Source organism: Dysidea avara, chromosome 12 (assembly GCF_963678975.1).
Source record: "Dysidea avara chromosome 12, odDysAvar1.4, whole genome shotgun sequence".
NCBI classification, from domain to species: Eukaryota; Metazoa; Porifera; class Demospongiae; order Dictyoceratida; family Dysideidae; genus Dysidea; species Dysidea avara.
In genome coordinates, this window is record NC_089283.1 from 21,675,896 (window position 1) to 21,815,859 (window position 139,964).

At 38.6% G+C, this 139,964-nt stretch overlaps 7 protein-coding genes, 2 long non-coding RNA genes and 1 pseudogene across 12 annotated transcripts; 5 read left to right on the top strand and 5 right to left on the bottom strand.

Annotated features, from left to right (window-relative positions):
• Positions 1–3,644: 3,644 nt before the first annotated feature.
• On the bottom strand, positions 3,645–15,683 carry LOC136240323 (centrosomal protein of 63 kDa-like). The gene is made up of 19 exons (XM_066031270.1): positions 15,543–15,683; positions 15,410–15,446; positions 15,218–15,358; positions 15,078–15,164; positions 14,694–14,777; positions 14,581–14,640; positions 14,026–14,139; positions 13,872–13,973; positions 13,500–13,549; positions 13,331–13,433; positions 7,497–7,559; positions 7,362–7,444; positions 6,869–7,012; positions 6,195–6,249; positions 5,960–6,132; positions 5,808–5,907; positions 5,309–5,395; positions 5,171–5,255; positions 3,645–3,905 (listed from the first exon to the last, which is right to left on the bottom strand). The coding sequence occupies exons 1-19, from the start codon at positions 15,605–15,607 to the stop codon at positions 3,670–3,672; spliced, it is 1,869 nt and encodes a 622-aa protein (XP_065887342.1). The 5' UTR covers positions 15,608–15,683; the 3' UTR covers positions 3,645–3,669.
• LOC136240324 (uncharacterized) lies at positions 15,677–18,340 on the top strand. The gene is made up of 3 exons (XR_010693768.1): positions 15,677–15,751; positions 17,049–18,092; positions 18,153–18,340. It is a non-coding gene; the product is annotated as an uncharacterized lncRNA (long non-coding RNA).
• A 5,812-nt stretch (positions 18,341–24,152) lies between these two features.
• On the bottom strand, positions 24,153–30,735 carry LOC136240322 (NACHT, LRR and PYD domains-containing protein 3-like). 2 transcript variants are annotated; one of them, XM_066031268.1, is made up of 9 exons: positions 30,388–30,735; positions 29,999–30,331; positions 27,175–28,611; positions 26,975–27,112; positions 26,074–26,238; positions 24,514–24,887; positions 24,401–24,461; positions 24,312–24,358; positions 24,153–24,255 (listed from the first exon to the last, which is right to left on the bottom strand). In XM_066031268.1, exons 1-8 carry the CDS (start codon positions 30,668–30,670, stop codon positions 24,318–24,320), a joined length of 2,832 nt encoding a protein of 943 aa, XP_065887340.1. In that variant the 5' UTR covers positions 30,671–30,735; the 3' UTR covers positions 24,153–24,255; positions 24,312–24,317. The 2 variants fall into 2 exon arrangements, with proteins under 2 accessions (XP_065887340.1, XP_065887341.1); XM_066031269.1 differs by having other exon boundaries at positions 24,312–24,352; positions 30,388–30,734.
• Positions 30,736–32,038: 1,303 nt separating this feature from the next.
• On the bottom strand, positions 32,039–37,385 carry LOC136240728 (uncharacterized). 2 transcript variants are annotated; one of them, XM_066031767.1, is made up of 10 exons: positions 37,284–37,385; positions 37,182–37,238; positions 37,046–37,117; positions 36,000–36,082; positions 35,912–35,947; positions 35,798–35,870; positions 35,383–35,445; positions 34,438–34,540; positions 33,860–34,051; positions 32,039–32,292 (listed from the first exon to the last, which is right to left on the bottom strand). In XM_066031767.1, exons 1-10 carry the CDS (start codon positions 37,293–37,295, stop codon positions 32,087–32,089), a joined length of 897 nt encoding a protein of 298 aa, XP_065887839.1. In that variant the 5' UTR covers positions 37,296–37,385; the 3' UTR covers positions 32,039–32,086. The 2 variants fall into 2 exon arrangements, with proteins under 2 accessions (XP_065887839.1, XP_065887840.1); XM_066031768.1 differs by having other exon boundaries at positions 32,039–32,277; positions 37,284–37,384.
• A 5,887-nt stretch (positions 37,386–43,272) lies between these two features.
• On the bottom strand, positions 43,273–56,676 carry LOC136241672 (transcription factor Dp-1-like). The gene is made up of 13 exons (XM_066032927.1): positions 56,331–56,676; positions 56,220–56,275; positions 56,114–56,153; positions 55,902–55,990; positions 55,740–55,843; positions 55,569–55,604; positions 55,332–55,515; positions 55,141–55,284; positions 54,834–54,902; positions 54,012–54,160; positions 44,888–45,054; positions 44,082–44,151; positions 43,273–44,023 (listed from the first exon to the last, which is right to left on the bottom strand). The coding sequence occupies exons 1-13, from the start codon at positions 56,353–56,355 to the stop codon at positions 43,480–43,482; spliced, it is 1,677 nt and encodes a 558-aa protein (XP_065888999.1). The 5' UTR covers positions 56,356–56,676; the 3' UTR covers positions 43,273–43,479.
• A 24-nt stretch (positions 56,677–56,700) lies between these two features.
• Positions 56,701–90,373, top strand: LOC136241671 (tripeptidyl-peptidase 2-like). The gene is made up of 33 exons (XM_066032926.1): positions 56,701–56,900; positions 56,959–57,084; positions 57,139–57,234; positions 57,317–57,421; positions 57,918–58,048; positions 59,628–59,725; positions 60,057–60,277; positions 60,560–60,636; positions 62,013–62,140; positions 62,898–62,997; positions 63,642–63,775; positions 63,829–63,880; positions 64,106–64,146; positions 66,609–66,718; positions 67,348–67,465; positions 67,633–67,728; positions 68,469–68,607; positions 68,655–68,761; positions 84,261–84,415; positions 84,845–84,961; positions 85,322–85,422; positions 85,530–85,626; positions 86,019–86,159; positions 86,430–86,474; positions 86,893–87,092; positions 88,049–88,127; positions 88,641–88,792; positions 88,893–88,989; positions 89,254–89,378; positions 89,469–89,517; positions 89,801–89,920; positions 90,016–90,138; positions 90,192–90,373. Exons 1-33 carry the CDS (start codon positions 56,721–56,723, stop codon positions 90,279–90,281), a joined length of 3,750 nt encoding a protein of 1,249 aa, XP_065888998.1. The 5' UTR covers positions 56,701–56,720; the 3' UTR covers positions 90,282–90,373.
• Positions 71,174–74,708, top strand: LOC136241220 (uncharacterized; annotated as a pseudogene).
• On the bottom strand, positions 77,843–79,532 carry LOC136241221 (uncharacterized). The gene is made up of 3 exons (XM_066032405.1): positions 79,259–79,532; positions 78,903–79,205; positions 77,843–78,853 (listed from the first exon to the last, which is right to left on the bottom strand). The coding sequence occupies exons 1-3, from the start codon at positions 79,514–79,516 to the stop codon at positions 77,843–77,845; spliced, it is 1,572 nt and encodes a 523-aa protein (XP_065888477.1). The 5' UTR covers positions 79,517–79,532.
• A 30,987-nt stretch (positions 90,374–121,360) lies between the features above and the next one.
• Positions 121,361–122,068, top strand: LOC136241091 (uncharacterized). Of its 2 annotated transcripts, XR_010694154.1 has the most exons (4): positions 121,361–121,472; positions 121,581–121,661; positions 121,963–121,996; positions 122,050–122,068. It is a non-coding gene; the product is annotated as an uncharacterized lncRNA (long non-coding RNA). The 2 variants fall into 2 exon arrangements; XR_010694156.1 differs by lacking the exons at positions 121,963–121,996; positions 122,050–122,068 and adding an exon at positions 121,718–121,924.
• A 4,161-nt stretch (positions 122,069–126,229) lies between these two features.
• On the top strand, positions 126,230–127,748 carry LOC136239786 (uncharacterized). Its single transcript, XM_066030539.1, has 7 exons — positions 126,230–126,660; positions 126,714–126,773; positions 126,831–127,013; positions 127,064–127,198; positions 127,242–127,403; positions 127,457–127,560; positions 127,619–127,748. Exons 1-4 carry the CDS (start codon positions 126,251–126,253, stop codon positions 127,095–127,097), a joined length of 687 nt encoding a protein of 228 aa, XP_065886611.1. The 5' UTR covers positions 126,230–126,250; the 3' UTR covers positions 127,098–127,198; positions 127,242–127,403; positions 127,457–127,560; positions 127,619–127,748.
• The last annotated feature ends 12,216 nt before the right edge of the window (positions 127,749–139,964 follow it).

Consider the following 139,964-nt stretch of genomic DNA (forward strand, 5'->3'; position numbering starts at 1 on the left):
TTCCGTACATATAACTTCACTGATGTGCCACACATTAGCCTCAGTAAGAACCACAGTCTTATCCAGAGGATAACCAACCCCGAGAAATACGTCACTGTCATAGATAGTGCCAGAAAGCACCATCGTAACAGAGAACTAAGTTACCAAGAAGCATTTGAAGACTCTCAAATTGTTACCCTTGATCCCCTCCCAAAGAATATACATGTGTACACAAATTAGGCTAATCTTTTCATATGAACACTACATAATATACATACAGAGATGTATAATATATAATTTAATGAATTTGTACAGATTTTTGTTATTCAATAATAAATTTGTGGCAAATGTTTCCTTATGGAGCCAGTATTACCAATAATATACAGAATAATTGTTATGGTACAATAAATGACCACATAACTTATGCAGTATTTCACAAGTACATGAGGAAAGATGGAAACCATTATAGAACTTTATCTATAATTAGTGTCCACAATACAGGGATTTTTCAAAATATTGCACACTATGTTATATACAGGCTTTTAGGGATAAGTTTTATGAATAACCACTTCCAACACTTTTCATGAATACATTTTGGAAGCAATCCATCTCCATTGAAAGACAGTAAAGTGTTTATAAATACAGTTATCAGTAGTCATAAGTTGCCGTCAGACCTTTTATGCACAGTGCTACAGTAATGATGGCCTGTATCACTAATGGTTGTACACATTCAGGGGTGGATCCATGCTTAGATACATGACACGAGGATCAATACTGTTATATTATACCAGTTTGGTCACTTTGGTCTAAAAATAACAACTGTATGACACATGACACACAGCAATTAATGACATAATGGGATGTAGTAAGTTTTCCAAAAAAATTATTCAAAGACAGTTAGTACGTAGTAAATAAACGTTTTTACAATTATTCAATTTACAGTATATATAAGTACAGAAGCCGTTTGCCCATACAATACTTTGGATTGCAGACCTACCACCACTGCATATACATACAGAAAATAGAATACAGTAGCTTTAAAAAAAATCAAAAGAAAGCAAAGAAACATGTAAGAAATTGTTTGTAACAAGGAATTACCCTTCAATGATTAAGCATATAATTATTAGTAAGGTAATATTTAAGTGAGTTCTGATTTAACCACACAGAAATTGAAACTGCACTGGTACGAATTAGGGTTTTTAAATGTCATAGAAGGTTTAACTAAAAATTGTTTATATAGTTGAATAGTTTGTACACTTGAAGAGTGGGCTGAATTTCATAGATGACAGTAAAAGACGGTAGCATTTTGATAATAACCCACTGTTTATACTTGAGGATGGAAATTAGTATTCATCAAGTGTACAAACAGAAGAGAGATACAACTTCCTTACACCTAACCACAAAATAATTTCCCAAACTAAACACTATATAAAGTTGTTTTAGTTCAAACAATTTGCAACAGGAACTAGTTAGACCATACTTCCTTTGACTGTTTTACAGTTGACAGTAACTATGGCAACAATGCAATGGTTATAAATTCTAACAACATAAAAGAGGTAGTTAGTCAGTACATAAAAGCATGGTCAATGGGGACTTTGGTTAGTTTGGGGGTTAGCTAATGTTATAGGCCTTTAGATAACTGAGACTATTGTAAAATTCATACTATATGTGATCATAATAATTGATCAATGATCTGAGAATTCCCCATCCATATATGCCAATCTTATGTATACACAAATCGTGACATACATTCACAATCAATGCCTATTCAACAGCTATGGCTTTTACTGTACAGTATGTGTGTCCAAAAGTAAGAAATGCGATGAACAGCAGTTTTTTAAAATCTTGGACAGTGGATATGATAGGATGTAATACACCATAGATAATATATATATTATCTATGAATACACTAACAAGTTTTCCAAACACAAACTTACAAAGACAGTTTTTCAGCAAATGCATGTTTCTAAGATTATACACATTACAATAATTATACATGCAGGGGGCTTGTCTATACAACAACAACATTAAGAAAGGTTGAATGACAAAAAAGCAAAAGGTAGAAAGATTATTATCAGCCACCACAGCTAGTTGATGCTTGCAAGCAGAAACTAGTTTGGAAAAGTAGAGAAAAGACAAGAACATAAATTTTTTTGTTACTCTGCGGCATGAAGTAATGTTTTGTCCAGTTAACAGGAGCAGTAGCAAGAGACATTGTATGGAGGTGTAATGGAAGGAGTTGAGCAACGTTTGCTAACTAAAGCCCTCTAAATTTTTTCATCTATTACAACTGTGGGTTGCTAAATAGTGCTTCTTCCCTACAAAAATGGAGTGGATTTCCTCTCTGCTAATTAAACATAACTTTATTGAACATGAAGTGACAACTATAAGGGACTTTCATACATGCAGTGCTTGGAACCGGATAACTGAATTAATGATCTAAGGTATGGACACTTGTACACAGAGTAATACCCGTCGTACACGTTATTACGAAACACTACATGTGTATCATGTGTATGCATGCAAGTAGTATGCCAGAACTGGGGGTGCACAGATGATGCAATGCAACAATGTTGCAGTATAAAAGAGCAGTTACTTGTACTAAGACCATCGGTCGACAAAGTCAATCTACAAAGGGATCATGAAAATCGTAATCTTAGTGGCAGCTCTAGCTGTAGTTAGAGGCTATGAAGATGCTTCAAAGCCCTTGTCTACATGGAGGCACTCATTGCGTAAGAGAGATTTCAAGTCATGCAGTGTGCGAGTGGTACCATATCCCTTAAATGGAAAAGGCATTAAGCAAGTAAACAATATCTCCAGCCATGAAGCAAGATCTTCTTACAGGAATTTTTCACTACATTTTGTCAAAGACAAAGTCGTACCAAGTGAGCTCAGCATTGCTATAGAATACAAGGATCCAGTACTAGACACCAAACAGAGACGTGTACAGGTGAAATGGAATAATCTACTGCTCACTGCATCACTATCAGTACTTGAAAGAGACCACCACTGCAATACTATAACGAACACTCTACTAGGGTTTGTGGAACTGGTACAGACAGACACTGCTTGGTACAAGGATGGACACGTGGTGAATGAGCACAGAGAAAAGAACCTGGCAACCAATAAAGACCTGCAGTATGTGCTGACAAAATTAATTCCGCACAGCAGATACATATTCGCCAATGACACCACCTGGGGAGGAGTCATAGTAAGGCCAAGGAACATTAAGTACACGGTGCCACTAAAATATGAGAGTTCAGAAAATATCGTAATAGATTATGAAGAATATCCTAACACAGTTGAATATGAGCGACTGATAAAGAAGAAAATTTTCCTAGTTGAAATCAGCCTGAATGATGAAGTATTGAAGGTCATTGCAGGGGTGGATGTTACAATGTACATTGACTGCATCTATGACATCACTACAGTCACCAAAGATGGTCATATTATTGTTAACAAGAGCTATAGCCTCATCCAGCGTATCACTGAACCAGAGAAGTATGCCAATATCATTGAAGATAGCACCATAAGCATCCGTGATAGAGAATTAAGCTACAAAGGACGCTTACAAAACCCTGGAACCCACACTCTTAATCCATTAATACACATACACTCATAATAGTGTATTTGCAGCTGGATGATAGACTGTATCACAGATATAATACATTTTAAAAATTTAATATAAAATTATGATGAGGTGGATACATTGGGGTCTAACATACTCTTTGACAATGTTGTTACTTGATCAAAGTATTTGGTCAAGATGGAGTCAATTTTGTCTAAGCATTGATCAGTATCAAGGCTTGATCGATTATGTGTTGATGCTACATTAGGTAGTTGTGGGTGTGGTTCATTGTTTGCATGAGGGGAGGGGCTGGCCAGCATCCTGTCAACATCATCCATAAACTGGCCAATGACAGCATCTAAAAATAACAACAAACACTTAGATAGCAAAAGGGCAATTACAATATAATAATATTATGTACAACTACAATGGAACTACTATTCTGGACACTGGCGACCAACAAGGTATCCTGATTTCAGGAGTCTAAATGTGCCTATACTAATACAAATGGGCCATGAACAAGTGTCTTGATTATCAATGTGTCAGTTTTCAGGGGTCCCTTTTGAAGGGTTTGACACACTTCTACACAAAGTAGTTTTATAAAAAAATCACCAAAAAGGTATTATTTTAAAGATGTAAATAGTAGAGAGTCAATGTACTAAAAATCAGAAGAAATTATTAGAAGCAACTTGTCCATTAACTACTGTATACCCGGAAATTTTCGTGGTATGTATACTTCATGGTTATGTACTTTGTCAGGAATTTAGCATTTTAAATTTCACGGATGCCCCTTTGCCCACGATTTAAATTTCACAGATTGCTGTTACTTGATTCGAAGATTTTACAATGAAGGTCTGGATTGATTCTTACTTCTAATATCGGGATTATGTGATACCAAGAGTCCATACATATAGGTAATCACACATATTTGAGTGCAATTTTGGCTGTTACGAGTACAATGATTTCATAATTGCACGAAAATGCATGTAATTGCCTACTAATCACATAGTGACCACCCTTCATGGTTTGTAGTACACATCTATCCAGTTCTATGTGGCCATTAACTTCTACCAGGTGATTGTGTCATCCTTCTTTGTATCACATCATTTGTTGTTACACTTAAAAGGCTTCACAAGTCAGCAAATCCTGATTGGCTACTCAAAATGCCTACATATGTTTTGCTTAAAAGGCTTCTATTGTCAGCTTATTTAATCAGCTATTCATTGTAGTTGCACTTGAAAGGCTTCTGTTATTCTGCTATTTTATTGGCTACTTTACAGTGCAATTACAGAAACAAGGCCATGCGATTTGGGATTAATTGCACTCCTACTATTGAGACTAATGTATGGCAAACTAAATCACTATGTGATTATGTATGTAAGCATATGTGGAATTCACATATGTCTACAAACAGTATCACACACCAGGAGCCATGCTAATTCATCAATAAGTGGGTTGAAGTTTATAGACACACATAACTAACTGCGAAAACCGTGAAAATTACGTACCACGAAAATTTCCGGGTATACGGTAGTAGGTCTCTAACAGAATTAGTAGATTGAATACACAGTATATTACTTAAACAGCACTATATAACAGAGAGGTTGACAATACATTACATACTTTGAGGTAGACTATGGTCAGACTGTAGACTAGCCATAGACAATGAAGTAGGTGAAACATTACTTCGAAAGTGACGAGAGGAGACCTATAAATGATGGCAGTAAACAATTACCATCTCAATCACTTTCAGTCACATACCTCAGCAGGTGAAGATGATGTTGAGTGTTGTGATACTCTCAGTGAAGTATTCTCTTTCTCTAATGAGGCAATGTGTGATGATGCCATCTGTGGGAATGGAAAAAATACAGTGATATTGTGTTACCAAGAGTACATAGCTGTTACCCAAGCAGAAAAAACCCACTATTCTGTATCACAGTGGAACTTCTTTAATTTGACAGTTCTCTATTACATCATACCTTTATAATCTGACACTGCTTGTAGCACCAATAAGACCGATTATATCATCTTGATAATCCAAGATACTTATACTTTGACACACATTTTAATACTGATAAGTTTCAAATTACAGAGGTTTCAGTACCAGCTGTCTAAACTGTATTACTTTCCCAAGCGTATACTGCATAGCCAGCACGTATGAACACACACACACACACACACACACACACACACACACACACACACACACACACACACACACACACACACACACACACACACACACACACACACAACATACTGCCAATTGAGATTGAGACTTGTCCAATGAGTGGATATTCTCTCGTAGCTGTTGTTCCAAGTGTCTTCCCTGGTCCTGTAAAGTCCGAAGGGCCATATCCCTAACAAAGCCAACAGATAGTAAGAAAACAAGGCAACAGGGACCTGCCTAACTTGTCATTAATAATTAACTGCTGTTGTTTTAGTTCTTCCTGGAGTAACGCCATTTCCTGTGAAGTAGATTTATTCACCTGTGATAATTTCTCTTCATAGTCAGCTTTTGTTCTTGTTAGCTCCCTTCTATGCTTCTCTCCAACACTGTCCTGGTCTAGTCTTAGTTCAGACAACTAAATGTTTGACAGTGGTACAACATGTGTACGCCCACACAAAGATATAATTTATTTAGAACCTGCTTTGAGTGTAAAGACTTGATTCCCTTTGATTCTTCCTTTAGGAAATCACACCTGAAAGGAATACACAAAATACTACATGTTGTATGCATACAAATATCTGATTGCAAACTGTGGAGACAAACTAATGCTGTTCAAGTATCTGTATCACACCTATAACTTTAGAGAATATATCCTGAATAAGGGAAATAGTTGATTTGAGGAACCTTATAGGTGAGGTACACTATATGGGGTTAATGTGTGCTATCAGACAGTGATCTTGTCTATAGAAATGAATAGTTTGGGATGAGGGTATTAGGGCAGTAAAGTGTCTTTTTTGCATGTGCTTTTCTGAAGTCAAGATTTAATGATCTTCATACAGAGACAAACATCATTGTGTTCCCAACTAATTTGGTTCAGTAAATTTTTAGCTCTGAAATGGTAAACCTCTATATTGCAACAAAATTTGCCAAAAATGATCATAGTTTGTTATATAGAGAAGTTTATTATAATTCTGTACAGTGGCCTGTTGGGCAAGATCTTCTTGTATACATACCTATCACCTCTAAAGGATGACATTCTACGCTTTGATAATCAGTGCACCACAGTATAGCCTAGCTTGCTAGGTACTACTGGTTGCTAGGTCCCCTGATATAGTATTTGCCTCAACAACTCTCTACTACACCATACGTACTTTGCTCCAAGTTTCGCTAGTTCCTCTTGCAGCATCTCCTGTTGTTTAATCTCCCTCTTCACCTTATCTTCTAGTTGAGTTACTTCTGACTTTAATGCAGAGACAGTTGATGATTCAACTAGCTGGCTGTGTTGCTCCATGGACCTGTGGTGTGTTGATCATACAGTGGTCATTGATACGCTGTGAGGTACCAATGATATTCTGTGAGGTAGCATAGGTACCTCATGGGGTATCACAGGTACCTCACAGAGTATCATAGGTACGTATGATGTACCGTATAGCAAGTTTTTATGAAAGGGAAATATTTTACAGATCGCTAACCACCCAAAAATTGGAGGGGGAAATTTTTGCTTCTTTAGATGCATTGATAATACTTAAACAATGCTATTTTGATCAAGCTGCAAAATTTTCAAGGGGGGGAATAATAGTCAAATTTTCCTCCTCAAAAAACACAAACAATCACAATATACAGTACCTATGATACCCTATGTACCTGATCATATCCTCTTTATTCTTTAATGAGTTCTCTAATGACCGGAGTTTCCTTGAACTGCTACTGGCCTCCAGTTCTGCTAACTACAATATGTGTGATATAAGTGTCATTATTGATGTATATGTTTGTACAAACTTTTGTCTTTTCTTCAGCTCTTCTAAGCTGTGTCTTCAACTCTGAACACCTTGTCTCAAGTTTCTGTAGTACAATGAAAAAGTGGTATGACTGCTATACACCAGCACACACACACACACACACACACACACACACACACACACACACACACACACACACACACACACACACACACACACACACGCACAAACACACGCACGCACGCACACACGCACACACACACACAACACACACCCCTTGGTTGGTGTGGTCCCACCTACTCAGTGAAACAGCATTGGGACACCTGTGCACTACTCAGGTGCTAGGAGTCAGTACAGGCTAATCCTCCTGGGGCAGGACTAGTAACCCACAGGAGGCTGTAACATGTCTCACAGGTGAAGGTGTGGGCACTTGAAGTCCCACCTGGACCTTCACCTGCATGGACAGTTACTTAATATCAGTTATCAGAATGATCGGCAAATTGGTTATTGCATGGAACAATTAAGTCAAAAGATTTAACTTTCACACTAAAGGCTTCAAGGTAGCAATGCAGAAACAAGGTCTTCCTACATTAGCTGGAAGACCTTGCTGCTTCACCAGTCAGATTTATTAACATTACACACGAGATAAGCAAATTTTTGTCTTTGCAACTGGAATTGTTTCTTTGTTAGATTAAGAGAAATCTGTCAAGTTGTGTGTGTGTGTGTGTGTGTGTGTGCGCGCGCGCGCGTGCAGCATGCGCGAGTGCATGTGTGTGTGTGTGTGTGTGTGTGTGCACCTTATCAGTAATGCATACATAGGTTAGAGGAGGTAGAGCTACATTTTCTGTCCTGATCTTGACCAAAATCTTGAAAGAATATCAACTCACAACCAGCTAGCTGTGAGCACCTTGTCAAAAATATTACTGAAAACAACAAAGAAACTACTTAAGTGCATGTGCTTAGTATACTTAATTCTATCATGCGGAAGAGTTTAAAAATACATACTTGGGTGTTCAAAGGCATCACGTGATCTACAATTAGCATATTGTCAGGGCAATTATTTTACGTTGGGAAAGTAGTTTGCCTGTATGACAATTTAACCCAACTCAAAAATATGGCAAAGGTTTAATTTAGGTTGGGTGTCTACAGTTTTACTCTTAAGTTAATATTCTTAAAGTGTAACAAAGTATCGATGCATGTATGCTTCTTTCTTTACACCACACATCAGACCACTGAACAACATTGCTACATTCCCATTGACACAACACTTGTAATTGATGTGAACAACTGTTACTTAAAGAATCCATAACATGGTTAGGTGGTTTGAAATGTGAATGGACAATCATTAGGATGTCCACTCTGTCCTATGGCATATGTAGGGCTAAAAGGACATCCTACTGTATTTATATGGGATAGAGACTTATAATGACTGCAGACTTGGATATCCACTCATGCCCCATGCACACCTATGCATGGGGTAGTGGATCACTTATCATAAAGCATGTGGGCAGCACTCGCGACCGGGATCAAGATATTTGATTGTCAAATATTAACATTGATTGCTTGATTTCAGTTAAAAAATTATGCTTAATTTCTTAGGAGAAAGTTGCTTGATCACTTCTTTATTAGCAGTGCTTCTATGCTTGATCCTGGGATCAAGCATAGATGTTAGAGGAGAGTAGCTATGGATCAAGCACTGTCACTAAACCTATGAAAGTGACTAGTCTTGCATGGCCAGACTGCTTTTTCTCTGTTATGGCACTTATCGATTAGAGATTATAAGTACCTACTCTGGAATAATCTGTATTAATCTCTAATCGATATGTGCCATAACGGAGAAAAAGCAGTCTGGCCATGCGAGACTAATCACTTTCACGGAGAGCAGGTGTTTATAATCTCTAATCAATTAGTGCCATGACGGAGTAGTCTTGTCCCCAGCCAGGCTAGCACTAATGCGGAAATACCGTCTAGTGGCAATGCTTGAGTTTCCTGGGCCTGGTAGTTAGTCTCACGTAGCCAGACTACTTTTCTTTTGTGTGTAGGCGGGAAAAGTCCTTTAGTCTCACGCATCCCCAGCCAAAATATTGGCCGGCCAATTAGAATCGAGGAGTTGCATAATTGCATGAATCTATTGGAAGTTGATGAAAAACACTATTTAAAGCCGTTTTATTAGAAGTATTCACTTAAATTGTTCAAGAGGTTTGTTGTCAAGTTGTGTCTTCTGATTTCACCTTATAAAACCAAAGAGTGGTGACTCGACCTTTCACCAGTAATGAAACACTATCCTCTCTATAATGTGATGTATAAAGAGATTGTGTCTAGTCATTTTGTGAAAGTTTTACTTTATTCCTAGCCAATTTCGAATGTCTTTTTTTTTTTTTACTGTTTATGGAACTCCTCGATTCTGATTGGCCAGCCAATATTTTGGCTGGATCATACTTCCGGGCCCAAGCATTACTGAGGATTTCCAAATCTTTGCAACCCCTAAGCGCAATGCGTTCACGTGCACGTCTATCACGTGAATTTAAAATTCCTATAAACACTGTACAGTACATTGCAAGACAGTTGGTCTGTTACAATTCCATTCGATGGTGATATCACGTGAAAACAGCCAATCATATATTTCATAAGAATTTGAAAAGTTTGGCCGCATATCATTGGTTGGTTTTCACGTGAGTCCCATTCAGAATTTTTGTACCACTGACAACCGACATGCAAATCACTGTAACATGTCACGAGACAAGTGAACACACGAGTTTAAAATCTATCAACAAGTGACTTGGTTGAATCAAAACCGTTGGTCCGGTGATCTAACTGCCAACTTACTTTCCGAGGTCTGTAACAATGTTGTCATTGAACCCCACCTTCAGCCTCTTTCTGGTGAGACCCTTCAATACAAAACAGCTAATCGTGATGATAACACAAGGCTTGACATTGCAGCTAATGGTTTTTGGGAAGGACGATTTGAGAGGTCATACTTTGATGTCAGAATTTTCAACCCTAGTGCACTTTCAAATCAACCCCTACACTCTGCATACCGACATTATGAAAAGGAAAAGAGACGTGAATACCAACAACGGGTTCATGAAGTAGAGAATGCCTCATTTATTCCTTTAATTTTCACCACTACAGGTGGAATGGGTGATGCTGCTACTCTGTTTTATAAGAGATTGGCCAACCTTTTGAGTGCAAAGCGCAGTCTTTCTTATGGAATAGTGATGGGATGGCTGAGATGTAAATTACGTAAGCTTCTCTTTGTTGAGATCTGCAATTATGTGCATTCGCGGTGCCAAGTCCAGTTTGCACTGTCCTGTTGCTGAGGCACCGATTGCTGTGCAGGTCGCTGAGGCCCATATTTAAGTATTTGCTTATTATGTACTGTTTAAAAACAAACAGACAAAAAAAGTGTAGTAACTATCAACTAGTCGAAGCTTAGCAACTACACTGAGCCTAGCTCAGCCTAGCCTAATCTGTAAACCAAAACCCACAATTAAGTGCTCCGTGTCGCTCAAGATAATCTTTTTGAACCAACTTGGGAATCAAAGCCATGAGCAAAAACCATGTTCCCATGATATGCAAGTTAAACCCAGAACGATGCTTTTGAACACCCACGCTAAAATTGTCATTTTAGAGAGAACAATAATAATTATTATCAAGAGTTCATAATATAAAGAGAGTTATTCCTCTCTTTTTATATAATGAACTCTTGTTATTATATTTCACCATTTATACTGTGCGAATTTCATTCAGCGAAGGCTGTGCACAGGAAAAAAAAATTATACACAATTACAATCATTTAAAGCCATTTAATTTACGTACTTGGTAGTAAAATTGGTAAAATGGCTTTCTGTTTTTCATCAGCGCCCGCATGTACAGTACTGTATTTTCACTGCCGCACGTATTTCTCCATTATTACCATTATTTGACCATTATTATTTGATTTAACCATTATAGTGAGCAGGTGTAATTCAGTTTTCATCAAGATTGCTGCACTCATACAGTAGCCATTGTTAGCCAATAGAATTAAAAGGTTTGTGCAGTGAATGATCTGATATTCCAGAACTTTACGAACCCCAAGCCTTGACTCAGTGAAGTGTCATGAAGAATGACTATACATAGCTATACATCTGAAGTGGACCAGAATCTCATGGCTGTTGCTTTAGAGGATGCCACGTTATATATAGAGTTAACCAACTGCCAGTTATACTACAACTGAGGGAGGAGGATGGCTAGTGGTACAGAGGAGACAAGATGGATCTGTTAACTTTAATAGGACCTGGGTTGAGTATGAAGATGGATTTGGTGATTTAACTGGAGAATTTTGGTACGGACTGAAAGCCCTCCATTACCTCACTAAGCAAAGAAATTGGGAAATGAGAATGGATTTTAAGTTAGCTAATGGTACTAAACACTTCTTACAGTATGGATGGTTTGGAGTTGACTCGGCTGAATACAAATACAGTCTAATTGCAAACAAACTCCAGGGAACCACTACTGATCCAATGACATACAGTGGAGGGCCAGAGTTTACAACCATAGACAATGATAACATAGACAATACCATTAACATAAAGTATGAAAACACTGTAATCAGATATAAGAATTGTGCACAAAATAATAGTCCTCCACTTGGAGGAGGATGGTGGTATGGGCGTTGCAACCAGATTACTCCTAATGGCCAGTGTAGCAATTTTCATCAATGAACAATGGCATTATGTCCCATTCATCGAAATAAAGATAAGGCCAATGAAATGCAACACCTAACTTACTTATGCTATGCACATACAAACACTTGCTCACATATATTCTGTATAACTATCTTTTGTTTGGATATACTATCATTGTGCTGAAAAACACCTTGTGAGCATGCACTTACAGTATGTTCATGTTTAGCTGATCAATATACCTCCTATAATGGAATTACTGGAGGTCTTACTCATTTGTAGTAATACTTGATCCACTTCATCCAAATATCTGATATTTAATGATGAAGCATCAAACTAGACTATGGAGAAGCTACAAAGTACACATCCTAAGCCAAACCAGATAATGTACAAACTACACATCATAATTGTTATCTAATAAAAACCCAATGTTATTTTTTAACTGTCTTCTCATCTTGAACACACACACACACACACACACACACACACACACACACACACACACACACACACACACACACACACACACACACACACACACACACACACACAAGCAAAAACAAAAGCCTTCTGCTGCTCACACCTACTAGGACACTTGTGCACTATGCAGGAGGCAAATCTTCACGAACCCTGCAGGAATTTGCACCATGCCTCATAATGAAGGCAAAAAGTTGCAGCTGAGTTATGTTTCTCAAGGAAGCAACAAACACACACACATACACAAAAGCGTTCAGCTACCTGGTCACACCTACCCAGAGAACCAGCACTGGGACACCTGTACGCTACTCAGGTGTTAGGAGTCAGCGCAGGCTAATCCTCCTGGGGCAGGACTAGTGCAGGAGGCTGTACCATGTCCTACAGGTGAAGGTATGGGCACCTGAAGTCCCATCTGGACCTTCACCTGCTGTGTGAGACATGCATTTGCTTCCCCAGTTAATACCAGGCACCCATTGATATTACAACTGGATGGGCTGCTTCCCCAGGCCAACTTAAACAGCTGGGTATACTGGAGCAGTTTGAGTAAAACTTCTTGCTCAAGGTAACGACACCAATTTGGCATAACCAAGCGTCAAATCAAGAAGCTTTCGAATACCAGGCCAATGCTTGGCTATGCTACCCCACACACCCACCCACACACATGTACACACACACACGCACGCGCGCACACACACACACACACACACACACGCACACACACACACACACATACCTGAATATTCTCCCTATAAGATGTTATCTTATCCTGCAAAGCTTCAACGTCAGTCAAATTGGAATGAGCACGTACCAAGGCATCATCCTTATCCCTTATCAAACTGGACAAGTCACACACACACACTCACGTACACACACCACATCATGCCCAGCAACATACACCACACCTCCTAATAGTTGAGTCCTTTGAGTTTATCAGTTCCTGATTGTGTTTCAGCTGTGGAAGGAGATAAGCATTAGATTAAACCTGTAACATCCAACAGTTCACAGGAACCCTTAATTCTTTATTTGCATTGTATAGCTACTATTGATGTAAATGAGGCAGCAGCTTTGGTCAAAAAAAGTGTTTGAATAAGAAAAACTTAGCATGGCAAAATACTGTGGCCTAATAGTGTCCCTCACCCACTAAACAGGTATGGCTATGTCCTTGGAAGGTATGAAGCACCCTGACAGTTAATTTATTAAAATAAAATAAAAAACACTGATAATTTCACTAGTATCCTGACAGTTTACTATAAGTATCAAGGATAATTAGTTACCTCAGCTTCAAGGTATCTGGTCTTAGCAGAGTGGTCCTCTTCCATGCTACTACTCAAGGTTACTCTCTCGTCCAAGTGGGTACGACAAAACTTTAGTTCTTGCTGTACACAATTTAAATATTTACAATCATGATCACTGTACAGAGAGGACAACCTCCATGGATGAATGTTGTTCTCGGAGTGACTTGTTCTCAATCTTGAGATGTTTGACTTGACTGGACAGGCTCCTTGCTTCCCTCTTGAACTTGTCACTTTCAGTCTGCAGCTCCTAAGAACAGGTCATTGATATCGTATAAGAATTACTGATCAATTCTATCAAAAATGATATGAACACCTTCTCTTGTCTATAGCCCCATTTGTATCCATACATACACATTTAGATATACAGCTTGCTAAGGGTACCACTGTTTGGATTTTCACTATCAAAGGCATTAAGTTTTTAAAAAGACAACTAAATAACACAATTAGAGAAAATAATTGCCAGAATTTCCCATTGGCTAATCCACAATGCACTGGATATCAGCACACACTATCATATAAACTTGTTGATATATGTATTATCCTGGTACAGATAAAATTTAGCTCAAGTTTTGTTTAATGTGACAAAAGAAGTATGACTCTGTGACTAGTAAGCGTATGTTTTATTAGAGAGCTTAACAATTCACAAACAATTTTAGTGTGTGCATGCCAACATCACCTGTTTGTATACCTTAATGTGTGCCTTTAGTTCGATAATCTTCTGTGCTTTCTCTTGGAGATCTTGCAGTTGCTATGTATGAAGTATGTTTACATTTTGAACATTTAAATTGCCTAGAAACAAACTTTCTTCAAATTAACATCAGCTTGCTGTTCTCCTTGCTGCTTCTTAGCTCTCAACTTTTCGTAACTATGGCTGATCTTTTGTACCTAAAAAGTGTTTGTAAATACATATACAAAGAGAGTTAATATTTGGACCAGAGAAGAACCTTGATAATTTTATTTATTTACTTTAATTATACTGGACAGCCAGTAATTACTGATGCATCCAGGGGGACCAGCCCCAAGAAAAATCAAATACACACGTACATGATTAGCTAACTACTTACATACATGCAATTACATTCACTACAAATAAATCGACTGATTCCAACTCAAGTAAATGGTGGGTAAATGGTTCCATTCATCAATTGTTCTTGGGAATAATAGACTTAAAAATTAATATTTTACCTCAGTACGGAGCTTAGCTACTTGAGCCTCATAAACTGCAACCTGGTGCTTTGTAGTTCCACTGCTTTGTACTCGCATTTTTTCCAGCTATCAATACATGTCCTTAGGACAGTGCATTATTTTCACTTGGACAAAGGTACCTCAACATTTTTCTCTTGTAAAGCAACTCTCATGGTTGACAACTCTCTCTCCTGGCGTTGTAGTTGTGTTCTCAAGGACTGTTCTCTGTCCAAATACTCTTTTTGTTGGTCACTTATTAGAACATCAATTTGTCTCATCAACTACATAGCAACCAAACTAACACCAATACAAACACATCCCTTATCATTCACCTCTTCAACCTCGGGTTCACACGACGCTAACAAACTCCTACCAAGTACAAAATAGATTAATTTACACGTAGAAGAAACTGAATTGTTTAGCTTTCAACATAAATATTCTTAAGAACTACACTGAAGGTCTCACCCATTCCTGGCGCTTCTTTGTAGTATATTCAACATGTTTTTATCTTGTAGTGAACGTGTGGACATCACTAACTGGCGCCTAGCTACCGGGGTAGCCAACGCCCCCTATTTCAACCTAACATTTGTAATTGTGGGATTCGTTTTGAAGTGGTGAGCGTTATTAAGAATTGTTGGGATTTTGCAGTTTTAAATGTTCATTTGGATCAAAAGGTATGTCCTATCGTATTGATACAACGTTAGGTAGTGATCTGTGGTGCTAATCCCATAGCTTACTATCCTAAATGGGAGTTTTTCTGAACAAAATATGCTTACCAACGAGCGAATTTGGGGTACGAAATGCTACCGGTACAGTATCTAACTGAAGTACCGGCGTACGTAGTATTTTATAATACTATAGAATAGAAAGTATTCTTTTCATATTTTTACAAAGATTTGGGACTCGAAATGTTACCCGGTGTCACAGTGATATGTGTTTCCCGAGTTTCGTGTTTCCCCACACACATATCTCTAGGGATGCGTGTTTCCCCACACACATATCACTAGGGATGCACGTTTCCCCACACACATATCACTATAGTCTCGCGGCGCCCGACCCTAAAAAGAGGGTCTGGTGAAACTGTGTACAAAAAGTTTGGCGCTGCCGGAATGCTGGAAGCTCCAATCTGATCGCTCCATTTCAAATTGATTATGTAATGCATACATTTCAAAAGATTCGCGGCTAACGGTTAATTACATCCGGTGACTCTGCCGCTTAAACCCATTGAGAAAACAGCCATACAATTCTGGTGGGTTCGTTTTAATGTTGAATAAATAAAGTAGCGCTGTTAGTTTGGTGATGTTGTAAGCGGATCTGGTTGAATGAATGTTGTGACGTAAACAGTGCACTTAAGTAACACGTAAAACGTCATCCAATAAACATTCCAGAGCTCAAACTTTTTGTACGGAGTTTCACCAGACCCTCTTTTTAGGGTCGGGCGCCGCGAGACTAATATCACTAGGGATGCGTGTTTCCCCGACAAAGGCGCTAGTGATATATGTTTCCCTTCCAGTTTATCAGTTTTTCAGTATAGCTACCACGCCCAACACCCGCGTTTAGATTCTGCTGCTGATATACTACGAGTCGACTAGCTAGCTACTGCTGCTCTATAGCACGCGTCACAGTACTAACTACTGCTGTTAGTACTATACTATAGCTGCATGCTACTGCTACTATACTGTTACTAAACTGCAGTCACTGCTTAGTACTGCCTCTACTGCTACTAGCTGTAGCTATAGATCTATTATATACACTCATGCTATTTTTATAGCTACTACCTACTGCTACTAGCTACTGCTAGATGCTAATATTGCTAGTATTACACTAGCTATACATGCTTGCTGTTACTGCAGTTGCTACTGTTGCTATACTGCTTGCTACTACTGGTATTTTGTGTATAGCTGAAACCGAATTTAAATTGTACATTTTGCATTCTTGATGAAGCAATTTAACTCAGTTTTTACTTTACAGTGTCCAGCATGAAGATCTGATAGCAACTAGTGCAGCTGCAGTCTTTGAGCTAAAACATGTAGACTTTGACATACTTATAACACAGATGAACAGAAAATGGGCCAAAGAAAGGAAAATTCCTCCTACCCCAGGATTCAAACTGCAGGCTACCCAATGTCTAGTCAAGCACCAAACTCAGTCTCCTCCATATTTGGTTAATTCTCTGTTTCTTGGCACACAAAATAGGATTCATCTGCCCTGCATGATACATGTTATATGCTGCATTTCTGCGAATCTATAAGCTACAATAGAATGCACTGTGCTACCAATAAAGACAAGCAGTTGGTCTTAATTCAGTGCAATTCTAAGAGCTGCACTGCATATTATATCTCTTGTATGCATCAGTTGTGTATATATAATTGAGCTAATACTTGTGTGCACGCATGCATGCTAAGTTCATATATTCAAGTAGTTTTTAGCTATATACTTGAGAGATTTTCACTGGACACGCAGGGTTTGCACTACTAGAGTGCTTAAATTGAGTTTTCTTGAGAGGTTTTGGACAACTCGAGATATTTTACTTTCAACTGATAGTGAGACTTTCAAGTTCTTAAGAGACTTTAGTTACTCAAACTGCTTGTGAGAGCTTAGAGATTTTTGACTACTTAAGAGACTCTACTTAAGAGATTTTACTTGAGTGACTTGATTAATTTAGGTATTTGAGAGATTTTAGACTATGCTTGAGAGCTTTTCACTTGAGAGACTTTTGACTACTTGAGAAAATCTACTTTATAGAGATATTTCAGTACTTGAGAAATTTTACTTAAAAGTTATGTGACTACCCAAGAGACTTTCACCTGAGAACTTTAGACTACTTGAGAGATTTTATATCTGAGAGATCTCAGATTTTTGCTTTACAGATTTTCCAGTCAGTTATGTACTTCCAAAGTCACTTTACTGTACAGGTATTAATCTATTGCAAGATATCTGCATGGACAAGAAAATATTATGTGCAGAGCATGCAGGAGATGAAAGTTTAAGCCATCCATATACTATTGTGATTGGGTATGCCAGCATAATGTGAGTGTTGGATTTAGCTATGTTGTTCTTGTTTTCTCTTTACAGGTGAAATATGACAAATGGACACACATGGTATTTGGAAATGGCTGAAGCCAAATTCTATATACTGTTTATAGAATTCCATCAAACTATTTGCAAAAAACATTACACAGTATAGTAGCTAACCTAATTTTTATTATTGTATGTGTGTTATCTAATCCATTCTCATACATATTTGTCTTCACTTCAGTACTAGTAGCAACAAGTAGTAGCAAGTATAGTATAGTTAGCAAGTGTTAGCTATAGTAGCACCAAGCAAAGTATAGCAGCGAATAGTAGCTGGTAGTATAGTGGCAAGTAGTATAGCTATAGTAGTAGCAGCAAGTATAGGAGCAGTATAGCTATAGTAGTAGCAGCAAGTATAGGAGCAGTATAGTTATAAAGTAGCAGCAACAAGCAGTATATAGTCTAAGTAAAGGAGCTCAGATCCTGCATACAGTAGCTGGTGCAGCTAGTAGACAAGTAGTATAGCAGCAGGAAACACGCATCCCTAGGGATATGTGTGCGGAGAACACTTTACCTGGGGAACATAATACCCAGGGAAACATATATCACTGTGACTTGTAGATTACTAGTCAGTTAGTGATATGTGTGCGGGGAACACAAAACGTGGGGAAACACATATCACTGTGACACTGGCTACAATGATGTTGACTTCAACTTCATGAGTGTAGACAATATATAGACTCCTCGCCAAGTCTTCATCTATGACTTTCCCTAATTAAGCATTGCAAATACAGAGCTTGTAAACAAATCAAGGTTGCAGGTACAGTACCACTAAAGCCTTTTTATACTTCAAATCCACCCACTCACATTGCTATGTCTCACCACCTGAACTTAGTCATTAGGCCAGGCAAACTTGATTACTTGTTTCTCATCCACAAAAATTCGGATTTCCATGTGGGCGGGTGGTCATTATTCATTATTAAAGAAAATACGCTCCCTCCCCTGACATTGAGGTGGGTCTTTCTACATGCCTAGCTATGTATGGAAATTTCAGATGATACAATACTGGTTAAGAAAGACTCAAAATAAGGCCAGGCAAACTTGATTACTTGTTTCTCATCCCTGCCCACATCCTTTTTTACCCTACCCCCTCTAATTTCATTATTGCTGCTATCAATCACGTGCACACTTATTTTGATGCTAAGAAGGTTGACTATCAGTTTAACAGCACAGCAAATGTCACTTGCACCTCAGAAATGGTTATAAAACGTAAGCTTAAAAGGCCTTAGCAGTACCAGACAGCTTGATTTGGGTTTAATTTATCCCTTTCACTTCTTACGAAGTGACTAGAAATACTCTAATAAAGCATTCAGCTAACTCTAGTGAAGTGCATATAAGATTGGCTTTACAGTGTAAAAAACTACTCACTTATATTGGTTTAGGCTGATCTGAGACATAAAATTACCAATAAGTGGCCTAATGAAGTGATCATGAAGAATGGCTTTAGCTGTAATAGATACCTGGCATTGCAGTATTTTAGGCTGAAATGTGTCACTTTCTTAAACTGAAAAACTGTGTGTGTGGGGACTAAAGTTTAAGTTTCTTACGCGGCCAGACCTTTATAGTGTGTAAATGTTTATCGATTATATTGGTCCTTGAAGCATTAAGGCAGCTGACTTAGTTAAAAAAAATAAGACTGAGCTGTATTTGTGCTGTGAATGATTGTTATACTCTAATAGAGCAGTCGGTTATTCTAATAGAGCAGCTATGTTACTCTTTGTGCCTCACCTATTAAATTTTTCCTGGCTATGCTCTTGCTATAGAAAATCCACAGTATAGACTGTAGTATTTACTTATCCTAGTATTCATTTTAAACTTACGTACGTATTAACAAGGTACAACATTACAGTATGGCAAAATTTACTTATGTTTTATTAAATAGGTGAAGAAGATTGTTGTTTCTTGCAGCATGTGTCACAGCAACAGTGTACAAGCTTGTCATATTTCCATATGTTTCTACGAATTCTTTCAAAATAGGCTCCGTATAACAGTGGGTGGAACAGTAAGTTTGTGAAGCTGAGTAGAACAAATACAATGTACTTGGGAATGTCATAGGCCAGCCCCTCATAATGTGGAAGAAGCAAAAATTCAAGAAGGGGAAATACCCCGTTCATGATAATATGGCTTCCAGCAAGAATGAGACAGGTAATGGCGCTTTTCCGAGCATTGCTTATAGCCATGAAAAACATGCTTCCACGATGGACAAACTGACGACTGCTTTGCCGAACAATTTGACGAACAAACTGACTCCCACGTCGAGCAATTTGACTTCTGCGACGATTTTGATCTATTTCTCTTGTGATGGTGTTACGTCTTTCATCATTTGCTTCAGTATTATTGTTGCTTTGTCTTCCTGCAGTGATACTACCACTTGGTCTCATCTGTCTGAGCTGAATCATGGCTGAATTGTGGGCAAGGCAGTAGACGTACACATTAGCAACAGTTGCCACTAAAGCTGACAGTATTGCTGGTATGAAGATCATTATTATACCAAAGCTTTTAATGAAGACACGATGTGCACACACGCCAGTGTTAGTATTAATGTTCAACTCTGGATCAAATGGCATTAGTGCACACCCTAAGAGACTTAGTAGCCATACTGATAGTACGATAAGGTTTCTAATCTTTCGTGTCATTATCTTGATGTACTTTTGTCGTGTGTGTGGACTAAAGTACAGCATACGGTCAACACACACAAGTGTAACAAACAGTGAGTTGGCACAATGCATGCTGTAGGAGCAACCGACATATGCACATGGTATCCCATGAGTATCTGGGTGGATGTGAGTATTAATGACAATGCCACCTATAACAGAAGTGTGAACGACTGTAGCAATTATTCCACTAGCCAGCAAGCTTTGAACAAAAAAGAACTCAATACTGTCCATTGAATTGTAATACCTCTTGTGTGCTCTTTTAATGGCGTCAATAATTATGACATCGATCACAACAACCAAAATACTCATAAACAATCTAATTCCTGGAGAAATATAGAGAGCAATTAATTCATGGTAATGGTCTGAAGTTGTATTGGTACAATTACTCCATCCACCATCATCATTCATCAATCCTATGTCAATACCACTTCCACTCATGTTGAATCTTTTGTTCTCGCAGTAACAGAAACAGTCTTTGTTTACATTCAGAAGACAGCTTTCTAGTGTGTATTTTCTTAGGTAGTGCCATGGCTTAACATGTCACTTTTCATTTGATTGTGGTGTAATAAATTGTAGTGAATCACACTCATTAAATAAGAAAGTATTTGGTTGAATCCATTTGATAACTAACACTATGGCCCTTGCAGATCTGACAAATCGCAGTTTGTAGAGCTCCATTTTGTTTTTCAGTGAGATTCTTGTTATGGCCAGGCTATCATGGACATATATAAACCTGATGTGCCTCCTGGATCTGCCCCTTGCATACAGTAACATGTTACATGTAGTATATATGTGTAGCCATAAATATATGTGTGTACCGCACAGGTTTTGTGTAATAAAATCATGTTGCTGTAAATTGAGTGGGAGATTCTTTTCACCCCATGGTCACAGGCATATGACAACGCTGATCAACATTATAGTGTGTGGTCCAAATACTATACAATGATCTATAGTGTTGGAGCACTTTAAGAGCTTGAACTAAGTATTAACCTGATTCCTTCATCGAAGTTGTCTCAGTTACCATGGTGAACAGAATGGTGTATTGCCCAAGTTCATGTTATTTATGTAGGTACATGATCATGTGATGTGTTAAAAGGTAACTGAACAACACTGTGTTGTCACAGTAATTGGTGTAAAGTTACATTTCCCCACATGTCATACATCACAAGGGTTCTGTAATAGGATTGTATTCTGTATGCATCCAACTTACACATCAGTTTATCACCAGCACTATATAAACTATCTCTCTTCTCATTTTTCATACTATACAGGCTCAGTAAAACATCCTTGTAAACATTTCAGTGTGGTAACAAGTTTCCACAACTCATAGCTACCTTAAGAAAGAAATACAAGGACTTTGTTATACTTCTCACTTCTTGACAAACACAACAAATGCACTAAAAATTCAGGTGATACCCCAAAAATACATGAAAGGAACAGGTATCATTATAATTGAGAAACACATACTGACAGTGAAGGTAAAGCTGATGCGCTAAGCAATCAACATAATATTCTGCATGAGCACAAATCAATATGGCTTTTGCATGGCCGATCATCATAGTCTTGATGCTGGAACCACCCTCTAGATTTTGTTAAAGTGTTTGACAAGGTTTCTCACAGGAAACTGTGTTACACACTGTGGAGTCAAAGGTAAACTTCTATACCGGATTAGAGACTACATACCTGACACAGTTGAATGCAAATCACAATCTGTTCACCTCAAAGCTCAGTACTAGCACTGTTCTCATCTATATAAATGACATCACTGAATCCATCCATGAGACCATAGCTATGCCAATGACAGGGCCACCAAGAGAATCCAAGAAAATTTAGGGGGCCTGGGGCAAATCAAAAATGTGGGACCCTATTACTACAGTTAATGTAGCTTTGGGACCTGGGACCCAGGGCAAATTGCCCCAGTCCCCCCCCCCCCCTGTCGGCGGCCCTGGCCAATGATGATGTGAAATAATTATTACTGAAGCTGCCTTCAATATGATCTTCTTTACTACTCTATACGATACTGAAAAAGTTCAACCTAACTATATATAACAAGTAAAACATAAGACTTATATATTCATCTATGGTCAGCAAATTAACGAACAAATCAGTTAAATACCTGGGAGTTGTGATAGCTAGATAAACACCTAACTTGGAAGGAACATACTAATGAATTTTGTAGCAAAGCCATCAAAGTAAGACCTTTTACAATGTAATCTCTTCCGATTTCCAACATCAATTATTATTATTAACACTTTACAGTTAAATCCAATTGTTACACATATGCGATATATATCCCTAGTAAGGCCTATATATTATGCTGCCACAATGTAGTCAAATTATCTGTGTTCTTTTGTGAGTTTTACACAGTAAAATAATTAAGTAAGACTGAAGTTTTTAAACATGCTTTTAAACAGTTTATTGTGGCTGTGTCCTAATGCAGATTTTAAATGCAGCATTCACACAAATATATACATGGTAGACTGGCACCATAGATAATATACAACACTACTGCACTGGTTCTGGTTCGTATATTATCTATGCTGGTACTACTGCTTCTATCAGCTTTTTTGGCGATGTGTTCACTAAACTGAATTACTTTATATGCTTGCTGCTTTTCGTATTGTACTCTTTTCACACCTTGACTATTGTATTAATCGAGTAACTGCATGACTGTTGCATTAGGACAGCTAGCTCTTATAATCTTCCTGCGTTGCCCTTTTTCATATCCAGAAGCAATAAGCAACACTTAATGAAGTAATGACATAGATTCAGATGCATTTTCACATGCACTAGTGTTTTAGCTTAAAGCAGTACTCAGTACAAGATTATACTTTGGCTGTTGCTTTATTGTTACACGTATAGCAACAGTAAAGTATATCCTCAACTACATGACAGTATAAATACATCTTCTTTATTGACATCAGTTCAATCAAGTTTCACATGGTTAGCCTCAAACACTTTCTGCATGGCATTCTGTGTGTACTTCTTAGAGGTCTAATAGTCATTGAGTAAATTTAAGCATGCATATCAGCCAGTGAAATAATTTTGTGCAACTCACACTCTAGTTTTATATAGCAACATCAGTTCATGTGGTATATAGGTGGACAAACATGCATGGAAGTATATCTCATCACTTTTAAAACAGATAAGCACACAGCAACAAGAAGTATTAGCTGGGAGCAGAAGAAGATGAATCGAACTATCATATATACTTAAGCCAACATGTGATGAGTATAGGAGTAATGGACTAATGGCAGGATATGTGTGTTTATTTATACATTAATTTTGTAGTGACCATCACATTATACCTAATTGCAACCCCCAAACTCTAATGAATTAACAATTTACATAGTGCACTTAATTATAAACTGAAATACTAATTTATGTAGTTTTACAAGCATAATAGTGTTACAGGCTGGGATCTTGTGGTTGCTTGAGTAGTATTCCTGTGTATAGTATAAAAACAATGTTAGTCAAGTGCATCATTCTTACAGTGGCTCACCCAATCCTAGAGGCTGTGGTCAAGTCGTATTACTTTAGGACCTGTTGCTATTATGACAAGCTAGTCTATTATAGTATCAACCACTAAACCTTTGTCTCCTGTATCATCAGAAGATCTGGAGTTGTTATCCCTCTTGCAATTGCGATTGCACTGTGTAGTACCATAGCAGCAGTTATATCTTGCAACATATCAGTGCCTATACCTTTTGTCTGGTTTCCAGAATATTCATCATCTCTTGTACGTCATTGTCTCTCTCGTATTTAAAATCTATTAGTACTTCTTCACACACATTATTATTCACTGCTGATTGTAGTATCAGACGAGCTCCCTCCACAGTAATGAGATTATCCCATGCACCTAACACCACAGTATTCTGATTGGCTGATAAACCTGTGGCCAGTGCTTTTGCTCCAGTAACAGTAATGCCACACTTGTGTACCCTCAGGTCCCTGATTCCACTCTCACCAAGAGCTCCTGCAATAGCACTGATACCGTCATCACCAATATCGTTATATCCTAGCCAAAGCTCTTTTAGATTACAGTTAAGCTTCAGTAGTTCCCCAATACACCTGGCACCTGTAATGATCAGTAGACAACAACAATAAATGTAACACTTTCACACCTCAGATCAAAGGAATTCTATTTGAAAAGTGAATTCAGAAGCTTAAAACTACTTTTAAAAATACATTCAAAGGCTTTAACCCCACAACCACCATATGGAAGTTTCGACATATAAATGCCCATAGCATCACATTCTAAGCGTAGTCGAGCATTTCAGTAGCTCCTACGCTTATCCTGTAGTGGCCATGCCCTTAAGTGAACGGGAACAAGGATAACTAGTCTCTCACACACTATTGTGCGGTTAGATGATGCAATTGCATACTTTTGGAGTGTCGATAACAAGCATTGTAGATGATTCTTCGAAGTGATAATGGCACTACTAATGAAGAGAAACAGTAAGATGTGTTGCTACTTTTTTATGCCTTGAAATAGTGACCTCGTGTCTGTATGCGCATGTGCACTTGCTCAAATGCTGGAAAATCAGACTTAGTGATCATCACTTCAACTGTAAACAGGTTAGCGATGTTTATTGCATTATTATAAACAGTCCTAACTTGTAAAGTAGTGAAATTTCACGTTTGGTTTCACTTAGGCCGATTTTTGCACTTTGAAGTGAAGTTATTTAATAACTTCGTGGTTGCTCAGCAACTTGATAATCGAATTCCTTGTTCTATAGTGAGTAAATTGATATACAATTTTATAGGATTATATGGTATGGTGTGTAAGTTGTAGCATTTTAGAAGTAGTAGATTGGAGGCCTCTACAAATTTGGCAGTGAGGTGGTTAAAAGTCATGCATTGCCCTGATATGTATGCACTCGCCCTCGGGCGTGTGCATACATATCAGGCAATGCACTCCTACCAGTGTTAGAACTATTACTTATGTTCTCGTGAGGGACCACTTTTACACTAAAGATGACTTGGTGGAGAAGTGTTGGATTACCCATTGCTTTTTCTGTTACTGTAACAACTTTCATCATAATTATTTTATGGATGCACAAACTAAAACATACACTACACATACCATGTACACTAAAATGTGGAAGTACATCTGAGGGATTACTTATAACTAGTAAAAAATGATTTACTCCACTCAGGACTGCAAGTGAAATCGGGGACTCCATGGGGCATTAAAACCAAGTGGGAATGGGAACCCCAAACTAGTGAACATATCACAGGTACAACTATTGCATGCATAGTACCTTTTGCAGATAATCCGCACTCATACACATACAGTTTAGTGAGAGTCTTGTTGTGTTGGAGACAATCTATTACCAATGATAATCCATCATCACCAATAGGGTTGCCTCCCATGTCAAGGACTTCCAGGGTACAATTCTTCAAAAATTTGCCAACAGAACTGGCACCTATAGTGATAGCCAAAATTTAACCAGAGTAATTACAAATCATGTAAAATAACCATATAAATAAACCAATTGTACCATCTATGCCAGCATAATTTTGATATAGAAAAAAAAGCATCAAACGGTATGCCAGATGATAATCGAGATTTTTAATTATAATGTGCACCACATGTGTTCAGAGAAAAATTGTTATTAGAATTCACACAGAAATGTGTAATGTTCTCCTTTTTGTTTCTTGGCTGATTATCACACTCAACATCAAGATACTTTAATATAATAGAGCAGTTACTTATTCCAATAAAATCCCGATATGGCCTAGTAAAAAGTCAGCTCTTCATAGGATTGGTTTTTAAGCAATGTTCAAAAAACATAATAGGCTATTTCAATTCACAATTCGTTCACAGAAATACCATATGTGGGAAAATCCTTAACACTTTTAATGTACATATGTGTAGCTGACACAGTTTTGCAAATTGCTGACAGAAATACAAAGTTCTAGATACAAACAATACATGCATATCATCTTTTGATAAACTTGGTGAAGCCGCAGATAGTGTGCCATTACATAAAAGCAGGAGTTCATAATAAATATAATAATAGGGAGGGCCTCCCTGTATAATTATGAACTCTTGATGAAAGCAAATTCAAATTACGTGACCTTCACTAAAATATTTTAGCACAAAAAGCATTGACATTAATTTACCGTGCTGTTACACTGTATGTTTTACATTACATTTACCTTTCGCAGATAATCTACACCCCTGCACCCTTAATTCATTTAGGGTATTTCTGTGCTGGAGTTCCTCTAGCATTAGTGATATTCCATCATCACCAATAGGATTCCTGCCAACATTTAATGCTTTTAATGAAACACTGCCTGTAATGATAACAATTCAGATTCATACATTACATTACTAGAATGTAGATGTTGGGACTCACTTTTCATCACAACCTTCATCACGTGTCCCACTCCAGCCACAGTTAGATCATTAGCATAAAGGTTTAATTCTTGTAGTACATGGCCACCGGTGTTCTCATTGCAGTAATTCCTTCCTAGCATTTCTGCACCATTGTCACCAACATGGCAAAGTCCCATATTCAACTTTAATACAGGATAACATGATAATACATAGTAAACAGAAAGACAGTCATATGGCTGCAAAGCAATTCCCCTCAAATTCAATTCAAAAGGAGTAGCTGACAAAGTCGAATTTGGTTCTCCACTTTCATATACACATCGCAATGCCATAACAGTACGAGGCTTTCCTCCGCTATCTGACTTCAATTTCTGAAGCAAAAACTGTGAAACTGTACGAGACACTGATCCTGTTAAGCCACACAAGAAAATAAACACATTGGGATAATCATCAAAGTGTTCACTTAGTATATGAAGTTGTTCTTGTTCCGATAATGTAGACATGTACAGAGAACAGAAAAATTCTTGAATGGTAACATGTGCAAAATTGTATGTGATGGTGTCTCCAGGTAACTGATGAGTGTGTGTGCCTTTCAAAAGGCCATACCCATCCCACTCGGCTGTCACTTCCATACCACACTGATTCAGATCCATTTCTGTGAAAATTATTTTTGGATCTTTTATCCTATAGCCTACTCTGTTACTATACCAGTTAAAGAAGCCAAAATAAGCTAACCTGCTTAGAGCAAACACTGTTCTTACTGCCTCTTTGGGGATCCCTTTTAAGATTCTACATAATATCTTCTCAGCTCCTTCTACAGGTGAACATGATGCATGTGACTTCTTCTCACTTTCTTTTTTTCTTTGTCTCTGCAAGGTCATCGTAATAAACAGTTTACATAAATCAGTTACAGTTGACGGAAGCTTCTTGTTCACCCGAAAAATATCTACAATCATTACCAAATTCAAGGGAATATAACAGAGGCCAAGAATGTGTGGATACTCATTGAGTTGTACTAGAAACTCTTCAGCAGTTTTATTATCTGCAAAACTTTTCTCCACAAATTTTCTGATTTCACCTTTGCCGAATCCAACAATCTCCACTCTCCTACCAGCTATTATCCCTTCACATGCATGGGGTCTTGATGTGATCAGAACACTTGCCTTTTCTAATAGTGTACATTCTTTGATCACACTTTGTAAGAAATCGTCGCTACTTTGTCGGTCTATGGCAATCTCATCCAGTCCCTCGAAAATTAGCAGACACCTTGCACCTGCTGACTTCTTCAACTGTTCATATGCCTGCTCTCCACCGATGTATTTCATTGTCACTTCTTCAACTGATTTTCCTTGAACTGTCCTCAGTGGAATCAATACCACAACATCAAAGTCATCTGCCAAAAATCTATCTCTAGCCCACTTCACACAGATCTCATTGGCAAGGGTCGTCTTTCCTATACCTACACAATGATACTACATCACCACTACTAATACTTTGTAGCAAGTGCAAGTTTTTTTTTTTAATATTTGAGTATATATAAAAAAACGAGGGAGGTCATCTACACCTGCAGCGGCTATATTAGTGTACATTTAATTCCTATACTTCAGTCATATAGTATAGCCACGACTAAATGTCCACTAGTATAGTAGATGGCTTCCTTTGTTTTTTACCTTTATGATCCCTACTCAAATATAAAATTTCTAATATTTCCTTACACTTGTTTATTTACTTTTTGTACATAATTTATGAGTAATGAACCAACGTATAACCCAAGAATAATGCCAGCCAGACATATAGCTATCACCTGAGCAACTTAGCACATGCCCCAGCAATCAATCAACTAACAGTTACTGGAAAGCATTCCGGCCATTTCAGCTTTGTTCCACCTGTTATAAATGATGAGAAGTGCCTTGGGCAATTAATCCAGTCACTACAGAAAATGTGAGTAAATGTGTGCACCCAGATTATCAATTCACTGAGAAGTGAAGTGACCATTCTGCTTAATTTTCAGGTATGTTTTACCCGTTATACAACGTTACAAATGAAGAACAGTACAAGAAGTGCCTCTGCAATCAATTCAGTCACTATGGAAATTACAGACAATTCCTGTGAGAGCCAGAAGCCAGCACACATTACTGTGTAGCTAGAAAGTTTGGCGGGAGAAAACTTGGGTGAATTTGCTGCGATAGGATTTTGGTGAGGAAAAGTTTGACGAATTTGTTAGTACCTAATACAAATTTGTATTGGACAAATGATTAGGCGGATTTTAGTTTGGCGAAACACTGCTCACTCGCCAAACTTTCCGGCTATACGGTACCATGAATCAAAACCTATGCAGTACAGTGGGAAAGAAATGGGACACGAAGGAGGACAGAGATAAGTCCATGATGCACAAAATGTAGCTGATATGGCTGGCAAAAATGCACATCTTGGGTCTTGGGCCGAAGTTATGCTTGGCTGGAGGAATCAGTCAGTCAGTCTGTAAGTATAGAAGTCAGTTAAATAGGAAATTCCACAGAAACTCGTTGAAAGGGTTTGGGATCACTCTACAAGAATTTTTGGGCCACAATAGCCTAAACCTTTATGATTTCTACTACAATGGAACCTCGGTTATCCAGACCATTCTCGGTTAACCAAACTATGGAATGAGTGCTCTATTAGAGTAGTGACAGTTCTATTAGGGTAATTGAATAATACTGATATTTTTTACCAATGTTCTTTATGCTATTTTAAAGATATTTACACACAGTTTCAGAGATACAGACTTTGTAGACTTATGAACCACCCCTGGTCCCAAGGGACTTGGATAACTGAGGTTCCACTGTATACAGCACCACCGTACTCACCTGGGGCTCCCATTATTAGTATCACTCTAGGACAAGGCTCGTTTTGATAATGAAAGATGTCCTTAAGGCTGCCTAGTGGCTCTTTTTTCTTCAAGATCATGTCTACTTCGCCTTGTAATGTCATTCTTGTGATCTCATTCAAATTCTCATCTCGTATAGTGACGTCCTCCTTGTCCACAAGGGCCAACCTAACATACTTGGTGACATGATGCACTGGCCAATCAGTTTTGGAGGTGGGTGGTTTTCTGAGATATCTGGCTTGTAATCTTTCAATATCTATTGGACTAGTGGTAAGTATAGCATTTGTATACTGTGTTGTAGCTGAATGAAGACCTGCAGTGCAAACATTGCTGGATAAAGTTTTGACACTGATATGGCTTCATGCTCACTTATCTCCAGTCGCTCTGCTATAAAAATTTGCCTTTTTTCGTTTCTCAAAATCTTACAGAACCTTTTGACTGCACCTGGTCCAGCGGTGGTTAGCTGTTCACAAATAATCCGGTTCTTGTCTCCTCTACTCATGCACTCCAGTTGTACTCGTTGCGCAGCACCTCGACCCATTATACGCTCCTGAATTAGCGCGTCAATCACGTCCTCAGCATCCAAATGTTTAACGATAAAGTCGCGGTTTTCAGTTACCACTTGTTCCTGAACCGAGTCCAAGCTCTCCATATTTCAGCATAGACAATTTTAACTCCACCCACACGTACGTGCCAGCCGAGGTGCGGGCACAACACGCCCTAAATCGGTATATCACCTGTCTACCTGGTTAACTATAATTAGGCCGTGCAAAGTTATATTAATTGTATGTTTCTGGTCCCCACTCCCCAAAAGACAAGGTGACCAGGCTTGTTATTTCAGTTTTTTTTTGTGGCTACTACATGGGTACTATACTGGCACTGATGTACCAGTGCAAAGAATTATAGGGAAAAACAAAGTTAGTGTATAAAATGTTAGCCACACCTTTATAAGAAAAGAGTGTTTATAAACCTGAAAGCCTTTCAACAGATATAAATGGAACATGATTTTGCAATTCATTCAGCAAAAAATGACCATAGGAAGGGAACCAGAAACATATAGCTAATTAACTTTTCATGGCCTTATCTAGACTGACTATTATTGTATATGCAACTACCTGCAAGTGTGTGCTGTATGTATGTAGTCTGGCATAGCCAGACCCTTGCAGAGCTCAATGGTAGCACTTGTGTGAACTGCAAGAATAGATGCAGTATGCAACTTAAGTTTTTTTTCTTTTTGTGATCCATGATACATGTGCTTGAGAGGCGCACGTTCTTCCGGCTTCCAGCAAACCAGAGTTGGCTACCAGTAATATTTCCCTGGCAGTCAGTGAGGCCAGGCTTTAAGTGACTACTATGTGTACACTTTTGTCTGTAGTTTATTGTTAGTAAAAAATAAAAAGTATACCTACTAATCAGATTGCAGCATTTGATAAGGTTTCTATGCAATGATCATGGCTTCTTACCATTCTTGGTAACAGCTGGCATTCATGAGTCTAATAATACTATTATATTCATGGAAGCACAGGGCTATGCACAGCTGTTATAGCTACATTCCAGCTGTACAAGTGCTGAGTATTGATACAGACCATGAAGATTCTCGCTCCGCCAGACTAGTATGTATGTACGTATGTATGTATTTATTTTACAGTACACATTAAAAAAAAAACTTGGTGCTTGCAGGGGATGTACAATTCTGAGGGTCTACCAGCGACCTGCCCTGGTAGCCTGTATATTTTACAATTAGAACTCTAATCAGTACACTTAACTACAAGTTGTTTGGTGCAGGAGTCTTGGAGCAGCAAGAGCAAGGACACAGGTAATGTACATGGTATTGTCAAAATTGGCTATAAAAAGATTCCACAAAAATTTCTTCAACTTTACTTTCTAATGATTGAGATGAGAGTTCCACAATGTAGGTAAGCAATAAAATATGAGTTTACAATCGGGTTGATGTGGGCTGTCTTAGGGTAGAGCTTTGTGCCAGCAGGTCTCGTACCGGTATGTATCTATCTTTGCTATCTATCTTTCTGCAGATATTTAAAAAATATGATTGTACACAAAAATAGATTCAATATTGTGTTCTGAATGAGTCCCCTATTGGTAGCTGTGCCATTCTGGCACTTGCTGGTCTTGATCTTGATCGTCTTGATTCTGCAACTTGACTGTTGTTCTCAAGGGGTGGCTGTAGTCGACCATTATTGTACAACTCCACTAAACAGCCAAAATGTATTTGACTGATTTGTAGAAGCTCGGCTCTCACTGTAGCAAGGAAAACTTTAGTTGAATAGTAATGACAATATGATTGACTGAGGAAAAATCAAGAATTTTAAATTTGATTAGAGATCATAAAAATGAGAAGTAGGTAAACAAGGGAGGTTGCCTACACCTGCAGATATACTAGTGGACATTTAATCCCTATACCCATGACTGAATTAGGGATTAAATGTCCACTAGTATATCTGCAGGTGTAGGCGACCTCCCCTAGTTTCCCTACTTTTTTCTATTATCTCTAATCAAACTTTTAAAAATTCTTAATTTTTCTTTATATTTGTTTGTATGATTTTTTGTAGCATTATTATGATTGGTGAACCCACATCAAAAGAAAGGATGGTGTCAGAGGTAATGGAATGCGCACCCCAACTATCAATTACTGACTTGAAAGAGTGAAGTGGCCAATACGCTTCGCTTTCAACCCATTTCACAGCATTACAAACGAAGAACAGATAGAGAAGCACTTCTGCAATCATCGGGTCACCACAGAAATACAAATGATTCTCGTTTACAAACGTAGGGAAGCCACCGTACTACCGCAAATCAACATCTTGGGCTGTCAGCAAAAAGAAAAGGGACACAAATGAGGACAAAAGTAAGTCCATGATGCGTGCATTGTATGTACTGCAGTATGCCAAAAGGCACCTGTTGGGCTACAAAATTGTAATTCTTGAATCTTGTGACTGAATAACTGCTTGGCTGCCTGATTCCTTCAGACAAGCTGTCACTTCAGTCATCAATTGGAAGCATTTAGGGTCATACTGAAGACACTTTTGGGTTGGTTATACCTAATCAATACTGCCAAGGTGCCAGGATGGTATTGTGAAGCTGGTTTTTGGGTGATATTTTGGCCAGAAATGATCCCTAATTTAAAGCACTTGCATGGGCAAAGATCAAACAAATAAGAGTGCTATTATTTTCATACAGCACTGAAACATTGTAAAGAGAATTCAGCACTGTTGATCACATGTGTAACATTTTAATTTACCAGAAGTAGCCAAAACAATACTGCTTGTTTGTTTTATGACCAAACTTGTACTACTTACCGATTGTCTGATGACTGAAAATGGATGCAGTTCAAGTCTACAAAATGAACACTCCAAACAAAGATGACCAGAAAGCACTTTTAACCAGTTAAAGCACTGCCACACTTGTGCAATATGGGAAAAATAGCACTCTGGTGTGGTCTCGAGCCAAGTACAGCACTTGGCTTTGCCTTGTGCCATACTAATCTCTCGACCATGCCCTTGTGCTATTTTCCCATACTGTACTCACAGCAGTGCTTTAACTAGTATATACAGTACTACCATACTGTCTGATAAGTGACTGTTATATTAGAGTGTCTGCTCTATTTAGATTGTTTTCATGGTTAACATTGTCCAGTAGCATCATGTGTCAGTCAGTGGAACAGCACTAACCTTTTAGGAGCTACTGTTTAATTTCTAAATAATGTGGTGATATTGATATTGTAATAATACATCATTGAAATTTGGACGATATAACACAGTATCATGATATAACCAAGTTACTGCCCACCCCTACCTATAGCAACAGTTTGAAAAACATTTACCTCTCTTAGTATATGAATGCTGTTCTCCTTGTAATAGTCTACGCAGAAAGTTCACCATTGCCCCAGACGAGAGGAGTTTCTCTGGCACAGGAAGTGATTCATAGTAGTCAAAGTCAATGGCGAAGGGGTTGGGCGGGGCTGGTATGGTGCACACCCTCACAAGCTCAGCAACGATATCCCACACTTTCACATCTGTAGAGAAAATTTGGTGATACCACAAAGAGGTTATCAAGAGTCCATAAAACACAGTGTGTAGACTTAAGTAGCACTTCATTCTGTCTTCAGAATAAAGGCTTGACCTTATCAACAGCTCTCTATACATCACCAGTAGAGGATCAAAGATGAATTTATAATTTAGACAATCTCTCTTCTCTTTATATCACACACAAAAAATTTTAGTTCCTTAATTAATTTAACACCCCTTTGCATCTCACTACTGTTGATATACAATGCATTACGGAAATATACTTGATAGGTGAAATCATTATCTTGGGTCATATAGGTACGCATCACAGTACACATTACAATAATCTTTATCTCCCATGCCTGCAGCAGCATTGTGGAACACAACTACAAACCTTCATCTATCCAGGTTGTCGTTGATTTCAGCTGCAACGGATAATCTTTCTCAGCAGAGCTCTTGTCACTGATACCGATCAACCTCTTGTGGTTAGAACGTACCTACAGACACATGTAGACAGACAGACAGGCATCAGCTGCTGGAGCAAGCCTAACTGATTACAACAAACATTATCCTATGATGACCAACAAAATTATGTCACATCAAATCAAGATGGACAGATTGACAGTGGCAATTATAGAGATGACGTAGACAGGGTCTAAGGGTGCCACCCCCAGAAACTGCAGAATTTTTACATGCTTTAATAATGGGTTTAAGTTGATGCTAATACTAGGGCTGGGAGATTATATCGATTATGGGATTAATCGTGATTGTCTCTGAACATTGTGATGTTGAGATGTGATAGGGGGGTGTGTGTATGAATTATTTAATACACAGTGAAATTGTGTACAACTGTTCAACATAATTAAGGCCATAGGCAGTTACAGTTTAATACAAAACAGCATAATGAATAGTAATATCCTTAAAATTCAATGGTTTCTAACAGGTAAGCTTTAAACTACACAGTAAGAGTTATTCATACAATGAACTATAATATCAAGCTTGTTTCCCAGATTGTGTTCTTCCACAACAAAGTTGTGCAGTCGTAACATCGTGATAGTTATCATAATCGTGATATGTTGCATCCTACAATCGTGAAAGTAGCAATATGTCACAATCGCTCAGCCCTAGCTAATACCTACAATACAATACTGCATCTTTCCCCCAAACTGTTTCAACTTATTTTTGACTGGGGAGGGAGGGAGGGGAGGGTTTAGATATACTGCCCACTGCAGCTGTAGTTATTGTATGCATAAACACTGGCACACTGTACTTACTGTAGCTGAATTGCAGGTCACTAAAATGGTATTTACTGCATAAACAGTGATGAGACACCACTCACCCAGACATACGGACGATTGTAGCGTCCATAAGCAGCAATCAGAAACATTGTGTTGTTCTCGTCCTACAAAGGTGGTACAAATATACGGAGTTCAGAGCTTACTAGAAATAACCTTTATGTTAATAAAACATGTGAGAATTGTAAGAATACTTACAGCATACTGAGAATTGGGAACTTGAAGCTGAAAATTATAAACAATACTTCAGAATAAGCAATTGATATAAAATATGTATGTTACAAAAACTAATAAGGATGTTTATTCCTTATATAATTAGCTTAGTTTTTGCATTATAGAGCCACAAGAAAAACAAACTTCAGATAATGATAGTGGCTTGTCTTGTGAGGATAACAATAAAATACACTGAGAATACTTAAGCAGTTTGTATACCAACATGCCATCTACAGTAAAACTTACTGTAACCATCAAGTCTCCTTCACTGGGACTTGCTGGCGGTAATCCAACATTAATACCTCCATATCCGCTGAGCCTACAATGCAGATAAACTACACCCACAAATGTTTAACTTACTTTCTCTGAAGTTTATGACTAAGCATAAAAGAATCTCTAAAATAAAAAAACTGACTAGTAAAGCTTAATACACGTATAGCATGCTTACGGATTCCTCGGGAGAGAATCTTTTAAATTCTGTTGAGTGAATGATGAGGCTGGGGAATTGAATGCTGATAAAAGAATGGGGACCTGTCAGTGAAGGAAATAACATTATAGTTGTCTAGTAAGTATGCTAACAATAGCGGATGCCATAATAGTTGGACATAAATTATAATATATCATGATACGATACAATATGATCAAGAGTTAATACAATCCTCTATTATTAGATATGATACATTAGCTAGCTTATATTGTGACACAGAACTTGCACACAAATATGATCTAATAATTGGGTACAGAGTGGAACAGTCCCCATAAATTTATTATGGGAACATAGCCAGTTGACAAATGTGCTACTACCACTGTGCACTCGTTAAGTATTTTGTATTACACAAACGATAATTAGGAAACATTTGACATATGATATACCATGACAAAAATGTCTTACATATAACTTTGCATGTCAGAGGAGGTCGCACATGCACATGTGAACGCATACATTTTACATTGAAAGTTTAACCAAATGCTCACCAAAGTTTTCACAAATACCATTTGAGAGTGCACTTCAAGTTTAGCCTATTCAGCCGGTCTACCCCATTCAACCCCACTACTCCAGGCACGTAAACCACTCTTGAATTCTACGGGGATCACATGTGTAGGTGCTTGCTGGGTGGAATCGATGTGTAATACTATAGGGATGCCTTATGTACGTGTATTTTAGCACAATAATCGTCAAAGAAAGCAATGTGCATGCTAACAAAGCCCCTCAGGGTATTGAAAAAGAAGAGCAGATGCCACTAGCTTGGCCTCACAGAAACCCGAACAGAGAATTAGAAACTTGCACATTCGCCTTGCAATAAGAATTTGCTGTTCATCTTAAGAAGCACAAGGTAACGTGGTATGGATATTGCTAAACATTTCTTCTATCACTTACTCCTCGTCACATATTACAAATATGCAGTTAACAGTAAATTCCAGAAGCGCTTATATCGTGTCCAACCTCCTCTGTTTGCATGTCATGACATATTCCTAGTTATCAACTGTACTCACTGTTGGCTCATTGACTATACTGCATATCATTTCTTCCTTGCCTCTGATGTGCATGGCAAAATACCGGAACCCCTAAACACATTGCATATTACAAAGCTGAAAGGCCAGGGAGTGATACAGTCTGTGATTTTTTCACCTTAACGCAGCTAATTTTTAATAGATCATTATGAAAAGTTTGTAACTTCTTTTTGTCCTGTAAAGCAGCTAGGTTAGTGATCACATACGTTAAGGAACTCACTGCCTGTGCCATGAGAAATACGAGTTAGTATTTTATCTCTTTATAATGCCCACCTAATCCCACAATTCAACTCTCTTCTATCAGTTAAATACTCTAATAGAACGTTCACATGCACGCGAGATACTGAAAACAAAAATGGACGAGGTCACAGTGTGTCACTTAGAAGCTCTCCCTGCAGAAATGTTAGTTTACTTATTCTCCTTTCTGCCAACACCTGATAAAGCAAAGTTGCGGTGTGTTTCTCGGAGAATACGCTGTGCCGTTCAAACGCCGTCGTTGTGGAAATGTTTCATCTGGAACAACTACCAACCGTGTCACGAGCGTTGCATAAGGAGCGTCCTACGAACATGTGCAAAACAAGCGACTTGTTTATCTATTCCAGATCACGTAACGCCCTCAAAGCTAGTAAGCATGATTCAACACTGTGCAAAAGTCATACACCTTACACTACCTTTGTTTAACTTTAAGCAAGTGACCAAACTGTTGTGGGTAATGACAAATTTGAGGACGTTGGATATTCGTTGGAGTGAGGACATTTCACCATTACTTGCAGCCATCCATGGTACTGATATAAAAGAAGTGACAATACGCATCAAGGCTATGCCTGATTGGGATCCATGGGACGAATGGTGCTTAGAAGCATGGATTGTTGAGGAAGTCTATCTGCCACCAGTCTTAAACATTGTCACTAAAATCAGTCAGAGTTTACAGCATCATTTATGCTGTGAATTTTTGTTGGACGGAGATATCGAACACCCAGATAGCACAGTTAAATTGTTTGATAGTTCAAAAGTTCCCTTGGACCTTCACCCACCGATACCAGTTACTAAACTAAAGATCGGTCCTTCTGCAACCCTTCCCTACATCAAGGCCAGTAACCATGGCCTGTTGCTAGGCGTAGTGTGTGATGATTTGGAGGTCATTGAGTATGATGATCATGGGGAAGCAAAGTATGTGGCAGCCCTTAACTATTACACCATTCACTTCAACAAGCAATTGGATTCTTCTATCAATAGTTTGTTTCCAATAACATATTTTGATGCTGCTTATTTTGGCTTGATATATCCAGGTCACTTGGAACAGCTGGCCATAGCTTGCCCCAATCTTGAGCGACTTAATTTAAGGGCCAACGATCGATGTCTGCATAACTTGCAGGGATTAAGATGCCTCATTGCCAAATGCTCCAAGTTGCAAGGTCTAAACTTTGCTGAAATATCTGTATTCGATGTTGAGTCTCTTTTACATCTATGGCTATTACTGTCTTGCATTAAGAACCTAACGCACCTAGCTGTGTCTTTGTGTATGTTAAAACCACAGTGTCCTGATGGAGCTTATAAACAAACACTCATGAACAATGCAAAGAGCTGTGTTAATTTGCAAGCAATTGAAGTATATCTAAGCTGTACTTGTGGACAATGCAAAGACAGTGGTGATGAAGATATCTTACTGCCTCATTTTCCGTCACTCCACTACTGCCGAATGTTCTACGATTATGTAGGCCTAATAAGGTCATTACACGAACACCCTAATATGTTTAATCAAGTAGTCAACAGCTGTCACAACCTCCAGTATTTGTGCTATGATGATCATTCTCCACAGGGTGTAACGCTACCTACATCAATTAATTGTTTCTTGCAACAGCTGTGCATTGAGTCCATAAATGTTCACTTGAGTGATGCATTTTTGAATATGGTATCGGCACACGGTGGTTTGGAACGTGTCATATTTTACATCCAGTCGTTGACTACTAATGGAATTAACATTATCATTGAGAACTCGCCAAAACTGGTAACGTTTTGCATAGTCACTCGTCAAAAGTTGTACGATGAACACGGAATTCGGCTGAATTTGAAAATATACAGATCTGCAATGAAGAAGAAATATTCTCGAAAGTACTTGTTCACAATCGGTACCTTTTCACTGGTATACTGGAATCAGTCAGTGGAAAAAGAAGACATACTAACAGACTGTTACACTGACCTGTGTACTTTGTGGGGTATCTGATTAAGCAAGGCCAATTTATTAATTTTAGCTGTTGTTTTTACATGATTTATATTTGTAATTTCATAATTTTGGAACAGAGCACAGATGTTTAGTCACAGTGTAACATGAAGCATAAGTAACAGTGGCGGATCCATCGGGGGGCACAAAAAAGAAACATTCAAGATCGAGATACTCTAATAGAGCAGTCAGTCAAATACTCTAATAGAACAGTCACCACATGTAAAACACTATTGAGAATCCTCGATAGTTGCTGAGTATGAAAAATCTGCAGCACTATCCCATGCATGGGCACACTTAACCTGCTAAGGAAATTTTGCAAATGCAGTATCACTCATGACTGCCATTTATCCCTATACATTATCTTGATCAATGTAGTCCACTTGGAAAGCAGATTAGTTTATGCATAAAACCACTCTACATCAAATTGTTCTGAAACACATGAAATAGCTTAAGTGACTGTCCCCTTGCTCCATATACTTACTACCATGGTGCACCCACCCTTGCCAAACCCTGTATCCGCCCCTGAGTAAACGAGGACCACATGTTAAATACAAATTTCTATATTGGAGCTGCCGATATTCAATTTGACAACTAAAAGCTTGATTATATACTGGGGAACAGTAGTAAATCTGATGATTTAATTTTTGCCAAAATACCACTGTGATTCTTTGTTACAGACTACATGTACCTGCAAAACAAATTTAACCTGCATGGTATGAAATCAACAAAATTAAAAACATAAGTGCATGTAGATGCACACTGTAATAGGCTGTCAATAACCTGTGTTTGTATAATGTTTGCATGAACTATTAAACCTATTATAGGGCTTCCAACTCAACAATAAAGGTGCTTCCTTATGTTGTTTCTGGAGATGTTCACACAGACTGACCTTTGAGATAAAGCAAACAAGTGCTAATTTGGTATTAGATTACTTGTAGCATTGGGTATAGCAGCATAAGTTTAGCACACAAAAACATACAAAAAGTGGCCATGTGACCAAAAATACTATAATAGTTACATTGCTTACTATTCAAAAATTTTGGCATTTAGGGTGATCGGCTAAATCACAATCACTGTATTTCTTACCTTATAGACTTCTACATCTTGTAGTGCCGTGGCATATCCTGTGTAGCTGTAATGGGATTGTTGGCCACATGACCACTTTTTTGGTGTTTACAGTTAAAACTGCGCTGATATCGAAAACAATACAAAGTTTAATAATATAATATTAGCACTTGTTCATTTTATCTTAAGGTCAGTCTGTGTGAAAATCATCAGAAATAATGAAAAGAGCTGAGGCATCATCTCATTTTGCAGTGGAAATCCTATATTAAAGGATTTTTGGTCACGTGACCACTTTTTGGATATTTACATATGTTAAAATTATGTTGATACCCATTGCCGCAAACAATCCAATAACAAATTGTTTGGTTTATCTTAAAGGTAAATCTGTGTGAAAATCTCCAGAAACAACAAAATGAAACACTTACCTATTTTGAGTGGAAACCCAACTGAGCTATTATGTTATCCTATTAGTTCCATTAGCTACTACATAATTAAATTTGTTAGCAAATTACTATCATATACTTTATAGTTGAAAAGAGATTCTACTTCTTAAAACTTACCATCTTTACCCATAACACATATAGAAGATCTTGCTTTTTGGTGATGCTATATTATAACAGTTCAAATGGATTTGTAGCTCATTGACGGTATTTATAATTATGAGAAATAATCGAATTGTGGAGACAGTGTATATACAGCTGTGTACCCTACCATTATTCCTAACTAAATTACAAAACTAATATTCATAGTAGTTTTCTCAGCTAACATATCTAGTGATTAAAAAAATTAATATTGATCATGAAGGTGACTGCTACAGTGGAGTTTGAAATGATGCTACTGTCATTGCCGCGCTAGTAAAATGTACAATGGTATGTATAATAGTCTACACTCCAAGTAAAGTTATAAAAGTTACAAAAAAATATCATGGAATTGAGTTTCCCCACAATGAGTTCAGGTCAGTGCGATGATCTGATAAAATCTCGTTCTTGTCAAACAGCAAACTCCATTGTGCCACCATCAAGGTACCATACACAAACAGGACCCTGTGAGAATATTTCTTTCGTAAGGCTGTCTTGTATGTTGTAAAATTCAGTGGTCGTCCTCGCTCGTCAAATAGCTTTTTGCCAGAAATTACATAAAATGTTCGTAGTTGTGGTGAGTTCTCAATGATGGTGGTTATGGCTTTAATACTAGTAGACTGAACATACAATACCACATGTACCAATCCACCATGTGCAGATATCAAATCCATAAAAGCATCAGTGAAAACAGTATGGTGGGAGTCAATGCACAGTTGCTGTAAACGACAGTTGCTTGACAGAGGTAGAGTTATCCCGTGAGCTGAGTAACCATCGTAGCTGACATATTTCAGTTTCTGGCAAGTTGCAATGAGGTGATTGAACAAGTTTTGGTGATCAAACCGGGCACTGCAATGCCTTATATGGTCATAGTACAGTCGGCAATATTGGAGTGATGGGAAGTAGGGGAGCAGTACTTCTTCATCTGTAATGCATCCACATGTTGTACAAGTACATGTAATATCTACTTCAATTGCCTGCAGACTGCGACACTTCCGAATTGCGATCAAAAGCTGTCGCTGGTATGATTCATCCAAGCTTCCTGGCTTCAACATACATACTCTGACTGCGATGTGAGTCAGTTTTTTAATATCAGACAGTGCCTCCCAGAGGAGCAGAATGGACTGGACGTCTGTAGCAGGAATTTCTGCCAAATTTACCCCTTGCAAGTTAGAGCACTTGGAAGCAACATAACGCAATCCATCCAATTTTTGTAAGCAATGGCCATTACCCCTTAGGTTGAGCAACTCCAAATTGGGGCAAGCAGCAGCAATCTGCTCCAAATGACCCGGGTAAAGTGAACCAGAAAATGTTGCATCAAAATATGTTACTGAATCCAAATTAGACATAACACAATCAAGATCATCGTCCTGAGGAACGTAATATGTATCGAGCATTGCAACGTGCTTTGTCTTCCCTAAATGTTCATAGTCAATTAGTTCCAATGCGTCATGTTCTATGCCAAGCAGTAAGCCGTGGCTACTGGCCCTTACATATGGAGGAGTAGTCTGTTGACCATTCTCTATCCTTAAGAGTGGCATGGGTGGGTGCAGGTCTAGGGGAACCTTTGTGCTATCAAATATCCTGATTTTACTGCCAGGCAGCAGAAGAGAGGCATTCTCCAACAAATGATAATGCATACTAGGTTCTGTGACACCTGTAACCAAGTTTACAACTTGTGGCAAATGAATGTTTTCCTTCCTCCACATAGCAAAATCCCATGATTCCCATGGAGCCAATTCAGAATCCATTCTTCTCACACGTAACGTCAGTTCCTTCAAGTTTACACAATTTAAGGTGGCTAGTAGTGATTTTATGTTCTCATCTGAGCGTATATCCAACTGTTGCAAATATTTCATTGTAGGAAACACTTTTGTTAGCTGCTTTGGATCAAAGAAAGGTAGTGTGAGATGTGTAACATTTGTACAGTACTGTATTAAGCTAGCTTGCTTTGATGGAGTCACGTGACCTGACAAGGAGAAGCGAGCAACTTGCTTCCCGCACACTCGCAACACGCTTTTCACACAACGCTCGTGACTCGACTCGTAGTTAGTCCACACGAATTCTTTCCACAGTAATGGCGTCTGAACGGCACAACGTACTCGGTGTGAGACGTAACGTAGTTTTACCTTGTCCAGGGTCGATAGAAAAGAAAATGTGTGAACTAATACCTCCACTGGGAGACTTTCTAGACTACTCCAAGATTTCTCAGCGTTTTCGTCCATCGTCTCTCCGAAGCAACTTCCGGGGGAAAGCGCCAGTGAACTTACCACCCTTATTAAATATGTATTAGCGTACGTTCTATTAGAGTATTTAAGCAGCCGTACAAATTTTACTGTAAATTCAGTGCACCATGTAATTTAAATATACACAATTACAATTTGTTTATTGTATGTACAGGGGAACGATGCGTGTGGAATTAAAAATATTTCTTACAACCCTAAATATCAAAATAATAAATGCTCAACAAGATACAATATCAGATATATACCTGACTTGCAGGAACATATTGTAAACACAGGAATAAAATAAACATGACACTGGTGAAACTAACTATCTGTGGATGGTGTGCCATTTATATCGTCCGAAGAATTCGACATAGTAGCTGTCGTTCTTTCATTAATATTACTGGAAGTTGAGTTCAGTATAGAATTTAAGTTCAGTTTCCCTAGGGGTATTTTACTTAATGATTGTAGAACAGAAGGTGAGAGATTAGACTGCATTAGCTGTGCCAGTTGAGCAGTCAGCATTTGCTGTTTGCTTGTAGCTATTGTGGGTGCGATCGGCGAAGACACTGTTGACCCTGATCCTGATGGTTGTTGATCAGAAGAGATCACTTGTGCTTTGACTCCAATTGGTGACCCTGTCACTCTTGATATAAGATTCAATGGTGATGATAAAGTGTGTCCAGGGTTAATTGTTGATCCTGATGTTGTGAAAATTCTTTTGTTAGGAGTGGAGTTTGCAGAGGGATGACCTGGTGAAGCTTTGCTAAGTGGTGCAGCCATAGGTGAGATGGGATAAACCATGGATGTACCGATGACTGGTGATAAAGGGTCTCTGTTGCTGCTTCCACTGATGGCACCAATTTGCCTAAAAACGATGTACAATATAACATTTTAGAAGTTAACATCAATTATTGGTGACATACCTGTTTGGTATAGGAGAGTTTGTGGGAGTCATAGTGAGGTGAGATACTTCTTCAACAGGAGTGGCCAATTCTGGTAAATAAAACAACATGTAATATGGACACCTTCAGATCTACCAATAGTGTAAAAGTGTACCGATTTTCTAGGCCAACAGTAAAGGACACTACCTACAAGCATACATACAGTTCTACACATACAGTGAACATTATACTATGTTTAACTAGATGCCGGACTCAATGAGTTAAACACGGATCCTGGAATATGTATCTGTGTAAGCTATGCATTATAAAGGATGGGATTATGGGCTGATATTGGTGCTCCGTAAATAGATTGAACTGACACCAAGCCTGCAGGACATTACCCTTGGGCAATCATATTAGCAAGCATGTCTGTCCTCCTATTGTTTCAGGCTCGAGTGTTTCCTGAAATAACTCATCAGTTAATTTTCCTCTGCATTTTGGGGATAACCCACCCCACTTCCTCTGAAACAAAAGAGCACCACCCTTGTCACATTAACTATTTTGTAGTTAATGGAAGACATTGAGGAGGTGGGTGGGAGGGACAGGTAGCAACGACTCGCTAACTGCTTACTTCAAATGTGCTGGAATGTCAGACTGGACCCCCTGATAGACCTCTTTGAAATACACGCCTAAATTATTGGAATGCGCTAGGGGGATTGGGTCAAAACCTGTATGACTAGTGTGACAATCCAGGCAAGCTCGTCCTGCTATTTAACCCTGTTTAACCTGCTGTTAAACTTGTAATAAACAATAGAATCACTATGTGTGCTATAAAACATTGTTCGTACCATCCACGAGTCCTTCTAGTGACTTTGGCATCAATTCCTTGGCAAGTTGGAGATCTTCAGGTGTGCAGGTACCATCATCAAGTCCGAGTGTTAGTCCTAATTTCTTCAACACTTGTACATCATCACAAATCTCAAATACATTGTCAAATGTGAAATGATACTCCGTCCTGTAATTATACAAGTGACAAGATCAAGTAAAAAGTACATACATGAACAATAAAATAATATGTAGGTGCTCAGTTATATTATTATGCTAACACAATTAAGTGGTTTTAGTAACAAATTACAGCTTTTACTCCCTCTGACCATATTAAGCAGGTGGGTACATTAGGCAGGTCACTTTGTGGACATATTTGGGGATTTCAAAATGGCTGGTTTAGACAGGTGGCACAGTTATCTGATTACAACTGGTTTCACAAGAAAATGTTACTAATTCTTAAGATACAATCCTGCTAGGGAGAAGGCTTTGCATGTAAATAAAAGGAGTTAGAAATTCAGGGGTTCTAGGGTAACACTCGACTATGTCTAGCACTGAAACTCCTATTTGGCCAAAGAAATCGTGAAAATTGGAAAAAATCAATGTCACCTACTACAGGAAAAACTATTCCAGCTGTTGTTAAACTAATGTAGTCTAGTTAAAGGTGTGCTTTATTTAACATACTGATTGAACGGTGTGATGCACAGTTCACATCGCATTGCTAAATAAAACCAATCCTATGGACAAGGGAACACTGAGCAGGCAGCACTAGCTCAGGAAAAGTACAATTACAAACAAACATAGTTACAATGATTACATGCGTACAGAAGTTAGGATTTATAAAATTACTGGATTTCATTAGTAAATTGGTCAACTTTATCATGATCAATTAATCTGGTGGTAAAGCGTTCCAATCACAAATTAATCTAAAATCCTACATATCTTATGATATACTTGGAGACTTGGCCAAGAAAGCTGTTGTAATATATTTGTGACTGAACTGTATCTACTAAAGCCATTTACAAACCCATCTTGCAGCTCTATGCTGTACTTTCTCTAAGTGTTGGATGACAGTTTGATAGTATGGGTCCCATACAACCGCAGCACATTCCATTACAGGACGAATCATGGTGAGATAAGCTGATGCTTTTACTTCTGGTGAGCAACTACTAAGGTTTCATTTGAGAAAGTTTAAAGTTTTAGTAGCTTTAGCAGCTGTGCTGTTTATGTGAGATGACCAATATAGTTTATTATCTAATAAAATTCCAAGGTAGGAGTGTTGACTAGATGTTGTTAAATTGCAATCATTTAGTTTATAATTGAATAGAATAGGTGATGAAGATCTGGTGAAGCATATAATAGTACATTTTGTTACATTAAAACATAGTTGCCACTGTTGCCCAGGCAAATAGTTGGTCGAGATTATTTTGTAGTTGGATAGCATCTTCTTCAGTGGTAATAGTATGCAATCATCAGCGAACAGTCGTAATGAAGAACTTATGTTTTCTGTGATGTCAATGTATATGAGAAACATCAAGGGACCAAGGACAGTTCCTTGAGGTACTCCAGACTGAACAGATACCGAGTCAGATGAGGCACCATCTTCTACTACTTGTTGATATATGAAATCACTCAATTCTAGAAGCCACAATCAGTGAGTGATGTAAATACTTTAGAAATGTATAGTCTTTATGTTCAAAAGCACAAAGTTGATACTGAAGATCTAGTAGTGTCTTATAATCCTTATTTCAATGAAAAATTATAATATAAGCTTTGGAGATAGTAATCCTATGTGGTAGATGTGATTCTTCAGATTCAGCTGATGAATCACAGAAAGCTCTTTAGTGAACCCAGATTACTTAAGGAGAGTTGAGTACTTTTACAGTAGTGGCCTGGGGTTGTTACCCCAAAGTGGCAGTGGCAAAGTTGGCAGAAAGAATTACCGTATCTTTATAGCAATGGATTCTCTGGCCAACAATACAAGTATATACCTCTGAATGGTGGTACAAAGTAATGAAAAGGAGTCCTTTTGTTGTCATGAGATGACACAAGATGAAATAAAAGGTTTTGGGGAGCATACAACTCCTTATTTCAAAAAGCCGTTGAAAAGAGTGGGAAGAAGTCCTTCAATATACAAAAGGTTCGGACTTCACAAATGCTCATTCTACCAAAGTTTGGGTTAAAGCATGGTGAGGTAGATGCAGGTTTGAGGCACTGAATAAGTTGACTAAGGAGCCAAGTTTACATTCCAGCATGAAGTTAACAAGGCTACTTCCATAAAAGGTGGCAGATATAAAGCTGTCGGTTAAAAAATTTACATGCCCCAAGAGTTTGTCTTCTATGACAGTATTTCTGGATGCAACATCCGAAAGTGATGCAACATCCGAAAGTGATGCAACATCCGAAAGTGGAGAGAGTGATTGTTGGGACAGTAACAGTCAACTATATTTTGATTTTTGTGGTTTTCATGCAAGCACAGGAATGTGTTTCAAAAGATAAGTTTAATAGGTCAAATAACACAAATGTTGTTGCTTATTAATACTTTAATAATGCTTTTTGGTAGTTAAATATTAGTTTTCTAAATACACTATTTTTGCATGTGTTACAAGCTTTTGTGTAATTCCTCACATGACTAGCTCAATTACAAAATAGTAGCACATTACTAGATGATGTAAGGCAACGATTGATGTGTGAGACCATATCAATGTCATGTGATCCAAACATACTTAACACAGAACAGTGACAGAGTCCACACATTGAGAACGTAGCACAGTGCTAAGATTTGTTTGAGTAATGCCACTGGTTGGTTTTGTGGTGCACACAGAACTCTGGAGCCACTGAGAAATCTGTAATAGAGAGCCTTAAGACACCTAGGCCCTGAAAAACTTTGGATACATCTTAAAACCAGGTTATGCTACAGTCAATGCTGAGAACTAATTTGACAATTCCAAGCTCCTGGGATGCAGACAAGCCAATGATGGGATCTTGTGTCCACATTGTGAGAATTTAATTCTTGATGTTAACATTGGGCAGCTGCATCCTACCACCTTGAGGCTTCCATCACTGTAGCTGGTTAGCTTTGCCAGTGGTTATGATAAGAAGAGTGATGAACTCAAAAACTGGGTGAATTCACTAGTGGTATAAGCCTAGCATCTGCCTTGACCCAGAGCCACTAAACAAAGTAATTCAACAGTACTTCCAGTTACCAACTCCAGATAGTATCACTTCCTGGCTGTCTGGAGCACATTTCTTCTCCCAAATTAAAAGCCAATCACAGTTACTGCCAAATTCTCCTAACTGAAAGTCAGCTGCTTTACCACTTTCAGGTTGGTTACACGTCATAACCTTATGATGCATTATTCCAGTTTCTAAGGCTTCTAAAACAGCTCGGAAAGCAACGTGTTGTACTGAGAAGGCTTGTAAGCAACCTGGGACACAATGGTATGGATATACAATCTGTTCTTTAGAATATTAGGAGGTGTCTATGTTCTTTGAAATCACGAGGTACCAGGACTTCAGGGAAACAGTACACATATGGTAAGTAGAAGAAATTCAGTGAAGAGTGAGGCTATAAGCATGTCATGGGAGGTCCATATCATCCACACAAAATCAGTACATTAATCCGTGAATAATGAAGGTCAAAACTGACAAACATGATCCTTACCTTAGCTTGCTGGAATACTGCAACACAATGACAAAAGACATTACAACTTACTTTTTGAAGTGATCAATCCCAGGAAAATCAAGGAATCCATCAGGAAAGAAACAAGACATGTTAAGACAGAGCCATGCAAACTTCACCTCAATGACACTGATAGAATACAAGTAGGAGATCAGTAGTGGTCATCTTGGCAGACACATCAAGATTAGAAGTCCCAGTGGTTATTACTGCAATAGCAAGCACTTGAGAACGTAGATAACAATATTGACATCGGTAGATGACAAAAGTGGTTCCACAGAATAATCCCCAGTTAATTCCCAATCAATGTGTGTATGTTGTGTGTACGCTTTAATGTTCAAAGTACTACCTGGTCGGCTCCTTGGCAACGCGATCACAAGAGTGACTCTTTGAGTGGTTAGCAGACACATCAGATGGTTCAACATTCTCCTGTAATGCTATATTTAGTACCCACACTAGGTGTTTTGTTTGTAGAGCACCATGGTAACATGTTGTTTCGCATGGTGATATCAAGATATTACAGTACTTGTGTGGACAAAGATCAAACAAGTAAGAGTGCTATTAATTCCATACAGCATTGTGTATGGTGTACGGAAATACAGCATGGTTAGTCACGTGCCTAAACTTTTTAAAGTAGCCAAAACGATCCTATCTGTGTATTCTACGACTAACCTTGTACTAATAGATACTTACTGATTGTCCGATGGCCTAAAATCAATGTGGTTTGACGAACACTTTATACTAAGATAAGCAGAAAGCACTTTAACTAGCTAAAGTATCACCATGCTTGTACAATATGGAAAACTAGTGCTCAGGCATGGTCTCGAGCCAATACAGCACTTGGCTTCGCCTCGTATGATATGATAGTAGTGATGTGCAATACATATTGATATATTGGAATACTGTGATACTCTGGCTGGATTGTGATACCGATATCATGCTCGCATATCGACATTTTGATTACACAATCACAAAAACATGAAAGGTGTGGAGTAATAGCTGGTACTAAACCATGAAAACTTATCAACCATCCAAGCATTTAATTTAATATGAAGTTCTTTATCTTTGCACTATAACATTTGCAGCTAGGTTGCTTACCACTTTCCTGAACTCCTTTAAGCTTGTTATATAACAGTGCAATGAGGTATAGCTGGTACCTAGCTATGAAAATTTATTAGCAACCCATGTATTTAATTTCACTTTTAGAATAAGTAACATACAGTTGAACCTCAGCTATCTGAACCCCATATATCTGAAACTGTGTATATTAACCATAAAATTTTTTTTAAATATCAGCAATTTAACTACTTTTATTCTACTCTATTAGAGCAGTCATTTTCGTAGTTTGAGGTGTGGATAAGTGGGGTATGGTTCCACTGTTTCATGTGTCACTGTACAGCTGTTAGATACAGATACACTCTTTCAGGTGTATCACACATTGCTAAACTATATGATAGTACTATGTATTAGAGATCACGAAGGTTTGGGTTTTTTTTGGCTAAAATATCACTCCAAAAACCAGCCTCACAATACCTTCATGGCATCTTGAGATGCAAAAATTAATTATTGGCATCCCTTGAATCCTCCTTCCTTTAAACGTGGTATGTGTGGGCTCATTAGTCATAATTTTGTAGCTATGACCCCTAATCAAACTGAAAATTCCTTCTACCTGTGCTGTACAAGTCTCTATGTCATCGTCCATATTGCGCTTGCGATGATGCTTTAACTAGTATTTACACTACCAGCCACAGAGTGGTACTGGTTTTAATAAAATGGTGGCAAGAATAATTGACTTACAACACAAAGTGAAGCATGTATGTACATTCAGGCTCTTTTAGATACTAGTACAGTATAACACAAAACTCCGGAGATTATCCATTGTACAGTGTAGGTATAAGGTCAAACTGGACACAGACAATGATTAATGCTAACACCATAGCCCAAGAATCTTCACAGCACTGAAGGACATTCCACAATGCAACATCACAATCTGCTGTGCTCTCTTTTTGAATAAGGCGCGTACCCACAGCCGGCTGTGGCCACGCACCTGATTTACTGAAATTGTTTTCATAAAAATGTGTGTGTGTGTAACTACCTATCTACCTATCTTTGTCTGTATGCAGTAAAATTGTTAAATGGTAAAAGCAGCTTGCATGTAAGAAGTAAAAGTGAAATGAAGTCTGTATTAAACTTCGGCGGTCTGAAATACGGGTATCCTCAGACTCTGTGAATTACCTTCCAAGTTTTACAGGCATTTAACAACTGAAAAACAGTACAGGCCTTGTAGACTACCAGGAATAACCTATTCCTTCTCAAGTTGAAAGGGGGCGGCGTGTCCCCTACACATGTGAATGAAAATGAAGAGCAGTTTTGAGGCTTCGTTGAGAGAGTTTGTGAGAAACAACAGGATTGTCAAACTATAAAACAGTTTAGAAGATACTTCTGTGCACAACATGTTAAAAGCGGTTTGCTTAACAAGCGCTTTCTTAGCAATGCATAGCAACGTAATTGAAGAATTACAAAATTTTCACGAATTATAAAATCTGAAATTACATCAACTTAATTAATTGATGTGTTGTAGCTCATAGCTACACATAGTTGGTTAACTGGTTTTTAGAAGTAGCACATCAACTTGTTATGGAATATGTTTGATTCATGTCATTCAAGCATGGACAGAGTGGCACAGCATTCTATCGCAAATGTAGAAACTACACCAAGTATATACCTTATACAGGAAAATATGTGATCTGATCATGCACCATAGGTAACAAGTATGTGTATACGAACTCTTGGATTGCCATAAGGCTGGCCCATAAATCAAATTTCTCCTTCCCACAAATGTCCTTGCTTCCATGCACTGTGTGTAGCCAGTATCCTGAGTATGCACTGCAGGGATTACGTGGATCACATGTTCTGATTGCCATTTTTAAGATAGTAAACAAAGCCATGAACTCAAGCCACACTTATCTACACTAGAATTAGATTACAGAATGGTCTAGTTAACAGCAGGAAAAAGGAGCCCTGATACTTGACACAAAACACTGCTAAACAAGTGTAGATAGATCATTGTCTATGGTCTAACAGAAGCTTAGTGTGAACTACATGAAACCACTGAGATGAAATAGTCTTGGCTTACACCAAACTGAATTATAGGAATAATAGATTATGAGGTGTACTATTACTATTATATCACAATATAACTGTGTGTCCAGCCATTGTGATCTGAACATCGTGAAGCAAGGGCCGTTGCTACTCAGTGGACTGGATTACTGTACTAACAATTTTTGGTTTTTGTACATTCTATGGTTGGACTTATATAGTTAAGGGCCCTTAGGGAATCTATCCCGCTATGAAATGCTTAGTACAAGCAGTAAAATATGTGAATGGCTGGTCTTATCGCAAATGCATGACAGCAGATTTGACTTTTCGCCAAGAACCCAAAGCTACATGAATAAACTATTATCAAATAATGAGTGGTCTGCTTTTGCTGGCTGCTTTTCCCAAGCACTGTAGTGATCCATACGAGTGGTTTGAGGCCCTGACCAGCCTGGGGATGGCAGTATGTCGCTGTGGTGTTGAATAAAGACCTGTGCCGTAAATGCTCTTTCATTTTAGCCAGTTTTTCTTGAATGGCCAATGATTTAGCTTAATTCATCCCCACACCTTCCTCTTTAAGATTTTTAAACAGCCTCTGACCCTCCTCTGGGCACTAAATTTTTTTGGGCACCTTCTGGGTCCCCACCTCCCACCCTTTTTGGAGCTCGCCTGATACAGTCAACCTCGGTTTAAAAACTATCTAAATGGTAGTAAACTTAGCTGTTGGCTACTTGTATAGTGGATGCTCTGGAAGATAAGGAATTGGTGTAAAACATGTGAAAATTTGGTACATGTAGCTTCAACCATTGGTAAGCTACAACAGGAGGGTAGGACATGATGTTATAACGCTTACGATTTTTACGTAATGTAATTGAATTAATTCCAATGAGATGAAAAACTAACATACTAGCTACTTACATCATTGTAGACGCCGAAGTCAATTGCATTTACTACTAGTGACTAAGAATACAGCGAATAATAACACAAGTACCTGAAAATAAAATCAAATTTTATTCTTAATAACGAATGTTCTATTGCAAAGTTTATCATAAAATCGCTGGAGCTCAATGAAGCTCATCACATGAAATGATTTCTACATTAGTGAATTACTATTTCTGACAATAAATCCAGTGCTAAACTTCACAGTTTACTAGAACTATACCCTATGCTAAAAATGTACAGTACGCACATGCCACGCAATTATTGTGACGTCATGTCCTACCTCCTCTGAAGCTACAACATACTGAATACATAAAACTGACATTTCTCAGTACATTTAATAGGCGATAAGGCCGGTTTTCCAAGACTGGGTCATATATGCAAAAACTGTTTTCTAAATAGTTCATGATTGTTTATTTATGCTCTACAGCACTTACATACCCCTTAGCCAATTATGTAGTAATGCTGGAGGGATGCAATATAGCAATGGTTAACTAGTGATAGAGCTGCAAGCCTGCACAGTGCATTTCTAAGCCAACTAGCTGCACATGAAAATCTCCATGGCAGGCAGAAAGAACTCTTTGGTTGTGTAATGATTGTGTGCATTATAAAGGAGGTAGGTTCAAGAGATAGTTCGATATCTCCAGTTGTACGGCATCCCTAAAGTGTGCTCTAATGATATTTCGAAAGATATTGTCAACTGGCAAGTTGATCGCTGGTTAGCTATTGCTGTCACATTCCTGTAAGGATAAATCTTTGAAAGACAGTTTTAGTGTATTCCACCATTTGTATTACGGGTGCAATGACATTTTTTGAAATACTGTTGACACCACAAAACAAAATGGCCGTGCTAATGTGGAGACTTTGTACGAGAGGTATTGGGCAAGGTGGCATTCATTATGATAACATTTATAAATTTGAAAAAGGGCAAAGGGAATATAATGCAATATGTTATTATGTACAAATTTGTGTATGCATTTAAGAATTTTGGTCCGCTTTCCACGTTGCAGCCCGTTTTGCATCTTCTCAATACAATATGTTTAATACGTCTAACCTAAAATTAGCTTCTAGTTAAATGGTGAAATGTACAGACAATATTCAATTATTTGTGTCCATTGCAAAACTATCAAGCCTATGTGCTATAGCATGGCCATTTTGTCAATCATGACATCACATTTTGTCATTGCAGAAATTAAGGGCCCTTGACTGGTGGGACTCAATCGTGTGTGTGTGTGTGCATTTGTCATACAGTGTCACAGTGTGTGCTGGCACAGTATACACATTCAATTATGGAAAGTGTGCACATGAAAATCTACAAGTGGATGAACCGCACACACACATATGGTCAGGTTTGTAGTTAACTTAATTCAAAACACTCATGATTAACACAGACACACGCACGCACACACACACAGACTAGTCTACACACATACTTATCACTAGAGATGCTGCAGTCTATAGTAGTCTTCTTGTCGGTGCTGACGATAATGAAAGGAAGGTTAATGGCAGAATTTGCAGCTGGTGATCCTTGTGAGACTAATCTCTCCTTGTTACGTTTCATAAGATTTTTAAATGATAACACCTATAGTGACAAAACAATCATTGTTATACACAGTAACTGCACCACCCCCCCCCCACACACACAGAGTGACCAGTGTTGGGAGTAACGCGTTACGTAATATTATTACTTTTGTGGTAACAAAGTAATATAACGAAATGAAAACAGGTAATATAACGCAAGATACTTTACTTACAAACGTAACACGTTACCTAAGTAATATAATTACTGTAACGAGTCTAATATGACGTAATATTATTACTACAAGTAACAAAGTTACTAATCTCGTTAGTAATCCTCAGAGTAACGCCTAACCACAACGAAGTAACAAGGCCTACTGAATGAAGCTTATTCACTAGCTTCTTACTTATAACCAAGATTTGCACATTGTCCAACAACGCAATCATGTCACGTGATAAGGTGGTAGTTTCACACGTGACAGCTTAAGGCTGTGGACACAAAGTAATATAATATGTAATATTATTACAGTTACTTTATTTTATGGGTAATATGTAACTGTAACTAAATAGTTCTGTTGCAAGTAATATGTAATATGTAACTAGTTACTTTTACAAAGTAACTTGCCCAACACTGAGAGTGACACACCACACACACACACACACACACACAGAGTGACATACCACACACACAGAGTGACATACCACACACACACTTCGATGGAAAAGCTGTTACCAACCTGTAGTAATAAATCTCTAGCTTCTTCTTTCTTCTGTTTTATTCTTTGCTGACATTCAATCAATTCCTCCTACAAAAAAAATCAAGCAAACATGCAACAAAACTAAGAATACAGCATAAAGTCGATTAGATGTGTAGCTAAGTAAAATAAATAAACAATACCAAACCAAGCATACACTCGTACAAGTCGAGTAGCTTACCAACACAATACAATAGTTAAATATTTTTATTTAGTGGTCCATTTTGTGGGCTACCAAATAAACTGAGGCCTCTATTGGTTTCAGTGGTAATTTATCGTTATTGCTTGCCTCAATCTTTTGGCACTCCTGTGATGAATTGGTGGGCAGCCCTATCCATGTAATTTCCTTTCTTTCTTTCTTGATAATATTCATTGCCATCAGAACATTGAGAGCATCATACACCCTGCGTCTTATGTTCTTGTGATCTACCAGCTGTAAGAGAAACTTGGACATCCCTTCTTACACCAAGCTTTGCTTACAGCATCTTTGCCTTTGTCAAGTTCACCTGTCTCCGAGAGCTCTTTAACTAACTCATCGGCAACTTCATTGTATGTTGTACTTTGTTTTTGTCGTACTTTTTCACACACTTTCCATGAGAAATGTCTTAGTCCTTTATTCTGGCGTTGGTCTCCTTTGCCAACTGAGCCGAGCCTGCTCCGCTTGCTGTGCACAAATTGGAATAAATCTGTCATGAAAAATTCGGTATTATCACTCACGTATCATCTGATTCACTGCCTCCTCTTGAACGTTTTCTACAAAATAAGTTTCATCACACACACACACACACACACACACACACACACACACACACACACACACACACACACACACACACACACACACACACACACACACACACACACACACACACACACACACACACACACCTTGACCACAGACTAGACAACAAAGCAGACTGATCATTTACACTACTGGTAGGTGACAAGGGGCCATAACACTCCAGAGAAGCATTACCAGCACCAGATAAGGACTAGAATAGAAATTGATGTGCTTAAAATACCATAGCAAATATTTTGCACTGCTGTTACCTGTGAGGGCACACCCTTAGACAGCCCTAGATGTAAGGCTCTTGGTATTGGAGTTATTGTCCCATTACCAAGGTAACTACCAACAACTGCTACATAGAAAACAAACAACCAATCACAAAAGAGGTCAACAAATAACAGCTGATAAGATTAAACCACAGCTGCTCAAACAAGCACATGGATGGGAAATCATTAAAACTAACAAAGTAGCTGACCTGTTGAGACACCTCTACCCAGGCTGCCCAGTGAATTGGACTGGTGAGAAAATTACATACAATTTAAAACATTAAAAGACATACTCTAAACACTAAATTTTCTTACATTTAATCCAGGGTTACTATGGGCTGGGTGGTGATTCGGTGATTGTTGCAACAACGCTGAACATTATCACAGCTCAATGACAAGCTATTACAAAAGGTGTTATTGTCTCACCTTGTGATGAGCTGCAACTTTCCATGGTCAAACGGCTTGGACCTGTATGCAATTAAAAAACAGGAAGAAGGGGGCGTAGGGCGGGTACGATATTTCTATTGAAAGCGTTCCCATTACCAATCTTTCCACAATTTTTCCCGGTCAACTCTACGGCCCAGCACAAGGCCTTGATGAAATTCTAAACGTGACAAAATAATTCCCCGCCAAGTCAGCAAAACTAGAGTGCACGGTAATACGCAACCGGGCGGGAACTAAACACCCTCAATGCCACCACTGCGACTCAAAAACACATTTATATTCAAAACAAAATCAAATATTCAACTACAATCCCTTAACAGAACTATCTCACTTACCATTATCTGGCGCCACAGAAGAAAATGAGCGTCGCGCATGCGCCGTTGGAATTTCCCCGCCATGGAGGAGTTTGAACCGTTCCCGGACCATAGCCTCGTCCCCAAGCGAGAAACAGGCGTGGACAGATTTTTAACAAAGTATAAGGAATGTGATGGAGGCGGTGTTATAATAGCGATACTGGATACTGGAATTGACCCGAGTGCCGCGGGACTTCAGGTCAGTCATGGTAATTCCATTAAACGCGCAGTTTTATGTGGTGTAAAATATTTCACAGAATACCACAAATGGTGAACCAAAAATTCTCGACCTGATTGATGCCAGTGGTAGTGGAGATGTAGACACTTCGCACACCTGCACGGGAAGCTCAGAATTTACCGGTGTTTCTGGGAGACAGCTGAAGGCAAGTAAACAGTATGCATACCAACATCATATGTTAAAGCAGCATGCCTCACAGATACCAAGCCATTGGGAGAACCCATCAGGAAAATGGCACATTGGAGTCAAGGCTGTATATGAGCTCTTTCCAAGTACTCTTGTAAACCGGTTACAAGTGAGTTATTTTTTAAACCACATGTGTGGTATCAATGTTATACCAACTTCTTTATTTGAATGTTGACTTTGTGTCCTTATAGTCCTCCTACACAGAGAAGGAATGGAACCCAGTGCATCACCCTGCACTTGCTAATGCTAACAGAGAGCTAGCTGACTTTGATGCTAAGCATAGCAAGGAAAAATTGGTATGTGTCTATATACCTAGAATTTATGCTTAGTAGAGTTCTATATATTCATACATAAAATTTCTAACTCTTCATGTATATTGTTAAATTTCTACTGTGCTAAAATATGATAGCAATAAGACAATACATGGAGGGTATACTATCTAGAGTGCATACAAAAGAAGCACATGCTTTTTGCTGGAGAATTTATTGCATGCTGTGCCAGTTGTTGGTTGTAATCTAGTAAAAATTAAAATGCTTCCATATCCACTATATACATATGCTGAAGTGTCTTTAGTGAAGTGCAATGTGTCCATGTTTCATGGTGTCCTTTTTGAAAGGGTCCACCGTAGGAGTCCATGGCTTTGCATGTGAAGTCCTAAAGATTTAGTTGCTATGGCAAACAGTGCGGTTTTGACTTTGTAGTTTAATTGTGGTCTCATTACTAGTCAGCTGTTCTGACCAACACACTTGACTCTCAGACACTTTTATGGTTGTATTTCCTTGTACATGGCAGACACTGGCTGAACGACTTCAGAGAGAGGAGCTGCAGTCTCGTTGCGACCTTCTTTCCAGCCCTGGTAACAAGGCGACAAATCCTGGACCAGTGTTTGACTGTGTAGTATTCCATGATGGAGAGACCTGGAGGTGGGTACTTCCTCAAATGTATTTACTGTATGTAATTCCTGAAGCAGTTTCAATTTTCGTGATTTTGTGAGCTGAACAAAACTGTAAAGTGTGTGAAAGTGGTGGTGGTTATATTTCAGGTATAAAAAGTCCGTGAATTTGTTTCTAAGCATACGATGTTTCCATATTTGCAATCATATACACACAATAAGCTGATACTCACTGGTTCCAGAACTTGTGTTCAATTAATGAGAATCTTAATTTAAAGGTGTATAATGAAGGTTATTGTTATTGTTATTTACTGTGTAGAACTCAAAAAACAGATAATTATACATAAATCAGTTAAGGGAAGAGGTGCAAGGATAAAGTTTTATTGGTGCCACAACCATTACCATATTAAGATGTATTCTGGATTAAAGTGGTGTCAGATTAGAGAGATTTCGCTGTTAAAACTTTTAATGGTGCCGTTAGGGAAGAATGTACTTGGACAATTTCCTTAAACAACCAAGTAACTGACCTTTGTGATATAGCTATGCAGTATTTTCAGGGTCACCTGTAGGTGTACTGTGTTGTGAATAATAGTCATTATAGAACTATCCTGAAATCAGTCCATATAAGGATATAATATTGGTATTCGAAGAATTAGTTTGCTTAAGCTACAGTGTATATATATATATGGGGGATTGTTTGATCTGTGGCTTCTGGTTAACTGTTGTTGTCTGTAATATAGTCCTGTCTATATTTGGCAGCAGCAATCCTTTTGATCAATGGCAGAATATATCAGACCTGAGCAAACTGTACACTTCTGTGCTCAGAAGAAGTTGGGTAATATGTATGGTTCTTGCTTGTCACATATATAGACACAAAAAGGTTTCATCTGCCATAGTCTTGCCTGCCCAATTGAACATGTACTAGGCCACCTTTAGGTGCTATTAAATGTTGATAAATTTTCTTGCGGAAACTGTACAATGTCTCAAAGGTGAAGATGTTTGTACTTGAAGTCCTTACCCATTATGTGAGACATGGATGAGTAGTTCCCCAATAAGAGAAATTTATTTTCTGTACTCTATCAGGCCAAGAAAGGTAACTGGCTTAGGTACTGGTGTGTTAAGAATGTACCATAACAAGGTGTGTAATTGATTCTAATATAGGCTTCACTGTAAACATGCCTTGGTGTGCTAACGGTAAACCCAATTCAATATCAAGAGAATTGCAACACTTGTGCAGTTATTGTGAACACAAAAATTAAATAAGCAATAGCAAGAGTATATACCTCCCACATTATATACTCTTGGCAATAGGTATGTATCTGTGTCTTGGACAAAGAAACTGGGTAGTGTGTGTGTGAAACTATTAGGGGCTTTGGAAGAACTACTGGTTCTAAAATGATGTTCTATATGGGTGGCTGCTAAAGGCAGGTCCTTCTCTGTGTGTTTGTGCACATGAGTACGTGCTTGTGGGTACGTGCTTGTGCGTACATGTGACCGTGTGTGTGTGTGTGTGTGCTTAGCATGTACAATACCATGTATATACACTCAATGCATGCCACACTAGATGCTTTCCACAGTACATACTATCATAGTTTCATTTTCCACCTCAGAGCTGCTATAGACACAACAGAGACTGGAGACTTTTCATCAGCTACTCTCCTTGCTCCATACATTTACACCCACCAGTTTGCAAGATTTGGAGAAGATGGTATGAAACATTTCACATGTGTGGAATATAGGGAGCCTGAGGTGTACTGGCTGCCCAGTACCTTTCTACCTGCATTGTTCCAAATTTTATGTTTCAGCGATTGTTGTCAAATATTTTGTCCTTATTTGGAGAGTGATCAATTAGGAAAGGTCTACTACTAATTATAGGTTGTGGTGCTGTCATGACAACTATTGTGCTAGAAATGAAAATTCCATAGCTGCCTATCTGTTGAAACTGTACAATAAAATTTGTCAAAAAAATGGACACAAAGAGTTGTACGTATAGCATCTTGTGTCTGATGGATGGTTGATTTTTGTGTCCCACTATTCAGATCAGATGAGCTACTCAATTAACGTTTACAATAATGGGAACATCCTCAGCATAGTAACCAATGGTGGTTCCCATGGTACCCACGTGGCTTGCATTGCTGCTGCCAACTTCCCTGACAACCCGGAGAAGAATGGCATGGCCCCAGGAGCACAAATTGTTGGGATTAAAATCGGAGACACGAGGCTATCTACAATGGAAACTGCTCCTTCTCTTATCAGAGCTGTAAGTGTATTTAAGTAGTTAGCATTGGTATTTCTCAGTTACATATATCTGAAAGTGAATACCCAGCCCAATGTTAAAATGCTTTGGGAAGACTTTTGTTTTGTAAGACTTCCTGCCATGCAGTATTCGACAATTTCTGTCACACAGTAAAATTAGTTTTACCTGTTTTGGAAAATCTTGACTACTATAAGTACGTAGGCAGGTGGTTGCATTAAGCAACTAGGTGAATCATTGTGCCTAAGAGAGGTTCCTTTGTAACTTCTCTTCTCTGTCTTTGTTCAGGCTAGTGAAGCAGCTAGAGCTAAGGTGGATGTGGTGAACTTCAGCTATGGAGAGGCTTGTCACTGGGTTGACAGGGGGTGAGACCACAAGCACCATACTGTAACTACCATAATTTTGGACACAATGTGTTTAAAACACAGAAACTTTGAAAAGGAAACCCTGAAACGTGGACACCTTGATAATCAGGACACTTGTCCATGGTTCCATTTGTATTAGTGTACACACATTTAGACCCCTGAAATCAGAACACCTCACTAATAAGACACATTGTCCTTGATAGTCAGGATGCTTGTTCATGGTCCAATTGTATTAGTGTGCTCACAATTATCCCACTGAGAGGTAATAGGGATCCCACACTAAATTCTACTGTACAAGAGGAGGCATTCGCCATATCTATGCGACACCAGCCCCATTTATCTCTTGAAAACCTCTTTAAATTTAAGGACTTAATTGAGTGAACCACAAGTATAGCTTACATTTTGAAACAGGGACCAAGATACCAAACAACCTGTTGTTAAAAAGAGGTTCTGTTGTTGAGTGTCCGGTTTGCGAAGTAAAGTTGTTATACATGTTTTCAATGCCTTAGGGACTTTGTGTGGGTAATCCCTTTGGGCAAGAATGAACATGCTTTAGAATATTTGGTTTTGTGTGAACATTCTTTGTGGTTGTGGTTTTATTATATATGTAACTAACTCGACTGATGTCTAGAAGCAGTTGAATGTGTGTGTGTGTGTGTGTGTGGGATATCCACCAAGTTGTTTTATTATCTCCACAACAATGCCATATGCTTATGAAATTTGTACTCAATTATTTTACAAGCAAAAATGAATGATGAAGCCTGCTTTGTATGAACTCACTAAATCTTACATATAAGTGTGTGTGCATGCGTACTGTGCGTGCATGTGTGTGTGATTTATTTCACTGGTTTTGTTCAAATCATACTGTTCTAGGATATAAGACATGGTACAGCCTCCTACAGAGTGTTATATATCCCACTAGGATTTGTCGGTATTGACCTAGGTATTAACTGGGGAAGCAAATATCCAAGGATGAGGTTCAGGTAGGACATCAGGTGCCCGCACATCACCCACTTTTTCTGGTGGCTTTATGAATTGCCTGCACACACACAGTAAGACCTTCAGCTGCTGTAAACACTTGTATAGGTACTAGACTGGACTATCTATGTACTACTCAGATGCTAATTAAGGTCTCCATTAATATAACTAGATGGACTGTTTCCCTGGTTAATGCCTGGCCCCCATTAAACTTTTGGGTGCACACACACACACACACACACACACACACACACACACACACACACACACGCACACACACACACAACACACACACACACCACACAAACACACACTACACGTATACATACCACAGGTTGTGTACATAATTTTACTTTAGTGCACACACGGTATGATATGGATTTCTTTTAATATGCCAGGAAGATTATTGAACAGTTCCAGTTACTTATTGAGAAGCACAATATAACATTTGTATCCAGTGCTGGTAACAATGGACCCTGCCTGTCAACTATTGGATGTCCTGGAGCAAATGTCTCTTCTATCATTGGTGGGTAAGAGGTTGCCATGGTGATGTGTTATTGCTTGTTGTCATGGTGATAGTGACGGACTCCTTAACCATGACAGTGTTGTGTAGGAAGTTGATCACATGTCATCAACTTGATAGACATAAATGGCTTCTCAGTGTGTATGGTGCAAACTTTAAATGCTATATAGCAAGAAATTTGTTGGGCAGAAACTCTAGTTGCTGTGGCTGGAGAAAAAGCTTGCCGAATGTTGTTTAGCTGAACGGTGTTGTATTGGATGGAAACATTTGACAGATTTTAGCTTGGTCAAATACTACTTGTTTGCTACGTACATTCTCCATTCATTCCTGTATATGCACTCATATGCAGTCTAACTGGTGAGGAAAGTTTGGTGGATTGGTGAAATTTAGTGTACTTGTCAAATTAAAGTACCGCCAATATCTTTTTCACTCCAACGTGCTTCATGACTAGTAGCCTACTCAGCAAGTTAACGGTCTGCCAGTATGATTATGTAGTAAAATCTCCTAATATAATTCCTGCCAATCAAACCACATAACACCATTTGCAATGTGTGTATGGCTATGGCTTAACTTTCAGTCTGTTAGTTTATTGTAAACCGAATGAAATTGAATAATGAATGATGGTGGATAAAACCTGAATAATGATGGTCTCAGGGTGTCCGGAACAGAGGATCCTAAGGGGGCTGTAAACATATTTACTGAAATTTTGCATGTCGCATAATTTTCTTGTGCTAATGTTACCAGGAATTTATATTCTAAGGTATTGGTGCAGTGGTATCATCAGACATGATGACAGGAGAGTACTCCATGTTGAGAAAGAAGCCAAGTACTCACTACACTTGGTCTTCACGTGGACCAGTGTGAGTTGTGATGTAGTGTAGTGTGTGGTGACTAGCTTAATATATTGTATTGTTCACTGTACTACTGGCTGGAAGAAATGATTTTAATTCGTCTAACTTGAATAAACACCGTTGCATCATCTATATCACATTTACCGTACGATACAAAGATTTGGTGAGAGAAGATTTTGGCGTTTTAACTCTAGATAGAATTTGGCAGATAACATTTTGGCAAATTTATGGTTGCGTCATATTGCATTCTCTCTAAAAATTGGGCAAGTAAATTGAAGTCAATATACCAAATTCACCTAAATTTTCTCTACGTTAATCCATCCAGGCTGATGAAACGAAGGTTTTTCTTCTCTCAACACTTCCTGTTATGTAGTATCCTGAGTTGATGCCTTTGAATACATTACTGCACAGGACACCCTACTGTCCACTACAAAAATTAGGACACCTACATAATCCAGACACTTAGTTAAGGCTCCAAAGTATCCCTTAGTACATAAACTAACAAGGAAAACCAGGGTATGTTGATAATCAGGCCACTTTCAGTTGGTTCCAGTTTGTCCACATTTTGCAGGTTCCACCACGCCCTATGCAAACTTAATCCTAGTAGTGACTTCTGTATACACCCAATCATTCAACTATCTTGCTCCTTACAGTGTTGATGGACACTTGGGAGTGTCAGTGTGTGCTCCAGGTGGGGCCATCACTTCTGTACCAAGGTGGACATTGAAGAAGGAACAACTAATGAATGGAACATCGATGAGTTCCCCTAGTGCTTGTGGAGCAGTCGGTACGTGTTAGGACTTGTGTGATGGTGTCATATTTGCTGGTTTCTTCTTATAGCACTGCTGCAGTCAGCTCTCAAACACGATGGGATTGTCTACACTCCTGCCTTGTATGTATTTCATTGTAATTACCATTATTTCATTATAATTACCATAATTTTGAGGAGTAAAAATTTTACTCCTGCACTAACTATTCAGTACTCTATATTAGGTACCACTGTGATTTGTGATTACTCTTGAATTTATTTTTGAGATCAATCATGTACAAAAAAATTCCCTCTCAGTAATATTGTATTGTTTTTCATAGTAATTTCTAAATGTATTGTGGTCTTTAGGATAAAGAGATCACTTGAGAACACAGCAGTTCCACTACCTGGTGAGTTGATTCTGAAAATTGTATTGTTTCAGGTTTAGTGTACGTATGGTGACTGCTATTGTTATTTTCTTTAGCATTAGCAAGAAACTTGTTCCCATTGGTCTAGCCTATTGAGCTGTGAAATTAGTGTATACATGAACTCAAAAATAGTTGTCATCATCACAACAAAAAACCAAACAATAAAAGCTGTATATGGTGCAGACTGGTGCATGATGTTTATCCTGCTACTAAAACTCTCTAATAGAGCAGTCACTAAGATATCAAACAGTATATTATTTAAGTAGGGATCCCCCCCCCAAATGATATGCGCTGCCTAAAATTCTGCCTTTAAAAATTCCTAGAAACATCTTATGCAACAAAAATCACCTTTATGGAATAATCAACATCAAATACAGCGTTAAAAACAAGAAAACACGTACAGACAGCCAGATATAGAATTTTTTTTAAATCACCAAAACTCGAATTTTTGTCTGCCTGCCTGCCTGCCTGCCTGCCTGCCTGCCTGCCTGCCTGCCTGCCTGCCTGCCTGCCTGCCTGCCTGCCTGCCTGCCTGCCTGCCTGCCTGCCTGCCTGCCTGCCTGCCTGCCTGCCTGCCTGCCTGCCTGCCTGCCTGCCTGCCTGCCTGCCTGCCTGCCTGCCTGCCTGCCTGCCTGCCTGCCTGCCTGCCTGCCTGCCTGCCTGCCTGCCTGCCTGCCTGCCTGCCTGCCTAATTGCAGTTGCAAGGCTGGAGGCCAAGTGAAGCAGTAACTATTTTTATGCCACAATAATAGATTCACCAGTGAGCTATGCCTTTTGGGGTTCCAACGAGTGTGTGCCCTCTGCGCCTTGTCTTTATTTTCAATCAAACTAGTCATCTTCTTGTAATGAAACTATATCAAGGCTTATCAACACTTTCCTTGAGCAGCATATTTACACTCCACAAACTTATTTAAGCACTTACGCTTTACACTCAGTAGATACCCGTAACTTCACGATGGGTTCAATTCCATGCCTATTAACACCAGCTTGGTTGATTTATAGCGATCGAGCACTGAGACCACACCTCTTAGTGGTCTATCATGATGACATACCCTGTTATTATTGGCCTAGCTGTATTCATAATGCTTGCACAAGAAATAGTGGCACACTCCCTGGTTGAAAGGCTGACTTGAGATACTCTAATACAGCAGTCATCCTAACAGAACAGTCACACGTGCATAGCAAGAAACCAAACAAACTAGTATTTTCATTCAAAAATGAAGTAGGGATCCAAGCAATGAAAAGTAGTGAAACAAGAGGTGAATGATGGTACTATAGCATAGCTCAGTGGGATACTTTGGCATTGAACAAAATGATTGTGATTTTTATAACAAGCCAATGTAGGGATTTTCCCACAGAGCTATGCTGTAATACCATCATTCATCTTGCTTCACTACTTTTTATCGCTTGGATCCCTACTTCATTTTTAGATTAATAATTTTCACTAGTACATTATACATACCATGTATTTTCAAAGGACAAGCTAATAGGTAGGGCAGTACTGATGCCACATTTTACATCTGATACCGATATCCAATATTTATTGTCTATTTCCAATACAGGTTTTCTAATAAACCAATATCATATACACAGCTGATACTTCAAAGTTGAACCGATATGCATTACATCATAGAGTATGTAGCATGGTCACTATGGCTATGTTAAATTTACTATAATTCATATGTTTTTCAAGAAGTAATCCTTGTACTTATAATTGTTCACAAAAGGTTTTATCCAAACTTGTCAGTTTTTGTCAGTGCAAATTACAGAACGAAAATATATCGACCACCTAAAAACATGGTGCAAAATCCCTCACAAAAAGAAAACTAAAAAAAAAAAAAGAAAAAGGTTGCCCAACCTGGAATTTGAACTCAGGCCAACTCCTCAGTGACAGCTAGTTCACTTTGGCCAGTGAGATACTTTTCATAGTACTCATACTACCTTTAATAGTGCATATAACTTATCTGTAGTTGGCACATACATGGAAATATTTGTTGTGTTTCATTGGGTTTATAAGGTTCAGTCTTGTGGCTTGGACTTACAAGGAGAAGCACACTGTTGTCTACTAAAATATCACATGTGAATCTTTGCTTTATATTATAGTTTGGCCTTGGTATGTCAAACTGCTGGCTACATGTTGCACCTGTCCAAATTTTAGTGTTCTCTCTGAGCATTTTGTCATTCGATGCTGTATGTTTTATTAGAGCAGTTGAACAGAGTCCTGTATTAATGAATGGGCTGCATTTATTCAAACAAATTCAATTATTTGAACACATTTGTGAATGAGCTGGTACTGCTGTTTGGATACTGGAGCTACCAAAAGTACCAATGTGTCAAGTTGTTAGCACAACAAATACCAGTAGTGTTGCTAAGTTTACTGTCAAAACTCTCTAATAGAGCAGTCACTATATTGTGTACCTTACTGTGTGTTGTCACTGTGTTAGGTGGTGACAAGTTCTCCAGTGGTCATGGTGTGATTCAGATAGACAAGGCTTATGAGTACATCAAACAAAACTGGGAGAACAATTCTCCAGCCATGAATGTGAATTTTAAGGTGGGTGTGTAGTGTAGTGTGTGAACATGTATGTGTGTGTTTGTAGTGTGGTGTGTGTGTTGTGTTTGTGTGTGTGTTGTGTTTGTGTGTGTTGTGTTTGTGTGTGTGTTGTGTTTGTGTGTGTGTTGTGTTTGTGTGTGTAGATGTGTTGTTGTTTCCTTGAGCAAGGAACTTTACTCGCATTGCTCCAGTCTACCCCGTTGTTTAAATGGGGACCTGGTGGCCTGGTGTCAACTGGGGAAGTAGCCCACCCAGCTGTAACATCAATGGGAGCCTGGTGTAAACTGGGGAAGCAAATGGCAACTGTCCATGTCTCACACAGCAGGTAAAGGTCCAAGTGGGACTTCAGGTCCCCACACCTTCACCTGTGGGACATGGTACAGCCTCCTGTGGGTTACTAGTCCTGCCCCAGGCGGATTTACCAGTACTGACTCCTAGCACCTAAGTAGCACACAGGTGTGCCAGTGCTGGTTCACTGGGTAGGCATGACTGTACTAGCCCGGCAGTTGGAGGCTTTGCTTTGTAGATGCGTCCGTATGTGGTGCAGTGTGGTGTAGCAAGTGTGCATGTTTGTTGCAACATATTGTCTACTGTTTTTGTAACTAACTACTGTGATGTACATTATTTAGGTCACAGTCTTAACAGCTGGTAAGACATTACGAGGTGTGTACTTGAGGGAGGAACATGAAGTGGTTAAACCTTCCAACCATATCATTCAAGTGGAGCCTACCTTTCCAAAGGACACTGGTGTGTTTGTGTAGTGTGTGTGTATGCATGCATTTGTACATATATGTGAGTGTGTTGTATACATAGATATATGTTGCATGCACATACATACAGTGTCTGCCTGTTTGTCTCAACATGTTGGTGATCTGTTGTATAGTGTACATACATGATATGTGATGTATTGTCAGATCCATCACAGAAGCTTTCACTGGACCTCCATCTTGCTCTGATCAGCAGCGACAGTTGGTTACACACTCCTCAACATCTAGCACTTCATAACTGTGGTGGGTATGTTTGTACTACTGTAATTTGTTTCATTTTTCATGTAAAGAATGTCATGGTAAATGTAAAAGCATTTCTGTATGATTTTTTTTAAATGTTGAATTTTTGGTGATAGATAGTATGTGTCTACAAGTAGGATAGCTAGTTAACAGATGTCTAGTTACAAGAGACATAACCAGAAAATGGTAGTCACTGTGCGACTACTCTATTAGAGTTTCTCAATTGTTTGCTTGTTTGTAGTACTGGTGCCAAGTGACTGATACAGAGAAGTGAATATATTTCATCATGTTCTTTGGTGGTTGTTGTGTTTTTGTTAAAAGTTACAGTAATAGGTACACTAGTATTAAAGACAGCTAGCCATACAGTCAATGCTAGAAAGTGACCTTAAATTAAACAAAGACATGGCTATTAGCTATAGTAAAAGATTCAGGTAAAACATAAATTATTGATATGAAAAGGGTGAATTGTAGTGAATTGCTATATACCACACAGTGGGTTATGTGTGTAAGGTCCAAATTTTTTGTGAAGCAACCAAAGCATAAATTTCTGTGACTGCTTTTATAAAACACTCTGTAACTATGTATCTCTATATGGAATACGTTAGAATCAAGTTTGGCAACACTTGAAAATATTATCGGCCATATTTCATGACTTATGTTCCAATTTACAAATTTTACAAAAACTCAGACCTCACACACATAACCCATGGGAATGCTTGTATATATGTGTTGTTGTTTTTCAGCTCGTCAGTTTGCTATCAAAGTGGACCCTACTGGGTTACTACCTGGTGCTCACTATGCTGAAGTTTGTGCTGTGGATGTCTCCAAGTGTTTCCAGGGGGCATTATTTAGAGTACCAGTAACTGTCATCATTCCTTCACAGTCAGCTTCTACCAAATATGGTTGTTGTGTATGACTGTGTTGTCTAGGATGTCCCAGCAAGATCCCACTGTGTTTGTGAATGAGGACATTGATTTCCAGAAGAAAGGAACTCGTAGGTTCTTTCTTCATGTCCCACTGGAGGCAACATGGGCAGGTAAGGTAGAAGTGGGAGATTTCAGGTGCACAATGATGTATTATTTAAACAAGTAAAATTATCTATATAGCATAAGCAAGCATGTACCAATACACTGCAGATTTCACATTCTATTTAGTACAATAGTTCTGTTTCTGTAAAATTGTACGTTTTTACAGCTAGATGCGAGTAAATAAAAATGAGGATTTCTGGATAGCAGAAAATGTAGTACGAATAGTGATCAATTAAATTTGGCAGATCAGCAGATTTTCAAATCTTATTATTTAGTGCCATATGTTGCTGGATTTATGATGAATTCTCATCAAAGATGTATTTTAATTTTTCAAAATTTGGTGTGCTATATATGTATGGAGAGTGGTGCAAAAAATGGCTCACTTTCATCTGTGAAAATGACATATAGTGGTCCCTCTATTTGGTCATCAATTATCCGAACTTTCTGTTCTCCAAACTGTATTGTTCTATTAGGGTATTTTGTCTAAAATGTGTGTTCTATTAGAGTAATTGAGCTCTCTATAAATGAATGTGCTTCTATTATCTGAACTTTTCAATTATCTGAACACGCTCAGGGCCAATTTGGACAATAGAGGGACCACTGTAGCTTGAAAATGTACAGTAGGGGTGATACTCTTTCTGGTCACTTGTATACTGCCCTCAGGAGAAAATTTTGTGGCGTCAATTGATATTCCAGTTTTTGCCAATAGTAAGTAAAGCACACAGTTCCACTATATGACTACCCATGATTGCAAATTGCATAGACTGGACAGTTTGCAAATGTTTTTAAAATAAAATACAAAAATACGTTTAAATGTAAAAGATACTGCCAGTGGCCTACTCAGTGAGTACTGTTTACCCGTATTAATTGAGCATACCGTATTACACAAATGGGCACAACAGAAATCAAGGTACAGTTCTGTCGTATTGTTTCACACTCCGGATATTCCAAGCATAATCGTAGTATTTCAATACTTTGTTTTCATCCCACTCAGCACATTCCTTATTCCCATCATGCGCTATGCCATCATCACCAGATCCTTTAAATCTTACCCATAGCTGGTAGCCCTTTGTTAATGCGTCGTTTATGTAATCAGCTTTGTGGGATCCATTAATGCAGTATTCGTTGATTCTATCAATGAAATTTCCTTTCTTGCCTCTGCATGTACAACCAACGTAGACGACAAATTCACCTTTATAATCTATGCCTGTACCCGAGGAACGCGCTTTCCATTCGTATATTCCACAAGAAAATTCATCTCTTTCATCTTCAAACTCTCGTTGGAGAGCGGCTTTAGTGATCTTGTAGCCTGGTCGGTCCTGGTATTCTTCAGTCTTGCGTGCTCTAAAATCTACGTGGTACCGTGGAGTCATAGCGAGTACCCAGTCAGACCAACATGATTCCCACGCGTCAAACAGAGAATTATTACACAGTACTTTTTCTCTGGTTTTTCGTTTGATCTCTGTCGGAGCGTCCCTGGTAGACTCTGCCATCATAGATAATATACGAACATGGATTGGAAACGCCCGTATTATTTACGTAGTGACGTCATAGACCATCCTCGTTACGGTGCGCGAAAAGTTTACAGTCGTTACAGGTGGAACATTTTGCATTTCTTGTAAGCTACAAATACGTGTTTGTTGGTTACAGCTGGGTTACAAAGCACCTACACTAATTGGAGGCTGGACTGGTTATGGATACTGGCGAGTAGCAAACAACAGCGTAACAGATGCAAGTTGAAAGGTGAAGTATAGTGTTTCATAACGGTTGGGCAAATTTCCTGAAGAAATAAAAAGTGCAGCATCGTTTGTTTTCTGTTCCTAACTTCACTTATAGCAGGCAGAGTGGCTTTAGCTAACCGGGTATCCAATGTTTCACTGTATACTCGGACTGTTTGGATAAAACGACAGAAAACAGGCGCTACTTTGGGCAATTGTTTTACCCAAGCCGAACAAGTCTTTGGCTAAAAATTCCTTTCAGTTTATCAAACATTTATTTGATTGTGGCGTAGAGGCTATGTCAAGATAGCTGGTAAAGATCCTTCTGAAATATTTGCTAACGCGTACCTGCCAGTATCCACCTGCCGCCAATGATATTCCCTCCAATGTCCACAGACAAGCTGTGTTCATGTTCAGTACAAAACGCTACACAATAAACAATGTAAAAGGAATGTCCACGCCTTGAAACTAGCCTTCAAACAAGCGAGAGAAAGCCAAACAGCCACCTAGTACATTTCAACAAATTTCCCAATGTATTGGCGCACCGTAACTAGGATAGGTAAATAATTTAACGGGCGTTTCCAATCCATGTTCGTATATTATCTATGCTGCCATACCACTGTATTATGGCGCGAAAATTGCACGTAAGGGCATAGATACTAAATACATAATGGATTGGAAACGCAATATATTTTTACGGTAATGGGCTCGATACGGTCACGTAATATGTTAGTGACAGCTGAGAATGGCAAGTGGGCTGGTCAGAGGGGCTTTTTCTTTCGTTATTAAGGATGGAACGTTTACTGGCACCAGTGAACGGAGCAAGACCTTCATGAAGCGAACTTGTTAATTAGCACAGTTGCTGAAGATAATTTTGCCGTTCCTTTCGACCACTTCGCAAGAAAGTTGCTGGCACTTCTAGAATCCTTGGTAGGCGGTTGCTGCAGCGTAGTTCGAAGTGAATGTGCTGTTATACAAAGAGAGAAGCTGTGGATTTCCTATCACCAGAAGCGCACAAGTGAAGTTGTCGTGATATGGGAAGACTTGTTCGACGCAATTCATTTTTTTTTCCCGGGCTGGATGGACTACCCTTGCCTACCACCCCCAGCACAAAGAAAGCACGTGCTGGACAACTGAATAAAAAGGACCAGATTGCTGAAAGTTTAAAAGTCCCTGTGCTCATCAATGCGGCCCATCTCAGGAGAGGCATCAGAGGAGCGATGCGAGTTGGACCTACTTCCACGTATGCACATTGTAGCTGACCGAAATTCATCAACGTCTGGACCCCTTGGTGTATCAAGCCGTGACACAGAAGTTATTCGAAGACATACGGTACCGCCCAAGCGCAACGTCGCACTTGCTCGCACACACCACTTTGCTTGAGATTTTAAAAATCGCTAATTAAGGGGCATGGCAACTGTTTCGCTTGTGATTCTTGTGAACGAAGCAGCTGCCACGTTGTCGCGCGAGCAAAACAGTTGCCACGCCCCTTAATTAGCGATTTTAAAAATCTCGAGCAAAGTTGCATGTGAGAGCGAGTGCAACGTTGCGCTTGGGCGGTACCGTAATAATGCGCCTATCAATGTAATGCCCGACTACCACTGATACGGGCTGAGGGTGGGGAAAGGTCGGGGATGGTGGGGGAATTGATCGCTAAATTTCCCCGACAGTGGGGATTTGTCTTCGCTAAAGAAATTCACTCAGACAGCGAAGATGTGTGCTTTCAGTTTAGGAAAGAGAGTCGGGTGCTAGCTATTACATTTATACTAGAATCCACTCGAACGAACTCATCACTATACCAACGCCACACGACCGCACAAATCCCTGCCTAGCTCCAGTATCCCCGGGGTCTGCAGGCCGAGACTTGGTCAGGGTTTGTATCGCCAGTACTCCCCCAGTATGTGGGGAATTGTAATTTTCAGAAATGCAAATCCTCACCTTCCCCTACCTCAGCCCGTATTAGTGGTAGTCGGGGATTACATTGATAGGTGCATAACTAGAATTGAAGGGCTCCGGTCAAAAAGGGCGCTTAAACGCTTTCAGTATATTTCGAGAAAACGGAGTTTAAAAAATGGCTGTACAATACGGACTACCTTTAAAGCTCCGGTCAACAAGGGCGTCTTTGTAAGAAATGTCCTTTTCCAGCCATACCTCCTTCGTTTTTAGTCCTTTATGTGTAATTAGTTGTCCCCGAGGTTTCTCTTATGTTTCTTCAGCACGAAACCATGTTATACTTAGCTACTTCGTCAGTTTGCCACCATGCATCCCATTTCAGAACGAAGTACCTATGGATTACCCGTGTGGTGTATGCGCTCGAGAGGTTCAGCCCGACGGTGAAGCCATCCAGTGTGAGGTCGATTGTATGTTGTGGTTTCATAAAAGCTGCCTAAACCTATCTGAAAAAGTATGAAGAGCTAAGTACGTCTGATTGTGTTTGGCAGTGCCCAGGATGTAAGAAAGGTCTGCCTGAGTTCAATAGTAAGGATGCTGTAGACGTATTCCATTTCGATTTCCAACAAAATTTACCCTCCAAAGCTATCTGTTGGTAAACAATTTTACTTGCGATTGCTTTGGACCTACTTATTTGGAATCTATTCTGCATCCACCAAGATTACTGCAGCCTTCATGTGGCATGAACTGCTAGCTAGGAGGGGCTGCAACAATGTGATTTCTTGCCTTTTTAGATTCATTTTCCACACATCCTTGGGTCGTACAGGTGCAAAGTGGAGTATTTGGTGGGCTGACAATTGCCCTGGTCAAAATAAGAATAACTATGTGATGTGGTTTTTTCAAGAGATGATCCGACGCAAGGTATACTCCAGAATAGATTACAAATTTTTGATTCCTGGCCACACTTATGGCTTGACTGACCAGGCATTTGGTGTGATAGAACGCCTTGCATCCAAAGTAGAAGCTGTCTATATACCACAACAATGGTATGAACATGTTGGTAATGCTAGTAGCCATATTCAAGTTGTCGAAATGAAACAGTCATTCTTTTGTGACTTTTGTCAATATCTTGGGAAAATATACACAGAGAGAAGTAAAGATGAAGATAAGAAAAGTTTGGATTTCCAAAGGGTGGTTTGGTTTAATTTTGGAAAAGGTGAAAAGCTGATTAATAATGAATTAGTAATGGTTGACCATCCTCGAAAAGTTTGGGTACGTTGTACCTATGATGTTAGAGAAACCCCACGTGTGGTGTACTATTTTAAGAAGAATAATCGGCTAGAACTAGATGAGTCTCCCCCTCTCCTGTACTCGCAATATCCTATCCCCATCAAAAAGGCTAAAGCAGAAGACCTTCAGAAACTGGTTCAACAGTATGTTCCTTGTGAGTACCGATCTTTCTATGCTGAATTGCCACAAAGCAAAGATGACCCCAGTTCAGATGATGAAGATACAGGATGAACATAACATCAAGTTTAACTTCTCTAATGATTTGTTGTTCCTTATAATTAATTAGCTAACAGGTTTTTTAAATTTCTTATAGAATTTGTATCAACATTCATGAAATCTTTTAACAATCAATACAAATGAACGCATACATGAAGCTGAACTGTGCATGCTACTTAACACTTGTCCCAAGTTTCTATGCTAAGTTGTCTATCATGACAAAAGGCGTGGTAACCTTCCTCAGCCAACTCTTGATGTGCTTGTAGTGCTTCTAGGATTGATTGCTTTTCTGACTCTGGGGCTGTTTCAGCTTGTACCATCAAACCATCACAAGTACTACATGTATCTGTTCTTGGATAACCGAAGTGGATACTAAATTCATTTACAAAAATGTCATGATATAAATGTTCTGAAACAAGAGGCTTTCTCAATTTTGGAGTTGGCTTATGAGCTATTACACACTTCTTGTGTTCTTCTTGGAGCTTGATATACTCAGGATCATGCTTTTCCAAAAATTGGTGGTACAACCTGGCTATTGAAAGATCAGGGGAAAGATAAACCCGTTGTGGATTATCTTTCCTAGAATAATGGCTTTGTCTCGTAGGTAGAAACTTAATGTGATCTCGTATCAACTCCTTTAGTTCACTATCAACTGCAAGATGATTGTCATGCTTGCCACGTTCATCTAATTCTATCCCGCCTTTCTCTATCTTTTTCCGCAGCACCTGCAACCTTTTAGGGCCAAAACCATAAACAAGGCAGAATGCTTTCTGGCAAACACGAGCATTACTGCCCATGTCGTTCAGTAAAGTATAGCAGAAACTAAAAGAGCTTTGCTCAGCTGGTGGCCTTCCAATTCGCTTTCCTGAAGGATTATCCTTCCTTGGATGGCCGCTTGTTTTTACTGTCACACGATGGTGAAGCAAACCATTTGAGTATATATTTTGCTCGCCATAAGATAGAGCTTGAAAATCATTCCTTAACTTGGTCATGTGTGACACACTAAAATCCTGTAAACAGTTTTTCTTGCAGCATTTTACTCTAGGTGTCAACTCAACTAATGGTGCATTCTTTTGCGGACCTAGTTTCTTTACGTGCTTCACTTTCCAGTTCAACGGATCACGCTTTCGTTTCCTCGAGGTCTTCGTTGTCCTCGTCGTTGCCTCAGTAGATTGCTGATCTTCACTTTCCATAGGCACCTCAACCTCCTCCACTAAATCACTTTCCTTCGTTGGTAAATATAGTAAACTGAACGGTTCCGAGGTCTTTTCTACTTGCTTTTGATGCTTCCTTGCAAGCCGCCATTTTGTGTGCGCAACCTAAAATAAGCGCGCATAATTTTTAGTAACGAAGTTATGGTTACATGCACACTAAAATAATTCTAGTAGTTGCTATCTACCCGCATATCTACCGGTACTCGTACTGTACCCGAAAGTAGCGTTATAGGGTCACCTAAACTTTATGGTAAGGTTTTTTAGTGGTTGCGTTTTAAGTATCCTTATTCTCATATAGGTCGAAGTTTTACTAAAGATAGTTGTATTTTCCAAAACTTTAGGCTATGGTGAATACTCTGATATAGTTTTCTAGGTTTTGGCAGAAAGGCATTTAATCACTATTTTTGACCGGAGCCCTTCAGTTCTTCACCTGTACTTGAGGAACGCGCTTTCCATTCATATATTCCACAAGAAAATTCGTCTTTCATCTTTATAAATTTTTGTTGGAGAGCGGCTTTAGTGATCTTGTAGCCTGGTCGGTCCTGGTATTCTTCAGTCTCGCGTGCTCTAAAATCTACTTGGTTCCATGGAGTCATAGCGAGTACCCAGCCAGACCAACATGATTCCCACGTGACAAACAGAGAATTATTGCACGGTACCTTTTCTCTGGTTTTGCGTGTGACTTCTATCGGAGCGTTCCTGGTAGACCTTGCCATACCACTGTATTATGGTGCGAAAATCGCATGCGAGGGAGGAAAGCGTTTTAAGCGCTACTTGGAAAATATTCATTATTTAATTTCGTAGCGCTTATAGTCCGGCGTTGTTGCATTTGCCGTTTTAAAACCATTCACGGTTCTCCAGATCTGCACGAGGACTCAAGATTAAACCATGATGAATAAGACTCTTGTATGGCTTCGTGTGACCTCAGTGCAGTGAGATTTCACAATTGCAGAAATTTATGCTGGAGGTCATTTTAAGATCAAGTCCACTTAATGTAGGGGGCAAACTGTTCCAAATTGCTAGTCTGGCGTAGACAGACCTTTTAAAAAATAAAAGGTCTGGTCTGCGTAGTATCGGGCACTCGTGCACAATTACGAGAATCCTGTAAAACCAATCAGATTGCAGCATTGATAATTAACGCATAATTCGCACGAAATTGTTTCATGAGTCCAACAATTCTGAACATGACTACCTCCCGTGGTAATATCAATACGTGCTCTAAAGCAGCAGCCAATTTTTTGGGGTACGCCAGCTTGAAACAGGAGCAGGCAACAGTTATTAATCAGTTTCTCTTTGGGAAAGATGTATTTGCTGTTCTGCCTACTGGATTTGGAAAAACACTGTGCTATGCGTGTTTGCCACTTGTTTTTGATGCTGTCCTTGGCACTGATCGCTCTATAGTAGTGGTGATTAGCCCTCTGGTATCCATTATGAAAGATCAGGTTAGACAATTGCATGGCAGGAAATGTGATAATACATTTTAATTACTAGACCGACACTTTTAACAAGAGAGGCTTAGCTGCAGCTTTTGTCAGTGGAGACCAAAACAGTGAAGTTGTACTTAAAGGAGTAAAAGCTGGAGCTTATAAACTAGTTTTCTTCACTCCAGAGATGTTGCTGTTAAATAAGCACTGGAGTTGTTTGCTTAAGTCGGGTGTTTATGCTTCAAATATATGTGCCTTAGTTATCGATGAGGCACATACTGTCAAGAAATGGTAAGAGACTTTTGTGTTGCACAGACAATTCCACCACCATAATAAATTATTTCTACTGTCCCGATCCCTCAAGTAATCCTGCTAGTTATGTGTCGAATAGTGCCTTTTGTATACAATGGTGAAGTGATATAAACAGGCATATACAAGAAGCATTCTCACCTTTGGTCAGTGGATTGTTGAAGCAGAGAGGAGAGTTTCCACATACCATCATTTATTGCCAACGTTTACCTGAGTGTGGCCGTATTTATCGACATTTGCGATATTGCCTTGGTAAGCAGTTTACTGAACCAGTGGATGCTCCAGATTTGCCTGAATTCAGGCTTGTGGATATGTTCCATAGTTCAGTGGATGTTGAAATAAAGGAGCACATTTTAAAGTCATTCACAAAGCCCTCACATCTGAGAGTTGTTATTGCTACTGTGGCTTCGGGATGGGTATTGATTGTAATGATGTTCACCAAGTGTTTCACGTTGGCCCACCTGAAGATATAGAATGCTACATTCAGGAAACTGGTCGGGCAGGCCGAGATGGTGACAAGTCACTTGCACTTTTAATGCTCATCAAAGAGATTAGAATGATCCACATTGATCCAAGCATGCGAAATTACATTACAAGCAGTACTTGCAGAAGGGACTGTCTTTTTCAAAATTTTGAAGGATACAACCCCATTAAAAGCACTCCTTGTCTGTGCTGTGATGCATGCAGTTTAGGCCAATGTGAAGAACTCCAACAATTTAGTATTTAAATATATACTCTGATGTGAATTTAGTCAACTCTTATTAAATAATATAAATTTCTGTTTTGTACTTCGCTTTTGTTTTACGTTTACTTAAACTGTTTTAATGATTTTCAAGGATAGTGGAACTAACCCCTCACACAGCGTATATTAAAGCCAGCATAATAAAGTAACCACAAACATCAAATTTTTGAAAAATCTATTAAAATTTGAAGCAAATAGCCTGACATAGCCAACCCTTCTAAAAAAATGGTCAGCTATGCCACACTAGACAACAGCCAGGGTAAAAGTTTAAGCACTAAAACAGTTGTTATATTAAATGAGGTTGGTTATTTTTCTTATAGTAACGACTTGTAAGATGATCTGTAACCCAAGAAAGTATCTCCGAGACTGGCTTCATATGTACAACACTGACAGGTTTGTCAAATGAAGGATGTTTCCGTCCCTGTATAACTTCAAATACTTTGTGCTCCTGTAACTCTTTGATTATTAATTCAAGCTCCTTCTTGTGCTTAGGCACGCCATGAGCCCCACTCAACGAACTAACTTTATTACTCTCATCAAACCTTGACAGTATTTCATTCATCACACCCAGTGCTTTGTTACATCGGACAATACCTTCAGCGCTTTTGTTTGAGTCCAGCCCTTGTATGGTTCCCTTTAAAACTTTATTGAGGTGCTCCAGGTGTTGATCAGAAGGTATATTCCTTCCTTTTACACCAGCAGTGTTGATAAATCCGCACCATATCAACTGCTGGGCCATTCTAGGTGGCAAATCAAAGTAATACTGACAAAGTAAGTTCAGGCTTTCATTTGCATAGTTACGACGTCCAGCATTGATGAAAAGTGGCAGGAGGTAACGGTAGTATAAGAGCACTCTACTGCCATCACCCTCCTTTATTGCATCTCTGAATAGCATGTACATACAGCCTATGCTCATCAGGTAGTTTGTGTAATCATGTACACGATCGCCACTTGAAGAAACTGCTGAGTTAAAGAAATGGTTGATGTATTTCTCCATGACACTTTTGCTCAACTGCTCCAACAAAGATTTTCGTTCAGTATCAATTTGTGTCCATGTATTTTCTGGGCAAGGAATGATGTCTTCGGATGGTTGACTATTCAGTGTTGCCATTCCAAATGTTTTCAATGCAGCACTCAATATGTGTCCTGTAATTGTTATGTTCAGAAAATTATTACAGGCATTGAAGCAGTGTTTTGGCAATTTCCCAACATTCTGCTGGTTGATTAGGTTTCGCATTTGATAAATAGTGCAGTGCTCTCCAGCAGAATCAGTATCATAAAAATATTTCCAAATAACCTGAGAAAACAAAAAAGGTAAAAAATAATAGTTATACATGACCAATAACCTCAACCAGGATGACTTCCGTGTGCCAGTCCTCTATTACAGGAATGAGTCCATCAAATCTCTTGGATGAAGTCACAGAGTTGGACTTTGCCTCTTGGGCACCTCTCACACGAGCAGCCGTCAATTGGTCACCACCAAACAACAGCGAGTGGAGCCTAGAAACTGGCTGTGAAACACTCTTTCCATTCCCAACATCCACTTCACGTTCATGTTCCACCACTGGCACAAACTGGTGAACATGGGACAATATCTTGATCATCTCATCCCCTTTGTTTTCATTGAAAAGCAGTACACCTAATGGGGTCTACAACAAAACCTTCTAATTTGTTTAACAAAAAAAGTGCACAATATGCTTACCACTTCAGACTTTTTACTCATGTCTTCATAGTATGGATGGTCAATGTGCCAGGAAACAACATCAGAAAAGGCGAAACGAAAATAAGGCATGTGTGACACTATGACCCGAGACACCAGAACAGCAAGATGATTAGTCAGCTGGTCATCACATTCTTTGGTTGGCAAGAGAAACTTCGCCATTTTGTCTGCACTATTCAAACAAGTGTCAGCCTTTTCACTAGAATAGTCACTAAAGTCAGTTCGATCACGCACAGCCATATAATGAAAATAGTGGACAGACTGATCTTTAGGGCTATCACTGTGACTGTACCAAGCCTTAACTGAGAAGTCAATGTTATCTCCAACCACTTGTAAGTCGTAATAACAGGAGATTCAAAACTGGTTGGTATAATATTTCAGCTGGCGGTTGTTGAGACAGAACCGCTGGAATCTGTAAATGTTGAGGTGATTCAGCAGGCAGTTGATGAGACGGAACCGCTGGAATCTGTAAACGTTGAGGTGATTCAACTGGCAGTTGATGAGACGGAACTGCTGGAATCTGTAAATGTTGAGGTGATTCAAATGGCAGTTGATGAGACGGAACCGCTGGAATCTGTAAACGTTGAGGTGATTCAGCTGGCAGTTGATGAGACAGAATCACTGGAATCTGTAAATGTTGAGGTGATTCAGCTACAGGGCAGGCAATTGCAGTTACCCAATCTTCAAGATTACTTTGTCTGTTCGATGGTGTTAATGGAGAAAAACATGGGGCAACAAGGCTGGGAGATTCTGAGCATGATGAGCTTTCAGTCGACCACTCAGAACTTTCTGAATCTGGGTATTCAGACTCTTCTTCATTTTCAGAATCAGTCAACTCACCTTCTGACATCAATGGTGAAACTGGTGGAGAGCTAAAGGATGACTCTGAATGAGTTGACGATTCATTAGAATTATCTGAGTCGGGATATTCCATCTCGATACATGGAACATGGGATAGCCCATCCTGTACTTGGTTATCAATCTATAGTAAACTATTAATGTTAGAACTTCAGCAAACACCACCATTAATACCTGTCCAGGAACATTCAACTCGCCAAGAAGTAAGCCTCTCCACTGAATAACCTTTCTATCAAACTTTAGTCCCACTTTTGAAATGATAGAATTTAGGGTTTGGTGAGATATGCAGACATTGATCTTCTGCAAGCGCTGAAACACCTAATACATGTACAAAAATATACAAGAAGGTATGATCTTATTTAATGACATACCTGTTTGCTTGAACGACCAGCATAAAGAATTAAAGCAACAATCTTTTGCACCAAGGACATCTTGTTATAGTGGTACTTTAAAAGCATGGCTATACACATCCCAATGGTAGATTCTCGGTTAGAGCGATTTTTTTTGGTTTGTGTGCAAGCATTCAAAAAATAAAGCAAGGTGGGTGCATGGGTTCGGATTTCTGTAAGCAAACTGTCCCAGCAAAAATCTTCCAATATTTCAGGAGCTTCTTGTTTAAGAACAGAATTGGTTTTTTCAGCACACATCTTGTGCATCTCAGAACGAATGTTTCTAGACAAGATAGTCATAATGTAACATCGTATAGTGTGATCATTCAAGCATTCCCGGGCTATTGTCAGTTTACTTGGCCTAGCAACGGCCTTGCCTATGGCTTTCCTGGAGGGTGTTAAGATATGATTCCGAAACTTATTACGACGATACCTTATTTGAACCTGAAACATCAAACAAAGAGGGCTTACAATTAGATAATATCAGCTTATTTTCTAACCTTGACTACTGGTGACTGCCCTTCTTGCCAATCTGATAATCTGGGTCGTTTAGGTATAGGTGGAGCATCACAGGTACCAGGAACGGTAGCAAGGGGAGCATTATGTGGAACATACGCATCTGCTGCTTTAGCAATTCCAGTTGTAAGAGTCTGCCACAACTTGGATGCTCTTTCAAACGTGTTGAAGCACTTTCGGCACATTTTCCCAACGTTTACAGCCATCGACTGGGCAGTTACTGAAGCTGAGCGGGTGTTTAGCTCTTCCCTCATTAGCAAACTCCAAACAGGTAAAATGTGCCGTGATGATGGTGTCTGAATCAACCGGTTTCCTTTTTGATTCGTTATATTGCTGCCACATCCTAAACAGAAAATGATTGTATTAGAAGCCATAATTGATACATTACTGATAACGTGAAACACATACAATACGATACAAGACATGATGTAATACCGTAAATCAGGTGCACGAGTGCCCGATGCTACGCAGACCAGACCCTTTATTTTTTTAAAGGTCTGTCTACACCAGACTAGCAAATTGCTGCTCCACAATATTATGAACTCTTGACCGTATGGTATGTTACAAGTACACAAAATTTGGAATTTTCAACTGGAGTAGGGACCATAGCACGTTGATAAAAAATACTGAAACAAGCTGGAAAATATTAAATCACTAAAAAGTGTTATATTCCTACTGTGCTCTTCCTTACAGTATCTTGAGCACAGTAGAGATATAACACTTCTTATTGTTTTACTGTGATTTAATGCCGTGCACTACTCCAGCTTGTTTCAGTAGTATTGTCTTTACTCTATTTGAAAATTCCGATTTTTTTTTTTTGTGTACTTGTTTGTTAACTTTTCTTATTATAACTGGTGAACCCACGCATACTGCATCAAAAGAAAGAAATGGTGCTGCGCGCCCCAGCTACCAATTGTTGTCGGAAAAATGAAGTATCCATTATACGTCGTTGTCAGCTATGTTCAACCCATTACACAGCAGTACAAATCAAGAACTATTCGAAAAGCACGTCTGCAATCAAAGTAGCCACTATAGATGATTTCCGTTAACAAAGAGAAGCCATATAGCATCTCATTCTACCGCCACAAAGGAGGACACTGGTAAGTAATGGTGTGAACTGGTATGCAAATAACTAGTTAACCAGTGTTGTCTCAAGGTCAGCCAATTAACTGGTTAAGAAGCCTTTAAACTGGTTTGCCCACCCACTTGGTAAACCCTGCTGACAAGTGTTAACATCACAACATAACCTCAAAGTATGTGTAAATATGTGATTGTAAAAACTGTTATTGTAAGACAGTATGTTGATGGTCACTTTGGTACCATAGCAATTAACTAGTGACAAAAATTTTGTAGGTGTACAGCAAGTCCATGACCATCCTGTGGTATTGTACATACTGCGGTATGCCAAAAGGCACATGTCCGGCTGAAGTGACGTCGAACAGTAAAAAAATCAAACCCGTCGCCTTAGCTGTTACGCTTGTCTGAAGGCATCAGTCAGTCAGTTACTTAGTCAATAGAAATTCTGTTTAAAAATAAAATAATAAATTCGTAGCAACTTGTTGAAAGCGTATTGGGTTGATCTGAAGGCTTGTTTGGGTTTTATCTAACAAATACTGCTTCATCATCGTCATGGAAAAGTGAGGCTCGTTTTTAGGTGATGCTTTTTTTATGGACCACGCCCACACCTCTGTGGTCCTTACTGTACAGTACTATCATACCATATGATATTTCCACATCCTACAACATATTGTTTAATTAGCAGAGCCCACAAGGGGCACAAGTACTAATGCGCAAAAAGATGATTTCATAAAAACTTTCAATAGTTGGACTGTTAATATCTGATTAAATTCTGGAGCTGTTCTTGTGAAGAAAGAGTATTTAGTTGTCAGGGCTTGCTGTGAGTGGGTGAGTAGAGAATCTATGGTTATAGATACCACTGAGGTATCAGTGCTCACTGGAATGTCACTGGGTTAGTGCTTACTGTGAGTGAGTCAGTTGTCAGTTTGTTGTGAGTAAGGTATTGGTACACAAATTTGGCTGGAATCTAACCTAACTTGTAAGCAAGTTGCTACTTCTAATAATCAGGCACCATGCAGCTACCTATAGCCTCAACAATGTTTAAATTATTGTCACATACTATATAATTATTTGTGTATCGTATTTCGTATAATTATGTTGCTATACACTGCTAAGTAAGTGCTGTATTTTCTATATAGTTTGCCTATCATGCTTTTCCCCATAAATTTCTCGACAAAGCCACAAGGCCATCCTACATTTTTGTAGTCTGGTGGCACCTGACCAGGGTCTGGTGAACATAGCATATATACAGAGTTGTGTTTTAGAAACCTTTCACCTTGTTGATTACATCATTTTTTAAAAAGCCTTTTAATATAACCCTTAGCATTTGAAGAAGCCATTTCATCTCAACATGAATAGGACGTAAACAAATCAAATCTTAAAGGGATTCTTTGTTCTGATTGGCTGGTCATTTATCCAACTGGCTGCACAACTCAGTATACTTCACCAATGTATGGTCTTTATGTAAAGGGTCAGGTGCCGTAAGACGGAAAATACATTTTCGTTTACATAAGTATGGGGCACCCTCCTTTCAACTCGAAGGAGTGGGCTATTCCTGATAGTCTATGAGACCTGTACTGTGTTTTTTCAGTTGTTAAATGCCTGTAAAACAGGGAAGGTACTGTAGTTCACAAAGTGTGAGGAGAGTGGCCACACCTGTATTTCAGACTTCTGAAAAACCATCTTGAAGCAAAGTTTACCTTATATAGACTTCATCTAGCTTTTTCTTCTTACATACAGACTGCTTTTACCATTTAATGGTTTTGCTCAGGTGGGTGCATACAGACAAACATAGGTAGGTCTCCTCCTCAAGCCTCAAGTCGTCCACAACTGAAGCTGTGATAACGAAGCCTATAGTAGGCTTTTGGGATGTGTAATCCTAAATTGGTGTCTTGTGCGATCTCCAACTCTTCGGAAGGTTCTTCCACAATGACAAGTAAATGTTCCACCCAGAGGTTGGTTGTTGGCAGCACACAGTTTCACTACAAAGGAGATATCCCCTCTGGAGTGTAACAAAATGGCTAATACCTACTTGTCTAGAGGGTTTTGGCCCAAAAAATGACTAGCTTAAAATCAAGGTGATAGCCTTGAGGCGATTATTCATGGGTTGATATGGTTTGTTTATACTTTGTTTTCAATTGCAGAAGTTGGACTCATCTCCAAGAACCATCAGTCTCCATCTCGTGTCACAGTACAGACAGTACAGCTACCACCAATGACCTCATATTGTACAAAGGAGACATACCATACTGTTAAACTGGAGCCAAGTGGATCATCCACCATCATTGTACCACTATCAGTTGAGTATTGTGTAGTACTATTTATTGAATATTGTGTACAAACTGTTTCTTACCATATTCATATACCTTTAGCAATGTGTCAATAAACTTCAGGTCAATGTACAGTGAAACCTTTCTAACCCGACACCAGAATACCTCTATGCTTACTGCACCAACAAGGCATTTTATACAATTCTTACCATAATATGATACAATTTCTGGCACCAATGACTAGAGGTGTCACCTGTCTTGACTGGCTATTGTTTTGTATCCAAGTATTAAAGCATTCAAACACTTTATTTGAAGTATTCTGTTGGCTCTGTATCATATACCCTATTCTGTGATCCAGTTATGTACAAGGGGTAGCAGACTGCTCTATTATAGTCTAGAGAAACACAAGTGGTTTATGGTCTTCATGTCATTGCTCTAATTGTCATCCCTTTCCTTAGGTAGGTTACATGATGGAGTTATGTTGTACTCAGTACTGGTCAGATTTGTCTGATGCTAGTGTGTCACTGAAGGTCACTTTCCACTCTCTACACCCTGACACCTCGATACTTAAATTGGTGAGTGTAGAAACATTGTGGATAGGTACAGATTAGACTGGTGTACTGGCTTGCAGTGTTATAATTATATGTAAAATTCTTTTGAAAATACTGCAAGCATAAAAATGATTTAGTAAATTAAATAATCAACATACTCAAATAGAGCAGTCACTTCAAATAAAGCAGTATATTTGCAGTACATAATTCTAGTACAACAGTTACCCATAATTTTGAAACCCAAACAATTTGGTACATAATTTTGTGAATTTTTCAGAAGAATGATTGGGAAGTTTTGGAGGCTTAGTCTAGAAGTGCATATGACAATAATGTGAAGTATAAGTGTTGTTTGTTCATCTGTGTGTTTGTGTTTTGCTGTTATAGCACTGTGGAGAGTCATGGACTAGGATGGATGTGACTTGTAACTACAGACAAGAAGAGTTCTCACCTGAATTGAAGTTCACTCACTACGTCCTTGTCAAAAGGTAGTGTGTAATTGCTGTATATGTAATCCATAGAACAATTACCCATAAGGAATAAAATAGTATGCTTGTCATTTTCTTAAGTTTTTTTGTTCTTGTGTTTATTTAAGGCCTCATGAACATATGATCCAGCCACTAGAAGAGCGGGATGTGTTGCTAAGTGGTGAACAACTTTATGAAATACAACTGGTCTATCATTTTCATGTGGTATGTGTATGTGTCCATATTTCAGTATTCCATAACTTCATTCCAATTCCGAAAGCTCTATTCAGACAAGTGCTGCAATAGTTGAATTTTTGACTGGTCAAGCAACTTTGAAATGGCCTAATACTTAGCATAGCATCAGGCTGTATGTCCACAAGCTTTCTGTTTGGGGATTTTAAAACCATGTGGTTGTACAATGTAAAAAATTGCCATACAAATTGACTTTTGTTGTTAGCATAAGTGTATTGATTCTCGTGGATTTAAAAAAAAAAATTATTTTTAATAACCATTGATTTATGCTGCCACTTCAAAGCTCCTGAACTGCATATAGTTGTGTTGCTGAACTCCATTCCAAAGTCCTGATCTAAGTAATCTTATTGCCATTCCTATTTTAGCCAAAGAGTGGCAGTGAGGTCAGACCAGTCTCCACCCTGCTCAGCAAATTCCTCTACGAGTCACCTTATGCCAGCCAGTTTTGGATGCTGTACAATTCTCAGAAGAAATTGGTCCGCACTGGAGATGCCTTTCCACACCAAGTAAGTACCTCTTAATTTAGTCCACATGAAGCGAACTACTAGTTTTTCAGCCCCACCCATGTTGTCATTTTCCTCAGAGCATTGCTAGCTAAACATAGCTATTTAGCAACTTGGTAACTAGCTACATAGTTGATTTCTACATTATGTGAACTATCATCCTAGTTGATAATTTACCTGCCCGCCCTCATTGCTTTTGTGAATAAAAGTGGATGAGAATCTATCATTAAATTGACGGCTACAGATTGTATGTTGTGTTATTGTTACCTCTAGTACTCAGCCAAGCTGGACAAAGGAGATTATATTCTTAAACTACAAGTGAGTGTGAAGTGTATTATGTACAGTGGGACCTGTATTCGGAAACAAAGACCTGTATTCGGAAACAAGGACACCTACATAATCCAGACACTTACGTTTAGGGCTAAAAGTATTCCGTTTATCTGTATAGAAGACACAGGCTTTTATTTCCTATAAACATTTTGACCTGGCATTTAAACAAGCTTGACATCTATTCAGGCCCAGGAATTTAGTTCCAGCAACACCGGTTTACTCCTCCATGGTCTCATTTATATGCACTTGTCTAATAAGGACACTGTAAGATGATTTGGAGCAGAGAGTATAGAGCCAAGAGTATTTGTATTGGCCCCTCTAGGAACATCTTTGGGTCTAGAACAGTAGATCAATACGTCACCTTCTCTACTTTCTTTTGGTTACTTTTTCCTTACCCAACGTGCAGGTGGTTCACGAGAAGCATACCACTCTGGAGTCCCTGAAGGATTTGGTGATGACGTTAGAAGTAAAGTTATCCTCCAGTATTAGTGTTGACCTCTATCCTACAATGGCTGATGCTCTTACCTCTTCCAACAAGTGGCACTCCAAGAAACTGGCTCCTAGAAATGTGGCATCCATCTTTATCACAAACTACTTTGAAGACAAGTAGGTCATTTTATGTGTTGCTACAGTACTACTAGTCTGGCAAGCCAACTGTTTTTGTGTGCAGAAACTATCTGGTCACCTTCGCCAGTATTTTGTGGAGGCGAAGCATTGTTTTTTCCCAGTATAAATGGCATTTTTGGTTTTGAAGGCCTCTTATTACGAGTGCTATAAAAAGAATATTTATATAGCTCCTGACGATAGGAAATTCTTGAGTTCCTGTGGATCCTCTATCACCAAGCACCTGTGCATCGGGTCAGTCACTAAAGTTTCCAGTTTGGATAGTAAATAAAACCAGCCCATGTTCAATACTCTAATAGAACGGTCATTGTTGGTGTGTTTGGACAGGAGCTCATAAGCGCTGCAAAGCACAGGGGGCTTACAAAATGGTTACTTAATTCACTGTTACAGTATTGTGCCATGTTCAAGTACTCTAATAGGACAGCCATTGTTGGTGTATTTGGATGATCATGAGTTTTGAGATTGGTCCTACTATCTAATAATATGTGCACATAAAGGATCAGGGGTGGAGAACAGTACTCCAAAGTGGGGGATAAGTTATGTGGAAAGCTGGCAATTACAAAATATTTTAAAATCAGATACTGTACAAGTAGATACATCGGTAAATAAACACACTTCATTAATAGATACACACGAGCATAGCAAAATGAACTTGTATGTATGACTGGATGTTCTATTAGAATAGTTAGGTGACTGATCTATTAGAGTATCTCGATCCCAGTACTGATTCACATATAATATTCCATTCTTGCATAACCTTTATCACAAATCCTACTAAATCAAGGCAAAGTAAGTTGATAAGAATAGGTACAAAAGTTGCTGTATGTTAGCAAGTAGGTACTGGAAAAAGTGAGGAGGCACTTTCCCCTCTCATTTCTTCTCCCCTGCTAAGGATGGGGATAGCTGTTTGACTGCAATTTGTGTGATTGTTTTTTCAGGTTACCTAAGAATTACCAATCAGGTGATCTTCTGAAAGGAAAGCTCACCCTCAGCAAAGCGGACAATGTAAAGAAAGAAGTTAGTGATGACCTAACGTTATAATGCACTGTTAGTTGTATTATTTTGGGGCTGGTCTCCCAGACACAACAGACATTTGTCTGTCTGTCTGTCCACTGTATCACTTGCAAGACCATATTATTATTATTATTATTATTATTGACTTCATCATCTTTAATTGTAGCCATCCTCAATTAGTGGCCACACTGTATCCTGACGTTTATATCAAAACCACTCCTTGGCATCACACTGTAGCTATAGCATGGATTGTATATGTAGTGTTATTTGGTTGCAGCTGTTCAATTAGAGTACTTCTCTAAACATGTGGGAATGTATTGAAGTAACTGACTTTGCATACAGCTGGACAATGTTATATCATAAGTGTTCTACGGGCCACTATGTCCTGCAAGAGGGTGAAAGCTTGTAAATACCCATAAGGTTATAGATAGCATTATTTGGAGAACACCCCAGTGTATTGTTGTTCAGTGGGTTCTTGATATGTGGATTATGATGTTACCTGGTTTTCTATTCCAGGTACACTATCCAGTCCAGTACTTGTTATCAGAGAAACCAAAGAGATCACCAGCAGCTAAACCATCAAGTACCAGTAGTAGTAGTAGTGGTAGTAGTAGTAGCACTCAGGAATATGATAAGGCATTGAAGGATCTGAAGCTACAATGGATGAAGTAATTGTAGTTGTATAGTGCTCACACACAATACAACACAACACATACACTACTCGTACACTGCACTACACAAAGGTTCATTTCTCTATCCTTCATACAGGAAGAAGGTGGTTGATATCTCAGAAATGGAAAGTGAATTTGGCAGTGATTTGGACTTCTTAATGGCTAAACTATCTTGCTGTGTTGAAGACAAAACGGTAATTTCTACAATACACTCTAATAGAACACACAGCAGTATTTCGTGTTTACTTGAGCAGCACATGTTTCCTGAATATGCATACAATACATAACGCGGTCCTCTACGAGCGAGGGAACCATCAAATATAAATTTGTCAAATAAACATACCCTTCTATTTGTCGTATATTTTTGCTGTTGAATTTTCTGCTGCTACGGTACCACTATAAATCTGTAGTTGATGTTGGGAATGAAGGTCACAAAGCATTGTGTTACTTCTCTGTAGTGTCAGTATCAGCCAACTGTGGCATCACTAGTGGCTGAGGTGTACAAGCAGGTGAATACACAAGATGTGTTAGCTTACTGTGGTACTAAGATGGACCTTAGTGTTGGAGCCAGTGACAAGCAAAGGTTAGTTGGTGATACTGTACTACTGTAACGTATCCTAATAGAACAATCATCAATAGTCCATGGTGTATTTCATTGTTTTTATCTTTACAGTCAAATGGAGAAGACTAAGAAGATCTTGATGGATTGTCTCTTGGCAGAGGTAAACAATTTGTAGTTTATGATCTCCTTACTCGTTATAGTGACCATGAACAATATCCTAGTGATAGCAAAGGTATACCTGTTCTTCATGACTAATAATACCACCTCATTGTAGTGATAAATTCAAGCAGGTCCCAATCATAGCTAAAATGTACTGTGTGACCACACTACTAATTTGTAGTTGCACTAGGATGCAATATCCGTTTGGTATAGTAATTCCTTGTGCTGTTCCTGTATAACATGCTGCGTGTGTGCGTGTGTGTGTACACAAATGTGTCTTATAGGGTGTGGTCATTGCAAGAGAGCTCAAAGAGAATGTCACTGATCCTTTGTCAATATATTCTGATAGAATGAATGAAATATACATCACATTACATCAACTATTAGACTCCAAAGATACTCAGGTATAGTCAATACACCAAGAAGTAAACTAGAGATTGTACCATTTTGGCAACCGTTACAGATTGTGCATCTTGTAATATATTATTTATTTATACAGTTGCGGAGTTTTCGGATACAGTTTGCAAGAGCTTTACAATACAATGCCATTTTGGCTAAACTACTTGAAGAAGAAAGTAGTGATACTGGACCAAACAAGGATCGAGATTTAGAGCTCATCAAGGTTGTCCAAACTTCCACTACCATATTGTAGTAAGCTACTATCACTCTTAACAGGTGTTTGACAAACTGGGATGGGGACACTATTCTACTGCCTTAAGAAGATGGTTGCCTCGAAATTATCCCACAAATTATCAACCTTTCTGATGATATCATTTTGAAACATTTGATATAAACAAATTGGATTGTGTAGTAATATATTTTCACACTAATTTATTGAGCACCTACCTAACAAAGAATAGTAGTGGATAGGGTATATATAGTCACACTAAAACATGAAGTATAAGTAGCTAAGTGTTAGTTACCACAGTGGGTGATAATGGTGTTATAGTGGTCTCCGAAAACCGTATAAAAACTGTTTCGTTTGGTTTTAAACTAAAACTGTCATCTTTGTGGAAAGAATTGAATCCGTTATAGGTTTCAAGAAAACTAAGGAACATTTCAAGTTTATTCCTCAGAAAGATCTAGAGGGAAAGATGAACTTTTTATTATCTAATAGAGCAGTCACTCTACTATCCTAATAAAGCATTTCATATAAATAGAAGTGCATTGTTGGAAAATAATTGTATAGGAGTTTTTGAATCAAGTTCAACCGGGAAAGCTAATAAAATTTTAAAAGTAGACCATAAGCAAGATACATTACCCTTGGTAGAATCATAATAAATGTTAATTCAATTTTTGACAGTGCTTGTTTGCATGCATTATAGCCCCATTAAAGAGGTTATACAGTTTTACTATACATTAATATACATGAGCCATTAAATGGTCTCTTCTCAGCAGCTAGCTGCTGCCAAGTCTGCCAGACCCCTCCATATGCACATAGCCCCATTAAGGAGGTTATACAGTTTTACCATCACATTAATATATATGAAATGGCAATCTAGTGAGATTTGAGCCATTAAATGGTCTCTTCTCAGCAGCTAGGGGCTGCCATGCATGCCAGACCCCTGCATGCATCAGTAACTCAACGTGGAAATCCTTTTTGAAAAATTCCGGCTACATTTCTAATACAGGCAAGTGTGTGGCCAGATAAAATTGTTTCGTTTGTGATTTCTAATAAAAGTCATAACTTAGAACAGAATGAGCTCTGACTTCAAACAAATTTGAGCTGTTTCTTAGGTTAAGACCATGTTACCATGCTTACGTACAATAATGTATAACATGTTAAGGAGTACAAAATGATGAATTTCAGCTGTAAAGGTCACCATATATATATATAGTCAATAGCAGTACTATTTACATGGAAGTTTGATGCTTTCCTCACAGAGAGCATGCATAACCAGTTTTGATGCTGTTGCTCTACTATATAAACAGCTGTAGCTGATTGAGAGTTAACTTTGTATGCGTACTGTATCCGATGGTGATTATTACAGAGTGTTTGCATTCAGAAAATGTTTGTCATCTGTATCACAAATATATTAAATACACACCTTCAAGTAGCTTCTTATACAGCAGTGAGTCAATTCCCAATTCAGAGGGTCTTATAAGGAAAGTTACATTATGGCTATAAAGTTTTTGAATTAAAAATGTAATGTGACTGCTCTATTAGAGTAGATATCAAGAAAAAGAAGCATTGAGGAAATTAATAATAATAATAATATATTGACTTTGATATGTTAATTATTTCCATTTAGGCCTATGTCTGGAGTGCTATGCCAGCATATTAGGTGGATATTTTATAATTTCAAACTATGGAGCTTAATTCCATGAAAATATAGATCGATATTCCCTAACAGAGCAGTAAGTGGAAACTGCAGAGCATTGTACACATCGATACTATCTAATAAAACAGTCAATTTGTAGTGAAATACTCTAATAGAGCATTCACTGATTTAAATGTTCCCATATAATTGTAAGAAATGTTGTTACCCAAGGAGCATAATGCAAGCATAATGGGAACACTTGAAGAGCATAATAGGTGAAAATATTTGGGAAATTTCTGAAAGCATTTTAGGCAAAATTTTGAGTATATTTGACTCAGGCCTACTGATTTCCATACCTGTTTTTGCTAGAATTCTGTGTGTTACACTGTTTTCTGTTACTACCCTGCAGAGTAGTTAGAGGCTGACGTCATTTAAAATCAGCCTGGATCTAAGACCATGTTGTATTTATACACAATTTTTTGCTAGTGGTTGAGGATGGAAGGTCAGCCAATATGCCATGATACATTTTAATTTACAACTGAATAACTATGTTAATGGAATAAAAGTCTGACAGCAAACCAAATCTTACCCAGGTTAGGTTGCATAATATATAATTATAGTCAGTAAAAGACTCAGTATAGTCATATCCAAAAGTTGACCAAGTGTCCATCCAGGTCATGATCATTAGCTTGCAGTGTTAAGAAGTATGGACAGTCAAGGTATACGAAGCCATATATATGCAATGTATTATTTTCATTGCGTTGTGCCTGTGCTTTTTGCACTGAAATATTCTCTCCATTAGAGGTATTTAAAAGCAATACATTTTGAAAGATTTTCTGATTGTACCTGTAAATTTGAAATGCATTCAGGCTATTTATGCAAAAACAAAAATTTGGCATGCACTTATATGGTTTCCTGACCAGCTAGAAATGGGCTTGTAACTTAGTTTACAAGTTTCAAATATGCCCTAAGGCAATGATTTTGATGTAGTATCTCAAATGATGTAGTATACCTTACTCAACTTCCACAAAAAATTTGGTGCTTTTATCACAAAATGAACGATTTCATCAAAATTTGTTGCTTAGCTGCTCTACTAAATAAATCATGCACATCTTACCTATCTAAACTACCTATAAAAGGGTTAGTACATATATTGCTAAAATACAACTAGCTTCCTACAAGCTATTACTATTTGTCCATTATCCATCATTACTATTCCACGTGGATACTTAAACCTTTTCTTTCCTTGATAGGTACCTTCAATGGGTGATGTAAACTTCCCATCTTCTTCAAACACCAACACACAATGATTGTCATAATAAATGTCCATCTGATGTGGAGTGGACGTCGCAAGTTGAAGGAGTGATCAGTGAATTTGAAGTTACCAAATATTCTAAGGAATTGTCCTTTTGGAGTAAATACCTGGACTCTGTGATTGTAACAGTCTGTAACAAACAACTGATCTTCACTATTGTTCAGTGTCAGGTCAATAGGTTGATTAAAGGTACCACGTTCTGTGTCATGTTCTCCAAAACAGTAAGAAAACTGTTCAGACTTGAAAACTTGAATTCTATTATTGTCCTTGTCACATACAAACAATAGTTCTGACTGGGAAAAAACCAAGCCATCAGGACAGTTTAGTTCACCATCATTAGAACCTTCAGTGCCAAACTGGGAAACAAATTCTCCATTTAGTTTGAATTTCTAAATACAGTGCAAGTTACAATCTGCAACATATAAATATCCCTTCATCTTGTCTACTGCTATTCCAGTGATGCACTGAAACTTTCCATTTCCACTACCTGCTCCACCAATAACATGAGAGTATTGGAAGTGTTTATCAAATACTACTAACTGTTTTGTGGAATGGTCATAAACAATCAATTCATTGTTCGGTCCTTCAGCCAACAGATAAGGATAATTTAATTGCTGGTTAGTTGGTCCATATTTGTCAATGATCTTTGCCACCTGTTTGAGCTTATTATAGCCACGAATGTTCGTCGACACTTTAACTTCTTTATGGTTCACAAGCAATCCTCTCCAGTAAACTGATAACGAATGATCTTCCTTTCGTTTAGGATTATACCATATATGGTACTGTCCTCTTGATGACTCTTCTTCAATATGTGTATTCTGTAAAAACTCCCTCTCCTTGTTGCAATGGATTTCTAGATCTTTTGATTGGCTCACTACAGAAAATCCAAAAGTGTCTTTCAGTGTAACAGTCACTTTAATTGTACCACTAGTTACTACTGGATGACTAACAGTACAATTGGGTAAACTTGGAAGACAAAACACATTACAAACTGAATCACTAACAGATTCAATTGGTTTATGGTAGTTGACAATCATGTCGCTTGGTTTACACTCTGGATCAAGGCTAGTATGTTCCACTAGCTTCGCTAGTTCATCAACTCTATTCTCAATCCATTTTTTGTACATTAGTAATTAGTTTGCTCTATTCACTGTTACAGTTCTTTCAGAAAATTTATCACAGCTGACCAATTGGCTTTCTATTAACTTCACATTTTCCTTTTGTACAGCGAGTATCTTTTTAAATGAAGTCTTAATGATGTTCACCTTTCCAAGTGTTTCTTCTTGTTGCTGCTTCAACAACTTGTACACTTCATCATATGTAACTCTTATCTTCTCAATATTTGCTACACTTTCAATATCAACTTGCTTTTCACAATGTTCAACTTTCTCTACTCCATTTCTTACTTGTTCTAGCAACTGTTTCAGTCGAGCAGTGACTTGTTTCATCTTCTCTCTTTCTTCATCCATTACTTCATCAACAAAGTCAAAATCATGACCATGGGAGTGATCCTTCAAGATGCAGTCTCGACATATTAAACTACTACAAATCCTACAGTACAGGTCTAGTCAAGTGTCCGATCTGTGTGGTACAAGCAAAATTCCTTCTCCACCTGTGTATCTCCCTTGGTATGCTTGGAACTTTGATTCCATAATACTATGGGTATAGTTTTGTGTGATTTCAATCCCTTCAGATTTTTGTGCGTTTCATTACAATTGCAACATAAAGACTCTGTACAATTCATGCACCACATGACAGCAGGTAAACCATTTGGCTCGCAATTACTGCACTCGGTTTCTGAAATTTCTTCAGCACTTTCAGTTTGATGCTTTCTAAAAGTTTCTACAAAACGACTTATAGTAAAACTAGTTGGAATAGAAGCCATCCCGTCTTGTGGAAGTGGTGCACGACATAACGGACAACATACAATGACCGCCATTTTCTTATTAGATTCTATGCTCCTCTCTATACATCGCTTACAGAACGTGTGTAAACACGGGATGTTCTTCGGATCAGCAAAAAGGTCTCCACAGATGGAACAAGTTATTTCTTCCTTAACCTGTTGCGATTCCTTCTCTAAAAATTGGGCAAGCAAATTGACGTCAATATACCAAATTCACCAAAATTTTCTCTACGTTAATCCATCCAGGCTGATGAAATGAAGGTTTTTCTTCTCTCAACACTTCCTGTTATGCCTTTGAATACATTACTACACAGGACACCTTACTGTCCACTACAAAAACGAGGACACCTACACAATCCAGACACTTGGTTAAGGCTCCAAAGTATCCCTTAGTACATAAACTAACCAGGAAAACCAGGGTATGTTGATAATCAGGCCACTTTCAGTTGGTTCCAGTGTGTCCACATTGTGCAGGTTCCACCATGCTCTATGCAAACTTAATCCTAGTAATGATATCTGTACACACCCAATCATTCAACTATCATGTTCCTTACAGTGTTGATGGACACTTGGGAGTGTTAGTGTGTGCTCCAGGTGGGGCCTTCACTTCTGTCCCGAGGTGGACATTGAAGAAGGAACAACTAATGAATGGAACATCGATGAGCTCCCCTAGTGCTTGTGGAGCAGTTGGCACGTGTTAGGAGATTTGTGATGGTGTCATATTTGCTGGTTTCTTCTTGTAGCTCTGCTGCAGTCAGCTCTCAAACATGATGGGATTGTCTACACTCCTACCTTGTATGTATTTCATTGTAATTACCATTATTACATTATAATTACCATTATTTTGAGAAGCAAAAATTTTATTCCTGCGCTAACTATTCAGTACTCTATATTAGTACCACTGTGATTTGTGATTACTCTTGAATTTATTTTTGAGATCAATCATGTACAAAAATTTTCCGTCTAAGTTACATTGTATTGTATTTCATAGTAATTTATAAATGTATTGTGGTCTTTAGGATAAAGAGATCACTTGAGAATACAGCAGTTCCAATATCTGGTGAGTTGATTCTGGAAATTGTATTGTTTCAGGTTTAGTGTACGTATGGTGACTGTTATTGTTATTTTCTTTAGCATTAGCAAGAAACTTGTTCCCATTGGTCTAGCCTATGGAACTGTGAAATTATTGTATACATGAACTGAAAAGTAGTCGTCATCAACACAACAAAGAGCCAAACAATAAAAACTGTATATGGTGTAGACTTGTGCATGATGTTTATCCTGCTACTAAAACTCTCTAATAGAGCAGTCACTAAGATATCAAACAGTATATTGTTTAAGTAGGGATCCCCCAAAGAATGACATGCACCGCCTAAAATTCTGCCTTTAAAATTCCTAGAAACAGCTTATGCAACAAAAATCACCTTTATGGAATGATATTAATCTATTCAACATCAAATACAGCATTACAAACAAGAAAACATGTACAGGCAGCCAGATATAGATATATATTTTTAATCACCAAAACTCAAATTTTTGCCTGCCTGCCTGCCTGCCTGCCTGCCTGCCTGCCTGCCTGCCTGCCTGCCTGCCTGCCTGCCTGCCTGCCTGCCTGCCTGCCTGCCTGCCTGCCTGCCTGCCTGCCTGCCTGCCTGCCTGCCTGCCTGATTGCAGTCACAAGGCCGGAGGCCAAAAGAAGCAGTGACTATTTTTATGCCACAATAATAGATTCACCAGTGAGATGCGTTTTGGGGTTCTGAGGAGTGTGTGCACTCTGTGCCTTGTCTTTCCTTTTATTATTACCTGCTCGAAGAAAGCTGCCCAAAACAGGGCAAATTTTGGGTATCAGAAATTTATACTCCCACTCAGTGATAGCTAGTAAATAGATGAATAATTGGTGCAAATTTTGTTTGCACAGCTGTAGGCACTGGGAAGTTATTACACAATGATTATTTATAATCACCATATCTCCTAACGAAGCTTTGTATGTCGAAGCCTGGTTTTGTCAAATTCAGTCACATATTTACACTCCACAAACTTATTAAGCACTTACGCTCAGTATATACCTGTAACTTCACGATAAGTTCAAGGCCATGCCTATTAACACCAGCTTGGTTGATTAATAGCAATCGAGCACCGAGACCACACCTCTTAATGGTCTATCACAATGACACACTCCATCATTATTGGCCTAGCTGTATTCATAATGCTTGCACAAGAAATAGTGACACCCACCCTGAAAGGCTGACTCAAGATACTCTAATACAGCAGTCATCCTAATAGAACAGTCATACATGCACAACAAGAAACCAAACAAACTAGTATATTCATTTAAAAATGTAGTGATCCAAGCAATGAAAAGTACACTTTAAGGTAGTTAATTAACCATTTAACAACTAGTTCACTTTGGCAAGTGAGGTGCTTTTCATAGTACTCGTATTACCTTTAATACTGCCTGTAGTTGGCACATACACGGAAATATTTGTTGTGTTTCATAGTTACAGTGGGTTTATAAGATTCGGTCTTGTGGCTTGGACTTACAAGGAGAAGTACACTGTTGTCTACTAAATTATCACATGTGAATCTTTGCTTTATTATAGTTTGGCCTTGGTATGTCAAACTGCTGGCTACATGCTGCACCTGTCCAAATTTTAATGTTCTCTTTGAACATTATTTTGTCAATCCATGCTGTATGTTCTATTAGAGCAGTTGAACAGAGTCCCGTATTAATGTAATGAATGGGCTGCATTTATTCAAACAAATTCAATTATTTGAACACATGGGCTGGTACTGCTGTTTGGATACTGGAGCTACCAATGTGTCAAGTTGTTGGCACAACAAATACCAGTAGTGTGCTAAGTTTACTGTCAAAACTATCTAATAGAGCAGTCACTATATTGTGTACATTACTGTGTGTTGTCACTGTGTTAGGTGGTGACAAGTTCTCCAGTGGTCATGGTGTGATTCAGATAGACAAGGCTTATGAGTACATCAAACAAAACTGGGAGAACAACTCTCCAGCCATGAATGTGAATTTTAAGGTGGGTGTGTAGTGTAGTGTATGAACATGTATGTTTGTGTTTGTAGTGTGGTGTGTGTTGTGTTTGTGTGTATAGATGTGTTGTTTCCTTGAACAAGAAGATTTACTCACATTGTTCCAGTCTACCCAACTGTTTTAATGGGGACCTGGTGTCAATTGGGGAAGCAGCCTACCCAGCTGTAACATCAATGGCAGCCTGGTATAAACTAGGGAAACAATTGGCAACTGTCCATGTCTCACACAGCAGGTAAAGGTCCAGGTGGGACTTCGGGTCCCCACACCTTCACCTGTGGGACATGGTATGGCTTCCTGTGGGTTACTAGTCCTGCCCTAGAAGGATTTGCCTGTGCTGACTCCTAGCACCTGAGTAGCACACAGGTGTCCCAGTGCTGGTTCACTGGATAGGCGTGATCATGCTAGCACAGCAGCTGGAGGCTTTGCTTTGTAGATGCATCCGTATGTGGTGCAGTGTAGTGTAGCAAGTGTACATGTTTGTTGCAGCATATTGTCTACTGTTTTTGTAACTAACTAACTGTGATGTACATTATTTAGGTCACAGTCTTAACAGCTGGTAAGACATTACGAGGTGTGTACTTGAGGGAGGAACATGAAGTGGTTAAACCTTCCAACCATATCATTCAAGTGGAGCCTACCTTTCCAAAGGACACTGGTGTGTTTGTGTAGTGTGTGTGTATGCATGTATTTGTACATGTATGTGAGTGTGTTGTATACATAGATATATGTTGCATGCACATACATACAGTGTCTGCCTGTTTGTCTCAACATGTTGGTGATCTGTTGTATAGTGTACATACATGATATGTGATAGATCCATCACAGAAGCTTTCACTGGACCTCCATCTTGCTCTGATCAGCAGTGACAGTTGGTTACACACACCTCAACATCTAGCAATTCATAACTGTGGTGAGTGTGTTTGTACTTTATTTCATTTTCATGCAAAGAATGTAATGGTAAATGTAAAAGTATTTCTGTATGATTTTTTTATGTTGAATTTTTGGTGATAGATAGTATGTGTCTACAATACAAGTAGGATAGCTAGTTAACAGATGTCTAGTTACAAGCGACGTAACCAGAAAATGGTAAGAGTCACTGTGTGACTACTCTATTAGAGTTTCTCAATTGTTTGCTTGTTTGTAGTACTAGTACTGGTGCCAAGTGACTGATGCAGAGAAGAAAATATGTTTCACCATATTCTTTGGTGGTTGTTGTGTTTTGTTAAAAGTTACAGTAATAGCTCTGCTAGTATTAAAGGCAGCTAGCCATACAGTCAGTGCTAGAAAGTGGAAACTTTGGACCTTAAATTAAACAAAGACTTGGCTATTAGCTGTAGTAAAGATTCAGGTAAACATCATATAAAAGATGAATTGGAGTGAATTGCCATATAGTACATAGTGAATTATGTGTCGAGGTCCAATTTTTTGTGAAGCAACCCAAACAGCCTCCTGCATAAATTTCTGTGATTGCTTTTATAAACACTGTAACTACTGTATAGTAAAAAATTTTGGGGAATTTGGCAAATAGCATTCAATTCACCAAAGTTTTTTTTGCCAATTATTTTAGATGATCACACGAGCACATTGAGTAACTAGAACTTGAGATGAATATTCAATTGCCAAAGTTAACCCGTCACACTTTTTTACCGCCAAGTTTTTACTATACGTTATATGTCTCTGAATAATATGGAATACTTTAGAATCAAGTTTGGGCAACACTTGAGAATAATATCAGCCACATTTTTATGACTTATGTTCCAATTTACAGATTTTACAAAAACTCAGACCTCACACACATAACCCATGGGAATGCTTGTATATATGTGTTGTTGTTTTTCAGCTCGTCAGTTTGCTATCAAAGTGGACCCTACTGGGTTACTACCTGGTGCTCACTATGCTGAAGTTTGTGCTGTGGATGTCTCCAAGTGTTTCCAGGGGGCATTATTAAGAGTACCAGTAACTGTCATCATTCCTTCACAGTCAGCTAATACTAAACACGGTTGTTGTGTATGACTGTGTTGTCTAGGATGTCCCAGAAAGATCCTACTGTGTTTGTGAATGAGGATGTTGATTTCCAGAAGAAAGGAACTCGTAGGTTCTTTCTTCATGTCCCACTGGAGGCAACATGGGCAGGTAAGGTAGAAGTGGGAGATCTGAGGTGCACATTGATGTATATTTAAACAAGTAAAATTATCTACATAGCATAAGTAAAGCATGTACCAACACACTGCAGATTTCATTAGTACAATAGTTCTGTAAAATTATTTATAGCTAGATGCGAGTAAATAAAAGTGGGGATTTCTGAATAGCAGAAAATGTACGAATAGCAGAATTTCAAATCTTATCTATTTAGTGCCATATGTCGCTGGATTTATGATGAATTCTCATCAAAGATGTATTTTAATTTTCTTAAAATTTGGTGTGCTATATAGCTATGTATGGAGAGTGAGTAATGTAAAAAAATGACTCACTTTCATTTATGAAAAATGACATACAGTGGTCCCTCTATTTGGCCAACAATTATTGAACTTTCCGTTATCTGAACTGTACTGTTCTATCAGGGTACTTTGTCTAAAAATGTGTGCTGTATTACAGTAATTGAGCTCTGTATATAAATGAATAGGCTTCTATTATCTGAACTTTTTGATTATCTGAACACACTCAGGACCAATTCGGATAATAGAGGGACCACTGTAGCTTGAAAATGTTCAGTAGGGATGATACTCTTTCTGGCCACTTGTGTACTGCCCTCGGGAGAAATTTTGTGGCGTCAATTGATATTCTAATCACATAGACGGACAGTGTAGCTAAAATAAAAACAAATATGTTTAAATGTAAAAGATGTGCTGGAAAGTGGCTCACTCTGAGTACTGTTCACCCATATTAGCTAATTAATTGAGCACACTGATTGATTGATTTTTTATTTAAGCTCAAATATTCGGCATAGCCGTTCTTCCATACAAGAGCATACAAACAACAAATACAGAAAACAATTTACAAATACAGAAAACAATTTACAACTACAATAAACACACAGGTATAAAAGCAATACTGTATTACACAAATCAGTACAATAGAAATCAAGGTACAGTTCTGTCATATTGTTTCACATTCCGGATATTCCAAACATAATCATAGCATTTTAAAACTTCATTTTCATCCCTCTCGGCACTTTCCTTATTCTCATCATGCGCTATGCCATCATCATCAGATCCTTTAAATCTTACCCACAGCTGGTAGCTAGCCCTTTGTTAATGCGTCGTCTATGTAAGCAGCTTTGTGGGACCCATTAATGCAGTATTCGTTGATTCTTTCAATGAAATTTCCATTCTTGCCTCTGCACGTACACGACCAATGTAGACAACATACTCTAGTAGGCATTCCAGCCCGATTTTTAAAATTTTGGAAAAATGGGCTTTTTATATGCTCAATAAATAGAATATTGATTGCCGATCTCAGAAACATATAGTTTGTGGGGGTGGAATTAGCTACTTTGGCATGCACAGTGCTTAAAAACTGAAAAAAGGTACATTTTTTCTCCAGGGCTCCCCATACATTTTAAAGGGAAAAATGGCACAATTGAATCAGGAAGCCATCTAGCAATCTGGACTATCTTGAAACTGCAGTTGCTTCTAGCTGCAAGTTTGTACATGTAATGAGAGTAACTTCAGATAATATCGGATCTCAGCATTCTTTGTATTCTTTGTGGTGAGCAAATATGTTTCACCTATTGCACACTTCTCAATACAATGGTGTATACCCATAGGCAAGTGGCCATCTCAAGTAAGTAAAAACATCAAGTTAACAACTTATAAAGGTAAACAACTAAAGTGGAGGTGCCACAATGATGCAACAATACCTAAGGTGGAGTTGTGGTTTCAATTATGGCATTGTTACGCCGACTTTGAAGTGGTTTATACTTTTGAGCTGATGACACAGCCATCAGAAAATTGCTCTGGAGCTCAAAATCGCTAATCCTAGCGAAGTAACTACGCACTTTAAAGTAAGCATCAGTGACTACCTTCCACCCGACACTACGGTTTTTAAAGTTATGAAGTATTCTACATACATTACAAGGCTTGAAAAGATTACAAAACAACACAAAACTTACTTACATGTAACGCACACGATAAAGCTAAGATTTTCATGATGACTGGATCAGCGTGTGGACAAACCCCACAGCAAATTTAATCCTCATTGGAGCTCGGACGACGGAGCAATCCCAAGTTAAACACGAGTTGTTATTTTGTGCCAGAGTTGTAGAGTAAAGTATCAATTATCGTACAATATGATGTTCGGACAGCTGCCACCCACTTCCTGGAAATCCTGCAGCTTAGGTTATTGTACCAAAAGGTAGGCTACAATAAGCAATAATTATCCTCCAACAATCAGCTTTGTGTGATTAAAAGCTTAAGAGTTACAGCCAATAGTATGCTTAGTCCGATAAAATCTATGCTCGGATAAAACTATCAGTTGTCGGACTTTGATTTTTACTACCAGTAAACAATGTCCAATTTATTTCAAATTTGTATGCAATATACCTGTACTTATTAGCTATTAATGGCCAAAAAATGGTTTTGTTATCTTTAGCATAGAGGGAGTACGAGCCTCCCAATTTTTAGTGGTATTATCGGACGCCCTCCGCTTTAATTTAGCCATGCCCACCAACAGAGTTTGTATGCTTTTGCAACAAATGCACCAGTGCTAAACCACAGAAGAAGGTAAATAAATATCTCTCAAGAGTAGAGGTGTGCTTTAAAGTTTATATTCAGAATATTTCCATTGGAACGCAGTATTTTTGACTCCTAAATGAAGGAGATGCGCGCAAGGTGGAAAAATGAAGTTATGCAAAACCACCTTCTTACCACCTACATATGCTAGTCTTGGTGTCCTATCACAAATACTGTCACGGAAATTGAAAGGCTTTTCTTTCTCTACCTTATATGGGTGAAACAAAAAGGACGAAAATGTTGCTTTGTACATCATAGAAGGTAGAAAATGGAACATCTTTTCATTTCTAGGTGGTATTCGCGATTGAGGCACCAAGACTAACAAATGTGGTTGGTCAGAAAGTTGTGCCTTGTAATTTCATTTTTCCACCTAGCGTGTATCTCCTTCATTTAGGAGCCAAAAATACTGCGTTCCAATTGAAATATCCTGAATATCAACTTTAAAACACGCCTCTACTCTTGAAAGATATTTATTTACCTTCTTCTGTGGTTTAGCACTGGTGCATTTATTGCAAAAAGCATGAACTCTGTTGGTGGGCATGGCTATATTAAAGCGGAGGGCGTCCGACAATACCACTAAAAATTGGGAGGCTCGTACTCCCTCTATACTAAAGATAACAAAACCATTTTTTGGCCATTAATAGCTAATGAGTACAGGTGTATTGCATACAAATTTGAAATAAATTGGACATTGTTTACTGGTAGTAAAAATCAAAGTCCGACAACTGATAGTTTTATCCGAGCATAGATTTTATCGGACTAAGCATACTATTGGCTGTAACTCTTAAACTTTTAATCACACAAAGCTGATTATTGGAGGATAAATAGAGGAACTCGCCTAATATCGGACGGGCTTCAAAATCGGACGCAATTACTCGAGCTACAACAGGAATTTTTGAACAACTTATATGTCTTTAGATAGTTCAAGGCTGTGGGACTTTGGGCACCAAGTATCAGCTTTCTCGGCTTCTTTGTCTGGTGGCAGCAGCCCTGCAAAGTCATTTCCGATTAATACGTATAATCGGAAAAAACAGTCGATTCACGGACACTCACCGTCTACATATCAGACTTGCATTCAATCAACAGTTTTCTACCTTATATATATATTTGTTAATGTACAAACTCAATCATGAGTATATTCGTACATATGTAGTTAGCTACTTATTTACAAATTTATATAATTGTTAAATAAATCAAGAGATGGAGCTTGGATAATATGATCATCTAGTTGGTTCCATAATTTTATTGTAAAAGGAAAGAAGGAGTTCATATAAGCATCTACCCTTGTTGGCAACTGCAGAAATCTTTGATGGTGACCTCTAGTTGTGGTGTTGCTTGGTCTAAACTGTTGGTGCACATTAATATCTACCATGTCATTAATTATTTTATACATTAGTGAGGCTCTCAAATTATTTCTTCGCTTCTCCAGTGTCTGCCATTGTAAACTGTTCAACATTTCTGTCACACTAGCTGTTCTATTATAGTTATTCATCACAAACCTTGCTGCTCTTCTCTGTACCATTTCTAATTTATAGATGTTATGTTCATGGTATGGGGACCACACTGTACTGGCATATTCTAGAATGGGGCGAACAAATGTATTATAGCAGTAGCATTTAACTGTTGCAGGACACTTTGCTAGATTCCGTTGTAAAAGACTTCTTACCTTGAAGTAATAGAGTAACTCATTTACTTTCTAAATATCCCTGGTTTATTAAATCAAATCCTTTTAATCACGAATTACAAATCAAATAAAATGAGACGTCACTGGAGTAATAATCGCACCATAAATTTAAGTATACGGAAACTTGATAAAGTATTTTATTTTATTTTTTTTTATTTTATTTTTTTTAGTTTTTTTTTTTACCCGGGCTTGATGGACTGCCCTTGCCTACCACCCCCAGCACATAAATGGCCTGTGCTGGACAAACCGGGACTTTCTTAGTCCACGGCAAACTGAGACTCTGCCCGAATCAGCTCCACAATTGGGGGAGTCTTAACATAGTGACCGATGGATGAGCGGGCTCCGCGGATGCATTGTATGGAGGACCGCAAGAGAGAAAAAGATAGACAGCACCTTAACCACCCCATGACAACAGAGTAATCATCGCCCCACTTGTTTGAAAGTTGATGAGCCAAGCGTTGATAAAAAACAGAAGCCTCATGAGCCAGACCACCAGAGGCAGACATTACCAGGGGGGTAAAAGAGGCATGCTCCTCCTCACGAATTCTCTGAGCATACGCACGTTTCTTAATGTTCTCGTGCCTCCGATAACAGGAGGCCAGTGATGAGGACGCATTAGAAGCAGCCAGAGGGTTGAACACCCGCACATCCACAAAACATCTTTCACTTCTTCCACCCCAAAAACCATTCATGGCGATGTCAAGACGGGCACCATCTTGGATATTGGCAGAAGCAGGGTAGTCCTGCTGTGAAACCGGCTGGAGCTCTGGTTCAACAGCTACCTGAGAGCATACTTCAGTCAACAGGGTAGCAGTTAGATCTCTGATCTCATTGTGTCGGATAGAAGGTAAGCCACCCTTGGGACAGGATAAAGCATGCTCCACTGAAAAGGAAGTCCCACATGCACAGTGAGCAGGAGTCCGCTGAGGAGACCACCCATAACGTAGTGCCACGGCATCGTGAAACGCGGACTTATGCAGTGCAAAGCCATGTTCCTGTAGGGGCCGGGTGGTAAGCCAGTTGGAGGCCCCTTTGGCTGAGGCTAGATCTAAAGCACGTTGAGAGGAGGGATCTAAGTGGGTACGCAAACTGGAAGATCTATCCGAATAGTTGGAAGATTTGGAATTGCGGATTGCGGACTTGCGAGATAGCTGTTCTGTTTTAACAATAGCCGAATTGATACCCCGGTCCAGAATGAATTGTGAAAGAGGCTCAGCAATGTGACACGAGGCTGAATACTCCTCAGCTGCAATAAGAGTTGGGTTTATGATACCCAAACCACCATATCGAGGTGGAAGGGCAAATAATTTACGGATTGTGTCATTTGATAAACTTGATAAAGTATACGTTGTTTGAGATACGTATACGGGAAATGTTCACCGTATACTTTTACAAACACCGTTTACTTCCGTATACTTAAATTCATAGTGCGATTATTACTCCAGTGACGTCTCATTTTATTTGATTTGTAATTAGTGATTAAAAGGATTTGATTTAATAAACCAGGGATATTTAGAAAGTAGATGAGTTACTCTACTACTTTAAGGTAGAAAACTGTTGATTGAATGCAAGTCTGATATGTAGACGGTGAGTGTCCGTGAATCGACTGTTTTTTCCGATTATACGTATTAATCGGAAATGACTTCGCAGGGCTGCTGCCACCAGACAAAGAAGCCGAGAAAGCTGATACTTGGTGCCCAAAGTCCCACAGCCTTGAACTATCTAAAGACATATAAGTTGTTCAAAAATTCCTGTTGTAGCTCGAGTAATTACGTCCGATTTTGGAGCCCGTCCGATTTTAGGTGAGTTACTCTACTGCTTATTGTAGCTTACCTTTTGGTACAATAACCAAAGCTGCAGGATTCCCAGGAAGTGAATGGCAGCTGTCCGAACATCATATTGTCCGATAATTGATACTTTACTCTATTGGGGAATATACGGAGAATTTTTTAATTTAAAAATCTCGGATACTGGAATGCCTAACTCTAGCTTCACCTGTAATCGGGAAACTCGCTTTCCATTCGTATACCTCCACAAGAAAATTCATTTCTTTTATCTTCAAACTCTCGTTGGAGAGCGGTTTTAGTGATTTTGTAGCCTGGTCGGTTCCGGTATTCTTCAGTCTTGCGTGCTCTAAAATGGTGCACCCTCTAAAATCTGCTTGGTTCCGTGGAGTCATAGCGAGTACTGTCATGCTACAACCGGTCCCCCCAAAATCGGTTCCCCCGGACCAGTTGCAGCAACCATACTTGGTCCCCCCGGACTACTTACGGCACTGCAACTTGTCCCCCCGGACAGCTTACGCCGCCACAGTTGGTCCCCCTCTGCCACTATAAGTGGTCCCCCACTGGCTTTATCATAGACTCGATCATAGAGATCTTTGAGAAGGCGTAGGGCTAGGCACAAAGTGCCCCACTGTGCCGATCTAGCTTCCCGTTCCACTACGGCCTCCGGCCGAGGTGCATGCATGGCCTTATAATTACTATAGTATGCATGTTCTATATACCATATGCGTATTTTGTACCATACGCGTATGGTACATACCATATGCGTATACGCGTACACAGTAAAAACAAACTAGTGAACGTCACTACTAAATGTAGTGAACGTCACTACTAATGTCTGCCACAATACTCACTATTTTTGTGTAGTGACGTTCACTACTAATTTTGTAGTGAACGTCACTACATTGACCACCAAGTAGTGACGTTCACTGCAAAAAGTAGTGACGTTCACTACAAAAAGTAGTGAACGTCACTACTTAAATGTAGTGAGTATTGTGGCAGAGCAATTCACTACTAAATTTTTACAGTGTACGGTACAACCATACGCGTATGGTACGGAAAATCGTACCATCTGAGTATAGCTAACCTGGTATGCGTATAACATCAAGCAGAAGGTTTTTGCACTGCCGTACCTATTTGACTACGCCGGATGGAACTCTGCTTTCATTTCTTTTCGGGAAAGAGGGAGGGGGAGGCGCTAGTCTCGCTTAGCGGTTTCTGTTCAGGAGATATTCTAATAGAGCAATCATATTTAGCTATTCTATTCTCTAGAGCTGAGATGTATTTAGCTTTACTGCGATTAAGATATAATTTGCTTTACTGCTTGATCAGTGCAAATTAACCACCTTGTTGATATCCCAGCAAATCCGTTTCTGACACCCATATCCACTCATAGTATACCAGAGGTCATAATATGAGATTTATGCAACCAATGACATGGATTGATTCTTATATGTACTCCTTTTTCCCTTCAACAATTAAAATCTGGAATGATCTACCCCAAAATGTGATTGACTCCAATTATATTGATCAGTTCAAACAAAAACTAGCAATTATTTAATTTGTACTTGTATGTATATTGTGACCTGTGCACTAGACTCTAGTATAGAGGTCTACACAGTATTACCAATAATAATAATAATAAACCTATTTAAAATCAAGCATTCCTTAAAATAAAAGAATATTGATGGCATGATATCTTGCATGACTATATGAAACTGATATCTTCATTTATGATAAAAACAATCATGAATTCATCACACTGTTGGCAGATCCAGTCTTGAATTGTGTTAAGTCCTGCTGATCTGGTAGGATCTGATGGAATTCTACATAGTCAAAATTAATAAAGGTCAATTGTCTGGGTTGGAAGCTTTACGAAAAATATGATAACACCTAGCTACATACAGTATAAGTATGAAAAGTACAAATCAAAGGAAGGGGATTAAATATAATATGTCTTGATTTATACATAGTCATTGGTGCATAATCTATAACAATGTATCTCGTTGTCTGTTTAACATTTCATTTCATCAAAGTATCTGACAGTTCCACTAAATACAATAGTGCCATCACCCATACAATTATGATGGTTTATGTAAGCACCTGCACTGTAAAAAATGCCAAAAAAATGACAAAAAGCATACGTTGTTTCAGCAGAACTGTTAATTGCTGTTTTAACATTCTAGATGTTTTAACAAAAAGTGACTGTTAGTGTAACGACAATTTTTTACTTTAACAAGGAAATGATGTTACAACAACAAAAATTCCCTGTTGTTATTTTAATAAATGAAGTGTTTGCTGTTTTTTGCAGCAGGGATAACAAGTTCTTTGTTAAAATGAAAAATCCTTTTTTACAGTGTGTAGATTATTTTCTTGATGTCTTCTGACTTTTGTACATATTGATTTATTGGCTCATCCAGCTGTCTACTGCCTTATTTGTCATGGATTTTCATCTCACATTTTTATAACAAATGACTTCATTTCTCCATAGTGGAAATGCTATTGATTTGAAAATACACAAGCTGGCATACTGTACGTTCTTTAGAATAGTTGAGTTAAAATGACCAGATTTGTGAAAAGGTACCTTTTCCACACATTTTACATACCATCAAACAAAATGGTGTAACACTTGACTCCTTACACTGATAAACTTGCTCTTAGTATCACAATGCTGCTAGATACTATAGTAGCTACTGTACACTCATGGATAATTATAAGGTATATGTTCAAAAACTTATGAAACCCCGAAGTTCATGGGTTAAATTTTGTGTGTGGAAAGGTACATTTTTGCAAATCCGGTCACAAATTATCTAGCTGTTGCATAGCAACTGCACACACTGGCAACATAATTATGGTAAATTTTATTTTTTTGTTTCTTCTTCCACACAGTACATTTTGGCTGCAATTGCTACACATATGTTGCTTCCTATTGGATTCGTGGTCCATTGTTTAATTGATATAATGAAAATTCAAAAACTAGGCCATTATTACATAATACTATGTAGAGTTAATGATGTAATGTAATGATGTGACATGATGTAATATAATGTAATTTATGCATATATACCTGTAATATTAATATTGTGTACTGTAGTTGTAAGAGTTAGTTGTTATTGTGTACTTTCAGTTATTGATTAATAATATTATATACAGTGGTCTGTTTTGCCTAAACGGTCTGCCCAAGAGCCTATGTTTCCCTACAATTAGAACAATACCCATGCACACATATGTGTTTACAAATACACCTGAAGATAGTCAAAGATTAGTACAATAATTAAAGACTATAGAGCGATATTACCCAAAAAACTCTACTATAGGGGCTTCTCTATACTTGTATATATGAACTTTGTAAAAATGTGTTTGGGCTTAAAGGTACCCAATTATCCTTTCAACATAAAACAAGAGCAGCATGCTCCTTGCCTTACTCAGAAACTGAAATTTGAAGTTTGATCTTCTAAAGCATTATTTAGGACAAAAGACATTGATTTCTGTTAGGCTTTAGAATTGTGCCAGCATATTGGTATTCACGATTTTTCAATGAATATAACAGGAATGCATAGTGATATAAACACTAAGCCTGCAGTAGAGGTAGCATTGTAGCTAAATATAAACATAAGATTTTGATATAATTATCCATATAAATACACATTAAAATACTGCATTCTGATTGGTTAAAACATAACAACCATATTAAATAATTGGCAAATCAAACCAATTTTTTCAGGGCATATATATATGCATATTATTTCAATAAATATTTTATTTTATTGTTGCTACATATGATCTATTGTTTACCTTTAATTTGTTACTTAAAAATGGATATTTATGCCTGGTGGCACTAAAGAAGTGTTGAGCAGACAATTACAATCAGATGAGCTCAAGAAGTACATTGTAATGATTGCTCAAACAGAGGAAGACCTGCATGGAGAATGCTGAACAATAACATTGAGGGAGGTAGGAAAGAGATATAATAACTGCATGTACTAGTAATGTTTCAGTTTGCAAATTAATGTAAACCTACATGGCTGTAACTTATAGCAATATTAGACATGCTATACTCTAAGACTGATGTGCATAGCAATTAATTGTGCAATATTTTTTTTAAAACTGCAGTTTGCTGAATCTTTGCTATTGAATGAGGCATGCACATTGCCTAATGAGATGAAGTAGGAAAACATAACATGGCAAAGATTTTATGGTGAGTTTATGAGTTCTAATGAATAATTCAGTAATGAATGTATATTATCTAGCATTGTTTAATTGTTATCAGTGTGTTGTATAGCTACTCACTACTTACTGTCATATACTTGTGGATGGGAAGACAATGTGTTTAGCTATACTCTTATCTGAATGTATACTTTTTAACATCCACATTAATTTTTGCTGTAGGTCCAGTGTGATGAATGTGAGTGGTGCATGGTACTATTTACAGTATGTATAATCAAGAAAAGTACGTAAACAAGAAATTGGATCCTCAAAAGAAGAGTGTACATAGTATATCAAAATACAAATACAGTGAGGAGCCATGCATGGCATGCATGTTGCACAACTGATGACACTTACAAAGTTCATTTTTCAAGTTATTAGCTTTGCACAAGCAGTATATGTATAATTCAGTTAGAACCTACTAGCTACCATGCACATTGTAATTGCTCTCCTCGCTTATTTACCTAATTGTGTTGTAAATTGTCATGCAGTTATCCACATTTATAATTGAGTATGAGACCATCTGCATGTTTCTGATAGCTATAAAGTAGCATACATACACAGTACCATTCATGTGAAGTTCTGCAGACAAAGTGAGATCATGTACATAAGATTTAGGTACATCAGTACATGTAGGACTATATAGTGGGAAATGCATGGGCATGGCAAGGATAAAATGCATGTGTGTGCTGATGAATAAATCTACATAGTTATATATATAGCTCATGCAGTAGTAAGCAGATTATTATGTTGTGTTCTAAGTTTACTCAGCTAGAAATGCTTGTAAAGACAGCCCATTGTAGCTAGGTAATGGCAAGGCTATAGAAGACACTGAGAAAAGGCATAATACGCATATGCATGGTACGTACCATACGCGTATATGTCCATACCGTACGCGTATGGTACGGAAAATCGTACCGTACGCGTATGGTACATACCATACGCGTACGGTACAAAATACGCATATGGTATAGAACATGCATACGTGTTATACAAGATCGAGATACTCTAATAGAGCAGTCAGTTAATACTCTAATAGTACAGTCACCTAAAATCTACAGTTGCATTGGTACATTTAGCCTGCTAAGGATATCTTGCAAATGAAAAATGCATGCAATCTTGCATGTGTATGCCATTCTTTAGGTCTATAATAATAATCTGCTGGCATGATTGTCACTCTATACAACTCTTGATCAATGTAGTCCACATAAAAGCAGTATGATCTAAACCATTCAACTGCATTTTCACAAAATTGTTCATCAGCTTACTCCTTCCATACAGCTACCATCTTATTTCTTACCAACTCAGTATCCAACTAGACAGCTTCATCAACATCGATTTATCATCCCAGTCAGTTCTACTGTATCGTATCAGAAAGTTTCTTTCCGAATACTTTAAGAGAATGGAACACTTTCTGATACGATACTCTTCAAATACTATGTGTTTGAAGAGCAATCATATCAGAAAGTGTTCCATAGCAACTTTAGCATTACTCTTCAAATAATGCTAAAGTTGTTATTGCTCTTCAATAACAACTTTATTGAAGAGCAATCCACAGAAATTTTTACCAACCACCTTGTCATCACACAATAAATAATTTTATGTATGTATGTGTTAAATGTTTTCTTTTGTTTGTAATTAGCTACCTGGGTCAATTATCAGCTGTGCTGTCTCGACCCAGTATATAATCATAATCATAATCATTACTCAAATTTTGCTTCACTGCATGCTTCAGGACTCGTATTCCGTGGAGGGCATGCAGTGCGTTTTGATCAAGACGTTGAGCTAGCACTGACTGGGAAGCTGATAGTGAAGATTTCTTTGGGGGGGCCATCTGCCAGCAGGGCGGACCATCTGCAGCAACTTTACATGGTCCGGCCGGACTACTTGAGGCGCTGCATGCATGTAGTTGGTCCGGCCGGACCACTTGCGGCGGGGACCACTTGCAGCGTGACAGTACCCAGTTAGACCAATGTGAGTCTCCACTCGCCCAACAGAGAATCATCGCACGGTACTTTTTCTCTGGGTCATGCGCTTGATTTCTATCGGAGCGTTCCTGGTAGACCCGTCCACCACTAGTATATAGCGCAAAAATCGCATGTGAGGGCGTTTAATTTCTTAGTGATTATATAGCTAACCCGGAATTGTCCTGCCTATACATTCGCTATTTGCAGCACCCAAACCATACACAGTTCACCAGGCCTGCATGAGGATAGCAACCGTATAAACCATGATGAATAAGATCCTTGTATGGCTTCATGTGCCTTGGTGAAGTGAGCCGGAATTACAGAGATTTCACAAAGCCGGAGGTTATTTTAGCTGCTTAAAGATTTGGGTCTCGATAACCCACTGTACCAAGAGCTCATAATAAAATATAGTAATTGATTTAATGATTATGGGTGATTGCATCATACTGGTTTTCAGCAGTACCCTGCAATTGCAACATACAATATTAGCTAGCTACATTACAAACATAACACCAAAGCCGGAGTACAAGAACAAAAGACAAACAGCAATATAAACAAATGAATATACAAAAACAAAATATCAATGCAAACATGAAGCAATTAGTAATGCAATTGTTTAAAAGTGGATGTTTAAAGAGTGGTAGACGACCAAGCCCACTTTATGTAGGGGAAAACTGTTCCAAATTGCTGCTCCACAATATTATGAGTTCTTGACCGTATGGTATATCTAATCAAAAACAGCCAAGCTGTAAAAAAGGTGCGGCCCCCAAAAAGGCCATGGTGAAAAAAGATGTGAAATCCAAGGTGGCGGCCAAGAAATGGCTGTGATGGTAGGTTAATGGTAAAAATTTTAATAATGAAAATTCAGGTAAATTTTGTGAAGCGGCATAAAAATTCACCTGAATTGTCATTATTAAAATTTTTACCATTAACCTACCATCACAGCCATTTCTTGGCCGCCACCTTGGATTTCACATCTTTTTTCACCATGGCCTTTTTGGGGGCCGCACCTTTTTTTACAGCTTGGCTGTTTTTGATTAGATATCACTTCTTTTTGTATTTGTATACTGCAAAGCCGGCCTATGGCTGGCTTTGGGGCTTTTTTAACCCATGTGTTTTTTTCTTTACTACAGGAAAAAAAAAGAACTTAAAGAAGAATTTTAGTACTTCAATTATTTTTGATTTTATTAGTAATTATACAAATTATATACATATATTTATTACATGCCCATTATGCCCCACAGGATATTTTTTTGCAGCTGATCTCTCTACTGGGTGACTTGAAATGTAGCTGAACTATATACAGGCTCTCTACAAGGTAACCTCTTCTAGCTGGTCTTTCTACAGGGTATTTTGTTTCTAGCTGAACTCTCTACAGATGATTTGTTTGCAGCTAAACTCTCTACATGGTGGTGTCTTTGTAGCCGAACTCTCTACATGATGGTTTCTTTGTAGCTGAACTCTCTATAAGTGACTTCGTCTAGCTGAACTCTCTACAGGATGGTTTCTTTGTAGCTGAACTCTCTACAAGGTGACTTCGTCCAGCTGATCTCTCTACGGGGTGATTTGTTTCTAGCTGAACTCTCTACAGGTGATTTGTTTGCAGCTAAACTCTCTACATGGTGGTTTCTTTGTAGCTGAACTCCCTACATGATGGTTTCTTTGTAGCTGAACTCTCTACAAGGTAACTTCTTCTCTACAGGGTGATTTGTTGTAGTTGAATTCTCTACAAGGTGGTTTGTATGAGGCTGAACTCTCTACATGGCGGTTTCATTGTAGCTGAATTCTCTACAGAGTGATTTGTTTGCAGCTGAACTCTCTACATGATGGTTTCTTTGTAACTGAACACTCTACAAGGTGACTTCTTCTAGCTGATCTTTCTATATACAGGGTGAATTGTTGTAGCTGAACTATCTACAAGGTAACTTCTTCTAGCTGATCTCTATACAGGGTGATTTGTTTGTAGTTGAATTCTGTACAGGTGGTTTCTTTGTAGCTGAACTCTGCACATGATGGTTTCTTTGTAGCTGAACTCTTTACAAGGTGACTTCTTCTAGCTGAACTCTCTACGGGGTAATTTCTTTGTAGCTGAACTCTCTATATGATGGTTTCTTTGTAACTGATCTCTCTACAAGGTAACTTCTTCTAGCTGATCTTTCTATTGGGTGATTTGTTTGTAGCTGAACTCTCTACATGGTGGTTTCTTTGTTGCTGATAGGGACCCGCCGATTATGCTGGCGTAATTATGAGCATAATAGGTGTCTGAAAGCATTGAGCATAACGCTAGCATAATAGGTAGAATATTTGTGTAATAGTATGAATTTTTGCTTATCAAAATAGCTATCACAGAAAGATCGATATACTCTAATAGAACACTCAGTAACTCTAATAGAACAATCACATAGCTGACTGTTCTATTAGAGTATATCGATCTTTTCTGTGATATGCATTTTGACAAGTAAGTTTGAGCTTCAGCCACTTATTATTTATCCATAAATTGGAAATTATTAGCAGAGCATGAGAACTGAGGCATAAATAATTGGGCATAATTTGAGCATAATGGGTAAGTATTGAGCATAAATTTAAGCATAATAGGTAAATTTTTGAGCAGTGCAGCATAGCATAATAGGTAAAATTATGAGCATAATCGGCGGGTCCCTAGTTGCTGAACTCTCTACGAGGTGAATTCTTCTACCTGATCTCTCTACAGGGTAATCTGTTTGTAACTGAACTCTGTACAAGTGCGTTTTTGTGGGTGATCTCACTGCAGGTTGATTTGTTTGTAGCTGAACTCACTAAAGGGTGATTTTGCTTGTAGCTGAACTCACTAAAGGGTGATTTTGCTTGTAGCTGAACTCCTTGCATTGTATCTAGTTTCTAGCTGATCTCTCTACAGGGTGATTTGTTTGTAGCTGATCTCTCTACAAGTTGATTTGTGTGTAGCTGATCTCTCTGCAGGTTGATTAATTTGCAGCCGATCTCTCTACAAGGTAATTTGTTTGTAGCTGAACTGTCTATAAAGTGATTTATTTGTAGCTGATCTCTCCGCAGGTTGATTTGTTTTAGCTGAACTCTCTACCGGGTGATTTACTTGTAGCTGAACTCCTTACTTTGTGTCTAGTTTGTAGCTGTTCTCTCTACAGGGTAATTTGCTTGTAGCTGAACTCCTTACTTTGTGTCTAGTTTGTAGCTGTTCTCTCTGCAGGGTGATTTGTTTGTAGCCGATCTCTCTACAAGGTAATTTGTTTGTAGCTGAACTATCTATAAGGTGATTTGTGCGTAGCTGATCTCTCTGCAGATTGATTTGTTTTAGCTGAACTCTCTACAGGGTGTTTGGTTTGTAGGCGAACTCCTTACATTGTGTGTAGTTTCTAGCTGATCTCCCTACAGGGTGATTTGTTTGTAGCTGATCTCTCTACAAGTTGATTTGTGTATAGCTGATCTCTCTGCAGGTTGATTTGTTTGTAGCCGATCTCTCTACATGTAATCTGTTTGTAGCTGAACTCTCTATAAGGTGATTTGTCTGTAGCTGATCTCTCTGCAGGTTGATTTGTTTTAGCTGAACTCTCTACAGGGTGATTGCTTGTAGCTGAACTCCTTACATTGTGTCTAGTTTCTAGCTGATGTCTCTACAGGGTGATTTTTTGTAGCTGAACTCTCTACAGGGTGATTTGTTTCTAGCTTATCTCTCTACAGGTAGATTTGTGTTGATGTGTTCATTGCTGATCGCTCTAAAGGTTGATTTGTTGCAGCTGAACACCCTGCAAAGTGTTTTGTTTGTAGCTGATCACTCTAAAGGGTAATTTGTTTTTAGCTGAACTCTCTCCACAGTGACATGTGTGTAGCTGAATTCTGTGTAACTGAATTCTCTAGAGAGTGACTTAATTGTAGCTGAATTCTCTACACAGTGCATGACTTGTTTATAGCTGAACTTTCTTCAGTGTGACTTGTAATGTTCTGAATCTCTATAGTGATATACTGCTTAACTCTCCACATGGTGACTGTCTTCTTGCTGAACTGTCTATAAGATTAACTATTTGCAGCTGAACTCCCTACAGAATAACTTGTGATGTAATAAAATTCTATAATGGAATAAATAAATTAGCCGAATGCTCTATTAGGGTGACTGTTCTATTAGAGTATCTCGATCTCGCATTTGCTACACAGAGTTGGCTTTCGAATCATAACTCAGTAGTTTGTAATCCCATTCTTCTATACTACTGCAAGGACTTTCTATGAAGATTATTCCAGCTATACACCGATTTTCAGCTCATTGCTCTTAGCGGTTTGCCTAGTAGGCGTAAAAACTACTACTTTTTTATTACTAAAAATCGATCGCGTAATTGTGACACAGGTTGGGTTTTGTGTCATATCTCCGTGGTCTTAATCTCGATTCCTTTCAAACTACCAAAAGGCACTCCTACGATGGTTACTCCATCTACATAGCAATTTTCAGCTCATTCCATGAAGCGGTTTACCCTGTAGGCGTGACAACAAATCGATCTTGTTTTACGCGAATAATCGGTCATAACTCCTGAACCATTCATCGGATTTGCACCAAAGTTGATGCTAGGATGCGCCGTTGGACTCCCTTTCTGTGTGCCAAATTTCAAGGCGATCGGAGCACGCGTTTGCGTTTTATAGCAATTTTTGCAAGTGTGCGAAAAGACGAAGAAGAAGAAGAAAAAAAAAACGAAGAAAAAAAAACGAAACTTTGGCAGCTCGTATCTCGGAAATGGCTGGAGCGATTTCCTTCAAATTTGGAATGTAGACTCCCTTGGCTGGCGGGCAACTGTGTAGCAAATTTGGTTCCAATCAGATAAGTGATTACCGAGATACAAAGGTGTGAAAATGACGTTTTCGTTCTTCCTGTCAATATACTCACGGGTGTGGCGCGCCGGCTTCTTGGGCCGCACGACACACTACCGTGTGTCTTGATTACATGTACACAAACAAATTAGGAATTTTCAGCAGCGTAGGGACCATAGCACATCAATAAAAGGTACTGAACAGGGCCGTAGCCAGACTTTTATGTGGGTAGGTTCTTTTAGAAGAAAAGTGGACCTTTTTTGAGGCCCTTTTAATATGGATTCACATGCTGAAACTAAGGGGAACTGGGGGCATGTCCCCCTAGGAAATTTTTTGAAATAGACACTAAAAGGTTGGCATTTCAGTCAATAAAAATAACAATTTTTAGGTAAGCTCAAGACCAGCTATTTGGATGACATCTGTGAAATATCTCTACTTCTGTAATTATACCATCTGTGATTATACCATCTGTGTCTATAATATATTGGAATGTCACAGTGAATAAGAATGGGAAAGATTGAGTGCTCTGTTGGATCGTGTATTGAAGCATGGATGCTATTTATGGGCTCTGCATGGGAGGGGCTTGTCGACCAAAATTTTTATATTACGAAAGTTCTAGTTTAGACAACAAATATGGTTTTGTAAATAAATTAAGTAGTTACACACAGATTTTAAAAGAAAATGTAATTGTGACTGTTTTATTAGAGTGATTGTTTTATTAGAGTGATTGTTCTATTAGGCCACTCCAAATGAGAGTGTAGTTTCCCGTCCTCCGCCCGCATCACGTCTGAGCACCCGCATTGCATGTCATTTTTGTCATTATTTTTCCAAAACCACTTCCTGTGCTGCTTTCTGGAAACTTCTCATGGAGTCTTTTATTTTGCATTGCTAAAAAGCACAATGAAACCTAAAAATGAATGGTTCTGGTGGTTGCTAGCTTGCAAAGAAGCCATTTCATGGCCTTGAAATCCTCTCAAGATCGAAATACTCTAATAGAGCAGTCATATCTTTAATAATGAATAATGATAATAAGCCTCCCGCCCGCACCGAATAACGAAAACATCAGGACGGGAAACTACAGTCTTATTTGGAGTGGCCTTAGGGTGGTTGACTGCTCTATTAGAGTATCTCGATCTTGCATTGCATTACAAGTACTGAATGAGCCAGCTACTCGGAGCACTTAATTTATAGCTTCTTATTAGAGGTGTTTATTAAACTGGAGCTACTGGACTTTTGCTACTGAAAATTTGGACTTGTATACTAAAATTGTGGACCTTTTTACTGAAATTGTGGACCTTTTTCCCAAGAGGGCGGTTCTTCCGAACCCCCCATGGCTACGGGCCTGCTGAAGCAAGCTGGAGTAGTGCACGATATGTCAATATTAAAACAATAAGAAGTGTTACCGTAAATCGGGTTATTTTCGTGTATGAAAATATTCACGAGTTAAATTTTCGTTTTCATGGGTGCCTGGACCCATGAAAATATTTTTACATGAAATTGTTGTCAGGGCCGCCCACAGTGGGGGGCAACTGGGGCATTTTGCCCCGGGCCCCAGCCTGAAAGGGGCCCCAGGAGGCCCCATGAAGGGCCCCCTGAATACCTGTTTAAAAGATCGATATACTCTAATAGAGCAGTCAGATCTAAATACTCTAATAGAGCAGTCACAGTATTCTTCAGAGGAGCAGTGTAGCAAGCTTATAGATAAGGAGATATGGTTGGTGATGGGTAGTTATTGTCATTGCCAGCAGGTTGTGATCTTTTTTTTTTTTTTTTTGGTCTTCACCTTACAACTTGGGTGAAGGGCCCCACTTTAACTCTTTGCCCTGGGCCCCTTAATTTCTCTGGGCGGCCCTGATTGTTGTCACGCTGAAATTATAACAATTGTGTATTGCTGATTGATAGATTTACTTACAGGCACAACAAGGACCAACACCTACAGCAGCGAGCAAGTTAATCACGTGATGTTGTGTATACGTGGATATCATGTATATCATCAACTATATGTACTACTACAGTTGGTGAAAATCTTACCTGCACACGAGAACCTACAAATGAGAGTGATAATATGCAGTAGCTAGCCATTATACAAGACAGAAGTATTGGATACGCTCCAGGGGCGTAACCAGAAAATTTAAATAGGTGAGGCAGACTTCAGGGGCAGATCTAGGATTTTGTTAAGGGTAGACTAGTAGAAGTGACCGCACACTCTGCGAAATGCAAAGCATTTCGCCTTCTGGGGGGGGGGGGGGGGGGGGGGGTCTGGGGGCATGCCTCCCCCCCCCCCCCCCCCCTCAGGAAAGTTTTGAAAATTAGGTGTTTCGAGTTTGAATCTGGAGGCAATTTTAGTCATACTATGGTAATAATTATTGCAAAGAATGTGCACTGGAAAATTAATACAATGTAAAATTAATACAATTATTATGTACAATAGCTGAATGTACAATAGTTGAATGTACAATAGCTTATATACCTTCTGTAAGTGCATGTCCCTTGGAGTTTTGAACTGTCAAAAAAGCACTTGGTTCAAGCTCAGGCGTAGACTCAGGCTGAGAAGAATGAGCAGCAGACCATACAAGCATAAAGGCATTGCTTAATCCAGGGGCGGTGGAGGAGGCCAAAGAGTGAGGGGGCCAGGCCAGCTATAAGTTGAAGACCAAAAAAAAAAAGGTCACAATTTGCTGACAATAGCTGCATGCTCTCCACCAATTACATCTCCTTATTTATAACTACACATACGTAGCTAAGTAATTTGCTACACTGCTTCTCTGATACTGTGACTGCTCTATTAGAGTATCCAGATCCTGACTGTTCTATTAGAATATCTCGATCTTTCTTGTAAACAGTGTCCCAAAAAAGTGGGGGGACCATGGCCCCCCTGTCTCCACCGCCTATGGCTTAATCTATAAGGCAAAGCTATTCTCTAGATTAGTTAGTTACTAGCCTATTATGCTTATAATAGAATACTTTGGAATTGATTATAATAAGATTAATACCTAGCATTAACTAAACTCACCCCATAAATGTAGAATGGTCTTTTGGCACTTCTTTTTCGGTTGTTGTGACCATAGGCGTAGCAAGATATTTTTAGATAGGGGAGCTCTAGTTTAGTGTTAGGCCACTCCAAATAAATTTTCTGTTTCCCGTCCTGGACTCAGGTATATATGCATGCGGGCGGGCGGTCCATTTCCATTATTTCATTATAAGATTGACAGCTTTTCAAGTCATTATTTGCCTGGCACAACCATAAAAAGCTGCATAAAAGTATGTTTAAGCTTGTACCTTCCTTCTTAAGTTGCAAAAATAACACAAACGTGGAGTTTGTGCTGACTTGATAGCACTGCTGACTCGTGAGTTGACACTGTTTCAAGTAAGCCTGTCAGCATGTGATGCAAGAATAACCGGAAAATAATGGAAGAATACGGAGTAATGGAGTTTTTAGAGCTGGACAGTAACCAGATGCGGGCGGTGGACGGGAAACAGAGAATTTATTTGGAGTGGCCCTCGAGCTAAAGAGCAAAAAAAAAAAAAAAAAAAAGGTCAACACCTACTAAGAATGGCTGCCCTCCACTAAATAATAATTTGTATCACTGATAAAGCACATAAAAATCCTTATTAACAGCTTCGTAGTTTGCTACACTGCTTCTCTGAATTCTGTGACTGCTTTATTAGAGTAACTAACTGCTCTATTAGGGTATCTCGATCTTTTTTGAATTTACAATCATAAAATCACAAGGGGGGCCCCAACCCCCCTTCCCTCCCGGTTACTACGACTATAGTGAGCTGTGAAGTCAGGTGACCAACATGAAATTGCATTAAGGGAAAGTCCATGCAATGAGCCATTACCAATCAGTGTTATTATCACAATTTTTAATTTACAGCAACTTCATAAATATTATAGACTGTTATATTCAATTACTTGCTAACGAATTTACTCAAGATGAGAAAGAAAGCTGATGACTATTTTCTTAAGTTGTATTTTTGTCTTATATCTCTAATTTTGTTCACAGAGCAGCACATCGACACTATGACACCAGCGTTTACAGCGTCAACCATGAAGGAGTGAGTGAATCGCACAAACAGTTAAAAAAGAGGTGCACATAAACTACAGATAGTCAGATACTGTAATACGCAAGCTGATGACTATTTTCTTAAGTTGTATTTTTGTCTTATATCTCTAATTTTGTTCACAGAGCAGCACATCGACACTATGACACCAGCGTTTACAGCGTCAACCATGAAGGAGTGAGTGAATCGCACAAACAGTTAAAAAAGAGGTGCACATAAACTACAGATAGTCAGATACTGTAATACGCAAGCTGTATTATGTTGACTGCATATGTCCTTTCATAGAAGAATTACATGCAGGACATGGAGGGACGATGAAAGTAATCAGGTGTTACATGTCCTACTAACCACTGTGGAGATCTGACAGTATGTGTATATGTGCACCCTATAATAATTGGTGACTGTGCACTTATGCAATATAGACTTTGGACTGTCTACATTTTTGAAATGCTGGAACATTGAATAAAGCATTGAAGGAAAGTGGATATTGTCTACTCCTTTGTAAACTCTGTATGATGTACCTGCTTGGGTGATTCAGTGAGTTATTTGTGCTGCATTGACCATGTGATTCTAGCAATCTTGGATCTTCAAGGTGCACAAGGGCTGAACATCACAGCGTGGTACGTGGCATGCAAGATGTGGGTAACATGTATGTTTTTATGTAGAGCACTCCAAGAGCAGTTAGTTTGAGAGATAACGATGTGAGTAGAGTTATACTGTATGGTTTTGCTAATTTTTATGTCATGCACTACAGCAGTCCCATCAATGACTCCTGCAAGTTTAATGCACTTACTCACCTTGAAACTGGCGTTGGTAAGTATATTTACAACATGCGAAGTATGAACATTAATGTTAACTATTTGCAGATGAAGAAATGATGTGTGTTCTCAGTATGAAGAAAGCAAGGATTGGGTACGTAGTGTTCTTTATTTTATTCTTTATTATTAATTACTAGGCAGGCAGCACAGCTGGTTTGCCTAGGATGTAAATCACAGAACACGTTACAATCAATAAGTTAAAGTATGTATGCTACATTGTGTATGTTACAGTTACTAATAATAAACAGTGCATGTGTTGATTACAATTACTATTCATAAATAATAAGTTACAGCATACAGTACATACATATAATTGCTAGTTATAATCAATCAGTGAGTTATAGTGCATATATTACAATAAAAAAGAAAAGTTACGATAATATAGTTATACAATTAATAACTCACGTAGTTGATTAGTAAAATTATCTAGAGTAGCAGCTTCGATAGCAGAAGTGGGTAGTAAGTTCCAATCACGAAAGGATTTTAGAAAGTAACTATTATGATAAAAATTAGTTCTAGCAGTAGGTATATTGAAGTGAAAATAATGTTGAAATCTAGTGAAGGGTGTGGTGGTAGTGGCTGTAATATAGGTAGGTATTTCTAGTGAAACTGAATTGTGTAGTCCTTGGTATAAGATAGAGAGCCTTGAAATTTGTCTTCTAATGTTCAATGCGGGCCATTGCAATTCTGAAAGCATGCTGGTCACACTGTTTTCCCAGTTGTAGTTAGATTTTACCCATCTGGCAGCAATTCTCTGCACCCTCTCAATGGCTTGGATATCTTTAGATAAGTGAGGATCCCAGACTGAGGATGCATACTCTAGTTTTGGTCGAATTAGTCCCTGCAGGTAGGCAGCGGATTTAACTGATTCATCACAATTGTTTAAGTTACGTCTCACAAAGTTTAGTGACTTTATTGCATTACTAGTGATGTTGCTAATGTGTGGAGAGAATGACATTGATGAGTGGAATAGGACTCCGAGATATAGATGCTGATTTGTACGAGTAAGTGCTTCATTGTCTATGTAATACTGGAACTCAGGTGGTGAGGTAGATATAGAACAGGTGAGTATAGCACATTTGTTGGTATTTAGGCTCATCTGCGTGTTGTGGGTTCTTGCTACACAGCTCAGTGATGATCAGGCAGAACAGTTATAACCGAGAACTCATTGACTATGAGGTTGTTTTACCTTTTTTTTTCAGTTTCATTATTGTACAATTGTACTTTGTTTTGGCTCACGTGAAATAGCAACAATAAATCGAAAGCGACGTCATTAATTTGGTATTTCGGAAGGGATATGAGGGCAAGGCGTGGGTCTAGCAGAAGCGTATGCAGCCGTATAGAGGATAGTATGCAGCCGTATTGAGGTATGTGTGACTCTGTGTGGGTCTATAATACAATTGTACTCGTGACATATACAGAGGTGCCGCGTCTGTAAAGTTAAGAGTCCAGGTTCGGGACAGACTGATCTATACGTTTGGGTTGACGCTACACGTATGTAATCAGTCTTTGTTTATATACGTGTTGTAGACGCTGCTATACTGATCAGTCTATGCCTTTCGTTGCCAGAGGCGTAGCTAAGGGGGGGCAAGGGGGGGGCATTTGCCCCCCCATCACTAAATGATTTTTTTTTAAACCTTCGTCACAAGTTTACCAGTATTAAACTGACACGCAAATTACTGTAAATTATGTACACTACTACGCGGTATCACCAGGGGTTGCTAGTGAATGCGCACACACAACATTCAACTCGCTCGTGAATCCATCGAACGAAAATATTAGACACGTACTTCTATATTTAGCCTAGATTACTCGCGTGATAGAACATTTTTGAATCTAAAAAGAGTGACCCGCCTCTCCACGGCAGGAGTCACAACTCACAAGTGACAAGGATCTAGGAATTATGTTATCAAGCGACCTGTCATGGGATGCTCACTATAACCACATTATCTCCAAATCCTATCAGGTACTTGGACTTCTAAGAAGATCTTTCTCCCTACAAAATTATGTCCAAGCCAAATCTCGACTATATACCTCTCTTGTTAGATCCCAATTTTTCTACTGCTCGGTCATCTGGAAACCCCACCTAATTAAGCACATTCAGCAACTCGAACGTGTTCAGAGGCGTGCAACTAAATACATTCTAAATGATTACTCTACTGAGTACAAGTCTCGTCTTATTAATCTCCATATGCTACCCCTGATGTACATTCTTGATGTAAATGATGTGATGTTCTTTCTTAAAAATCTCCACAACCCCCACAATGGATTTGACATCAATAATTTCATTAAATTTGCAACTGGTCACACACGTCTAGCTTCTGGAAACAAGCTACTCCAAACAAGATCACCTGACAATTCCACTAGTAACTTTTATTTTAACCGGCTTCCTCGCATCTGGAATGCCCTTCCCATTATCAACTACCAGGACAATCCACTCAAGATAAAGGCCAAACTTTTAGATTATCTGTGGAATCATTTCACTGCCAATTTCACCTCCAACAACACCTGCTCTTTTTCATTTCTATGTCCATGCTCAAAGTGTTCAAAGATCCCTCACCAACCTAACTTCAACTCCCTTTAACTGTTAACTTCCCCCCCTTTTAAGTAATCTTAGACTAGTAAGTAAACTTTGTAGCTAATCACTGCTACAATTTAGCTTCCGGCCACTGACACAGGATGTCAGTGGACCATCAGTGTGCTGCCATATGTCCCAATTGTATCATACCAACATCTGCAACTTGTATGTATGTAGGTATATGTACACTGTAAAGTTTATTATTATTATTATTATTATTATTATTATTACAAGGAGACCAGATGATGCTACGAACCTACTGTCTACGAGGTGATAAAGTGTTAGCTAAATAAATGTACCAAGTTTATTTTATCGAGTCGATCACACTGGACCTTTGTACGTACGGCAGTGCAGTCTGTTTTTACTTTGTCAGTCAGTCAGGTGGATCAGTCAAGCTTACAAGTTCTGCTAGCAAGACAGGTGGGATTTTGTGCAATACATGGCATTTGAATTTCGCTGAGTGGAGTGAGTGAATACGTCATCCTGTCAGCAGTGTGCTAGGACTGCAGCACAGGCTGTGGCTAACGTAAAGTAACTTGTATTTGCACTAAAGTATTAGCTCTACAGGACTGTGGATGAATTTGTTGGAGTACAGTTGTGGGACGTGCGATGATGCTCGACGAATATAGCTACCTCGATTGGAAGCAGTCAGTACTGAAATGGTTACGTAGCTAGTTATTTAAGTTGTAATAATACAACACCCTATGTTGGCTAGCCCACCATTGGGTCATTAGCCTTTTTTGCAATTATGAATGATTTTGAGTGTTTCGTGGGGGCATGCCTGCCCCTCCATCACCTTCTGGCTAGCTACGCCCCTGCTCGTTGCGCTGTGAAAATTGCATGATAGTGTGCATGTCACCATGCAGTGCTTTCAGAAGTGTGTACGTGAATAAATATTTACTGTAAGCTACAACATTATAATGTGTGCCTTATAAATACAACTGACATAGAAATCTTGGGTCGCTGTATATCATGCTACAGAAATAAGAGGAGTACTGAGTATTGCCGAATGATGAAATAGCATGAAGAAGCTGGTGCTGATGTGTGCAATAGCTGTGATGACAAGCAGAACAACACCACAACATGTCGCCAGCAGCTGTAACATGACGGAAGCAATGCCACCTGTAAAAAAAAAGTTAACCGTTGCGAAGAACTGGGACTTCCTCAGTATTGCTTAAACTTAGCAGGTCTCCACCTGGAATGTTATGCTTCAAACCCAGACAACTTGAAGACACCAAATGCAACTGGTTACATGATGCCGTATAATGAGGAAAAATGGGAAAAGTGGCTTCAACAGTTCACACTTCAAACACAGTGCGAATACACTGCCCGAAATGGCTCTAAAGCCAACATTAAAACACTGTTATTAGAGTAAACAAAGGCCATTTCTCCTATACATCATCATGGGTATACATACATATAATTGCTTGCGTGGAGGCAAGGGAAAATTCAATCCACCAAGTCTAGATGTGGAGAATAAATCACGTGCTTCAATTGGCACTCGTCGTCTTGGCTGTCCAGCATACATTCACATTAGACACCTTATAGTCAGCAACGGGATGGAAATTTTAGAAATCAGAGTGCCATTGTTACGTGCACACTTGTCATCACACACTCCATCATCCATCAAAGATCAGCTTACAATGAAACCTCTAACTGAGATAGAGCAGAAGGTCACAGACTTGGTACAAGAGTGCTTCTTAAATCAAAGAGCTTTAAGAATGCTTCTGAATAGTTGGGTTGAGAAAGATCTTATACCAGCCCACATTGAAAGTGGAGTGCTGATTGAACCACCATCACAATTTAACAGAGCTTACTATCCCACAAAGGCTGACATCAGGGTAATGGTAACAAAAGTTATGACAAAACAACGCAATGGACTCTTTGATCAAGACGCAGTAATGGAGCTACTACAAAGCACTGCAGATATAAAGCATTACTTCCAGCGATACAACAAAGGCACTGCAAAGTATATGAATTAGTTTAATTTGATCAGTATAGCTACAATATTTTATTTTATAGGCTTGAAAGCCATACAAGCAAAGCTGGGTCCCACATGAACAGTAAGAATCCCATTGAAAGGTATATAGATAATATTATAGAATGGTGTTATTTTTTATGTACTGTATGATATTATAGACATTCTGAATTGCTGGATGAGGCAGTGTCAAAAGTTTTTGTGCCAGACGCTGATCAAGAAGAAATATGCTTTAATGATGAACAGCCATTTTTATTAGTCCTCCAAACAAGGCAGCAAAGTAAATGGCTACAGCAGTTTGGTAATACTATCACCTGTATGGATGCAACATACAAAACCTTACGGTATGGGTTTCCCTGCTTTTTTGTTGTTGTAAAAACATCTCTTGGGATAGGGAGAGTAGTAGGGACCATCATCCCACAGTATGAAATTGAAGATCTAATAAGAGAAGGCTTAATGAAACTGGCAGAATGGAATCCATCATGGTGTCCGCAGTTCTTTATGACTGACAAGAGTACACAGGAACTAGGTATATCACCTGTGAACAGGATTGTTCTTACCTTTTATTTCAGGAGCTGTTAAGGATATACATCCAAATTGTGTCAGGCTTGTGTGTGATTTCCACACCCTTCAAGCTTTTGAACGATGGGTAAACAATTCCCACCATGGTGTATCACCTGAAGTGAAGCAGTCTGCAAAGAAAGCATTTAAAGAATTGATGCATTCCAGAACCGGTAAGTTCGTTTGTCTTGTTTTAGAATAGTATTTATATTAGGATTGTGTATAGAAGATCACGAAAAGGCCTTAGTAAAGATCACTACTTCCTCCTGGTACAAAGACAATGAAAAGTTACAGACATATCTGCAGAATGAATGGCTGAGTTGCAAGCCAGTAAGTTTTTTTACTGTATATACAGTGTACATAACAGACCATAATGTAAATTTCACAGCTTTGGTGCCATGTTTTCAGACAAAAGTTTCATGGAGAAGTAAACACCAATAACTACACAGAGTCATTTAACAATGTTTTGAAAAACCACTATTTTATCTTACATAATGATAAGTCAGTCTTTTCCTTGATAAAACTCCTACTACAGCATGTCTTTCCTGAGCAAGAAAAGGAGTTGTCAGCCAGGCAAGCTAGAGCTCACCGACTTCCAAGGGAGCCTCTTCCTTCATTTTTACATAATCGTCCCAAGCCAGTCATAAGTGCCTGCCTATCAAGTATTGAAAAAGCCAAAGCTATCGACATCTCCACCATTACTGAAGTAGACAAAGTAAATGGCATTTACCAAATACGTTCAAAAAATGGTGAGTATTCAATTGACATTAAGGGTGGAAACTGCACATGCCCTTATTATACATTGCGCCAAATACCATGTAAACACATGTTCTGTATTTTTCAAAATTTCTGCTGGACTTGGAATGACCTTCCTCCATCATGCATACAGTGTCCTCACATGACTTTGGACAATGAAATTGACGTGTGCATTAATCAGGATGACTATCAACTAGCTGATCAGCAAGATGATGCACACAATCATGATAACTCATCAACCACAATGCATTCTTTAACCCCCATTCCACCTTATCAAACAGCTGGTTCAAAGTTACTGTGTTTGCAGAAACAGCTAAGAGATGAATTAGCAAAATGTACTGCAGCTATGTTTATGATTAATGACATTGAGGTTCTAAAGACGTTAAAAGAGAAAATACATGACATACACCTAGAACTAGTTTCAGCTGCCTCGACATCACAAACAGAAGTAGGTCTATTCGCTATGAAGCAATTGATGAAAGAAGAGGTGGTGGACTCCAGAAAGAGATCAACAAAAATTTGTAGAGCAAATCGGGTGACAAAGAAGTACAGCAAAATGAAGAGGAAAATCAAAGGAGAGTGCCCAGTACTACCGAAAAGATCCAGACCAGTGCAAAGAGATGATCCACTCCAAGCAGCTGCACATGCTTCAGTTGGCCGTCCAAAAGGCAAGAAACATTCTGCAGCTACAGGTACAGTTTATATCTCAGTTACTGAGTTATCTTATTATCTATAAATTGTTTAATTAACAACTAGAAATGATGGATCATGGTGGTATATCACAAAGTGATAAATCACAGTTAACCAGTACCACAAGTGAACAGGTATTTATAGCCTTCGTAATGTAGCAGTATAAGTTATGTTGTATATAGGCATTACTTACTCACTCACAATTGATGGATGATAAATTCTCACATGCTAAGAAAGGTATAATGTACATAGCTACATGCACATATTTCATATAAAGTTGTCATCGGAACTAAACGACCGAGATTGCATAAGCTTACTTCAATATTTTACAGAGTTTTATATACTAGAAGTGATATTACTGCAAGTCTCCTATACACAGCTGTTGATCAGCTGTTTAACATCCATTATACCACTTTGACACCTCAGATCAAAGGAAACCACTCACATGTTGTCCTGACCACAGGGCGATATCGCCCTAACCTTACCTGTGGTTAGGACGATATCATATTATAGCCCTGACCACAATGCCTATTATGCTGAGGCAACTACAAAGCATCAGTTCCCTTCAATTCTCTATATTTATTGGGTTTCTTAAAGTTTTGCATTGTGGGCTTGAGTTTATTTAGCATATAGGCTTATAGCATTCTCTTCACGGAAAAATAATCAAATGAGTCATCATCACATAGTTCAACCACTATACACCACTAAATAATTCTTTGTGCAGTGTTGGGGTTGGTTCTCAAAACAGCATATTTCAACCATACGTAACCTCTACTCTTCAGCACTTACTCTAGTACCTTAGACTATTTCCTTAACTGGATTACTTGGCTAGAAATGGTACCACTAAAACTCATTTCTTTTTTGAATAGCACAGCCCAAAATTCAAACCCACAATAAATATCTACATAGCTTTGTAGTGGTGAATGTAGTTTTGTTTCTTCACATAATATTAGGTGAACATACCCAAGTGGTATATATTACTTTTACCATGGCCACTCCTGATATATATGCCCACGCCCTCGGGCATATATATCCTCGTGGTCATGGTAAAACTATTAAATGTAAATATATCACACAAAGTATTTACAATGGTTGCATATATTGGCTATATGCTTTAGCTGATTTTGCATATAAATGTACGTACTTATTGCAGGACAAAAACAACAAGGATGTGGTCAGTGTGAGGCATGTACAAAGGCTGACTGTGGAAAGTGTCGTTATTGCCTTGATAAAAAGAAATTTGGTGGAAAGGAGAGACTTAAACAACGTTGTATTCATAGAAAGTGTAGGAAAATTCACATCAGGAAAAACAAACTTTCAGAAAGCAGAAAGGTATGTATGTATTATGCAACTATTTGAGCTAGATATAATCGGATTCGTATACAAACTTTTAGTCTTGAGTCTCTTGACCAACTTGTCCATAACAGGCAAATTACGTGCATACATACATACTTCATCCAAGTACATGCCAGTACTTCATGTTGTCAATATATCACGCATATCAGCATAAATGTAAACATTAAAACCATGTAAACATAAATGTAGCCATGCAAACATTATAAATATAGCCATGTTACACATTATAAATGTAGCCATGTTACACATTAATATGTACGTAATCCAATTGGAGTGCATATAATGTGCTAAAATATTATGTTATGTGCCTCATAAATGATGTGGGACTAAAGTTAAGGTTAAGACAAAAATCTGCAGAATTTGTTCACTAGTTAGCTATTATAAGTTTACTCGTAGCAGTATGAGTTTACCTATCACTTGACATACTCATTCGCCAATGTAACTTTACCCCTAAATCTTACAGTGAATTCTATGCATATAGCTATATATAAACATGAATCATGTTTCCAAACTATTGAGACTAAGACATAGCTATAGACTTACAATGCTATGGGCGTATCTTTGTATAGACACTGAACTCAGTGGAGCAACACGTCGAAGCATCAATCAAGTCATTACACACAATTACAAGTCAAATGCTGTATACATCAAACAGGCAAGTTATAAATGTCAGAATAGTAACATACTGATTACATAAAGTAACTGTACGGAAATAAATCCTGTCAAGCTGTCACTATCTGCTAGCAGTATTTTCAGTTACCGTCTTATGTTGGCAAGTACTTTGAGACTAGACATCACAGAAGACCAGTGTAGGAAAATTTCAGTTACACCACCTAGTTCATCAACTTTCTCCATCCAGCTGTTACTATCTGAGCAGAATAGGTCTCTAGATAGGATCATTGGTGATGGTAATTGTCTTTTCAGATCATTCTCAAAGGAGCTTTTTGGGGATGAGAAACACCATACAAACCTACGAGAGATTATAATGGAGTTTATATCAAACAATTTGGACACTTTCAAACAGTTTTTATCAGACAGCTCAGAAAATATTATTCAACGCTGTAAAACAGTAAGCAGAGTAGGCACCTTTGCTACACAAGTAGAGATTTATGCTTTCTCTTATTTTCTACACCTACCAATTTACGTGTACAGTATGGCTGGATTGGCTTCATCTTGGAAATGGCTCCAGTACCAGCCAAAGAACACACTGAAGTATAATCCTCTACATTCCAATTTGCCATTGCCATCCCCAAGCAATTACCACATTGAACTGTGCCATACCAATGGGAACCACTTTGATCGTGTAATACCAATAAGTCAGTTGTTCAAATCAGTATCAGACTCATCATATGACCAATACATAAAAGATTATCCAGCATTATCAGGGACAGAAAACAAAGAAAACATTATTGAACTGTAAACACATATACACAAACTGTAGCTTGGTATCTCAGACATTGTAACATCTGCTCATGTTTCGTATATACATTATATCACACAGTTTGATAGCATTAAGCAGACCATCAACTAGTTATAAATACACTCGAAACTGTAATACATAATCCCACGATGTAATGCTGTCTCATATAATTATAACAAGTCAAAGTGTACTGTATCTTTGAACTAGTTGGACATCAAAGCCACGAGTAAACCAAATTCCATGATTTGATATGCAAGTGAAACTTCAAGTGGTACCTTTTAATGCCATGCTAAACAGCTAAAAGTGGTACATATAATAATGATATCAAGATAATAAACTTGAAACCGTTGATCTATATGGCAATCCCTGGATCGGAGCTTGTTAACTTATTACATTGCAGTAAAGTGGACAAAATTTTAAGACACACACACACAATTATTAACTTTTTGGGATACTTCAAATCTTACTTGGTGGTACTCATTTGTTCTAAAACTTTTACTACAAGCACAATGTGGGTTAAAGTATAAATCAGCCCACCCATGTTTCTAAGTGTGATACGGAGGTATTTTTCCTAACACCATACCATTCTTCAAAAATGCAACACCACCCACCCACACATAATTATATGCATGCACACAACCACAGTCACCCATGCACGTGCACATATACGTATACACACACACACACACTACACAATGCAAAAAACCCAGTTGACTGGGCTACCCTTGCACTACTTAGGTGTGTACAGGTTATTAGATCCCATGCAGTAGTGGGACTAGTACTCCACAAAAACACATGTGCTTGCAACTTTGAAGTTAGTTGTAAAAATGTCTAGCTAGTTGTTCTCTTATTGTACATGCATATCTAGCACACAAATGCTGTGCTGTAGTTGTGTACTTATAAACCACACACTCCGCAGATTGGACAGCAAGTTATCACTGTCACTCTAAGGTGGTTAGAGGCATTTGCAACTAGTGACTAGTGTAAGTATACTGTTTATGCTTCTACAATTTGTACCCCAAGTACAAGCTAAACAGGTGGAGTTTACAAATAAAATGTTCCACAGGTATGGATGACCATACTTTTTTCACTTTGAGTCATTGTTTCTCATCACCACCTGCATCATCCTGACAACTCATTCCCATTGTATAAATTCACACAAGCCGCCACTTCGACACATGTGTTCTTTACATTGCTGTGATGCCACGGTACTGGCTACTGCTAACCCGTCTCGACGTTTTCGATCACTGCCATTTCCCAGCTGTGCAAGATCCAAGTCTAACGTGAAAGGAAGCGGTGTGAGCTTCGATTTTTTCAAAACTTCAGCAAAAGCACATTCAGTCTCTCCGTGATTATTTTAAATTGTGTAACATTTTCATTACAACATATAGTGCAATCCCACAATGACTCCACCTATATGCCCATATAAAATGCATACATTTTTAGAGACCCTTGGATCTTTGTGGATTTTAAACACCTCGCTTTTAAAATTCACAAAGATCCTTGTGCTAGGTCTCTAACCTACACTTAGGGAAGGTTTTTACAATAGAATGCTCAATACTTTTGTCATCACTTTTTCCCGGAAATCTGAAGCCATAGCAACTTCTTACCAGACCATGCCTTAGGTTGCAACCCGCCTATAGAAACCACTTTTTCGAGGTGGGGACATAGTGGGGCTTAGACAAGCTTCTCAGCCCCAGTACTGGGGAGTATAACACTAGACTTTATCAAATCTCCTGTACTACCCCACCCTAGGGCATGACATTGATAGGTGCATAATTGACTGATTATACAACCACAAAGTGAAAAGCTCACAATGCATGCTACACGAGGCTAAGAATTCAATCACAATAAAAACTACTTAGATTACAAATATTTTTCAAAACTGTACATCAAGAGTACCCACCGTCAATCCCTTCCCAATGAAAAGATCTACCAGACTATATCACCCAAGACGATTCATTATACCAAACTCATCCACTTAATTGCACCAAAAAGTTTTTATTAAAGGATTGGAACAATCTACCATCTAATAAACAACATTAACTCTTTTTCAGCGGAACTTATAGCACTGTGTCGAACTAAACAACATCATTGTAACTACATCCTGTGATTGCACTAATTAATTTCTTTTCCTGAGTACATCAACTGTGCTGTCTGCTCAGTAATGATTAAATAAACAATAAATAAAAAGACCACTACATCTTTAAAGTTAGCCCTATTCACTCGTGACACACTGGCTGAGGAATAGGCCTATAGTCCTTCGTGATCACTACTGAGGTGCACATACACGAGTGAAACTACATACCTTCCATAGTGAAACAGCGAAAATCGCCACCTGTTCAATAGCACTAATAGTCCAACAACCACCTGAGGTCACCACTAAGGTCACAAGGAAGGGTTAATACCTGACTTTGCTACGCGGAGAAACACGGATGACCATAATACCTAATTATTCGTAGGTGCGGAGTTTTCGCTCCCTTTTACAAAATCGTTTACAAATTATTCGGGTCTGACCCGGATTGGATCACGTGAGAAACGAAATTGTTCTTTTGACGGCGTGGAAACTTATAAACGCTATCGCGTAACTCTTTCGTGAGCCACGCCCACTTGTCGCGTTACCAACATACGCTCAGCCACGCCCATTTATTAGTAAGTGCAGTATGTAGCACGAAACTGAGGGTATCTATGGTGAGGGGTAGCTATTGTCAGTAGGTGATGACTTCTTCTTTTTTTTTTGGTCTTCAACCTACAGCTAGGCTGAAGTTGCAATATTTACTCAACACGAATCGAACGTTCAAAACGTAGTCTCGTTCGCTCGCTCGCTCGAGACTAGCCGAAACATAGCTCTTATCGCACGCCTCGGCTTTAATTGATCCGGGTCACATTCGGGTCAAATCCGGGTCAGTGGGTCATCCGGGTCAACAGTATAGTGACCCGGTTTCAACGCTGATGTAGAGAGTTCAGCTGCAAACAAATCACTCTGTAGAGAGTTCAGCTGCAAAGGAACCGCCATGTAGAGAGTTCAGCCTCAAACAAACCACCCTGTAGAGAATTCAATTACAACAAATCACCCTGCAGAGAAGAAGTTACCTTGTAGAGAGTTCAGCTACAAAGAAACCATCATGTAGAGAGTTCAGCTACAAAGAAACCACCATGTAGAGAGTTTAGCTGCAAAAAAATCACCTGTAGAGAGTTCAGCTAGAAACAAATCACCCCGTAGAGAGATCAGCTGGAAGAAGTCACCCTGTAGGGAGTTCAGCTACAAAAAATCACCCTGTAGAGAGTTCAGCTAGATGAAGTCACCTTATAGAGAGTTCAGCTACAAAGAAACCACCATGTAGAGAGTTTAGCTGCAAACAAATCACCTGTAGAGAGTTCAGCTAGAAACAAATCACCCTGTAGAGAGACCAGCTAGAAGAGGTCACCTTGTAGAGAGTTCAGCTACAAAGAAACCATCCTGTATATAGTTCAGCTACATTTCAAGTCACCCAGTAAAGAGATCAGCTGCAAAAAAATATCCTGTGGGGAATAATGGGCATGTAATAAATATATGTATATAATTTGTATAATTATTAATAAAATCAAAAATAATTGAAGTATTAAAAATCTTCTTTAAGTTCTTTTCTTCTTCCTGTGGTAAAGAAAAAAACACGTGGGTTAAAAAAGCCCCAAAGCCAGCCATAGGCCGGCTTTGCAATATACAAATACAAAAAGAAGTAATATCTAATCAAAAACAGCCAAGCTGTAAAAAAAGGTGTGGCCCCAAAAAGGCTATGGTGAAAAGAGATGTGAAATCCAAGGTGGCGGCCAAGAAATGGCTGTGATGGTAGGTTAATGGTTAAATTTTAATAACGACAATTCAGGTGAATTTGGTGCCAAGACCAAGCGGCACAAAATTCACCTGAATTGTCATTATTAAATTTTAACCATTAACCTACCATCACAGCCATTTCTTGGCCGCCACCTTGGATTTCCCATCTTTTTTCACCATGGCCTTTTTAGGGGCTGCACTTTTTTTTACAGCTTGGCTGTTTTTGATTAGATATACTTAACTGCTCTATTAGAGTATATACCTGACTGCTCTATTAGAGTATATTGATCTTGTTAACAAGTTCTGAAGAGGGCGCATGTTACCTCTGTAAATCCTTCCCTGAGAGATGAATGCAAGCTTTATATTTGTTGAGCTGTGCCATACACTATAATACTCACTCATTTTGTCCTACCTCACTAAATGGTATGTTACTGTTAGGGTCCTGCTGTAAACTCAGAAGTCTAGGGGAATTCCTGAACCCCTTGGAACCCCCCCCCCTCCCTACGCCCCTGGAATGGGTAATGAGAATACAGTCTGGCTTCTATATCACTTGTTGTTGCTCTGTCCAGCTCATGATAGAACCATGGTTGGGCAGTGTTATTGCAATAAGAACTTGTGGGTCACTAAAGTAATATGCATTGACATCTACTGTATCAACACCTGATTCATAGTAATAGTTGGTTCCCACAAAGGTGAGTGGGACTGGTCCTCCACCAGCAGTACATGGACAACTACTGCAAGTGTCAACATAGTAACCATCAATTGTTTGTCCTTCATGATGGTGTGCGTAGAAGCCAAGCGTGGCTCCTTTCTGGTATCCTTTGGTAACTTGTTCTTTGTGACTCGATCGGTCACTGCATGTTTGGCTGAATGATGATCTCCCCACTAATGAAGTGATTGCCACTTCTATCTTTTGTATGTAAGTAATGCAACATCCCATTAGGCATTCAAGCCCGATTTTTAAATTTTGGAAAAATGGACCTTATATATGCTCAATAGATAGAGTATTGATTGCTGATCTCAGAAATATATAGTTTGTTAGGTTGGAATTAGCTATTTTGGCATGCACAGTGCTTAAAAACTGAAAAAAGGTACATTTTTCTCCAGGACTCCCCATACATGTAAAAGGGGAAAATGGCACAATTGAATCAGGAAGCCATGTAGCAATCTGGACTGTCTTGAAACTGCTAGCTGCAAGTTTGTACATGTAATGAGAGTAACTTCAGGCATTATCGGATCTCAGCGATCTTTGTATGCTTTGTGGTAAGCAAATATAATTATGTTATATGGTTCACCTACTGCACACTTCTCAATACAATGGTGTATACCCATAGGCAAGTGGCTATCTCAGGTAAGTAAAAACATCAAGTTAACAACTTATAAAGGTAAACAACTAAAGTGGAGATGTCACAATGATGCAACAATACCTAAGGTGGAGTTGTGGTTTCAATTACGGCATTGTTATGCCCTCGGTTATGCCAACTTTGAAGTGGCTTATACTTTGAGCTGATGACACAGCCATCAGAAAATGCTGTGGAGCTGAAATCGCTAAGCGAAGCAAAGTAACTACGCACTTTAAAGTAAGCACCAGTGACTACCTTCCACCTGACAGTAGGTTTTTAAAAGTTTTAAAGTATTCTACATACATTATAAGGGTTGAAAAGATTACAGAACAACACAAAACTTACTTATATGTAATGCGCATGATAAAAGTAAGATTTCTATGATGATCAGCGTGTGGACAAACCCCATAACGATTTTCATCCTCATTGGAGCTCAGATAATGGAGCAATCCCAAGTTAAACGTAGTCTCATGCCCAAACCACTTTTTTCTTTTTGTGTGGGGGCAGAGAAAAGAGTGCTGGCTCAATTTGTAGGGTGATATATATATATATATTTTTTTGTTGGTCCAGGATGTTGGAGGCTGGGATGAGTGAAAGCCTCTTGCTGGTAGCATAGTTTGTAATTCTCTGCCCCCACACAAAAAGAAAAAAAGCGATCTGGGCACGAGACTAAGTTAAACGTGAGTTGTTAGGGTTCTATTGGGGAATATACGGAGATTTTTTAAAGTTAAAAATCTTCAGATATTGGAATGCCTATATAGTATGTTCACGTTGAGCTGAATCCTGAAAAACAGCTAAAAATTAAATGTGGATTTTTTCTCAACAGAGTTAACATTTCAGCCAACCAGATGATTATTGGTAACAGAAAAGGTGTCAATAACAGACACGTACGGTTTGGCTCCATTACAAGTTCGGGAGAGGGCTGTAATGGACACTGTATTTGTATGGCTTCCCCATAGGAAATGTATTGTGAAAATTTTGATTGGCTGTAAATATTATATCAAACATTTGAACAAAAAGATTTTGAAATATTTTTTAGCGGGTCAAGCAGTACTACAAATGAGCCAAATTTCAAGATGGTGAGTAATTGCATCCATGAGTTATTAAATATTTTTGAAGATTCAGCTCAACGTGAACATACTATAATCCCATTAACAAGAGTTTATAATAAAAAGAGGAGAGTGTCCTTTACATATTGAATGTAGAGACACTCTCCTCTATAAAATTGTACTATTAGTTTGGTAATTGAAATAATTTCTACATGGTTGATCCACACAGGTCCACCACATACAAGCACATTAGATCAGGGAGTGAGTAAATTCCTACTTAAGAATAAAATTACAAATGTGGCATTTCCCTTGTGTGTTATATCATCCGTGACAGTAAAATACTTTTTTTTTGTGAAATTTGGTAATGTGTGTGTGTGTGTGTGCGTGCATGCGTGTGTGTGCGTGCGTGCGTGCGTGTGTGTGTGTGTGTGTGTGGGTATGTTCCATGCACATACATGCAGTGTCTGCCTGGTGATCTGCTGCTGTGTTGTGTAGTGTACATACATGATACCTAATGTATTGTCAGATCCATCACAGAAGCTCTCACTAGACCTCCATCTTGCTCTGATCAGCAGTGACAGTTAGCTACACACCCCTCAACATCTAGCACTACACAACCGTGGTCAGTAAATGAGCACTGTATTTGTACTACTGTAAAATTTGTTTAAATGTCATGATACGTAAATAAATCTTTGTGTATGTTTTTAACATTTAGAAAAGTTACTGCAATGGGTTTAATTTTGGATAGTTTTTGGTGATAGATAGTATGTGTCTACGAATAGAATAGCCAGTTAACAGATGTCTAGTTACCACTTTTTACCAGCGGCATAATCAGAAAACTAATAGAGTCAAGAGTATCAACTGTATGACTACTCTTATTAGAGTTTCTCAATCGTTTGCAGGACTGGTGTGATTGGTATAGTAGAAAATGTTTCACCATGTTCCTTGATGGTTGTTGTGTGTTTGTTGACAGTTATAGTAATAGCTACACTAGTGTTAAAGGCAGTTTGCCATACAGTCAATGCTGAAAAGTGGAACTTTGGATCTTAAATAAAGAAAGCTATAGCAAAAACAAAAGCTATTAGCTATAGACAAAAAGAAATTATATAATTACAAAAGGTGAATTGCAGTTAACCACTACCATACAGCAGGTTATGTGTGAGGTTCCAATTTTTTTTCGATGCAACTGAAACTACCACCAGCATAAATTTCTGTGATAAGGCGCTATCAAATTCTCTGGATTATGGCATATTGCATGAAAATAATTTGGCAAAAACATGGCTCACTTTGAAAATTTGCAGAAATTTGGGCTTTACACATATATCCTACTGTTCTTGCTGTCCAATGGAAATGTTTATACTTGTGTATGTTGCTCCCATTTCTTGTTTTTTCAGCATGTCAGTTTGCTATCAAAGTGGACCCTACTGGGTTACCACCTAGTGTTCACTATGCTGAAGTGTATGCTATGGATGTCTCCAAGTGTTTCCAGGGGGCATTATTTAGAGTACCAGTAACTGTCATCATTCTTTTAGTCAGCTAATACCAAATATGGTTATTGTGTATGAATTTGTTGTCTTGGATGTCTCAACAAGATCCCACTGTGTTACATTGATTTCCAGAAGAAAGGAACCCTTAAGTTCTTTCTTAATGTCCCATTAGAAGCTACATGGGCCGGTAAGTTGGAAGATATCTCAGGGTACAGGGCCACCTATCCCTACTATACATATTGATGAGATGAGATGTGCACACATAGCATGCACGCAACTTACAAAATATATTAGTAAACCATCCACCATACACTTTAATGTTCACCCGTATTAAGTACATCAGTACTGTTAATCAAGCTACCGTGGTACAGTTCTTTTAATCTGTTTCACAGTCCTGATATTCCACGCATAATCAAAGTACATCAGAACTAAATTTTCATCACCTTCTGCACTACTCTTGTTTCGAGCATTACATTTACAATCAACACCAGATCCTTTAAATCGTACCCACAGCTGATAACCCTTCCTTAACGCATCATCTATGCAATCACTCTTGTGGGACCCATTAGTGCAGTACTGGTAGATTCTGTCAATGAAATCACCGTTCTTGTTTCTACAGGTACTTCCGATGTAAACAACATGTTCCGTCTCTGCACGCTTTGCTTTCCATTCATATATTCCGCAACGGAACGTACTTTTGAAACACCGCTTTAGCGTTTTCTTCTTCATCTTGTAACCTGGTCTGTCGGTCTTTGTAGTTGCACGACGTTTAAAATCATCGTGATTTTTCCGTGGAGTCATGGCGGGTACCCATCCGGA

Excerpts from the sequence above, each read along its gene's own strand:
- LOC136240323 (XM_066031270.1), bottom strand. The coding sequence starts at position 15,607 with ATGTCCACACGTTCACTACAAGATAAAAACATGTTGAATATACTACAA. Across the intron at positions 15,359-15,409 it reads GTGAACCCGAGGTTGAAGAG|TTGATGAGACAAATTGATGT; the intron begins GTGAATGATAAG and ends GTTGCTATGTAG. Across the intron at positions 13,434-13,499 it reads AAGGACTCAACTATTAGGAG|TTTGATAAGGGATAAGGATG; the intron begins GTGTGGTGTATG and ends TGACTTGTCCAG.
- LOC136240322 (XM_066031268.1), bottom strand. The coding sequence starts at position 30,670 with ATGGAGAGCTTGGACTCGGTTCAGGAACAAGTGGTAACTGAAAACCGC. Across the intron at positions 26,239-26,974 it reads GTGTAGATTATCTGCGAAAG|GTGCCAGTTCTGTTGGCAAA; the intron begins GTAAATGTAATG and ends CTATCACTATAG. Across the intron at positions 24,462-24,513 it reads TTCTGGAAACCAGACAAAAG|TGCAATCGCAATTGCAAGAG; the intron begins GTATAGGCACTG and ends GGTACTACACAG.
- LOC136240728 (XM_066031767.1), bottom strand. Across the intron at positions 37,118-37,181 it reads TAAAAATTAGCTGCGTTAAG|GGGTTCCGGTATTTTGCCAT; the intron begins GTGAAAAAATCA and ends CAATGTGTTTAG. Across the intron at positions 32,293-33,859 it reads GCATTCATATACTAAGAGAG|TTTTCCTTGCTACAGTGAGA; the intron begins GTAAATGTTTTT and ends ATTCAACTAAAG.
- LOC136241672 (XM_066032927.1), bottom strand. The coding sequence starts at position 56,355 with ATGGAAAGTTGCAGCTCATCACAAG. Across the intron at positions 56,154-56,219 it reads ATAGTAACCCTGGATTAAAT|TCCAATTCACTGGGCAGCCT; the intron begins GTAAGAAAATTT and ends TTTTCTCACCAG. Across the intron at positions 55,605-55,739 it reads TTGTCTAGTCTGTGGTCAAG|AAAACGTTCAAGAGGAGGCA; the intron begins GTGTGTGTGTGT and ends CTTATTTTGTAG.
- LOC136241671 (XM_066032926.1), top strand. The coding sequence starts at position 56,721 with ATGCGCCGTTGGAATTTCCCCGCCATGGAGGAGTTTGAACCGTTCCCG. Across the intron at positions 56,901-56,958 it reads CGAGTGCCGCGGGACTTCAG|AATACCACAAATGGTGAACC; the intron begins GTCAGTCATGGT and ends AATATTTCACAG. Across the intron at positions 57,422-57,917 it reads AGCATAGCAAGGAAAAATTG|ACACTGGCTGAACGACTTCA; the intron begins GTATGTGTCTAT and ends TGTACATGGCAG.
- LOC136241221 (XM_066032405.1), bottom strand. The coding sequence starts at position 79,516 with ATGGCTGTGCGTGATCGAACTGACTTTAGTGACTATTCTAGTGAAAAG. Across the intron at positions 79,206-79,258 it reads TGAGTAAAAAGTCTGAAGTG|ACCCCATTAGGTGTACTGCT; the intron begins GTAAGCATATTG and ends GTTTTGTTGTAG. Across the intron at positions 78,854-78,902 it reads CGGAAGTCATCCTGGTTGAG|GTTATTTGGAAATATTTTTA; the intron begins GTTATTGGTCAT and ends TTGTTTTCTCAG.
- LOC136239786 (XM_066030539.1), top strand. The coding sequence starts at position 126,251 with ATGGAAATTTTAGAAATCAGAGTGCCATTGTTACGTGCACACTTGTCA. Across the intron at positions 126,774-126,830 it reads AGTAAGAATCCCATTGAAAG|ACATTCTGAATTGCTGGATG; the intron begins GTATATAGATAA and ends ATGATATTATAG. Across the intron at positions 127,014-127,063 it reads GCAACATACAAAACCTTACG|GGAGAGTAGTAGGGACCATC; the intron begins GTATGGGTTTCC and ends CTCTTGGGATAG.